The following is a 144,179-nucleotide window of genomic DNA, read 5'->3' as shown; positions in this document are numbered from 1 at the left end:
GACTGGAGGGTCGTGGGTTCAATCCCAGATGGGGGACACTGCTGCTGTACCCTTGAGCAAGGTACTTTACCTAGATTGCTCCAGTAAAAACCCAACTGTATAAATGGGTAATTGTATGTAAAAATAATGTGATATCTTGTAACAATTGTAAGTCGCCCTGGATAAGGGCATCTGCTAAGAAATAAGTAATAATAAATAATTTCAGACATGAAATCTCAGCACTGCATGAAGAGGTCACTCAGACAGTTTTATGTTCTGTGATGCCTGCAGCAGTACTGTAGTTCTCTATGTGAATATTTGTTAACATTGAATTTTATACAACAAATTCTGCAGGTGTTTAGAACAGCTACAAACTGTCACGACCAAAACCACACAGTTTAACACCATGCTTCACAAACCAAGCTTACTATAATTTATTTTTAAACATGCTTTTGCTGTTCTTCTTTTGTATGTAAATAAACACACCACATTGGGGCCAATAGTGAATAAACTTTAAGTTTGTTATTGAAAATGTAATAATCTGGATATTTGGAGATACTGTACACCAGGGTGCAGAATAGTTGCACACAATGTGCAATGAAGGATTTGGTTTGGACTCGAAGATTTTCTTGTCTTTGGAGCCTATAGGAACATTCTCGTCAGCATCAGCTGCCCCCCACCCCACTCCATCTTTAAAACTTACCATGCAGCGTTATGCTGAAATGTACATTTGTTATTAACAAAGCTGTTGCCTGCAATTTACTGTTTACCATGTCTTTTGATTTAACCCATATATACTTTGTATTTGTAGGTGGTACATTTCAAATTGTAATAACCAAATTGGCAAGTTGTTTATTAGAAGGTAGGAGCTGGCCTCTGAGTGTACACCACACTGTATAAATCCACTGTTCTTGTATATCGTTGCTCTATAGAAAAACAAGAATGCTTCCTTAGTGTTACCTTGCTCTATTCTGCCATGGAAAAGTAGGGGTGTATTTAAATAAATATGATAACATAAAGCACCCAGACTTTTGCTTCTTGGTACAACTGGAGTGTTGTTTTTCTCCATAGCCAGAGATATGATTTCTTTTTTTTTCAAGTGATATAATGGTGTTTTTTTTGTTTGTAATGCTTGCTGTATACTTACATACATCACATGAACTACATAGCAGCATAGAGAGTTGTAAGAATATCTCTGTTTTAACTGTTCTTTTTTTTTTGGATACATTTTATTTGGGATTACTGCAAAAAATAAATGAGACAATAATTGGGCATTTCAAATTGGGGAGAAAATAATAAAAACTAATTGGCAACGACTAAATTATTAAAAAAATAAAAAAATAAAAAAAATAAAACAATAAAAATAAATGAGACGGATGAGCATTTGAGGTCATTTAGCTATTATCCACGGATATTTTGTTAATTGGTCTTTCTTTTTAACTGGAGGTGTATTGCAACCATTGTTTTGCTATGTTCAATTGTATTGTTTTGCATTTAGCCTACAGTTATATTACTTGGAGGAATGAAGCTATTTTGTTTATGGTGTCACCATGGCTGCTCATCACTTTGACTCTCAACTAATATAGCTACCATATTGCGGTCATGTGCATCATTTATTTGTATTTTTTAGTTTTATTTCTGGATGATTGGCTCAATATTCATTATTCTATGATTAAAACGATGGCAGTAATTTTATAATGCTGCCACCAACACACTGTCAAAGCCTCATATATTAGATAAGAGTTACATTTGCATCTTATATGTTAAATGTGTGACCATGACATCTGGCCCATTAAGGCTGCCATTTATCTCTGTTAATAGATTTGTGTAAAACAGAAGTGAAACATGATTATCATGCTGAAAAACAGGTTTCTACATTATCAGAGACTAAGACAAATAGAATGTGTTTAGTTTATGGGAGTGATTGTACTACATAATTTTCACATTTTAACATTTTTAGTTGATAATGTCCCTGAAGCAACCAGACATTGGGATGTGAATGTATAAGGGAAAGTATTTGATCTTATTGTTTTCAAAAACTGTAAGCTTATATATATATATATATATATATATATATATATATATATATATATATATATATATATATATATATATATATGTGGTGGATAAACATTATGTACATTGTAGATTTTAAGTATCACTCAACAAAAAAAGTATATGTTGTTTTTTTTTACTTTTTTTTGTTCACAAAAATCAATAATTTAAAATATATCAGCAATAAGATGTGTATCACCAGTAATGATGTTGAAGCTGGGATCCTGGGATCCTTCAAGAAGCTGCTTGATGAGATTCTGGGATCAATAAGCTACTAACAACCAAATGAGCAATATGGGCTGAATGGCCTCCTCTCGTTTGTAAACTTTCTTATGTTCTTATGTTTTTATGTATGTTCTGCATATGAAATGGGGAGGTGGGACTGGTCTTCTCCTCTCTCCCTCCTTACTCTTTTCTGTCCCTTCCGACCTCTCCTCACTCTCTGTTAATACCTTTGAATTTCATGCAGTCCAACTAACCTCTCCCCGTCAACTCCTACGAATTGTACTGTACCGTCCCCCTGGCCCTCTCGCTCACTTTCTCGATGAACTCGACTATCTACTCTCACCCCTCCCCGCTCTGTCTACCCCAGCTGTCCTGTTAGGTGACTTCAATATCCATCTCTCCAACCCCAGCCACTCTGCCGGATTCCTCCCTCTCCTTCACTCTTTTGACTTCTGTCTCTCTCCATCCCCTCCTACCCACAAAGCTGGCCGTCAACTGGACCTCACCTTCTCCAGGGCCTGCTGCCCCTCCACCCTCTCTGTCACCCCCCTGGACCTCTTGTATCACTATTTCATCTCCTTTTCTCTGTCTCTCCCCTCTCCCTGCTCATCCTACCCCCACTGTCACATCTCGTCGTAACCTCCTCTCTCTCTCCCCCTCTGTCCTTGTCTCCACTGTTCTCTCTAACCTCCCTCCAATCGACTCCTTCTCACAACTCTCTGCAGACTCTGCTACCTCCACCCTCTTCTCCTCCCTCACCTCCTCCCTCGACTCCCTCTGTCCCCTCCCCTCCCCAACCCTGGCTCTCCTCTGCGCTCCGCTCAGCAAGAATCACACTGAGATCTGCTGAAAAGAAATGGAAGAGAACCAAACTCCCTGCTGCCTTAGACCTTTACCGCACTCTCCTCTCCTCCTTCTCCTCTGCTAAATGTACTTATTTCCAATCTGTAATCCAAGCCTCCACTAACAACCCACGTAAACTATTCTCTACCTTCTCCTCCCTCCTACACCCTCCCCCCTCCTCCTCCCTCCTCTGATGACTTTGTCTCCTTCTTCTCTTCTAAAATATCAGATATCCGCAAACTCTTTAACACCTCTCCCTCCCCCGCACACCCTCCTGCTCCAACTCCTACACCCACTGCATCCCCTACTAACTCACCCTCCTTCCCCACCTTCTCGCCCCTTGCAGACTCTGACCTCTCCATCTTGCTCCAAGGTCACAAACCCACCACGTGTGCCCTGGACCCCCTCCCCACTCACCTCTTTCAAGCTGCTGCTCCTGCTCTACTTCCCTTCATCTCCTCCTTTCTCAACACCTCTCTCCTTTCTCGTCTCTTTCCCTCTGCCTTCAAAAAAGCCTCTATCACCCCACTCCTCAAAAAACCTACCCTCGACCCCACCTCCCTCCAGAGCTACTGTCTTGTCTCCCTCCTACCCTTCCTCTCCAAAACCCTCGAGCGGGCTGTACACCGCCAGCTCTCTGCTTTCCTGTCCAACCACTCTCTGCTCGACCTTCTCCAATCTGGCTTCCGCGCTGCTCACTCCACTGAAACCGCCCTCCTGTCTGTCACCAACTCACTAAACTCTGCCCGAGCTGCCTCTCTCTCTTCTGTCCTAATTCTCCTCAACCTCTCTATTCTACTATCCCCTCTCGCTGACCTGGGAATCTCTGGCACTGCTCTGGCCTGGTTCTCCTACTACCTCTCCAACCGCACTTACCAGGTGACCTGGCGTGGAGCAACCTCCACACCTCGCCCTCTCTCAACAGGAGTCCCCCAAGGGTCAGTCTTGGGTCCTCTCCTGTTCTCTCTCTACACCCGCTCCCTGGGCCCCCTCATCGCATCCTATGGTTTCTCATACCATTTCTACGATGATGATGCTCAGATTTTCCTCTACTTCCCCACCTCTGACTCCACCATCCCCTCCCGTATCTCTACCTGTCTGTCTGCTATTTCCTCCTGGATGCACTCGCATCACCTCAAACTCAACCTCTCTAAATCTGACCTCCTTTTCTTTCCCTCCTCCTCCCCCTCCTCTGATCTCTCTATCTCTGTTCCTCTGGAATCTACCACACTCTCTCCTTCTTCCTCCGCTAAGAGTCACCCTGGATCCCTGCCTCTCTTATTCCCAGCATATCTCCACTCTGGCACGCACTTGCCGATTCTTCCTGAGCAACATCCGAAGAATCCGACCCTTCCTCTCCAACTACACCACCCAGCTCCTGGTCCAGGCCTTGGTACTCTCCCGCCTAGACTACTGCAACTCCCTCCTGGCTGGCCTCCCTGCGTCCGCCACCCGTCCGCTCCAGCTCATCCAGAACTCCGCTGCTCGCCTGGTGTTCTCTCTGCCTCTCTTCTCCCATGCAACTCCACTACTCCACTGGCTCCCGATCACCGCTCGCATCCAGTTCAAGACTCTTTTACTAGCCTACAGATGCCTTGACCAGACTGCACCCAGCTACCTCCAGACCCTCATCTCTCCCTACACCCCCACTCGACCTCTCCGCTCCGCCTGCACTAGAAGACTGGCTGTACCTCCTCTACGCTCCCCTGCCTCTAGAGCCCGCTCCTTCTCCACCCTCGCCCCACAGTGGTGGAATGACCTTCCTACAGATGTCAGGACTGCCCAGTCCCTGACCACATTCCGGCGCTTCCTTAAGACTCACCTCTTCAGAAAGCACCTGTAGAACTCCTCTGTTTTTCCCCTGGGACACATATCACCCTTCCTTAAATGCGCTTTACTTGCTCTTATCTGCCCCCTATTTTACTGCATTTAATCCTGTACTTCAGAGTACTATAATCTGCCAAGTGTTTAATCTGTAGTATTTTGTATTTAATTATATCCTGATGTAACTATCACTGACACTGTTATCTGCTGTATTATTGAATTGTATTTTGTCACACTTGTACTTACTTGACCCAAAGTCATTGTATTCATCATTGTATTTATCTTGCTCTTAATTATATTATTACGTGCACTGTGATTCTTGAAATGTATTTGTTTACGACTGTAAGTCACCCTGGATAAGGGAGTCTGCTAAGAAATAAATAATAATAATAATAGTAATAATTTTGAAAGAAGATGTAAGCAGTGTTTTACCAAGACCTCTAATGATAGCGTAATGGGGTGTACTTGATTTGTTGTTGTCACACAGTTGTTGTTTTTTTTGTTTTTTTTAACACTACAGTTGGTGCTAATTTAAGTAATTTAGTGCTGAAACTCATTGGTTAGTGCTGACTGATTATAGGTTTAGGATGTGTCAGGGGAGTGTGTTCTGCCTGCATTGTGTTCCATAGAATGTACTGTAAACCAGATAAATAGGCATAAATGATATTAGAGGAAACTGAATCAGATGTGACCAATGGTGAATATCTTATTCTCTGCTCATGCAACTGTTTTTAGGTCCTGTAGCAAGCTAGCAGAAATGTTATGTCAACCTTCAACCTGATTACTTTAACTGAGATGTAGCATTAATAATAATAATAATAATAATAATAATAATAATAATAATAATAATAATAATAATAGCATGTACATTGCAAATGTGTATATGAATGAGAGTTTTACTGTGTAGGCTATTTGCAGATGCAAAGAATATTTCTACATAATTTGCTTTCATTAGTCATCGGATCATATTAGACTGAGCACTTTGAAATAGAACTTCTATTTACATGTGATGACACAATATAAGATCTTTAGCAATTGTCTTTAGAATTTCAGGAAATACGCTATTTTTGTTGGTACAGTATTTTCTGTTGATATGGTAATTCCTGGCTGCATAAATATACAATGTATTTTTATTAAATTTGGATATTGGGCTTGACTTGTTCATAAACATGCATATAAAGGGGAAGTCCCATTTGTATCACATTGTACATCAAATGTGTTTTTTTTTCCTTGTGGTATATTAGTAGTATTTCATGTATTTACAGCAGGTATGTTTTATCTGAAAACACCAAGTTATCAAAAGTGCCCAGCCATTTAAAGTTGCCCCAATTCAACTCAAGATTGCCCCAGTTGTTTTTTTAGCTTGTGTTTTTGATACAACTTAGAAGAAACAATTGGAGCAACCTTGGCCCCCATCGGTTTTACAGTTGTGCCTATTTGCTTTCTGCTGGGCATGGTTGCCACAATTGTTTCTTGAAACTTGGCTTGTGTTTTTGATATATCTACTTTAAATGGCTGGGCACTTTTGATAACTTGACATTTTTTCACATTTTTAATGTGTTTTTGTTTCAGATAGCACACACACACATTACAGGAATAGCAAAATTGTTCAACCTATATTGAGACAATGTATTGCCGTTTGGATAGGGTAAATGTAAATAGTAGCCTAGTCTGTTGGAAGGGTTAAGATGTGAATGTGTGTAGCTTAGCGGTTACGTAGTTGGAGTGAAAGTATGACTAGTTAGGGCTCAAACCCTGCCATATATATATATATATATACTGATGCACAATGAAAACGCAACAGTCTAAGTTTTACATCTATAGCTCATTGGGCACATAATAATGTTATTTGCATTTTAAATAGTGAGCAGATAGGTTTGTTGATTGTTTGAGTAGTATTGTTCCTTGGGATAGCAAAATACTGAGCTCAAGTCATGTGATTTCATAAAAATGCCTGGTGCTCAGTGTTTGTTATATTTGAGCTGTATAAATAGCCATTCGAAAAGATTTTAATTAACGCAAGAACAGTGAAAGATACGACCACGCCCCGCTTGAGTAATCGCCTGGTTGCTATGGGCATGATTGACAGCGGCCTGTCTGTGAGAGAAGTTGCCTGGAGAATGAGCTTCAACAATCAGCAGACCAGTCCAGAGAAACCAGAATACCGGCTCTGTGAGGGACAGGTCACATCCTGGAAGTCAGAGGGTCACCACACCAGCCCAGGACCGTTATGCTGACTGTTGCGTTGTTCAAGCTAACCGGTGGGGTAACCACAACCAGCCAACCTTCGCCAGCTGGTTGTAGCTGCACAGGAAGAGTGGCGGAACATCCCACAGCAGTCTTTCCAGAGGGTCTATGTGTCAACGCTGCCAGGATTGTGTTAATGCTCAGGGAAGTCATAACCGATACTACATTTGTAATATTTTCATTTTGACAGTGTGTCACGTTTTATACTGAAAACTTCTGATTCTTTGATCTGTATTTTTGTTCACATTTTCTGTGATTTTGTTTGATATCTGTTTAAAAATATTTGATCAAATCCATTAGACCTGAGTGTTGTGTTTCTTTTGTGCATCAGTATATATATAGTAACACAGTGTCTATTTGTTGTTCTGAAATCTAAATAGTGCTTGGAGGCCGCAGTTGATCTTCCAAAAAAAACCGTGTGCTTTATTATTTACAGTAAAAAAAAAAAAAAAAAAAAAACCACCCCGACGGGTATCAAAAGAAAAACCTAACTCCACTCGGAGTCCTAACTAATCACAGTTTTCCCTGACTGCGGTTGGAATAGCTAAGCCGTTTATCCAACAAAACAAATCATAGATACTGGTTGCAGTTTCCAAGTGACAAATGTTGTTCCGACTTACACAGGTTTTCTGCTGGCTTGTATTCCTACAGGGTTACTTTTCCAAACAAAATAATTCTCCTTTTCCACAATTAACTGTTCTCCTTTCACCCAGTTGACACACAGGTCTCCAAACCATCTCCTACTCGCCAACAACGAGCACCAACAAAGAACCCCTTTAATGTGTTCCTTGATTACCAGATTGGAGATTAACTTCAGCTGCTCCTACAATGAGCTAATTAAGAGTTTTCTGTGAACATTGCCCTCTTCATTCTTAAACTGACATACGTGTTTTGTAACACATTTCCACTCAACTTATTACAAAAAATATATATATATATATATATATATATATATATATATATATATATATATATATATATATATATATATATATATATTGTAATAGGGTGTGTGGAATTGTGTTGGAAAATAGATATATCAGCTTGAGAATGAAGAGGGCACTGTTCCCAGAAAGCTCCTTATCTTAAAACTTTTTAAAGAAAAGGGTTATGTGCAGAATGTCCACTAGGGGATCAGGAGTCAGTTCTCTCTCATGCTTAACTAGCTGATTAGTAGGAGCAGCTGAAGTCAAGCTGTCTCCAATTAAGCTAAATCAGGCAGAGATATAAGCTGTCTCTTTGTCAGTGCTCGGTGATCGCGAGTGAGAGAGTGTGGAAGACTAAAGGCAAGATTTTACATGGTCTGTGAAAAGGAGTATAATCCCTTACTACAGAAATTAACCCTGTGTTTAGTTACGGTTTGGTAACTGTTTTTTTGTTTGTTGGACAAGCGACTTATCCGTTCCAACCGTAGTTTAGGAAAGCCTGTGTTTAGTTAGTGCTCTGTGGAGAGCTAGGCCTTTTCTTTTGTGCCCTGTGAGGTGCTGTGTTTTTTTTGTGTTTTCTTGTTTATTTCAAACCTGTAAGTAATAAACTGCCAGTCCTGCTTTGAAGACCACTTTCAGCCTCCAAGCGCTTTTATTCTGATTCCAGCTTACCCTTCTAGCCACTGGGTTACAATATATATATTATAGTAGAAAATATAGGTGCCGGCAATACAGAGATGTTTCAGTCCATTTAATCAGACACAAGGTGCTTCGTCCCAGGAAACGTTAAATAGGAAACACTTCTTAGATGTTGCCACCACCAAAGAGAAAAGACAGCAACTCCCGCTAAATAAAAGTCTACATCCCAAAAGTGTGTCAATTATTCATACTTTATTCATTAAAACAAGGTCAAAACTGGTACGCTGATGTGTTTCAAACTTTTTATCTTCATCAGAGCGTATTGAAAGCAGGACTCATTAGATCTGTTAAATGCAGCCGGTACTCATTGTCATTTAAAAACATTATCCGATTACTAGAAATAGTAATCTAGCAATCAATGCATTCAATTCACATTCCAGATACTTAACAATCTCCTATATATTGTACCAGCATAATATCTGGTCTGCAGCAAGAAGAAATGGGGACGGCACAGGATGCAGTTTAAAGCATTGAAAAATTTTATTTTTATTGAAGCGTTGGAACAGCAAGCAAATGGACGCTCTCTTATTAAATGGTTTAGTTTAGCTAGACAGCTCAAGGACGCACCACTAAATGTAAACCACAACACGACCCCAAGGTCCACGCAGGCAGCTCCTAAATAGTGATCCCCTCGAACCCTATTGGCTCACACACACAGGGGTACATTTACATACACACGGTCCAATCGCTCAGACCCTCGGTCTCCTGCAAACAGCTGGTTGGCGGAACCGAGCACAAATCACAGTGCAGCCAACACAGATTCCATCTACATGCAGCTGCACTGTGCATGTGACACCCCAGGCAGTTAGATACAAAACGTGCTTCTACTCACAGCAATACATTAACACTAACACTCCCGCTCTGGGCTCTCTCTGGTAGCGCAGGACAGTCTCTTCCGGGCAGCAGAACTCTTTCGCTGTCGTCGCCGTGCAGTGTCTCATTGGCGGTGGCGTGGCGTGCTCTCAATGGCAGTGTGGAGCACTTTCTCTTGGGCGGCGCGGGACAATCTCTCAGACGGCAGTTGTGGAGCGGAGCTCTCTAGCAGCATCTGCAGCGCGGGGTTCTCTTTCTCAGGCGGTAGCACTGGGTACTCTGGCGATGCTGGGCTCTTTCTCTGGGGCTCTGGCGCTGGCAGCATAGAACGCTCCCTCCTTGGCGGCACGGGGTATTCTCCCTCCGGCGGCAATACAATATATATGCATGTTAAGGTTATGTGTGCAAAAGTATATATGTTCAATGAAAGTGTCATTCATATCAACTACATTTTTTTCACATTAAAAACGTGTTTGTTACACATAAACACTTTTTTTTAAGTTTGCAATATCTAACCCAAGACATGTTTCTAATTCAGTTTGCAATGCAGACGCCGTAACTTTCACACCAGTTTGTACTTCCATTTCACATGTGCAAGTAGTATAGCAGTAAAGTTACAGTTTTTATATCAAGTAACGAGATGAACATGATTTTGTAAATAATTCTGTATTATCCCGATTGTATTGAATGTTTTCATCTAATTTTGCAAACTATCATAATAAACTTGATCTATTCATTTAGTATATTGTAACGTGATCATGTTTAGGAAGTAGTACTCAGACCAAACCCGGACATATTTCTCAGTCAGCCTTGGTCTATCAAAACTGCAGATAACACTATGTAACACAATTTTTGTTCCGGGTAGTAAGTGTTATTTCCTAATTGCTTATGCCTCAAAAGTATAGAAAATGGCTATTATTCCCCACAAACTTTGCTTTTGTGACCAGGACAGTGATATTTTGAAATTTACCTTTTTCCAATGAGAAAACGGGCGAATTTGTGTCTTTTCGTTCACATAAAGTCAGAAAAAAACAACATATGAATCTAAATTAACATGTGTTTATACTAAAGTAATACAAAAATGACTACAAAAGATTTAGAAGTGAGTAGTCTTTCGAGATTTACGATTATACTGTAAATCACTTTCACGAATCAGCCCCCAAATGTAGTCTCCCATCATGTTCTCGTTATACTGTCCTTGGTAGCGGCGTTCAAAGTCCAGTATATCCTGGTGGAAGCGCTCGCCTTGCTCCTCCGAGTACGCTCCCATGCTCTCCTTGAATTTATCAAGTTGAGCATCAAGGATATGGACTTTGAGGGACATCCTACAGCCCATTGTGCTGTAGTTCTTCACCAGAGTCTCAACCAGCTCCACATAGTTTTCGGCCTTGTGATTGCCCAGGAAGCACCGAACCACTGCGACAAAGCTGTTCCAAGCCACTTTCTCCTTACTAGTGAGCTTCTTGGGGAATTCATTGCACTCCAGGATCTTCTTTATCTGTGGTCCGACGAAGACACCGGCTTTGACCTTTGCCTGAGACAGCTTAGGGAAGAAGTCTTGAAGGTACTTGAAGGCTGCCGACTCCTTATCTAGAGATCAGCACCTTCCGGGGGTCCACCAGTAGCTCCCACTTGACGTTGTTCCTCCCCACAGAGAACTCGGTCCGCTGTGGCCAGTCCCACCTGTGGTAGTGCGCCTTGGTGTCCCTGCTGTCCCAAAGGCAAAGATAGCAGGGAGACCCATCAAGAATGCCACCATTTTTAAGTCTCCTATGACCTCCCAGCCGTACTCATCATGCTTCAAGGCGTCCAGCAAGGTCTTGATGCTGTTGTAATCCTCTTTGAGGTGCACCGAGTGAGCCAGGGAAAGAGACGGGTACTTGTTACCATTATGGAGCAGCACGGCTTTGAGGCTCCTGGATGAGCTGTCAATGAAGAGGCGCCACTCATTCTGGTTACAGGCGATTCCGATTGCCTCGAACAGACTGGTCACATTGTGCCAGAAGCAGAGCCCATCTTGACGGATGAAGAAGCTGGAAAAAGGTTGGTGACGCTTCCTCTGATCTGCGACTTGCACACTTTCATCCAGGATATACTGGACTTTGAACGCCGCTACCAAGGACAGTATAACGAGAACATGATGGGAGACTACATTTGGGGGCTGATTCGTGAAAGTGATTTACAGTATAATCGTAAATCTCGAAAAACTACTCACTTCTAAATCTTTTGTAGTCATTTTTGTATTACTTTAGTATATATACATGTTAATTTGGATTCATATGCTGTTTTTTTCTGACTTTATGTGAACGAAAAGACACAAATTCACCCGTTTTCTCAGTGATTTTTTTCAAAATATCACTGTCCTGGTCACAAAAGCAAAGTCTGTGGGGAATAATAGCCATTTTCTATACTTTTGAGGCATAAGCAATTAGGAAATAACACTTACTACCCAGGAACCAAAAAAAAAAAAAAAAAAAATTGTTACACGGTGACAGTTTAGCACAATTGAGCAAGTTGGTGATTCCCAGTCCTTACATAAAATATGCCTTTACCATTAACAGAATGCATTAGGCTACATTCATTATTAATATGAAATCACATGTATAGCATATTTAATACAGCACAGTAATTGCAAATAGCATCCATCTATGCACGTACCTTTTTACACAGCATAGTCCTTTTAGTACAGTCTACTTAGCTTAACCGTTTAGCTTTCACTCGCTGAAGATGATTTTATGGGAAATATACAGATTCTAGTTACTGAAGCTTCGTAGAACAAAGTTTTGTTTTATTTTATTTTTGATCCTCGTACAAAGTTATGATACTCTTATACCAAATATGTCATATACATTGTTTTAATTGTGAGTCTATTTAATGAAATGTGTTAAACGTTTGTATATGCACAACATAGAAATACTGTATATAATTCATATTAGAACTGTATTTTGTAACAAACTATTGAAAATGTATTTTTTCTTAATAACATGTACCGGTAAGTACGTTTTCTTAAAAGGCTGCTGGGGTCACGTGACTGCAAATTGGACTGTTTTCATCACGTGGATATGTTCGTTGTCTTCAGCATTATTCAAATGCTGGGGACAAAGTAGAATGTACAGATCAGTACTAAACAGTATATTTTTCTAAATAAGATAGTGGAAATCGTTTAAGCAACTAATGTATGTCAAATAAAATATTATAGGAAGGTTGGTGATTGTTATGCGTTTCATTTAAAAACCAGACATCACGGTGTCCGGGCCTGTTAATTCCTGCCACACGGACACAGATGCCAATTCCCGGACTGTCCGGTCAAACCCGGACAGGTGGCAACCCTAACAACACACATTCTCCCCATTCACTGACCCGTCCCGTGACAAGTCTTGCAACAAAGAAATTGTCCGGGTCGTTACAATATATATTTTTTAAATTTGAAATTAAAATATATATAAAAGCATGATGACCTTTATGTACAAACATCTTCACTAATATACAATTGAACAACAACTGTTGAATATTTATTTTTGTTTCATACAGTAGTAAATGTCATTGTTTATATTATCGTGAAAAATAAATAAATATCAAGATAAATAAATAAATACATGAATGTATGTATCTATTTGTGTTTTACTTTTACCAGATATATAGGCTAGCCTTCAGCATAGCTAATTCTCAGAAATTATGTTCCTTTTTTGTCCAGCGGGGACCACAAATAGCGTTACTCTCATCGAGAGAAGAAACCGTACTTCCTTGTGCCAATAGGGACCACAATGAGCTGGAAACCAACCATTTTCAGAACTCACTCTCAAAATATCAGAATGAGGATGATGAAGATGAATGATGAATGACTCACTGGAAACCAAAGATTTTCAGAACTCACTCTCAAAATGTCAGAATGAGGATGATGAAGATGAATGATGAATGACTCACTGGAAACCAAAGATTTTCAGAACTCACTCTCAAAATGTCAGAATGAGGATGATGAAGATGAATGATGGCTCGAAAAATCTCAAAAATATCAGTCTGGAGAATTCTCAGCTGGCTGACTTCATCTTTAAAAATACTGATTGTCTCAATTAATGGTGTAGCACTGAAAGTTAGCACAACACACTTGCAAACGGAAGGTTGTAGATTCATATACCAGCCCTTTTTTATTTATATAAAGAAAGTTGTTTTTTTTGCAGGCAAATATTCAATTTTAAAACAGAAATAAATCATTCAATGATAAATAGACGTCGCAATTCGTGCGTTCCCTTGTATATTTCCATGTTGACAAAACAAGTTAATTGCCATTAAAATCGGGTGTCCTGTAACATACATATACGTGGATAAAAGTGCCTGGGGTCTGGAAAAATCTGCATCTACGTCTGTAGAAAAAAGAGATGGACATTTTTACCTTCCTTTGGCGACTCATTTCTCTTACTGTATGACAGGTATTTACAGTATGTATGACAGGTATTTACAGTATGACAGGTATGACAGTAAGAGTGTTGGGAACTACAAATTAAATGTGGAATGGTGTTTTTGGCTGATTTACTTTTGCCGCGCCAGTACGCTGCAAACACGTAAACTATCCGTGCTGGAGAGTCACTGGCAGTTCTCACGCTTCGCTGTACCTTGGCGCGAGGAACTACAGTTCCTCTCGATTTTGATCACTGGCAGTCCTCGCGCTTTGCTGTAACTTGGCGCGAGGAATAATGAGTTTTTATGATCTGCAATACATTCGCCCGATGTTACAGCTATCATTGTGTTATTATATACTGTTATTTTAACGGCTTTAGAGTTGCTACGGCGTCAGTGAATTGAAGAAGAAAAAAAAAACGTACCTTTTGTTCATTTCACTGTGGAAATCTGGACAGTGGGAGAAACTGAAGCTCTGACAGAAATGTGGTCAGACCCCAAAATCCAAGCAGAACTGGACAAAACACAACAACAGTAAAATATATTCAGTCTTTTCTTAAATAACTTTGTTTAATGCCAACAGTAGGAGAACCATGCAGAATTGCGTAAACTGCATTATTCTCCTACTGTAGGCATTCAATACATGCATTAATTCAATTAGTGAAGTGCTCCCCCAGTGCTTTCTTCCACAGCAATATGTAAGAATCTAAAACATGCTACATTAAAAACCGGAGCAATATATCAATAGCTGCCATCTTACAATATGCCGTGCAGGATATTGTAAACATCCGATTCACACACCATATAAACGAACCGAGTTCACTTGAAAACTGCAATGTGAACACAAACAGACTCTAAAAAAATAAAAAAAAACAAATGGAAAAGGACCAAAAAAACTAACTTTAGTTTGTATCCAAACAAACTCGGTCCCTTTACTCGCAGATAAGTGTGAACAGCAAACACATTGATACATTGTTTCAAACTAAACTAACCAGACTGAGTGCGTTTGAAACGGACCAAGTGTGAAGACTGTTCCATATGTCTACTAAGATTATTTTTGTGTTTGTTTGTTTGTTTGTTTCATTGGTTTTTCAGACAACAGCAATTAATCCAGCTCCGACATCTGTTGAGCCGACACAAGTGATGAATCACTTTGCTTACGATTGTAAATCGCCCTGGATAAGGGCGTCTGCTAAGAAATAAATAAATAATAATAATAATCAAACTGCAGAAGGAGCTCCACTGATGTCTGAGCTTCTCAGTGATGTGCCATTCACTTTGGCTCCCCATGTTCTTGCAATACAGACAAGTTTTACTGATATTCCCGATGCACTAGTTTCTGGGGACATAAATGATAATTTAGCTAGTTTTCGATATGATTTTTGTTTGGAAAACTCTGTTCTTTGTGATTCCTAAAATCATACACATGTACAGAATATTCTTTCTTCTATTTGACACATCTTTTCTCATCAGTAAAATATCAAACCATGCTGTATATTTCTTCAAAGAAAGTGGTTTAATAAAATATACGGTAACGTGTTGGGATTACAGAAAAGAGCTTTCAGCAGTGATGTTTGCATTCTATTTTGTATAGCTGTCAGAGGTTGTAATTGCCAGCTGATTCATAGTCTGGCGAAATTCACATTATGGTTTTGCTGTCAGCTGTTGTCAAAATTAAATATAGTTTAGCTTCCTGTAATATTTCACACACATTATTCTAGAATCTATGATGCTGTTTATAAGTACAGTGGTATCCTATCTTGATGGTGTTTTCAAGCAGAGGTGAAATATCCCCTTCAATATTATCATCACTATATAAAAATATGCTGAAAAGAGATCTGCAGGGTATCTACATATGCTATTGTTTAGATCATTAAAATAGACCACATAATGTCTTCTATATTGGGGAGAGATCTGAATGTTTATATCTTATCAAGTCTATCCATTCCTTGTCTGCCTTGCTTAAACTCACCATAACAATGATATAGGTGCCTTGTTATTCTCATAAAAAAAAAATAATAATCTCACCATGCTTTTCTGCCAGATTTAAATATATTGCCTCACTGCTGCAACTCGCTTACCAATCTGGGCAACTAAGAATCACCTGGAATGCAAAGACCAATAAAGCCAACCCGTGGAAATGTTCTACGAGATAAACCTTGTGGCCTAACAGTGTAGTGCCTTGTTTTGGTTGCAAAATAAATCTAATATTATTTAAGGCAATAGATGGAAACAGGTATTTTTCAGTGCATTGTGTTTCAAGACAACATAGGAATTTGTACTGAAGCTCACCATACACATACACTTTGCATATGTCATTGTATTGCCTATTAAAATATTTCTAATTTCTGTTTTAGTTGAACTTTTTTTGTTACTCCTAGTTGAACAGCATTTTCACATTGCTTTTACATAACAGAATAGAAGTGAATGAGTTAAATTACTTTATTTGCTGTATACTGTAAGTTAAATAGAGACTAATGCATGGGGGGAGTGTGTGATATGAGGGTGGGGTGTTACATAAACCCAGAGGGAGAAGCCTGAGGGGTTTATCCAAGCATCCCACCCTGAGGGTGGGCATTACATTCTCATTTATTACCCCATGCAGTATTTTTTATAATCTGTGGTGAGCATTTTTTTATTTTCCCGGCTGAGAAGCGAGCGAGAGAAGACAGCCTCATTGTGAGGTAAGGTTGGAATTAATTTCAGTTTGACAGCTCGCTCTGTTGCTGGTGTTAATGAGCGCATGTTTACCCATTGAAAAAGATTTCTCACCAGCTATTATAAGGTAGATGACAAAGAAACCAAATACATTTAACATATTTTGTACAGTATGTGCTGCACATACATTTTTACAATAACTAGATTACATTAAAGTAATGATAAAAGAATCCTGTTTTTTGGTACACAGTACATCATTATTACTACTTGATTTACTGCTTGCAGTTTCTTCACAATTGACCATTGAGATGCCAGGAACCAACAAGGTAGGCCTACAAGAAGTTTGATAACATGTGAACGCGAGCTGTGCAGCTTGCTATGCGTATTCTTTTCTTTTTTTTCAGCAGTTATTTTGATTCATTTTCCAATTTTTCTCCCAATTTTGAAATATCCAATTATTATTCAACCTGGCTTACCGCTGCAACCCCCAAACTGACTCGGGAGAGATGAACATGAGTGCTTGCGTCCTCAGAAACGAGTGCCGTCAGCCGTCCGCTTTTTTTTTGCTCTGCAAGCACGCCGTGCAGCCATATCCAAAACTTTACAGCACTGGAGAAGCACACAGTTCTGAATTGCATACAGGCTGGCCTGCAGGTGCCCTGCCAGCCACAGAGGTGGCTGGTGTGCGGTGAGTCAAGGACTCCAGCCGACCTACCGCCTGGGCAACGCTTGGCCAATTGCTTGGCCACGGTCAGCAGTGGATTCGAACTGGCAAATCTCCAAGCTATAGGGCGCATCCTGCATTCCAGGTGGAGTGCCTTTACTGGATGCGCCACTTGGGAGCTCACTAAGCCAATTCTTTAAATTTAAATATCATAATTAATATTTTTTAATGCATAAAGCACCCAGTACGCAGCTTATCTGAAGTGCTGGATGGCACTGTTCATTGCAATTGAAAGTAGTTTTCCATAATTAAAATATGCCCTTGAGATGTTGTAGGTGTTCGGCTACCTGAGTAGAACACACAACATATAGCCCACTGACCCTTCTGAAACAGGCTGAATGCTCATTAGAAACCAATTATACTTACCAACGGCAACATGTTATCACATACTGTAACACCCACCAGGGTGTAGTGAATAGAGGATGACGCATGCCAGAATATCTGGTATGTTATGTGTGAAGAGCAATCGCATCATTGTATTTTTATGCTGTATAGAAAGTGTACCATAATATCACAAATAAGTATGGTAAAGCTCAGTAAATTCATAGTGTAGGAACTATACAGAATATGCTGACTGCAAAAAAATAAAAGTGAATCATGCAGGTCATAACAACACAACGCAGCAAAAAACTGTATGAACTGACTACATTTTTACACCACACCAATTACAGTTGTTTTTTTACAATTGCTTTGACACATTTTTCAAAAACACAGTTCCAAAGTGCAAAACTCCTAACACAAAAAGCCAAACAGAGTTGTAAAATTCTGACCTTAAGACACATTTTATCATGTTTACGTACAAAATGCAAAACTCTTAATCACCTACTCAAGTCTTTAAGTACTATTGTCTTTCCTAACAACCTATTTCAAATGCTAATTGATAATTTGGCAAAATACTTAATTATTTGAGCATCTGACAACAATTACTGCTCATTGTTGCAAATGACCTCATCCATGTAAAAATGCAAGGAAGCTTAATTGATAATCATTACATCACTACATAAAAACTGAGGAAACAGCAGCAGTTTGTGACAAAATGGAGCAATTGGATGAAGTTTGTGGACGTGGACGTGGTCGTGGTCAACAACAACGTGTGGTAGTCTCAAATGAAATTAGAGCAACAGTGATTGACCATGTCATAAACAGAGGTCTGGCAATGCAAGAAGCTGGTCGTGTTGTCCAAATTTGAAGGGGTCTACTGTCGGTTCAATTATCGGAATATTTCGGACTGAGAATCGGTAAGTGTACAATATTGGAATTGCATGTACAGTATTACAGAAACAATGTTTACATTACTGCAGTGTTGGATTGAAATTGCTGTATTTCAGAACTGAAAGGGAAGACGCTAGTGGTGGACGTGGCCATATTCTTACTGCAGAGCATGAGATGGCCATAGTGGACATGGTGCAGGCAAAAAACGACATTCACCTAAAGGACATCCAGCAAAACAACATTGCAGATGTTGAAATGTTTGAAGGGGTTGATGCCATAAGTACAACCACTATTGGACGCATATTGAAAAGGCACCAAATAACTAGGAAACAGATTTATTTGGTGCCTTTTTAAAGAAATGAGGAGAGAGTGAAAGCATTGCAACGTGAATACATTCAGGTAAGTGTATAGTAATGTTGCTAGTACTACAGTGATGATATGAACAGTGAGATGCTTTGTGGCTGAGAATTGTGTGTCTTTGTGCATATTCTTTTGATATGTGGCCTATGTTCTACAGTACAGTAGGAGGGCTGTCAGCATTGTTCTGTGAATTGTGAAATGACAGTAAATCACATGAATCAATCTTGTTTTTCAGAGAGGGATGGAGTTGGATGCGGTAGTCAACCACCATGAGTTCTTCTATGTTGACGAAGCGGGCTTCAATCTGGCCAAACGTTGCGCCGTGGTCGGAACGTTATTGGCCAGCGTGCCACAGTCTATGCACCGGGGCAGCAGGGCGGGAATATAACAATGTGTGCAGTCATATCACAAAATGGAGTTGTGGCACAAAATCCTGTGCTAGGGCCATACAATTTGCCCATCTGCTGAATTTTTTGGATGTTCTGCATAATCGCCTTCCAAAGGAGTTACATTTGTTGTAGTCTGGGACAATGTCAATTTCCATCATGCATTAGTAGTACGAGCGTGGTTTGCAGCGCATCCAGACTTCAGCATGATGCTCCTGCCACCATATTCCCCATTTCTCAACCCTATAGAGGAATTTTTTTCAGCCTGGAGGTAGAAGGTGTATGAATGCTGCCCTTACGAGGAGCCACCCTCGTCCAGGCCATGGATGAGGCATGTGGTGACATCACAGCGCAGCAGTGCTGGGGTGGGTAAGGCACTCCAAGAGATATTATCCACAGTGCCTGGCTGATGAGGACAAAGGATGTGATGTGAATGAAAATCCGAGGCCTCATGCTGAAGAGAGGGTAGATAACAGATTAAATGGTGTGGAATATCATACCAAATGCATATTGTATCTTATTTTGTATATTTACAATACTGTAAGTTATCATTTTGTTCACTGTGATTTAGATCACCTTTTTTATTTGATTTAAAGAAAAGATGCATGTTTTATGTTCGTTTATATTGGTATTATTTTGTGTTCAATAATATTATTTGTTAAGGATTATTTTATGTTATTATGCTCAAATGATTAAAATTAAATTTTTGAACTATTTGATGTTTTGGTGCTATGAATTGCTTTTGCATTATGTATTTATCGTATTTCACTCAAAGACTTTCATTTTGCACTGTTTACAGGATTTTGATACTGAAGTGAGTAGTTTAGGGTTTTGTGTTAAGAGTTTTGCACTTTGAAACTGTGTTTCGAAAAATGTGTCAAAGCAATTGTAAAAAAGGCAAAATAAATATTTTTTTGGTATCGTTAAATACAGTGTAAATATAATAATAGCTTGGATGCAGGAAATTACAAGAACATAATTCCATCTGGGCTTTCTGTGACACTAAACAGCACAAGATTTTCATTATTATTAATTAGTCTTTTAGCAAACACTTTTATCCAAAGGAATTACAGAGACCAGGGGGTGAACTATGGAGCAACAACTATTGCTGTAGAGTCACTTACAATAGGACATCGGTTTTACATGTCATGCGAAGGACAGAGCACAAGGAGGTTAAGTGACTTGCTCAGGGTCACACACAACTGAGCTGGGATTTGAACCAGGAATGTCCTGGTATCAAGCCCTTTTCTTTAACCACTGGACCGCCAGTGTTTTTTGTTATAAACTTATTTTATTAATTAGTACATTTTCCAAACTAATACAAAGAGACCACCTCAAATGTAACATTTGAAATCACCCTTATCATTTAAAGACACAATCATGTTCAGTTTTAAACTTAAATATAATAATAATAATAATAATTATTATTATTTTCAGACAATATGTAAATCCTCCAAAGGGAACACAACATTCCTCCCCCTAATTTCCTGCCATATGTTATTTTACTCTGTGACAAACAGCATGTTTACATGCAAAACATTCGGAATACTGCTGTATTCCAAAAAAATGTCTGTATAATCTGTTTACATGCAAGTGGAATGTAATATTACACTATTATTCCACATTTACATGCAGACAGCAATATCCAGAATACAGTAATATATACATTTGGCATGATTACAAGTTTTTATGAAGCAAGATTAAATTAAGTAATTAGATGTATGTATTAATTATAAACACTACATAGACAATCATAGCGGGTTGCCACTGTTCCTACATCATAAAGTTTTAAACTTCATGTCTAGGTATGTATTTATCTACTTCCAATACAAATGCTGTGTGCCCCCTATGTAGAGGTCGTTTCACACATGCACCTTGATAGAGACAGGCAGGTATTTGGAATATGCTGTTTACATGAACTAATATTCCAAGAAATAGCTTCCACACTGTTTACCTTATTCTGACAATGCTCTTTACATGACTGTAACCCTAAGTTTGAATATTGAGTATTCAGAATAGTAGTTGAATATTAGCCTGCATGTTAAAGTACTGAGTGTGTAGTCAGGCTGTGAGTAGAGTAAAGTATACATTTACATTCATTGCAATTTTGACTTTGTGATGTCAGAACTAATGTATACTAGGATTCATTTTTTTGGATGGGCCTTGCTGCAATTTAGTTACGACAATGTAATTTGGTTATTTTTGGGACTTTAGTCAAACACCAGAACTTGAAGTTATGAATATATGATCACACTGTTAAATGAGTGATCACTGATATCTGTGTTAACCAATAGGTATGTCTTGTTTTGTCTTGTTTTGTATGGCTTGTATTGCAGGAGAATGACATCATAGCAATTGAGATTACAAAGTAGGTCCACCGTGCTAAGCTGGTAGGAACCACCTGAGTATGATGGATCTAACCATTTCTGTTATACAATCTGTACAGGGCAGCAGTGTGGAGTAGTGGTTAGGGCTCTGGACTCTTGACCGGAGGGTCGTGGGTTCAATCCCAGGTGGGGGACTGCTGCTGCTGCTGCTGTGCCCTTGAGCAAGGTACTTTACCTAGATTGCTCCAGTAAAAACCCAACTGTATAAATGGGTAATTGTATGTAAAAATAATGTGATATCTTGTAACAATTGTAAGTTGCCCAGGATAAGGGTGTCTGCTAAGAAATAAATAATAATACAGTGGCTTTAAAAAGTATTTGGAGAATTATATATATATTTTTATATTTTTTGCTTTGCAAATTAATTATAAAATATAAAATAATTTCCAGACCTTTTTATTAGGTTGTGATCTGAAGAACAAACCCTTTTGGAAGAAGTAAAAGAAAAAATAAGCTGTCCAAATTCTACATATTTTTCAGACACTCTCAGAAGTAGTTTGGTACAAATCACTAAAGAATACGTATAATATTATCCTTTTTTAGACATAAAACCATTAAACATAAAACATTTTTTATGTCTATTTACTATCAAGTATTTCACAAATATTGTGTAACTACTGTAGAAATAAAGTAGTTGTCAAACAACACCAAGGTATAGAGATGGTCCATTGAACTATACTGTAGTTGTAATACGGTTAGAGTTTTTTTTAAAGATAAAACTCTCCACTTCAACCTGCTACGGGTATACTGTATTTGAGTATTATTGTCGTTACGTGGTTATTTCTAAACACTCGCATACAGTAGAAAGTTACCAATCAGGATGTCTTCCACCAATCAACATTCTCTATGAGGAGCATAACGTTTTCTTGCGCGAATGCACAGTGCTTGCAAAGTGGAATGTCAGATTCTTTCAATAACCAATAGAGTGCTAAAACCATGTGCTAATCCCAGTTTTGAGAAACCTCAATGAATGTATTGGTTAAAAACAACGTCAGTATTATGTTAAAGACCTATAGCAGAAAGCACTGTATTTCACAACCACCAACCAGACGAGTACAGTCAATAATTGTGACCCACCCCTGTGTGTCAGCGACTGGTTCTGTCGTTGCAGCTGTCATTTGGAGTAAAGACAAGGAAGGTAACAGTGTTTTGTAGGACTGTGTAGCAGGGGCGTGGGTAATTGCACTCCCGTTCAACTTCAGGTTATTATTATAATTTTTTTTTCAATATTTGATGTTCATGGAATTTCTGAAGGGATATTTATATAAAAATCAAAAAGTATATTGGACATAGTAAAGTGATCAAAACATGTAAAAAAAAAAAGCTGGCTCTTTTACTGTTAATTTATAACTAGCTACTAATACACCTATAACCCAAAATAAGTTAAATGCTAATTGCAAACCATTATTTGACTTTTACTGATCGTGAGACGGATATTTCGTTTTCATTTGGACTGAAGTGCAGTGTACTGTAACGATCATGTCCGCATCAACTTCAAACACATCTCACCACCAGCAGCAAAGAATGAGACGCAGCAATGCAGGTTCTCCCACCTCAACCAGCAACAGCAACAGCAACAGCAACAACGGCATCAGCAGCAGCACCAACAGCAGCAACCGTCTGCTGCAGCCCATCCGCGCCACTGTGCCCTACCAGCTTCGTGGCAACCAACAGAGCCCTACCCGTTCTCCTTCTTCCTTTTCAGTGGGGAGTAACACAGGACTGACATCCTCCCGGTGCTCTAGCCCGCCCAGTCCGACACAGCTGATTACGAACCCGGGCGGCAGCAGCTCTGTGGAAGGAAGACGGATTGGGAGGCAGAGACGATCTCCAGACAGCAGGAGCTCACCTGAGCGAATGAGTCCGAACTTGCCTGTATACAGAGGTAAAGTTGGGATACGAAATTATAATACAATGTGTGTGTGTGTTTAATGCGAATGATACTTTGCACAGAACAGGCTACTTTGGGGTGAATCACCTAGAGTTACTAATGTACTACGACTACTAATAATAATACATATTCATGTTCAGCTGGTGTTTCTCATTTGGCTTTACTAGTACACTACCACTGCAGTTGTTTTCAATACCACTGTGCGTGTAGCACGCCAGCACAGCTTCCAATCACTGTAGTTTGCTCTAGTATTAGTTCTAATATGAAGTAAAGCAGTTGTACTGCTGTTTACAGGTTGCAGTCCCAGTAGCACTACAACATAATAAGAAAGGTAGGAGATGTTTAGTTCTGGCCTAGTTGTAATCAAATTGTAGCGTTAGGCACTAGTCTCAAAATCAAATACTTTCATGCAAATGCTGAAAGCGGTTTAATAGACATACTGTAAGCTAACAAGGTGCACTCATTATATTAAAAGTCGTCAATGTACCAGTAGTTTATTTGAAGATAAGGCCAACAAAGCTGTGTTGCGATTGCTGAGCGTCAAGTTACAGTTATGGAGGAAACACAAAATAATATTGCTGGTCCACACTTCAGGTTGTGTTTAAGAATCTTGTTATGTTTATGTTTTTTTTTTTAACACACAATAATTTCTGTTTGAAGGAAATCAGTTCCGATTGAAAAAGATAAGCCTAGAAGAATGCCAACCAGGGGAAATGTATTCAAACAGGAAATCATGTAAAATAGTTATATGCACCAGAAGTTACAATATATAAAAACAAATATGGCAATAAAATGATACCTTATTTTACTGAAATAACAGTTGAAACTTACATTGCATTATGTTAATCAAAAACAAAACAAAAACGTCTAATAAAAACAGTAAGGTCTAGCTTGAGGTATGCATGTATTAGCCTAATCATATTAGTAATGCTTGTAGGAATTGTAGATAATCAGTTCAGCTAGCTTCCTAGCTGCTTCCTTTAATCTAACCCACTTTGAGATAAGGAGTGCTTTTGGCAAATTAAGCAGGTCTTTGTACTGTCGATTTCAGTGGAAATGCTGTTAATGGAGTTTATAGAGAGCATTTGTATCAAAGTTCACCCTCCTCTAATTAAAATAAATTCACCAATAACAAGCTTATTATAGTTTGTCTTATCCATTTTCCTAAGAAGCTTCTCTGTTATGCATACATGCAGTCTCAAAGTATCCAAGCTTCGGTTGGCATACTTTACTGTATATTTGCACTTTCTAAAGAAGGAAGCTAATATCCCAGTCGTTACTGTACTTTCCTGAAAATGATTTTATCATCATGCTAATTCGGTTAGGTTGATGGACTGGCTGTAACTTGAACACAGTTGTCCCTTGATAAAATGACAAATTGTTATATTGAACCTGTGCTTCTCTGCTTGAATACTTCTTTCCTACTGTAGTAATAGTTCTAATAAACTCTCATCAACAGTGTTTACACAGCGTGTATTGCTTTGCATGATTTATTTTATTGTAGTGATGTCTCTTACTGTAGCTTTCTGTGCTAAATGTACTGAAGTACTCTTGGATTACAGCTGCAGTAAGAGACATCACTATACAAAAGCAAAGCATTGACTGAACTCCATAGGTACACACCATCTAAACAGTTAGTGTGCACAGTGTAGTATGGTTTGTGAAATAGCTCCATATCGTGTAGATACTGTACAGTACTGATTACTGATATGGTGAGTCATCCTAGTACAGTATGATTCACTGGAGGTTTGTTTTGATATTACACCATGGGCACAATATAACAAGAAATAATACAAAATACCTCTTATTATCATTAAATGGTTCCCTTTTTGTTGTGCTTAACTTCTTTTGGTTCTTCACACTATAGATTTTGAAAATTGTATTTGCTGCTTACTTGTACCTGAGTTACTGCAGATTTATTTTTTTTTTTTATTTAAACCCACAAGTCACTTTCTGTACCATGGCTCATGTGGTCTGGTTGTAGCTGCAGTAGGTCTTTAGAGTAAATAGACAAGTATCCTCTCAGCCTATTCTTGGTTCATCATCATTTCACACAAGGGGTTGGCAAATCTCTCTGGAAACATAACAAAGCCCCTTGATTCCTTTGGTATTTGTATTTAACTTGACACAATTTTGTAATTGCGTTGGTATTTGAAAAAGTATAGGAAACAATGCTGGCCACCCGAAAAATGTCTCTATTTCCTTGTCAGTTTGGATAGCTACGGCAATGTACATGCAGTTCACAAATCAGTATCTTACCTACTCCAGTGCTTAGCCTGCCTGTACACTAGAACTAGAAGTTGAAGTTACCTGCTTAGAAATACAATGTATGTGTTGTTTTGCAGTGTGCATTGTGCAGTTTTATACATGAATTCAGGATGGGCAAGTATCGTTAGATTCTCTTGCCAACAGTTTTACCTGCTGAAGATGGTCACGACCCAGCAATGCTTGAGTGGATTTAGAACTGGAAATAATGTGGGCTATGGACCAGGAACCCCAGTGTTTAAAACATTTACTCAGAATAAACATTACTGCATGGTACTCATCAGGGAAATACTATATTGGTGAACTTGTACAGTAGCTCTCTGACTTTGTAATTAAGCATTAGTAATTTTCATATAGGCTATCCCGTGTCAGGTTTCAGACTTTTTACAATATGATCCTCTGCTGTTATGACATTACTGCGTAAGCTCGCATTTCAAAATTGATTAAAATAAATCAGGCTATATAAATATTTATGTGATAAGTACAGGGAGTATCAAGTGTACAAGGGGAGAACAGTCTTACTTGTGGATAAAAGACCAATCTGTGTTTTTGTTTAGTATGACAATATGACTGCAAATCTTCAAGCAGCTGTCATTCTGCTTACTGTGTACATCACAACTACAATAGCATTTAAAATCTAGTTTGTAGAGTTCATCTTTGCATTTCTTGTTGAAAAAAACCTGTAAATAACTCAGTGACAAGCTGCCAAACAAAGTGATGATTTATGTCACATCCTGGTCGAGTCACACATTTGCAGAAAATACCACCAGCTTGAAAGACTGAAAAACACAGTGTTTGTTCAGCTGACATGCTTAATTTTGTAACGTTTTCAGTGCCTTTATATGGTCACTCCTAATGTGTTAATTCTGAGAGGGCTTGCCATATTCCTTATCAGGTTTTATCAATAATGTAATGTTACTTAATGTTCAATTTGCGTGGCAGTTGAAAAATTGAAAACATTGAGGACTTTTCACTTGATTGTATTGTGAGACTACAAAACACTCGCCTATATGTACACTGGAATGAAAAAAAAATGTTTCTCAGTTTATCATGTAACATCTGTGAGGGTAACACAACGACAAGTTAAATTAGTGCAATAATCCACCATTTGCATTGCCAATTGCACGAGAAACTGGATTATTTGATTATTATTATTATTATGTATTATTCTACTTTAAAAAGATGTAATTCAGGTTCTATATTGATAAAGTTCTGTGTTTTGCTTGATGCTATGTATATTTGCAACTAAGACCCCGAGGGAAGTCTTTCATTTCCTATTTTTATTTTTCATGCATTTATTTATTAGGCTACTACATGACTTTGGCAGGAATCCCTTACCAATTTGTCTGGGGGCTAAAAAAAAATAAAGGAATATGAGGGTTATGTCACTAGATTTTAATTGCTTATAAATTGAAGAAGAAGACGTTGCCTTAAAATATGAAACTGCAACTTTTATTAGTCCGTTTATTATTATTAATCCTACTTACATTTGGTGTTAATTCTATTTAAAACAGACTCGCTTTGTGCAACACTGCAAACACTTATGTAAAGGAAAGAGAAATAATACTTTTAAATACTGTAACAACGTTACAATTAGTAATAACCCTGAATGGAACCAATGGAACCCCCACTTTTCGAATCAATAAAAAAATAATAAATCTTGTAATAATTGTAATACTTGTAATAATTGATTGACTGTATAGAACTAGTGAGGATAATTTTTTTTAGCCTGCCTCTCTCTTTAGTGTTTTTTTGTGTTACTCTAAAATGCAAATAATATTTGTTCGGTCGTACTGCAGTTGTAATATATATTTGAAGTATGAGAAAAGGTAACGGCAAAACAAAATCAAAAAGGTAATTATTTGTGTATTTCGACGCTGACTAACAAAGTAGGGAAACAATCATTCCTTTCAAAACTGAATGAATAAACAAATAATAAACACACACTAAAACAAACAAGATAATGGTGTCTTGATAAATGCCACTAGATTTGAAATGGACTTTTTCAAAGAATACTAAAGATTTTATTTCACAATTCACGTCAGAAGTGAACAAATTGCAGCTGTTATAACACAAACAGCCCTCTGCGTCTTCAGCACAACACGTACCTGGGAAATGCAATTTCCTTACTGAAATTCTCATAATGACTCACTCAATTTCTCGGTCGGCAGAGCGGTGACTTTAATGATATTTTTAGCGGCTACCCATGAGTGGATTTGCCACGAGTGGGCTTACTGGCCACGCTGACCTTGAGTGGGTGAAAATCAGTTTGTATTTTCCACAGTAGCATATACTATATGTTTATATATATTTGCAGAAGTATTCACCCCCTACCAATAATGTCACATTTTGTTGAATTACAAATAATGTATGCACAGTTTTCCAAACAAACTTTTTTTATTCAAAGCTGTAGTGGTTAAACTGAACACTATAATATGAGGAGGAGGTGCTGGCAAAACTTGCAAAGAAAATGTACAAAATGAAATTTACTGGTTGCATAAGTTTTCAGCCCCTTAAGTCAGTACTTGGTAGAAGCACCTTTTGCAGCAATTACTGCTATGAGTCTTTTTGGATAGGACTTTACTAGCTTTGCACAGTATGATGGTGACATTTTTGCCCATTCTTCATGGGAAAATTGCTCCAGTTCTGATAAGTTTGTTGGGGATCGTCGATGGACTGCAGTCTTCAAGTCTCGCCATAAATTTTCGATTGGATTCAAGTCAGGACTTTGACTGGGCCACTCAAGAACATTAATTCTCTTCTTGTTCAACCACTGTAGTATGGCTCTGGCTTTGTGCTTCAGGTCATTGTCCTGCAGAGACTTGGCTGACTCACAGGTTTTCCTCAAGGATTCGCCTGTACTTTGCACCATCCATTCTCCCCTCTATCCTGACAAGCTCCCAGTTACTGCTGAAGAGAAGCATCCCCATAACATGATGCTGCTGCCACCACCATGCTTAACAGTTGGGATGGTGCTGACTGGGTGATGTGCAGTGTTGGGCTTGCGCCAGATGTAACGCTTGGAATTTAGACCAAAAAGTTCAATTTTTGTCTTGTCTGACCACAAAACCGTTTTCCACATGTCTGCAGTACCATGTACATGCTTTATCACAAACTCCATAGTGCTTTAAGATGAGGCTTTTTGAGTAATGGCTTCTTTCTTGCCACCCATCTATACAGGCCAGCTTTGTATAGGGACCGACTTATAGGAGGTAGGAGGCTGTGTGGTCCAGTGGTTAAAGAAAAGGGCTTGTAACCAGAAGGTCCCCGGTTCAAATCCCACCTCAGCCACTGACTCATTGTGTGACCCTGAGCAAGTCACTTAACCTCCTTGTGCTCCGTCTTTCGGGTGAGACGTAATTGTAAGTGACTCTGCAGCTGATGCATAGTTCACACACCCTAGTCTCTGTAAGTCACCTTGGATAAAGGCGTCTGCTAAATAAACAAATAATAATAATTGTTGATGTGTGAACATTGACTCCCATCTCAGACACAGAACTTTGCAGATCTCTCAAGGTCATTGTTGGCGTCAGAGTGACATCCCGAACCAGTTTCCTGCTTGCCCGGCTGCTCAGTTTGGGAGGGCGACCTGATCTGGGTAGTGTCTGGGTGGTATGATGCATCTTCCACTTCTTAATGATGGACTTCACGGTGCTGAGAGGGATAATCAGTGCCTTTGAAATTTTCTTGTACCCTTCTCCTGCTCTGTGCCCCTCTCCCACTTTATCCCTGACTTGTTTCGAAAGCTCCTTGGTCTTCGTGGTTGCTTTGTTGGATCACTATGTGAGTTGCAGCTTGAAAGTCTTTATGTACCTGAGGAAAATTATCTACAAGTTAAACCACTTTGAGTACACACAGGCTGAAACCATTTCACTAATTTTGTGACCTTTCAAACATATCATTTGCACCTGAGGTGCCAACAAAATGTGAAAACTTTGCAGTATCACATTATTACCAGTACAATATATATATATATATATATATATATATATATATATATATATGTGTGTAAATCAATATAGCCTGTACAAATAGCGTTTATTTTTCACAGGCCCCGGTATATTGTACTGTATCACTAAATAAATTGATGTATTGTAATACTGTACTTTTCTTTATTCTTAATTTTATGTGTGTTTTGGGTTTAATAAGGTCTGTCCTGTTCATACGTCTTCCCTTCCTTTACAGGCTGGTTAATCCTGCCGTGATCCCTATGCTATGCACACACACAGTACAGTCCTCTTTTCCACTCAGGGATTTACAATGTATTGTATGAACCAAAGGTCATGTGTATCCTGCATTTGAGTACTGTGCTTAGACGTGCATTATAACACACAATAAATATTACGTTTGCTGATAATGATTGGCAAAGTGTAACAAGTCAGGTCGTCCGCGTTGCTGCACAGTAATATATTCAATTCACACTGTCACTTATTGATGTTTTTATATTCCAATACTGTGGATGGCCTCTTTTGTTGTGATTTTTTGACCACTGTACAGTAGCTGTCTTCTTTGACATGTTTTTGCTTTGCCCCTATGCTCAGTGGTCAAACTCAAAAGTTGAAATCATTATATAATAAATGTATTAATTTACAGGGCCATCCACCTCGGTATTTATTCATTTAATAATCTGTTTATTCACTCATTAATTCATTCACTCATTCATTCTACGGGCCAGGCGTGTTCTCCTTTCTGCAGTTCTGACAGGGTTTCTTGATGCGAAATTAAAGTACATCACACAGGTGCAACACGGTCAACTGTACACCATAGGAGAGAGTGAGTGAAGACAGCTTGAATCCCATTTGCGATTTTATGCCACATACAATCTGATTTATTTTGTGATTTCCAATAGTGTATTTTAAATTGTAAATATATGCCTCCAAAACACAAAAGTGGAGTACAAAAGTGTAAATTGAAGGGGGCCCACAAAAAACCTGCACCTGGGCCCATTTTTCTGTTCCTCCACCACTGCCTATGCTTCTACTTTTGTACAATGCAGTAGGTGTACAGGGTAGTATTTTTACATGGCACCTGCTGTGTAAGATTTATACGGCACCTGCAGTGTAGGATTTTGAAGTCTTCAGTCAAGCAAAACATCAGTTGTGCTGATGGTTTATTTGCATTTTAAACAATTCACTGCTTACAAAAGGTTCCTCCTAGCAATCTGCAAGTGAATGAAGCAGCCTGCTGTAGATAAATGGATTTGTTTAACTGAGAGGTGTGCAGATGGATTAGGAATACACTTGAAGCCGAGATTGCACAGATTTAAAGTCTGAACATGTTTCTCAAGAAAGCACTTTCTTTTTCTTTACAGTCTGTAATCCTTTGCAGGAGAATTACGGTACACAATTTATATATTTATATATGGATTTATATCATTTACATATGGATGTACTGTACAAGTAGATCATGGTGATCTAGGGCTACTTTTTCATAATTCACTACACAATACAGTTGAGCATTTACAGCTGAGATGGGGGGTATTAGGGTTAGAGTATACAGTATTGCATTTGAAAGACACCAAGAAACAAGGGAACATATTCTAAAAAACTGGATCATCTGACATGCTTTACAACATGAAACTGTAGCAAAACAATGTGTTTATGTTTGGCACACAATAATTGTACTGACAAAATATACAGAAGTTCCTGCACAATGGAGATCCTTACTTCACCACTGTGAGAAGTACACCCTCAGTTCTGTAGCACATCTGTACAGTAGTTATTTGTAGTGAATGGAACAGAACTTTCATATGGGCTCACTTGTTATCTTACTTACAAACCTACAGTTGGATATAGACCTATATTTGAGTGTGTTTGGAGTCTGGTATGACTGGCACATACTGATGCCAGCACATGCTTTTTTGTAATTTGACAGTTTCCTAGTATAATCAAAACATAAATAAACATCTAGATGTGCAGTATTTGGCAACGTGTTTTTGTGCTGTGTGAGTGAATACTCAATAAAGTGTCTGCTCTTGGCGTCTGCGCTTGTTGACATAGACCAATTCTTTCCATCTGTGATGATTCAGGCACATTTGAAAAAGATACTGGTAATGTACTTCCACCGAATGCTATTTTTTTACATAACACCCACAATCCGTTTAACATTTGGTATTTGCTTCATGATTGTTGTTTTTGATTAACTTTTGTTTGTTCTGCATTAAGTGCCATAGACAGTACATTATGCAAAGCTAGTTCTGCATATTATTCAGTAAATGCCAAGCTACAGGGCCTACCCCTCCTCTAGTTACATCTTGTCTAATAATAAGAATGATAATTAACTAGTTCATTTTACTGTTTCTATAAAGTTAAAAGTGAATGATTGAGTTTATTAGAACATTGCACTAAGAAGAACAAAGCTAGCCAACACTAGTCGACTCAAGCCTTTCTTGGTTGAGGTGGATATGTTTTCTCATTTTTGTACTTTGTGCATATAAAGATGTAGAGCTGGCTGTTTGTCTTTTCAAAATTGAGAGGAAAATACCTAAGCCTCAGGAATATTAGTTTACATGAGCATTGGCCCGATGGTTTATTGTCGTTTTTGATAAATGCTCGAGTCTAGACTAAACCAACACTTTCCAGTCTCAAGCAGTGTTCCAGGTGTTCCAAGCCTGTTACATTTGAATGCATTTACTGGATGCAAGAAAAGGCTATAAACAGGTACGTGGAGTGCATGAGCTTGTAAAATAGATCAGTAAATGGTTTTCTTCCATTTATGTGAAACAGGAATTCCTGCTTGCCGTTGTAGAACTAATCTTTCCCCAGAGATACAAGCAACAGAGGCTTCAGTGGACACGAGTACACAGTGGCTGGACTCAGTGATAATGGCAATCTGTGTTTCTTTCGTTATAAAAGTCTGGTGCAGTGGCTGGTTATGTGTTTACTGCCAAATGGGAGAGTATCTTGCTAGTCACTGTGCTTTACAGGACAATCAATAGAATAGAGAGAGAGTGGGGGTGGCGTTAACAAACATGGCTAGGGACACTAGTTTCAAACGGGTATCATCACTGTCTAAATGGATTTCTATCTCCTCCAGAAGTCATTCCAGCAGTAAAATAATCTCAGTTTGCCGTCATGATGATTCCCATCTAGAAATGATGACACTTTATTGAAACTTTTCAGATCTCATTGAGGACAACCTGTTACCTTTTAGCCATGTGCTTGACCCATTCAATTCATTTATCCTTTTTCTTCCTTCCTTTCAAGTCAAACATCTCTTGCTCTTTTTTAAGTCTTAACAGCAGGTCAAGTAGTTTGAATATAAAGGGAAGTTTCCCTCAGCAATAAAAACTGTTGAGCAATAAAAACTGTTGATTTGTATTGGGTAAGAACAAAACTGGGCCATATAAGTGCAAAAAGAAATAATCTTACAGGTAAAAAAAAATCATTATAGTATTAAAGACTATTATAGGATATTTGGACCAATCAGTGCCAGTTTCGCATTCTGCATGACAAAACACATCACAAAGAAACCCCATTGATGACATCAGTCATACAATATTGAGTTTCTCTCAAGCTTGTTGCATATAAACTTCTACTTATTCCCTGATACACAGACATGTGCTGTCTTATAATGGGAACCAGATATATGGAATAGTACAACATTAGCTGCTAATTACCATAAGCTTAAAAAAAATGCATATTAGAAATTGGCCTGATGCATTTTACAAAAAACTGATCCTGAGAAGAGACAAAGTGTCTGTTCTGTGGTGGCTGGATATGCAAAGCTTCTATAACTGTCTCGTACTGTAGCTCTTCTCGTGTTGAGACAAATGGCATAGGCTTTTACCTCAAGACCTTAATTTAAAAGCTTAACTCTACTGTATAGGGTTGTAAGGAGATTTTGGATCCTACGAATACCTGTTCTGGTATAGTTTTGTTAAAGCTTATGTCACCTGGGTTTTAAATTAGATTTAAATTAGCCATGCTGACAGCCCATTTAGATTCTCATGATGTTAACCGTGAAAGTCCCCAAAATACTGTTTACATGAGCAGAGAACAGTTGAACAGGCGTTTGGGCTATTGCAAGGGAGGGGGTGGATACTACTGAAGCATACTGAAGTGAACCACGAGCTTGTTCCCCAAATTATTACAGCCCGCTGTATCCTGCACAATCTGTGCCAGGACTGTAAGGAGGTGCTCAGGCAAGCACAGGAACAGCTACCTCAGCCTCCAGCAAGAATTTTAAAACAGCGACATGAAGAGGGTCCTGCTATTAGAGATGCACGGCTATCTTTATTTTTGTAACCTGACCATGTACTTTTATTTTGTATCACATTTTTGTTTCATTAGCTTATTTTGTATCTGTTTAATACCAAATATAGCATCCTCCTTTGCACTGTACTTGTATGACTGCTTCTGCTTAATAAAGAATTGGAATATTGAGTAGTATTGTTGATTCCCAAGGAATAAGTCACGAAAATTCCACACCACATTTTATTTTGAGAGTGGGTTAAACAGTGTTCGTGTTGTGCATTGTATCAAGCTGCCTCTTCATAACCTCTTCCCTTATGGATATTAACACCTGAGCCTCTTCATCGCTCCAACGGACGTAAGTGGAGGATGGACACAGGTTTTGCACAGACATGAGTAACTAGGAGAAATTGCATTGGAGTATAGTTATACACATTTAAACATAGTACTTAGTACAATAAAGACATTTTGACAGTTGTTTGGAAAGCTATTTGCAAGTGTATTCTGAAGAACTGTACAGTAGCTGTAACCACCTGATTTCACAATGCAGTTTATCAAACATTTTTAGTAATAGTTTTAAACAGAAACTTGGTAAATACAATCTGTATGATACTTTACAAACACACTTAGATCCATGTATGATTAGCATTATGCAAAGTTCTAGGGGAAAGAAAAAAGTGGGGTTATCTGCAGCATCAATCTGATAAAGGAAATGCTGCAAACAAAACATTTCCCTGCTGCCATCTTTGGACCCTGGTAACGTACGTATTCCCATGTGACTTTTATAGCAGCTTTAGGAAAGGACCTGAACAAGCTAATTAACATTTTCATGAGAAACTCGTGTTTACATGTGTAAGTGGGTGTTGATTTCACAAGCATTTCCTGAAATCCCACAAGAAATTGAGACTTTCATGGTAAAATACTGAGACCGTTTTTTGGGACATTTTCACGAGCTTTCCCTGCCAAATTTCAAGCGCATTGTCCATTCACGTGAAACAAACCAACATGTAAACTGGCCTAATGTTATCCATTAACATGTAAAATCCATGTGCAGTTAAAAGACATGCATATTTTCATTTTCACAGTTGAGAGATCCAAGTCCCAGCAAATAAGAACCTCGAACACCATCAGACGGACCTCTTCCCTGGACACAATCACAGGACCTTACCTCACTGGACAGTGGCCTCGTGACCCTCAAGTGCACTACCCTTCATGCATGAAAGATAAAGCGACTCAGGTAAAACCAATACCCCCCTATCTTATCACTCTGGTGTAATCAGTCTTGAACATCATGTTTCATGGCTCTGGTCACTGAACACATCAAAACTGTTAACTGTTCAATTACTATCAGCTTAGTAAACTGTAGTACAGTCACGGTCAGAAAATAGTAAGATGCATAATAGAGTCAGTTACTGTTTATTATTTCTTAAGTTACTGTTGAATGTACTGTAAATGTGAGGTGCAGGCATAGACAGGTAACAAACAATATGTTATGCAAATATATCTTTATAAAGTGGCAGTGCAGGCTAAAACATTAAAAAATGAATAATTTTTCTTTTATCAGGCAGTTATCATGGTTTAGACAGGTGCTTAAAAACCTGAAGATTCTGGAACAGTAGTTTGTGTTTTATAGGTCACAGTATTGTTATTGTAACATTTGAAAAGCATTTTCGAGTTGTACTGTTTGAAGTAGAATATATTTTTGTATGTGGGTTTGTTAGATTGTGGTTTATATAATTCATAACTTTAATCATATGTATATGTTACGGTAAAAGTTTGAATCTGGTAACTCTGAAGTTTGTGGTAAGTAATGTGGTAAATGCCCAGAATTAAGAAATATATGTTTTTTCAGACATTTCCCAGTTAATCTTACCAAGCATATTGGTAAAGGCACTTGGTTATTCTTGAGATTTAATGGTAAATGTCCAAAATAAAGTGTTTATCATGTTTATATCAGACATTTACTGCTTTACTTGGTAAATGTTGACTGAGATTTGCCAAACGTTTACTGTAACACATACAATGATTGTCTTTGGTCATGATAACTGTCAACTATGGTTTTTAAAAAGGATGGTTATTGTCCAATGATAAGTCAAGGAAGTGACCGTACTTAAAAATTCTTGCTTATGAACCCTCGCTTGTATTACCTCAGACAGTTCTGTAAGCTATAAAAAAAAATCTCTGAAGAAATACATAACAGAGATCAAGAAGCTGAAATAACCCCTTTGTTTTCAAAAGCTTAGGGCTGTGTGCTTTGTATGAGGATCTACATTACAGTAAATAGGAAAATGGTTAAAAATTAATTAAAGCCAATGAAGTTTTGTTATAGAAAAACCTCTGGCTGCTGTCACCATTTTGTGTGAATAGGTGAGACTATTTAATTCTAACACTGCAAGCCTTATTCTACGCTGAAAGGACTCTCAGAGTTTGATCAGTAGTAAAGAAGGAAGTTAAACATGTCTGCCTAGTGGATGGTTACATGCAGTGAAGTAAAGAAACCTTTAGAACTGTTGTTATCTATTCACTCACAGGCTTCTGCGTTTCATTACAAGGGCCAGCTGTGTGGTACAGGGATTGTGTTTCTATGTGTGTATTACATTATCAGGGATAAGGTAGGGAAGTGTATTTATAGAACTCAAGTTAGTGCAAACATTTCAATTTGTTACTATGGCAACATTCAAAGGGCCCAGACCATTTAAAATGTGTTTTCAAAAATAATAAAGATTATTAGCATGTGCCCTACTCTGGTCTTAATTTAGATTTTCCAAAAATACAGAAGTATCAAATTCTCAAGTTTGTTTGTTTTGCTTTACAATGTGTTAACTAAGTATGCATGTCTGATTCTTGACCCTTTTTTAAAATTCCTAACTGGCAGAATTAATGTTTGCAAGTACTTCTCTAATTGAGGTCAAACTTATCAATACGCTCTTCAGTGTGGTTTTGCAGAGATACTTTTAAAATGAAGGAGACAGAGAAAGAAAATTATTATTTAAAATGTTTGTATTGTAAATTATATTTAAAAGTTGCTGACAGATTGTGTGCTACAGTAGTACAGTAACATAAAAAAGAAGTCTCACCTTTTTCTCATGCTATTTTGTAGTACCTTTCGGGTAATTTGTGTTTACATGTACTTTTGTTTTAGGCAGAGAAATTCTCCTTTCAAATGCAAATAACCTAACTAATATTACAATACGGGAGGGTATATTTTAATGTTTCTGTCTGTGTTCCAGTTTGGCCTTGCACTACGGATATCTTGCAGCTTTCTTAAACTGGGTTTCCACTAAGTTTTTAGGTTGTGTTGAAGAAACATGAGTGCAGTCTGCCTCATTTGGACACCAAAAAAGTGTACCGGTAATCAAAAAAAGTGAGGGAAACAAAGCAAAATCCCAGACACAGCATTACACAAAAACAAATACAAAATAAAATACATAAGAAAGCGCAATGTACTATCCTTGTAGTATTTGCGAAACATTTTTTTTTGACTGCATATATATTTATTATACACCTAGTATACACGTACATATATAATATACAGTATGCAAGTTTTCCTACAGAACTGTAGCTTCAGCAGTTCTGAACCTTATGGTAGCCTATGAATGGAGCTAAAATATCAATTTTATAAATACTGGTAAAAATGCAACAGGCTACCTTACTCACACTCATTTCCCACTACATAATAATAATAATAATAATAATAATAATAATAATAATAATAATAAATACCTGAATCTGAATTCCGCAGGGACAGTGCAAGACTCTCACCAGTAGAATGGGGTTACATGTTTTTTTTTTTCGTTGTTATTTGAGATCCAGTATACCGGTAGTCCATACGAGTTCAACACATTTCTCAGTAGATGCTAATCCACCCAGGACTTTCTAAAACTTTGTTATGCAAGCATTGCAGATGTTAAGCCCCGTATTTGTCTTTTTGAACAAATCTGTGGAACCAACAGTTTATTTTTTCTTTTTCATGTTTTCTAAGACAAATCTTGCTCAATGAGTTAGATTTAAGAGATTTGACTTCAACTCTAGGTGGTTGCTCAAGCCTGGTGCAGTCGGTAGCCTGCAGCAATAATACAGGAGACCACTGGCTCTAATTCCCAGCTGTGCTAATTTAATACATTTTGGGGTAGAAGCCTTACTTTTTTGTCCTTGGTAGGTGCCCATGATAGATGCTGCTTAAGGCTAGTATACAATACACCGCATCTTATTGCTAAGAAACAGAAAAGTATAGACTTAAAGCTTTAGGAGGCTATTTCAAACAATGTCCATGGACACCATATTAAAAGCAGTTGTATTCTCTTATTTCCATCAACCCAAAGACACGTTGCTATGTTGGTGACAGCAGCCAGAGGTTGAAGCATTGACGAGACAGACCCAGCAATACAGTGAGCAAATCAAAGTGGTGGATATTTGAACCACTGTGTTTGAATCAAACCATGCGGTTGTAATGGATGTAATGTAATCCATGTGCAGAGGCTAACAAATTAGAAACAGCAGGTGGTATCTGAGCTCAAGTAACTAAGATCTGCAAGTCCTTTTGGTGCTTCAAGATCAAATATAATTTGTCATTAAAAGGTGAGAATTTACTAGTGGGGCACAAAACACAAACATTTAAGGTTAGTATTGTAGATTTAGCAGGATGCCTTATTTCAAGATCTCTGACTCATTAGTTAACCTACATTACACCCTGCAGTGTTTACAATAAGCTTTGGTGTGTCCTGTGTTGTCTGTAATCTGCTGGGAAACAAACCTAGACCCTATTCACACTTGTAATTTAAGGCGGCCCAGGGCCGCCTTTTCTCATATGTGAACGCTCCAAAAAAGAAAAGGCCGCCCAGGCCCGGCCTAGATTTAGGGCCGGCCTAGATTTAGGCCACCAGTTCGATGTGGCCGGGGCCTGCAATTGCAGCACCAGGACCGGCCTTTACATATATATCAACGCAAAGCAGACTTAGGGACGCCTTTTCATATCACATGATCAATTTGGTTACGTAGCTCATTAGACACTCCCATACTAAATAAAAAGGTGAATGCTCTGCTAGCCAAGATGGCAGTGGAGCAATATTGAATAGTAATTATTTCCACATCATACAACTTTAATTATAAAAATATTACATTCAAAATAAATCTAGTGGGTTAGCGTTCAGGTTGTTTCTTTGACATAATAAATGAGCTGCAGTGCATTCATAATTAAGCTGAATTTGTCACAATTACCTTTTCTTCCTGTTATTTAGTAACTAAGCGATACATTTAAAAACTGCAGGATTGTGGATCTCAATAATGATGAATAATGCTGGCGACTTGGCATATTCAGCCACCATTGTTTATTTTTCATGCAGTGATATACATAGGTACAGAAGTGTGTGTCTTTACAGTAAAATGCAGATCTTTTCTTTTAGCTGCTTGTTTTTGCACACACATAAATTACTGTTCTCATCCACAAATATTAAGATCAGTGCACCATAACATTAACTCAAAATAGTCAATAATATACAGTCAACCTCGGTTAAGCCATTTAGTCTTGACTTATCCAAGGTGTCGAGTTAACCACGGCTGCACATGAGCCATGGCATTAACATGTATATAAGTAACATAACTCACAGATCTACAGTATTACAGTATTTACAAGTTTATTTTTAGTTAACTGTCCTTATGAAAACGGTTGAAAGAACTGCAGCGAATGAATCAGTTAGTCAGTATACAGTACTGTACAAACTCGGTACAACTCATATAGTGCGATTGAAATAAGAATATGTATTTTCTTCTAAACATGCATAAAACATGTGTGTAATAATAATGTTAATCTAATTTTGTTTAGTGACTAAATATGAATGTCATTCTGTATTTGACTAAATGTTAGAGCAAATACTATTTAGCTAACTAAACAATACACAAAAGAATGTAATTCTGCCTCAGGTTTATTGTTGATATTATGTGCAACATCACAATCCAACCACGTGCAGAGAGTTTCAACACGATGAGTAGACCTGTTGGAAAAAGAGAGCCCGACTTTCAAGAAATACTCAGTTATTTATCAAACGGGAAATACCCAGACACACTTAAAGGGAACAGTGGCATTTGTTCTAATATTAATTAAACATATACTTTTTTTTTTCATAAAAAAAAGTTTTATTAAACAAGGTAACATATTGAAAACATGTTTTATAGCGAAAATATTTGTAATCCCTTGAGAATGAGTGTTGTTTTTGGAGCAAAATAACTTAAACCAGTATGCTTGAAAGAAGGTCCTCCGTTAAGCCATAGATTCCAATTTACTGTATTCGTGTGTGTGTGTGTGTGTGTGCGTGGGTGCGTGTTTTTAGATATTGTACTGTGTTTTTTTATTTCAACTCTTCGTATTTTGATATACAGTACGTTTGTACAGTTACAGTTTCTATTAGTAAATTGTTATGTTGGTTAATTCAGTTAGCTTTAGCTGAAAAACTTTTGGGAAAACACAAATGTAATGACATAACTGTAAAAATGTATGTAAATGCTTTGAACTTAATGTAATAATGTGTTTTTAGCGTTAGAAGTAGTGTTATGAACGTGACCTGAGAGTTTTGAAAGTGACTAGTAGAGTGTTTTGAACGTACTACACCTGTAGCTCTTCCATTCTGAGTGCAGGCTATCGTTCCATAAAAAAAAAGCAATTTGCCACACTTTAGGCTTGCTTTTCAGTCACATATGTGAACGCACATAGGCGCCTTAAACCGAAAATGTGAACGGGGTTGCAGACCTAAATATGCGACCCTGAGGCGGCCCTGGGCCAGCCCTGTAGTGTGAATGGGGTCCTAGAACTCAGGAGTGTTGGCCAGGAGAAGGAGTATTTGCCTTACGAGTGTCATAGTGTATCCAGATCATGATCCCTCCTGCAACACTGTTGGTTACTCTGACTGACTCTGAATGATTATTATGGGAATGAAAACAAGCAGCATTGTTGCTGGAGGGAGCATGATGTGGATACACCATGACAGTCGTAAGTTAAATAATTTTTCTTCTGGTAAACTCTTGAGTGAAAGTTGAGAAATGCTCCTTTGTTTATTCCCCAGTTGATTTATGACCCTTGGTGTGTGAATAAAAATATCAAACAAATCGCAAACCCCATACAGTAGGGGCACTCAAATGTAACGGACTATCAGCTGTTCATCTAAACTAATGTCCTTCACACAGTCACAGCTAGCAAGCCTTAATGGTACTGGCAAATGTTCAAATTAAGCATTCAATAAAGCCCTTTTCTTTTAATGTACCTTAATGCTGTATGCAAGTATGTATTTATGTTAAGCCTTGTAACTTTTGGATTCTGAAAGAGTGTTTAAATGACTGTGAATCTGTCAAAATAATTGTATAGCAATTTTAAATAAAATAGAATGAAACTTTTAAAACATTTTCATGACACGTAAAAAAAAAAAGTGTACTCTAATTGGTTCACAAGCTACAGCAAAATGTTATTACACTAGACCTCATTGTACATTCTCACTGTAGATCTGCTGAGCAGTTTAGAATTAATTTTGGACGTTGTTGCTGGATTGCTAAAAAATGTCCATAATAAATTACAGCAATAAGAGGATAATCTTATTTTTTTAAAGTAAGCCTTTATATTGTATAGAATAAAAAATAAGACAGTAAATCTGTTCCAATATGAATTACTATAACACATACTTTTTTAGTCCAGTGGTTAAAGAAAAGGGCTTTATACCAGGAAGTTCCCAGTTCAAATCCTGGCTCAGCAACTGACTCACTGTGTGTGACCCTGAGCAAGGCACTTAACCTGCTCGTGCTCTGTCCTTCGGATGAGACGTAAAACCGAAATCCTATTGTAGACTCTGCAGCAGCAATTGTTGATGCATAGTTCACCCCTAGTCTCTGTAAGTCGCTTTGGATAGAAGCGTCTGCTTAATGATTAATTAATAATAATAATAATAATAATAATTTTTCAAAGATACCAATTAACAGTATTTCAGTGCTGCACAGATTGAAAACATGTGAGTCATAGGAAAAGCACTGATTGGTAACTAAGGAGTCCTGTTGCTCCTGGTTTTTACATGCACTCCCAGAAGTCTCTGGTTTTGGCTGTCCTTCTAACTAACCTAGCGCTGCTTTTCCAGTGACTGCTGTGCTTCAATCTATCAGAGTTCCTTCTTGTGACTTCTTCAAGTGGAATGCAGAGACACAGTGCTAGTGAAACATTGAAATATCTGGTAGTACTCCTCGAAAAAAAAAATACAACAAAGAAATCAAATGCACGTTTACCAAAACACATTTGTCTTTTCACAGAGGAAATTATAAATCTTATGATCACCTTAACCGGTTCCTAGTAGAGAAGTCACTATCCTACACAAGCCAACTTCACTTTACAATCTTGTAACTCACTTGAAACCACAACATAAATTTCAATCAGCCTAACTGATTCAGACAAAAATATAACCTGCAAACACATTTAAAAAAATGTCCTCATTCACACAAATATTTGTTTGGTGTATGTTAGCATCCTTTGCACAGGTCTTTACTTGGCTCTGGACACTGTCATTATCCAGCAGTAATAAGTACAAGGTAAGATTTACTGCAATTATTTTGTTATTTCTATGTGCTATGTACTGAAACTCTACTTGCCCTGTATCGCAAACCAATGCTGACAGCCTGCTGTGACATCAACATAAGGGTTAGTCCTGTCAGGGTGGTATTGTTTCTCAGGATCCTAGTTACAGAATGTTTAGTTTGCTTGGTAACCGTGTCAGCTATCTGTGCTTGAAACACTTTTTCAGTTGTGTCTATAACAAGTCAGACACTGTGGAGTGTGTTGTAATTAGTACAAGTCAGAGTGGTTTGGGTTGAAGTAAATTGATCTGGGTAAAGCTGTCTGACCAAAGACATTGGTATGCACTGTTGATTTTCAGAAAAAAAAACAAAAACACACACATTTTACTGTATTATTGATTGCTGTAATAACATGTCTATATACGGTGCAGTGTATTTTGCTAAATATGGTATGGTTTTTGCTCTTATTGTATTACTTGTATTGTAACACTTGAAATGTATTTGCTTACGATTGTAAGTCGCCCTGGATAAGGGCGTCTGCTAAGAAATAAATAATAATAATAATAATAATAATAATAATAATAATAATAATAAATATCGTCACAATTCTGTGCTAAGGTTCTTAACAATCACTATAACAATATTAGTGTACACAGAGATTACTAGTTAATGATTGCAAATGCTATTCTCCTACTGTATTTGTACTAAAGTATTAGTATGCCCAGGCAAGCCCAGCAATATACGTTTCTAGAGGGCACGGTGAACATTCAACTATAATACAGTATAATAATTATAGTAATAAGGGATGGTTCACGCCAGATGGTTTTTTCTGTCTGTGTTCCTTAATTGATGAACAGCCTATATATCTTTGTTTGAAATTTGTTACCATAAAATTGCAAAATATTAAATATTCAAATACAGCCATTTGTTAAAGAATGAACAAAATAAACATGTTTGAAGAGTTTGAAAACCGAGCATACAGGAAACACTGAGATAACAGACTTAGATAGCACATCTGCGCTCAGTATGACAAAAAGAATACTCCAAATAGTTTTGGTATACCACTGTATTTTGTAAATTTATTCAACGCCATAATAACCTAAATGAAATATTTGCTGAAGTAGATTATTTTAATATACCTCTATTTCAGTTTGTGATTGTAGTGTGGTTCAAGCACTGCCTTGACTTTATAATAAATCTTCATTTAAAAACTCTCTGGAGTTTCATTGTGTGGACCACAAGAACCATACATGGAGTATGCTGTGTTTTAGCAGGTGTGAAACATTGCTTTTGTTCACAAGAACCAAGGTTTCTTGTTTCTCTTCTTGCAATTCTGCAACAACCTTTTCTCTTTAGATACAGGTCAAGTTACCTTTACGTGCATTATGTGTGGTGGGTGCCTTCTGATGAGGTTAAACCACATAGCTGAGCAAACTATGTACTGATCTGCAGTATTGGTTGATGAGTTACTTTTACATATTGGCTGTTTTTTTATATTCAAATATTCTTTCATTTTGAATTAGCTTGAAAAAACAAAAGTAGTGTAATCCGTTCCATATTGCAGTAAAATAATCTCTAAAATATGGAGTGAAAAAAAAGAAATAAACTGGGAGAGAAAGGAGAGAAACACTCTCCTGTACAGTAGAATGTGTGTTTCTTTTTTCCAGATGTCATTTATACATTGCTTTTTATTAATCTTATTATTATTTTTTTTTGATACAGTCATTTCAAAATGTTGTTACATGAACGAGTGCAAACATGGTCGTTTTTGCCACAAATGCATTTCATGTACAGTAGTGTTTGTTTTAATATTTGAGCATTTGTCCCTGCACTACAATTGCATACAGTAGCACACAGTGGCGACACGTGGCGGGGGGGGGGGGGGGGCACGCCTGGTCACGTGCCCCCCCAGATTTCTGCCAGGCAATTGCTTATTATTTGTTTATTTATTATTATTATTTATTTCTTAGCAGACGCCCTTATCCAGGGCGACTTACAATCGTAAGCAAATACATTTCAAGTGTTACAATACAAGTAATACAATAAGAGCAAGAAATACAATAACTTTTGTTCAAGTGTGACAAACCACAATTCAATAATACAGCAGATAATAGTGATAGTTACACCAGGATATGATTAAATACAAAATACTACAGGTTAAACACTTGGCAGATTACAGTATTCTGAAGTACAGGATTAAATGCAGTAAAATAGGGGGCAGATAAGAGCAAAATAAAGCACATTTAAATGAAGGGTGATAGTGTCCCAGGATACAAACAGAGGAGTTCTACAGGTGCTGTTTGAAGAAGTGAGTCTTAAGGAGGCGCCGGAATGTGGTCAGGGACTGGGCAGTCCTGACATGAGGTAGGAAGGTCATTCCACCACTGCGGAGCAAGGGTGGAGAAGGAGCGGGTTCTGGAGGCAGGGGAGCGTAGCTTAGCCACTGCGTTACAGGAAAAAAGTGCTGAAAATATATATATTTTTTGGTGGCCTCAATAAGCTTCAATCAGTACCGCTTTCAATTAGTACACACATGCACAGCCACTCACAACTGACCAATGACATGCTTGGTGTCTGCCAAAGCGCGCGTTTCAAATTTCTGTTTGTGATTGGGCTATTTACTGTCATTCATGAGAGGTTCAACCTTGAACTCTTCTGATTGGACAATGCACACAGCTTTTACATTTTACAGTCCAAACGGACGCGCAACATGACGTAATTCTGAGTGAGAGACGTGAAGTATGGCCTGACAGCGGTAGGGGAAAGGAAAAAAAAAAATCAGAAATTAGCTATTTGTTTTGGTCGTCCTAGTTTGTCTGAACGGCAGAAAACTGTTGATGAACCGTCTGAAGAAAACAAGCTAGCAGCTACCACCGGCAGTCCTGCGCCAGTCAAACGGTAATTAAATTAGTCAGGATTTGTGAGATTAAATAAAACGGTTGCTTTGCTTGGAACACAAAATGTTAGTTAACAAAAATGAACAACCATAAGTACAAATTATATCTAGTTATTTTTATTTATTATCATAATGTGAAATTGAAATCTGATGCGTATGTTAAAAGATCAAGTCCTTTGCTTTGTATTTCCTTTTTTGTTTTTAATCGGAAGTGTGCTTAACTGTATCTTTTTTTTTAAACTATTTTGCACAACAGAGTATTTGGTTATTGGATCTTCTGTTAAAAAAAAAAAAAAAAGATTGTTCTTTATTTTTCAAAAATAAACGTCAATGCACGAATAAGAAATCAGTTTGCCAATTGCACCACAAGGTTTATTATTTAAAATAAAAATATATCTTTTTATGTTTTTCGTAAGTGGGGTAGAGAATATGTAAGTGCGCAGTTTATTTCAAACCTTAATAAGGTTTGAAATATTTCAAACCAAAGGGTGTCTAAGACCCTTCACCGTTATATTTGTTCTTGTGTGAGACTCAGTTTTTCAGTCAGCGAAAATATGTGCTAAAAATGGAGTGAATTTGATTTAGCTCTGTTAAAATGGTAAAAAGACAGCTACGTTTGGAGTTTTTCTACAACAAAAAAGCTAAACCACCAACGACAGAGACATCAACAGAAACCGAACCTCACTCTTCTGTAGTTCAGAATGTTATTAACAGCACGAGAGTGTGACGATACTTCCATTTCAGACGCTCAGGTTAGTGCAGGTGCAGCTGTCGATAAAAGAGACCCTTGCCTGTAAAGTGTTGTTTGCAGCTCTCTTGATTTTGACAATCTAGCGTAGAACTGTTTGTGATGAAAGATCTGGAATATCAGAAAGCTAGCTTAATGTTTACATAAAAATGGTTAAAATCAGCCATCGGGTTTGAGCACGGTTTCGCTTTGTTATTTTTTTTTTGGGGGGGTGGGGGGTGGGGGGGCTGTGCCCCACCAGTTTTTCAAGCCTCGAGTCGCCACTGGTAGCACATCAGGGTCTACATCACTTTTAGATCTTAGAGTGTAAAAGCTAAAGCTGCCAGTGGCAATTCGTCCAGTTTCCAACCGTCTGTTTATGTTTGCACTTTATGAAACCTTCTGTGCAGGATCATTGAACTTGCTGATACCCTCTGCTAGTCTAGGGCTTAGCAACAGGAGTACAGTGCAACGATTTTGTGAGCCTGTCAAAGTGCTGAATACAAATATTTCCATCAGAATACACAATTCATATTTTTCGTTTCTTAGTTGACTTGTAATATGTACTAATTGGCAAACTGTGAGGGAAGTCTTATCACCCAACTACAGTATATCTTCTTAGTTGTAAGGAAAACACTAAGCTACTCAACAAATAACCAAACAATGAGCTGCTGTTGACCTATTTCACCACTGTATCACTCCTTTCTCTACCGATTATTTAAAACATGACTAACTATAACAGCCTATTGTGAAATAACTATAACAGCCTATTGTGAAAAGAATGTCACGGTGCGAATTGAAAACCACAAACAAATGGGTGTGCGATGTCGTGAGCGATGTCACTGAGAAAATGTTGCGTCACTAAAATAGAACCTGTTTTTTTTTATCACGCAACTGGAATGAAACTGACCAATCAGAAGCAAGATTAACACCCTTGACACATGTCAAACACACGCCTCAAAACACATCAAGCCTCAAAACACGACGAAAAGTTAATTTATGAGGTGCAGCAGTATCCATTATTATATGATTGCAAATTGAACGACTACAAAGACATCCAAAACAAAGACAATGTCTGGGTGGCTTGCAGGAGTTGCATTTAGCATCACCGAGACATTTTCTTTCCGATTATGCAAGTTGCATACAAATAGGTTTATTAATAAGCAAAAATAAACTGGACCATACATGCAGTCTACATATCCAGCATTTAAATGAAAAATGTGCAGTTTTGCTGGCTTTTAAAAATGACACAAAAAAGGTCCTGCATTCACACAACTTGAACATGTGACCTCATTTTAAGGTATGACTTTTTATGGTTTGTTTGTTTGTTTTTATGATAAATAATGTTTTGTTCACTAAATTGCATTAACAACAACAACAACAATGTTATAATAATAATAATAATAATAATAATAATAATAATAATAATAATAATAATAATAATAATAATAATAATAATAATGTTGCACTTTGAAATTCCCATCCCTAGACAGCACCCAGCCAATCAATGCTGAGTAGGTTGGGAATCTGCTATCGAATCAGGGCCAGTCAACAGTCCCTTTAAGAGACAGAATGCGCTTGCGTCACCGCAAGGCTCTGTTTTGAATGTTGAAGTGGCGATCATGTCGAGCGGCAGTAGCACAGAGCAAGAACAACCAGCGCAAGTCAGAACAGCAAGTGGCAGGTCACTCGCCGAGAGAATACATAAACCACACTTCATGACACAGGAGATTGCTATGTTAATATCTGTTAACATTCATTTGTCCACTACTTCTGGTCCTGGCTATTCGCTGTGACCTACATTATTGCTTTATGTGTGTTTCCCACTTTATTATTTTATTTTTTTGGTTCTGTCATAATGTGTGGTTCATGTATTCTCTCCCAATGGCCTGTCCTTGTTTGTGCTGACTAGGTCCACACGCTGTTGTACCATACTTTTTGTTTCAATAAACCAATTTAGCCTAACTATGTTGTTTCTTTTGTAATGCATTAATGAAAATAATATTATATACCTGATATACCCTTCCTCTCAATGGATGACATTATAGTAATAGCAAGCATATCATCCATTATTATATACGGTTGTTGTTCATATCATAAAACAAAAGTCTTTGAAAATCCTACAAGACACATTGAAATCAGTGCGAGGGATACAAGGTACATTATATCATGGCATTGACATTACTACATGTAAAGTGTAAAGTACTTACTACTGAGTAAAATAGTCACGTATTACACCCTCCCTGACCTGTCTACCAGTAGCAGCAGCTGATACATTTTCTAGCAGGACATGAAGTACCGCATTGTGTTGCCTCTGAGCTTGTAATGTATCCTGTGGAGTGTCATATAACAACCATTACGTATAGTAATATTGTGCAATACACAAACTGCAACAAACATATCACACACCTCCAGAGGACAGTACGGTAGTGTTCCACCTGAGCGATCAACACATCTGAAATGCATTTTCAGTATTCCAAATGTGCGCTCAGTGACACGGATGGCGCTGTTATACCTGTGTTCAGCAGGGATAATGGGACGTGAAATCGGTGTCATGAGCCACCGTTTAAGTGGGTATCCATTGTCAGCCGTTCAGACTGTCATCCTGCCCAAACGGGATGACAAACAAGCTGTCAGCTGTGAGTTTGCAAGGATGAACATGAAACATGATGTTGTTCTGCCTCACCTACGTCTTTCATTCATGAGCGCTCTGTAGTACTCCATTGTATACTCCATTGTATCTGCAAAAGAGGAGATTTTTTTAATTCATATATTTGTTTATTATTAATTTACAAATAATATTGTATGTGTTTCTTACTTTTTTCTTTTCTTTTACTTTTCTTTCTTTGATTTCCTCTTTCTGTGTCAGTCCAAACACACGCAGTTGCTACTTAGGACTACTTTGCTTTTTATAGTGTGTTCAATTGTTAAAATCCCTGATTGCGACATTAAATAAACCTGGTTTCAGCAGGTCTTAACGCAGTGCTCAATTGTCTATTTGGGACCCCATTGGACCCCCAGAATCGTTTAGGCGAATATGTTAATGATACCACGCCCCGAATTTTATGCCGACCTGTGGCGATGGGGCAGGTGCTCTATAATGGTGCAAGACATGTCTTCAAAATACCATTTCAGCGCAGTAGGGTTTTTTTTGCATCTTCGCTCCATTTATGCGCTGCAGAATCGGGCGCCGTTTGCGCTTGCACTCGGATTTGTGCTGTGATCAAAATACGGCCATAAGAGTACAGCTGTAATAAGCAATACTTGGAGTTGTTCAAATATAAAAATAGCTTCTGCCTGTTTTTTTTTCCTACGTGTTCTCTATAAGCTGACAAACTCCGGATGTACAGGTGTTTTAGTTTGTTGCATCACAGATACTAAATCACTGCCAACTATTACTGCTCCTTTGACATTCTTTCAGTTTTGTAACTGCTGAACCCCAGATTTTTAAAAGACTTGTATGTAACCTGTCAAGTTTCTGTATTTATTTATTTATTTATTTATTTATTTTTTTTTTACTGTTTTTCTGCCAAAATGCATGCAATATTTACAGTAGGCTCCATCAAATTCTGTAAGGATAGCATATGTATTTCTATTTCTTGTCATCTAACGTCTTTCCCCATGATGGCTTACTGTAACACTGCTGCAGCAGGGTGACCCTGGTTTCATACCCTATGGCTTTTTTTTTGGGGGGGGGGGGGGCAACATTGGAACATAAAAACATAGGAAAGTTTACAAATGAGAGGAGGCCATTCAGCCCATCTTGCTCGTTTGGTTGTTAGTAGCTTATTGATCACAGAATCTCCTCAAGCAGCTTCTGGGCAGTTGGTTCGAGACTCCCACAGTTCTCTGTGTAAAAAAGTGCCTCCTATTTTCTGTTCTGAATGCCCCTTTATCAGGTCGACAAAGTCCCTTGGTTCAACATTGTCAATACCTTTTAGAATTTTGAATGGTTGAATCAGATCGCTGCATAGTCTTCTTTGTTCAAGACTGAATAGATTCAATTCTTTAATTCTGGTCACTCTTCTTTGCACTCTTTCTAGAGCAGCAATATCCTTTTTGTCGCAAAGTGACCAGAACTTACTAATGCATTGTAAAGTTTTCACATTACTTCCCTTGATTTAAATTCAACACTTTTCACTATATATCTGAGCATTTTGTTGGCTTTTTTATAGCTTCCCCACATTGCCTGGATGAAGACATTTCTTAGTCAACATAAACATCTAGATCTCTTTTCACAGATTCCTTCTTCAATTTCAGTGTCTCCCATATGGTATTTATAATGCACATTTGTATTGCCTGCAAGCAGTACCTTTTCTCTATTAAATATCATTTGCCATGTGTCGGCCCAGTTCTGAATGCTGTCTAGATCATTTTGAATGACCTTTGCTGCTGCATCAGTGTTTGCCACTCCTCCTATTTTTGTGTCGTCTGCAAATTTAACAAGTTTGCTTACTGTACCAGGATCTAAGTCGTTAATGTAGATTAGGAAGACCAAATACTGATCCTTGTGGTACTCCACTGGTTACCTCACTTCATTTTGAGGTTTCTCCTCTAATCAGTACTTTCTGTTTTCTACATGTTAACCACTCCCTAATCCATGTGCATGAATTTCCTTGGATCCGTACTGCGTTCAGTTTGAGAATTCATCTTTTATGCACTACTCTCACTGAAAAATAAATACACAAATGAATTTATATAAAAACACATTGCCATGAGATTTACAGTCTGTATTTTATTTTAAAATAATAATACAATATTGTACAGAATCTTGTATATAAGCATTTAATTTCTATCATTATAAACATATTTGTCAATCTTCATGTTTTAATAGTTTCACATATCCATGGATTGTGCATGTATTAAATAACTAATTATTATTATTATTATTATTATTAGTTTACTTAGCAGACGCCTTTATCCAAGGCGACTTACAGAGACTAGGGTGTGTGAACTATGCATCAGCTGCAGAGTCACTTACAATTACGTCTCACCCGAAAGACGGAGCACAAGGAGGTTAAGTGACTTGCTCAGGGTCACACAATGAGTCAGTGGCTGAGGTGGGATTTGAACCGGGGACCTCCTGGTTACAAGCCCTTTTCTTTAACCACTGGACCACACAGCCTCCTTCACTTAATATCACTTCTGTTCAAATCTAGTACAAAAAAGTTTTTTAATATAGCATTTAAATCTAATAAATATGTAAATTTGGTAAATGGCAAACTAGGTTAGCAACACTAAAATCTATAGAAAATCTATACACCTGACCACAAAGTAAACTCAGAAATAATTTTATAAATTACACAACATGATTTCTTCTATTCCGCTAATACCTTAGCGACTATGGTGGGGTTTTTTTTGTAACTTTACTAGATTGCTGCATTTAAATATCAGGTTCATGTATTAAGAAAGCAGTATTTGCTAATTTACAAAAATCGTAAATAATACCTTAAGTTTAATAGAGTAGTCTGTGTCTTAGCAGCCATTTCTGGGTTTCTTTGTAATCAATAAGATGCTTTTTCCACAGCTAGCCAATCAGAAATGAAAGGGGTGGCATGTAAACACTTTTTAAAATGTTTATGTGTAGGTGCTAGACTTCCACAATTCAGTTTTCAGAAACTTGCGTGGCTCTTTAAAAATATACCTGGAGTGTTTTTCTAGCAGCAGAACGACCACAGGAAAAATCAGCCCATGCAGCTACTCTTGTTTGTGAACAGTGGCTTTCTCTTGCACAAGCAAAATATTAGGGCCGATTTTCAATTACTTTTAATCCAAAATTACTTATTTTTATATAGGCACATGAAAGAATGTATCTGTACTTAAAGGGACATTTAATATTTAATATCTTCCAGTTTAATATCACGTTACTATAAGTACATTCACCTTTGTTATCATTTACCAGGTTTTTCATGCTTCTAAAAAGACTCAGCTTATGAAGTGAGTTTGTTTTTACAAATGACCATTGTGGGTGTGAAACGGGAAATCCCTAAACAAATTCACAATTTATGGGGGGAGAGAAATGACAGCTGCAAACAGAGTGTTAATTTTTCAAAGCACCACAATGAAATTGGCTCCATTGTTTTTGTAATTTTGTGCAACGCTTCTAAGTACACACACAAAGCATGTTAAGCTACTGTACTACTGTGGCAAAGTGGTTTGCAGTGCGCAGGTGTAGAGATGATGCAGTGCTCAGGACAATGACTAACAACAAAGTACTGGTGAAATAGTGGTTTATTTATAATCCAAAGTCTGATGACAACAGTAAAGAAATGGAGGGCTGGCAATACACAACAATGTATATTGCACAGTTGAATAAACACAGGGTTAAGTCCTGAAATAATAAACACAATTTTAAACACACACACAAAACACAGACACGGTCACAAGTCCAAAGTGAGTGCTGTAGTGCTTGTGGTGAAATACAATTTACTTGTGCACAGTGGTGAAAGTGTTGTCTGGTTTTGTGCTGGCCTGTAGTGACAGCTCCGGATTGTGTTAGCCGTCTAATAAATAACAAACAGTACAATTAGCCCTTTGCAGTCCATTTATTAAGTGCGTGTCAGTTTCAGACGCGCTGTTTAAAAGTAATTTATTTCCAGTCAAACGGGTTTAAAAGGCCCTGCATATCAACAAAGCACTCGCTAGGCATCTCCAGCCCCGCCCCACACTTTTGTTCGCTATAGCTTTCACATATGCTAAGAAATAAATAATAATAATAATAATAATAATGATAGTCGTACATATCGATCAGTCATCTCCTGATCACTCATTTTATCACCAAACGCCTCAATAATGCGATCCAATACATTATTTTATTACTATAACATCTCAAAAAAGCTCTGCAAATGTCCGTGATATTCTTTGAGCGCTGATGCAGCAACAGCCAGCTTGTTTCCTTATGGCCGCCGTTATCTGATGCCAGGGGCAAGTATGACTATTCATGACATACGCCTTTTTTTTTTTTTTCGGCTTGTCTCGGTTCCTGTCGCTCCCACTCGGCCATTGAATGGTTTTCTCGGCTTTTTCCAGAGAAAAAACGACTAGAAACCCGTTTTTTGCGTCTTTTTGATGATGTCGGACAGGGTCCGACATTGGACCGGATAGGAATAATTGCAATGTCGGACCAGGTCTGACATAGGACCGCAAAGGGTTAGACAGTACAAACAAACAAAACACTCACAGTTATTTTACACTCGTCCTTCAGCGGTTCTCTTAACCATAAACAAAGGAACAGATCACTAGGCCACGTCTCCTTCTTGTACCTTCAGTCACGCCCCCTTGGTTAGCGAGTGCAGCCGTTTCTCCTCCAATCCGTGGTTGCCACATCACTTTCCCTCTGGGATGATGACTTAATGTACCGCAGCTGTGCCCCCTTTCTAGATGGCCGACTTCCACCTAACCCTGGGAATTAATTGTCAGGCCATCCAGTCCAGGGCCTTTATACAGCACCCTCACAGGTTGGGAGAGAGATTTATCACCAAGAGTCATGCTATCTCTGTCACAGCTACATACACAATTGGCGCTGCATCAGTGCAACACTTTTGTAAGTGCCGGTCGCATTGGTAAGCACGTTACCTATTGCATAAACCACTAACATCCTGCTTCACAAGGTCATGGTGTGTCTGCTCTGTTCTTTTCATAATACTTTTCTCGCTGAGGGTTTCCATTTATTCACATTTTTATTGTTTGAAAAGCTGCTTTCATAAAACTATTCAAATGCAAAATGTTGACTTAAGGAGGAGCAGTAGTGCCAGGTTCAAGGGCTTTTCTGTACAATTGCATGTGCTGCAGATTTTGACAGTATCATCAATCACTCTATGCATGGATTACAGTTCTGAAAATGTTATCGGCCTCTTGTAATTTAGCTAAACAGGGCTTGGTAGCTCCTTGCAGCATGATTGTCAGGATAACAGTGATGATGTTACATAAAGCTGCATCTACCTGTTACAGGTCAGTTTCTGTAACACTAGCAGGACGTCAGATCTGATTAATTCTGTCGAAGGAACAACTTGTTTGAATTTTGTTTACAGGTGACCTTATTTGGCTGCAGTACAGGAACAATGAGATTGGTACATTGTTTCTTGCTGTTACAGTATGCAGTAGAAGCAGTATTTTTTAATGTTCCGTCATAGAAATAGACAAACTTTCACCTTCATCTCATACTCTGTCTTCTAAAATCACACACTGTAACATTATCTTGTTCGATGTATATTTGTTGTTGGAGTTCATTTATCTGGAAAAGCTTACCCTGAAATATTATCCACATCATTGAGAGAGCTTCCTTAAGGTTTATACAACCGTTATTTTGAGCAGGATGAAAAGTTCAGACCATTTTACAGGAGTGGCACCGACATGTATTGAATTCACTGAATAGATATCTGCTTACTGAGATTACAAACAGCCAGCTCTGATCATTTGGAAATAATAGCCCAGGGTGGATGCTGCATGTAAGTTTGTGTGGACTAGAATGACATTTGCCACAAGCAGGCACTGCTTTTAGTGGATCTTTTCACAGTTTGCAGCTGTCAAGCCATTTATCTCTGTGAAAAAAAAAAATGAATATTTTATGATGTTGAACAAAGCCAATCCAATTCCTGCTTAAGGGTGTGCCTTCAATAGCTGTGGTTTATATGCAATTAGTTCTGGCGTGAAATAACCCACTGGTGAGGTAGCCTGCTTGCGTTTCAGTGTATCACATTTTCTGCTTGGGTTGAACATTTTAGGCAGCAGTTCCCCTGGATTTATTTCACAGGATCTGATGAGACAGGGTGATTGGAAACCGTTGTGTGATTGTATAGCTTTGTTTTCATATTGGAGTTCTCATATTACTGGAACACCAAAACTTGGTTCAAAGGAAAGTGCAAAATACAGTAGACAGTCACAATCAAATATGTAGTAAAGCAATAGAAGCAGCAGATAGCGGTGTACATGTGTAAGATGTTAACTTTTACAAATACAAGGCTGATTCCAGTGCTGCTGTACTACAGTAGATGTTTATTTTCTTTTCTCTTTTTTAAATGTTTATAAAGACAGGGTTTTTTTTTTTTTTTCGACAGCAGGACAGGAAAATGCTGTGTTAATACAAATATAGACTGTATAGTATGTTCTAATCCCTCCTACTTGTTGTTCTCAACCCTTTTGTTGTGCTTGGTCAATTAAACAATGTTGACTTTAACAGCAATACATTAAGTAGGGCTACTGATTTTCCATTCTGTGGAATAGCAAATTCCTTTTTTCAAAAATGACCAATTCTGTGTTCCCCCACTTTTTATCAGTTTGTTTATCAACATGGCATTTGAGCATAAATATAATGTTGATAGTTAAAATAAGTAAATTAATAAATATTACCATAAATCTTTTTTTTTAATGATTTTCAATCAAACTCTTGTTGCTGTAATAGTATGTAAAGCACCTGAAAACACTTCAAACATGTCATAATGTTTATAGACATCACTTGGCTCACTGGTGTCAATAAAATTTGCAGAAAAACTTAATTATATTACAACAGTTCAGAAAACAAATGTCCACACTGGTGTGAGAGAATCATATTTACAGTCTTCCATTAACACTGTAGTTCAGTCTACAAATGAAGGTGTTTTGAAAAGACCTATTTATCTTATTGCTGGCATTACAGTAACAATAAAATTATTAAACAGTTTAGTAACAGTCCAGCAATGTCACGTGAGAGTAATCCTATTTATAGTACTCCACAAATTAAGTTTAGCGTTTTACTGGCAGTACAATAACCAGGATAAAATATTAAACACTTTGATAAAAAAAAAAAGTTCGTTGACTGACTTGTTGCTCTACACAGGTTAACTGCTGTGTATCATCCAATTTGTAATTTAAATAGCGCCCCTTTTAATGTAAACACATAATGAATCCTCACAATTGTGTCTTTGCTAATTCTGCCTTGGTATTTTTCAAAATGTAACAATAGGTGTGTCTCCTGACGGATTGTCTTTATGAAACAAACGGTGTGTAGTGTACTGACTACATCCTTTACACAGAAAAGCTGTCAGTTTCTTTTAAGGAATGTATAGCTACAAAAAAAAAGCTTTAAACTTGTTTCTTTATCACCCGTTAATATAATTTAGTTAAGAAACGGTCATGGTTTAACATTGCTAATTATAGCTTTATTAAATGCAGGTAGAGTGGAAAGAAATAAACAGAACAATAATTAAATACGCAATGAATTTAGCTTACTTACGTGGGAAGGCCCCGCTGTGGCAGAGCGAGAGCTCTGCCTGTAAATATTGTGCTGTTTGTGTGTGTTTTGGTGGTGGTTGGCAGTGATGGGGTTAATTCCTGTCCCTGCCAAAAACATGGGAGAATGTGGCTGCTCCTCATTGAATAATGATAATTGGGAGCAGCCATATCCTATAAAAGGAGAGCTCAAGGGTCCATTAGGAGAGATTACCAGGGAGCTGGAACCAGAGAGGAAAGGTACAGTGTTTGTGAGCCACTTCTAAACAAAACATGTTGGGATTTTTTCGGACAGTTTAGCTGTCTGGTATAGCTTAGACCTGCAACAGTTTAGTTAGCATTCCTGGAAGGAGTTAGGTTTTTGGTTTTGTTTATTTTTGTTTTGGAGTTTAAAACAAGCATACAGGCCTGCCCTGTTGAAAACGTGCTTGTGTGGAGTACTGTTCCTTTTACACAAAAGACCAGTGGCAAGCTCACCCTGGGTTTGTCACACCCACCTTGAGGTTTGAGTGCAGTACTTTAGGTTTAAGTTTTTCAGCATAGAAGAATGCAGTGCTTTGCAATGTTGCAGTCTTTTTTTTGCTTTCTTGTTCTCTACCTGTTTGACTAGCAATATGATCTTCATGGTATTGACTTGTACATGAGCAATCAAATGGCAGCAACATTTGCAGAATAGTATCTTACCACCCTCATGGATTTAGCAAGAAATGTTTAAGCTCTGTCTTTTACTGAAACACTGAATTTTCTTTGTTGGTACAGCCGCCATGTTGAGTTACAGCAGACTCGCATGAGTAAAGGCACATGACACATGATGAATTAATTCAACTGGGCTGGGTGTAGTGCAAAAAAACCACAGAACTGGAGTTGTGAGGTGAAAAAGACAACACTGCAAAATTCAGTTCTCAAAATGCCTAATTCCGTTCCGTATGCCTAATTCTGCAATTGCGGAAAATCAGTACCCCTAATTAAGTGTTCTCAAATTCCAACATCTTCAGTACAATAGGGTGGTTCTGTGAATGCATTTGAAAAACAAACACTAATTTATTTTGCATAACAGGAAAGTGGTACTGTGTCTGGGAGTGTCCTGCGTAATCTCTTGAAGCATGTCATCTTGGGTGCAAGAAAGGCTGAGTTTTTTGTTGAGCCTATACTGTAACTACTGTCTTATCGTGGGGTAGAGGTGTGTGGTTGACCAGAGCTGCAATGATCTGTGACATTACCAGTTAGACAGAGGTGGTATTTCAGTCTGACAGGAGCTGAGTGATAAATGGCTGTGTTAAGTGACAAACTGTTTTTGGAGAATTCAAACATCAGAAAGTTGACTACAGTACTATACGTCATCTCAGCATGCTTTTCTTTCTACAGGCAGCTGATTCGTCACGTGGGATGAAATCGTGGTAAACTACTGTATGCAACACATTTTATCTGTCTATTAGCCCCAATCATTTGCAAACTTACCGTACAATATACGGTCCACCCAATATATGTGTTTCTACAATGTTCTACACATCCTTGAATTGATTTAAAATAAATAAATAAATAAAAGTTTGCTTATTTTGGCTCTGATACATGCTTGGCAAATTCAGCACATTAAATCCATCAGTTATGCACTGTTCCATCCACCCCATGCCTTCTAAAAGCCATGGTCTAGCATTGCTCGGCTGTCTCAGCTCTGACACGTCAGTCTAGTTCAGGGGCAAACAAATGGAATCTGTGGTTCTTTTGTATTTATTTCTTTAGTCAATGTGTGAGGTATATAGTTTATGTAACAAGTAAGTCTTAACCCTTTAGGGTCCGATCCATTTTCACCTGTTTTTTACTTTTAGATTTGTGCATATAACTCTTTAACTATAAAGGTCATACAGGAAATGAATGTGCACACACTGGGCTTTCATAAAACTGTACTGACACTGTACAATGAAACTTCAAGATGTAGGGAACATGGCGAAAAAAAAAATTGGATAATAAATAAGGGAATTATGGCCATATATACAAAAGGAACCAAAAAAAAAACCTTGATTCATTGAAAATGTGCAAAAGAAACAAAAACCCATTCAAATTATTCGTCCCAGGCACCCTGATCATGTGGCACAAGATGGGGCTGTTCACTTTGGCTTGAATGGCCAGCAAGGTGGCGACCAGGGCAACATAACCCTAAACAGCTCTGGTTTCGTGCATCTGATCCACAAACACAAAAAAATATATATATTTATCGGAAAATAGGTCCTTGTGCCTTCGATGTCACCATTTCTCTTATTTCGTAAAGATTTTGTGTGAAAAGGTTTGTTTACTACACTGAGGTAGGTCTGTCTTCAGCGCAGCAGCCACATTCCAAAACACTCGCATTCAAGGCGATCTCCTAATATGGTCGTCTACTGGAAATACACAAGCAGAACCTAGCTTTAAAGCTCAGAATCTCCTCTTTCCCGTAATATATGGCAAGCAGGGCTGCTTCTTAGGGATGGGAATTTTAAACGTTATAAACTCTAAAGAATTGGTTAAACGTTTAATAATATGTGTATAACCGGTCACGTGACAAATGTCACCAAACGCATATTTCTTTATGCATTAATTTTAGTAATTTATTATCAGTAGTCCGTCGCGTATGAGACTGCTCTAGTGTCACAGTAAGGGCGGATATTATAAAAAGGAAGGGGTTTGGCAATTGCCTCTAAGTACCTTTTCTAATTGGTGCAATTAGAAAAGCTAAAAAAAAAAAATTTCGGCTTGTCTCGGCTCCTGTCGCTCCCACTCGGCCACTGAATGGTTTTCTCGGCTTCTTCCGTAGAAAAAACGACTAAAAACCATTTTTTGCGTTTTTTTGATGATGTCGGACAGGGTCCGACATTGGACTTGATAGGAATAATTGCAATGTCAGACCAGGTCCGACATAGGACCGCAAAGGGTTAAGCAACTCCAGCCCTAAAACCTAACCCTAACCCTAAACGTAACCCTTAAGAATCATCTGATGCCCTGAAGACAGTTTCTGGTGGGTATTCCTCTGTGCTGCCCGATGGGATATTTAACATTGGGTGGACCCTAATGACATACATTTTTATTCAATGACCACTTTACTATTCGTTTGTAACACTGACACCAAAAAGCCAGTGCTTTTTATATTTAGCATAGCACTTATAATTATAAAAATGACTGTTTGGGTGTTAATGTATTTACAGGTAGTACGCTGTGGTCTATTGCATAGAAGTGTGTCTTTTATGTACTCTGCACCTCTTAACAGGGAGAATCCAGAGGTTAGGCAGGTATGCACGCTGCAGTGATCTTGATTTGTACTGTATAAAGCAAGCAAGTAGCTGAAGCTGCTTCTCAACAAAATCAGTCTATACTGTACTTTTAACAGTAGGAAAATAGTAAAAGAAAAACAGCTGAGTTTAATAATGTAAATAGATGTGCATTGAGCCACTGCTGTCGTCTAGACAACCAATTAGCTTTCAATGCATTTATAATAGTCATAGTTTTGAGAGTACAGTGCCACTATGGAAACTCAATTCCACTTAAAATGTAACAATATATGTAATTGTTCAGCATTATCTTCAAGTGGATTGACTATCTAGACTGATGTACCGTAGTAGCATCATTATCTATAAGTGAATACAATGGATCTTAAAACTTATTTCAGTACTCAAACCCAACTGGGTATAGTTTCACACGTTACACACCATTAGCCCACGAGTATCAAGACCAATGTTATTCCACCTTGCCTTACACAAAGAACTCTTTATTCAATGTTTTGTATTTAAAGATCATGACAGCAGCCATGACATAAAGGACGAAGATCACTGTTTGTGTTTTTTACGGACTTGCTTAAAATTCTGAAATATACTTTAAGTAAAAATAATGGTTTTTTTGTGTGTGTATATAACGTACCAAACATTTAAAAACATTTATCTTAATAAAGATACACTTGAACAAATGCTACAGTGCCTATTGTTACCAAGTATTGGCGACGGACCCTAATCACTTCATCAAAATGTAATAAAAAAAACTGTGCATTAAAATGTAATTTAACGAGTTAAAGAGAAAGCGAAAAATCTTGCTTGTACTACAATAAAGAAAGTGCTGTACACTCCAGCATGGTGTGGAAACTAGAAAGTTATATCATATGGGTATTTCTGGCAGCACCTATGGAATTATAAGCAATGTTTTTTTTTTTTTTTTTGCCAACAGTTTAACATAAATGCTGAAATCCCCTATTCAGGCAGTGTGAAGGGGCTTGCATGGATTTCAAAGGCTTGCTTGATACACAACACTCCACCAGCAAACGTGCCAAGACTTTAAAGAAAATCTCTACTACTGTACATTACTGTGTGTTTAGGAATTTACACTACTTCATGTTACAGTAAGTCATTCTAAAAATAAATGTACTTGATACATTTATGAAATATAATTATTAGAATTGAACATGTATGCATCAAGAGGTTATCATGAACAACTGGCAATGGATTTAACCGGTGCATCCCAAACATACAGTAAAAAACAATTACATTTAAAACTTTTCAACAAATATATCAGCATTGTCTACTCTCTATTAGTCCTTATGTTTTTCTCTTTCGCGATAACTGCATTCTTTTCACATACTGTGCAACCTTGCAGTACTGAATGCATTAATCATTCTGGGCCTGGAATGAAATTTGGGAGCACTCAGCCATCCTCAGCTTGAAGTTGAATGATAAAGCCAGCCATCTTAATGGACCACTTAGGAAGTTTATCAGACACCACTGAAACCCATACAAAACAGCCTATTCTTAAAAACGTCTAAAGGTGAAGTAACCCAATACTGTATTTATCACCAAATGGTTTGTTTTAGATCAAACCCCAAATTTATAAATATCTGTCTTTTACTGCAGATTAAATATGGAACAGTCTTCAACATGATAAGAAGTGGAAGATCAACTTTATTTTATTCTTTGTTTTCTGCTTCTTCCAAGTGTATCTTGACTGCAAAATGGATTGCTTCTGTGAAACACAAAATGTCCCCACAAAAAAGATACTCTAGCTAACAAAAACCTACAATGTCAGAAACATCTCCTCTCAATCTCAATCTTCAAAATAGGTTAAGCTTTTTCTTGGATTAAAAAAAAAGTGCAGTCTTTTGATACCTCTCTTTTTTTCACCCTATAGGATGTTTTTTTTTTGTTTGTTTTGTGAATTACAGTTGTAGTCATAAATTATAACAATGGGTGTCAATGCAATGATCCCAGAAATATGTGAGTGTGTGTCAGTCTGTAGCATTTATACAATACACTCTTGACAATTTAGAAAAAAAGTTGAAGCCTCTAAATATCATGTAATCTCTTTTATTTCATCATCACTGCACACATCCTCCGCACCGGTGCTGGTGCACTAAAACCAGTTAAGTGAAACTGAAAGGCTAGTTTTGGTTTATTAAAACACTCCTTTAGCTTCAAAAACTGCCTTCCATCAGTAATGTGGTGTTAGAATGCGATGAGCCCATTTCCAGTCTCACTGATTCACATCCTGCTCATGAAAAGACATTATACTGGTGTACTACAATGTCAGTGAAGAGATAAACTAGTGTACACATTGAGGAACTTTAAACATTGGTTCAAGTAAGCACAAGAATGAGTACTGAGAGAAGAAAAGCATGTACAATGAGCAGCCACCCCACACCCCATATACTGTACAGTAACGTGAATAAAATGAATTCATGGAGTCTGTATATAACAAGGCTACTGAAAATGGAGCCGTTGGAAGTCTTTTATTACAGGTGACTGGAAAAGGGTTTAGTGGGCAAATGTTATCAGCACAGTAATATGAAACACAATCATGCCTTGCTGTATGACCAGTGTTTACTTAGTAGTTGAACCCAGATACAGTATATAGTATTGTTAAAATACAGTACCTTGTCTTCCCACTTTTGGTACAGTATTGGAGTCTGACCCATTACTCCTTAAAGTATTAAATATTTTTTTCTAAAAGCCAGCCATAGTTTTATCTCTCTTGTTAATGGCAAGTATCCAGGACCTGTACACCATGTACTGTACACAGCATTTGCGATATGAATTATTTAGTTTCATTTGATTCTTCAGTAGCTCTGCAATGTTTTTGGTTAATTACGGATTACCACCATTTCAGTGGGTATGTCTGACACATTTTTAATGTAAAAAATATACAGTTTCAATCACAGTATGCCTCTCCTGTACAGGAGGACAAATCATTTGAATAAGTTCCAGTGAAGAGCTATTCGTTTTTATTTTCAGCAGTAATGCAAGATCCAGGCTCCAGGGTACTCTTTCAGTAATAGGCTATTTGGTTACACAGTGAGGTGTAAACTGTTTTTATCTCCTCAAGGCAATAATACAGCTTACATTTGTATATGTGTTACTGTACATCTGACACTATTATTCTGGGTGCACAGAACTGTAACAATTTATGTTTTAAAAGACTGAATTTGTGTTAAAGCATATCCTGTTTTACTTGTACAACATGATCCTGTGCCACGGTTAGCACAAAGTTTGTGAATTCACTTTATTTTAGGACTAGTGGCACTGTGCTGTACAGAAATCCAATTTAAAAAATAATGTTCTGGCATATACACTACAGTAAATGCCCATAATGTAGAGGTGAAATCAATCTGTATTGTAGCTTTAAATAGTACCTTGATGTGTTATTGTGATGTGTGATGTGAATAAAACTGCCATTTACCATTCAGAGCATTCTGTACCCTATGAGGGGAGTGTATATGAATCACTGGTGTTTCCGTGAGCCCTGCCACTGCAAAATGTAAACCTATCTCTGGGACTTGTTTTACAAGCATTTAACAACATATTAATTTATACTCTTGGGGAATTAATTGGGTGTCCCTACCTGTCAGGCTTTCTAATGGTACCAGTCTGTCCAAAAGGGCTAGTTGGGTTACCTGCAAAGTGTTGTATGTTATTGTTGTACATATAAAGTTTTGTTGATTAGATTTTGGGGTAGATCAAATAAAAATGGCTATTATTTATATAACATCCTTCACATTTATTGCTACAAAAAGGGGAAATGAGTCCTTTTAAAATGAAATAAGGGATTCAGTGTGACACACATCAATTGCCTATCGTTTGATAACCATTCATGATTTTTTTTTTAAGAAGACCCTTTTTTTAAACAAATCTTGTTCTTTTCACTGCTGTTTTAACTACACATTAGAAAACGATTGAGTGCGAACAGCCAATCAGCTTCCAGATCTAGCAGGCTTCTATTTTGCATAGATGCCCGCTGGAACGTTGAAGTGCTTAATTAAATTTTAAATCAATCCACGCATAAATACAGGCTTAACATTCTAATCTACAACTAATCTGATAACATAAAGAGCTACCTAAACATACTTTCTGATGCTGGTCTAGAGACAAGCGAAATCATGTCTGTGACAGGACACCGTAATGAAGGCACAATTCACAGCTACTGGACAGCAAATCAACAGGAAATACACAATTGGTCCACAATTCTGTCATCAGCTGGATCCAAACAACACCCTGCCTCAAAACCAGCCAGTCAAACTGCCAACCCTGCGTCAGTTCTTTCCATACCAGCCAATCCACTCCCTGCCAGCTTTAATGTCGCTCTGCTTCCAACAAGTTTTGAATCCGACTCAATACTACACAGACTATTCAACAGTTGTACATGTCCTGATAAATTATAATAAGAAAGAGTAAGACCCCAATAAATAAATATATTAACCAAATAATAATAATTTTAATAATAACGTTTTCTCTACGTGTATGTCGTTTTTCTATTCTAATTATGTTAGGGACTATATTCCTCAACGGAAGGTTACCCGGCGAAATATCAGAAGTTCAAGGTAAATATAGGTTTTAAAGTTTTTTTAAAATAGAAAATAAAGAAATAAATAGTTTTCTAATAGCGATAGAGCCCTCTCGATGTGGGCTCTACCGTGTGGTAGATGACCTTGACGCAGACATCTACCACACAGTAGAGTCGGGCTCTATCGCTTAAGTATTGAACCACAGTTTGACGAGCTCAGGGTCTTTTATAATGTCAAGCTGACTTTTGAGAAGTAACTTTTCTGTGGTGAAAGGTTTCATTGCATTTTATACAATGTTTTTAATATGCTTTCCTAGTGCTGGTTTCTTTCTTAGTGAATGTACTTTGTTGTGGGGGTGCTTTGTTTTTGTTCACAATACCACTCATTACTTCAGTAGTTTAACTCTATTCCTACACTTCTCATTTCTGGTGTACAGGTATAACAATTTATAACATTAAGATCAAAGTGTGTCAGTGTCAAAAGCTTTTTAACGTGAAATTTGCTGCCATTACAGATGGTGGTTAAGATCTGCAGGCCACATAGATATTACGCTTTTTTCAGATCTTATAGAGAGCAAATATTTATTGTACTCATGCCTAAGAACGCACCTAGAAGTGCACAGATCTTGGCCTTGCTTATTGCAAGCGTACTGTGCAGTACTGTACATTAACTGTTAAGCATATTTAAGAAGGTGAACTTACTTGGAAGTTTTAAAGCAGACAGTTCAGTGTATAAACTACTGGTCTCTTTGTTTGGGAAAGTTTTAATGGTGGTGTTTTTTTAAACCTCTCAGAGAATAAAAAATTCCCAGAAAACACAGCATCTGCCATATATAGATATTGTGAGCAGAGGCTAGCTGTGGACTCCTAATGACCTACAGCAGCTGACACAGTTCAGTAGATTAGTACAGTAACTGTAGGTGTGTTTTAAAAACCTTCAGGGTTTTGAACTGTGGTTAAGGTCCGTAACTTGTTCACAATGTGTTCATAAGCTTATTCAAAGCCTCCTGGCTTTGTTAGAGAAGAGAGCAGCACAGTGCCTTTGTTATTGTGATGAGATGCTGAAATAAAGTTGCTGAAAGTCTGCACCCACTTTAAAAGACAACATTGTAAAGACAACATTCAGAGGCTGTGTACTAGAACAGAGAAGTTCTTTCATCAAGCAAAAAAAACAAGTTAAATTACATAAATGAAGAGTGTATTTCATTATTTTCCAGCAGATTGATTTGCAACAGTGATTAAACATAGTTTTACCAGAGATTAGGGATCTCATATTGACCAATCAGGTTAAAGGAAATCTCCAGTACATTTTCAAATTACACTTGTTTCTATCTGTAATTGCTTTACAGTGTGTTTGGTACAGGTAGCACTAAATCCCTGAACCTCTGTTGTAGCCTATTATTTAGGCTACATTTTAGATACTAGTTGCTACTTGCTAGAAGACTGCTGTAGAACATGTTTGGTAAAATATGGTTATCATTTTTAAAACAATTTATTCAGCAGACTGTCATGTGGTCATTAAAATACAATGAATAAATAACAGCGTCCTTCAGTTAAGTAGTCTAGACTAAAAGTCTAAAAACACATACATTTCAATTAATACTCCAAAAACATCAGCATGACGTGTAACGGAAGCTGGGAAATTAGGTTGTCCTGACAACGTTCTGGATATTAGTGGCTGCTGACATCATTTGTTCTCAAACGGCTATGTTCCAGTAAAATTCTGTAGGTGAGCTGACCAATGTTTGTTTGTTTTTTCAGACCCCAAATTGCTGGACGGAAGAGGCAGCAGAGAAGAGAAGCACACATCAGCGTTCTGCCTCTTGGGGCAGTGCTGATCAGCTAAAAGAGGTAGGGGGGTTATGATACAAAATGGTGTAGCAAAGGATGTGGTAAATACAGACATGTGCTGGCATGTATACTGTAGTACAACACCATGTACTCCTGTAACAACACGATCATTCTCCAACCCTGGTCCTGGACAGCCCCAATCCTGCAGGTTTTATAGGTGTCTTTACATCATCAATGGCTGAAGATCTGGAACACATGTTAATCTTGACTAATGAAGCCAATAATTGATTCAATTAAGTAGCTGACAGCTCAGCTGAAACGAAAACCAGAAGACCCTGTAGCTCTCCAGGACCAGGGTTGGAAACCCCTGCTATAGACAGTCAATTATCTCCTCTAACACTTAAACTCCCGTGGTGAGCAGTAGAAAGCTATGATATTATACTGTAGTGGAGGACACCTTTTCCTAGTGGCTGAAAATGAAACTGAATTCTCATGTTTCACATTTATAAGACACATATTAATATATATACTGCTGTGCAAAAGTCTTAGACATGTTGCATTTTTCTACTCTGATGCATTATGAGCATCAACAATTTACTCAAAGCCTCCACTAGTGTTTTCTACTATTATAACAACCTTGACTTGCATGAAGAAGGAAAACCATTGAGTGAAATTGGAAGACTGGAAGACCCAAAAAGCTGTCCAACAAGGATTATTATTATTATTTGTTTATTTAGCAGACGCCTTTATCCAAGGCGACTTACAGAGACTAGGGTGTGTGAACTATGCATCAGCTGCAGAGTAACTTACAACTACATCTCACCCGAAAGACGGAGCACAAGGAGGTTACGTGACTTGCTCAGGGTCACACAATGGAATTAAGGATAATATCCTTAAGGAATAGAAAGAAGACATTAAAACAAAAAATGTGAATATCAGTAGTTGTTTACAAATGAAATTTGGGTGGAAATAAGGCAAACCTGATGCAGTATTTTCTTGACGCGCATGTATAATTCTTTAATTATATTAAATAATTAAATATATTAAAATGACTGATGTACAGAATATATAATCATTTCTTGTGTTCTCGTCTTGTGTTCTTAAGATAAATGTTAAAATGTAAGTGCAGACAGAGAGTCCTCTCCGTATAGCTCCACAATCTGAAACACCCAATAACATGTTAAATCATTTTATTACAAAGTTTCATCACAGTTGGATGTGTGATTTTCCAGATAGATGTACTCATGTAAAGTGTGACATATTATGTAGATATACAGACTTGCAGTCTTACTGTACTCTATGACTGCTTCCACTATATCCCAGCTACCAGGGATTTACATACATGTAACTGTCACATACTTTAAAAAATGTGCTATATAGGTCTTACATATACAAAAAAAAAAACATTTATAACACCATGTAAGTCCAATTTTGTGCTACAGAGCTACATAGTGAAAAACACAGACCATAATGGGCACCTTGTTGTTGTTCATTAAAAAAAATAAGAAAAAAGGCACAAAAACATGAGGTTGACAAGAGACAATCAGCACACACTGGAGATATTATAATTCCTTACCAAGAACTGATTGTATCCGTCAAATAAGACACAACATACTAATTAGTCTTTGCACCTTGATTCTTGAAAGCAAACTTAAAAGTAAAGTGCCAAAGACATATTTAATTTAAAGGGTTATTATCCTGTTTCAGGACAGCATTCATGGATAACTGCAGATGATATTGTAGTATATTGTACACCCAGTGACCCAGTATACATACTGCAACTCTGCGTATCCATTTCCAAGTAGTCTCAGCTGACCCTGGAATACACTTTAATCTGTCACACCAGACGAGTAGCTGTTAGAGGCCCCTTCCGGCCTACATGCAGCAGAAGCACAGAGAGGAATTACCGCTAGAAGTGAATTATCCATGAGAACAACTTTTTAATTGGTGTCATAATATGTGGTGTTCTCATTTCTGCATTTAACAATTAAATATGTGTCCCATTCGACCACATTACACTGCGATATCTTTGATTTCCTGTATGCATTTTGAATTCTTTGTGTACCCATGTTTCTTTCACTATCAGACCAGGACGTGTCTGCAAAGAGAAACTCTTGCTTATCGGCCGTTCTCATTTTTTCACCTCAGATATTCCATCCATAGAGAGTAGCATGATTAGGGCTGAGAGCAGAAACTGGATGATTTGTCTGTACTTTCCTTCCGAGTTGGAACAGAAGTCAAATGAGTACATTGTTCATGTACTGTAGCTAGGAATAGAGCCCAAGGACATACATTTGTAAAGTCCAATGCAATCCTTTTTCATTAATATCTGTAATTTTGGAAAGTAGTGTTAACACAGAATCAGACACAACTGTCTTGGTACTTTTCTCTCTCTCATACTATTATTTATGATGATGTTTTTTCGATCCAGCCAAAGACTTTTTTTTTGCTTCATTTGACATTGTCAGTATTGCTGCCTTAGAAAAAACCTTCTTGCCCAAGTAACATTTGCAGACAGGAACAGTTAATCACTACTTTAATGCCACACAAGTGAAACTGGCTTACATTTTCCTTTTACAGTACTTCCATTTTCCATTATCCAAACTCAGAATGACACAATACAGTAGTCCCTTGCTGAACCGGATATGTCAGGAGACAGACAGTTTGTCAGAAATAACGAGGTGTCCTGTTTAGAAAAAAAATTGCACACACATATATTCAATTTATTTTAAATGTATAAATAATTGTGCTGAATTAACATTGTGTTCACTGTACACTTTACATTATGTAGAAATATAAATCTGTACAGTAGGCATATACAGTATACAGTACAGTAGTAAAATCAAATTAATACATTGTGCACTTTCTTTTTACTTCAGCCTATAGGCTACCAGTAACACAACATGATGCTGCATTGTACACATTACTGTACAATTTGAAAATAATACAAGGATTATTTTAAATTGAAACAAAATGACTTTAGCGCATTTTCTTTTTTTTTACAGTTAACACAAAATGGATCATGGTGCCGCATTGACCTGTTATGATACTATACAGTACCTATTTTGCACACACTTTACACCAATACATATTTTTTACATTTACTTAGAAAAGCCTACAGTACCTGCTACTTTTGTTCTCAGTTGGTATGAGTTAGTAATTCAGTATTTCAGTTATTAGTCCACATCTTGTGTTTCGAGCCACTGAAAGCTTCTCACCCTTTTCCAACGATCTATCGCTGTTAGTTTAAACTCTGTAGAGTATGAGTTTATATAGTTTTATTCTAATCATGTTCTTAATTTTAGCGGTTTAGTAGGCTACTTGTATCTGTTCATCCATTTATTTTTGTCCTGTCTTTGGTGTCAGTGTAACAGCTATTTTGTTTCAGTGTCTCTTTGAATGTTGCATTTCACAGTGACCTAGCATCACACTTAACTGGATATTATTAGAGGACTGTGGCAAAGTGGTGAGTGAATACAGGTGCGTGCAGTGTAGAGTGGTTACAAAACAGACAGACAATGATTTCCAGGTGCAAGGGTGTTTATTGATTTATTTAACAATGTCCAGAGCTTTATGGCAAACACCTGTAAATAATAATGATGGAGTGATACAGCGGCGTGTATCACTCAGTAATTGTAATCCCCAGGTTTGACCCGTAACCAGAAAGTCCAGTTCTATTACACCCACACGAAACACACAACACAAACAAAGTTAACAGTGAGTGATATTAGTGCTCTTGGTGCAAAGACAGTTCTCTGTGAACAAAGGGAAAATGTTGGTGTCCGGGTTTGATGCTGGCTGATTAGCGACAGCTCCGGATCGTGTTAATAGCAGTCTAAAAATAACAAACAAACAGTTTTTACTTAGACAAACTAAACACAACACTCATGTTTTGGCAGCACAGGATTCTCCTTCTAGGTTTGATCTAACCATTTACAAAGGAACAGATCACTTACACTACGACCCCTGTTTATACCCTCGCTCATGACCCCTAGGTTAACGAGCGCATCCGCTCTTCCAATCCTCGTATGCCACGCTGTTTCCCGTCCGAGTCATTGAGTTTGGGTACCGTAGCTCTGCCCCCTTCCTAAGTGACCGACTTCCACCTACCCAAAGGAATAAATTGTTATGCCATTTAGTTAAGGGTACTCTGTTCCTTTTATACAATGCCCTCGCAGGTCGAGAGGGAGATCTAACACCAAGAATCATTCGATTTCTGTCACAGGGACATATGTTGTGTCCACGATAGGATTACACGATAGGATTTCGTCCATAGCCGCCTATTTAATGGTAGTTGCTATTCATAAGAGATAATTCAGATGCGTTGTTAAGCCCCAACAATTTTCATCTATGAAGGCACGTTTTTAACGAATTGAGAGAAAGGTTAACGATTACTTCATTAGCAAAACGTTTTCATCGGTTCTGAGCGTCAACCTGCTATTCATAAGAGTAACGACAGCAAAATGCTGTTGATAACTAGGAGTTATTGAACACTTTCTACAGTCAAGTCTAAACTAACGACAGCCTCGGCAGACTTTTTTAAAGACGTATTTTATTATTACACTGGCTCTGTTATACAGTTTGGCATACCCGTGATTAACACTACCTATTTTAAAAAAAAAAATAATAATCTGTAGCTTTATATGAAGGAACATGTTTAATATAAATATATACTCACACAGGAACGTATGCTCTGGCATAATCATTTTGAAACAGTGCTGTGAAGTGGAGAGCATGTGAGAGACTGAGAATAGACAGTTATTTTATTATTATTATTATTTCTTTGCCTTTCAGGCTGACAGCGGTCCTGTTCTTTTTATTTCTTTTACCTGTGTTCACAATAAACAGTTTGGCTGAATACTGCCTGTGTTAACCTGTTTATTTTCATGGAGCGTTACAATATATAGTATACCAGTGCTGCTGATGCAGTCGGTGTAAAATTTGGGCTTGCTTGGTATTGCCAAAAACACTGATTGAGCCGCAGTGTGAGGCTCGATCAATGTTCGAAAGGGAGACTTTTTTTTTTTTTTGCGCACCACAAAACGATCCATTTAGTGTACAGTGTGCAATACGGCATGAAACTTTCACTGATTCATAAACATAAACTCACCCCTGATTGACTCTCTGCTTTAAGCAGGGTTTATTAATAATAATAATAATAATAATAATAGTAATTGAGAATCTGTAAGATTAACATTTAAAGTTTGCAAAATGATGATGATGACTATTACTAGAATTACAGTATTATTCAAACATCCTCCTACAGTGCTTTTTGTTTATGTATTTATTTTTTTTGGTCCTGCAGTTAAGAATGGAAATCTTATGTGTGTGTATGGAAATGTGTTTACCAGCGTTGCCAAACAAAACGAAAATACAAGAAGACTTTTTTTCTAAATTATGACATGTCCTGAATTTTTGGCAGACGTGATAGGGGTAACGGAATCAGGTTTTGCAAACTGCCTGTGACTGGCAGCTGCAGACTCGGGCTTCGGTAATAGGCTACTGTTGGTGGATTCTGTTTTTGTTTTTGCAACAGCTGCCGACGGCAACCAGGGAACATTAATAAAAATGATGATGTCATCATAAAGAGGCAAATTTTCATTATTGAACGACTGTATACCCATTCATAAAGTGCTTTGCGACAGTCGCCTGTATTCTCAGATCATTTTATGAATAGCAATATGGACGACTTTCATTAGTTTTAAACAAAATTTATTTTTTTACAGCAGTCGGCAAGTACTTTAATGAATAGGGCCCTTTGTGTAAAGAAGTGTCTTCTTCCTTCTGCACTTAATTTCCGTGTCTGCTGGTCCAGCTCAACTGGGTTTTCCTTATAAAAGTTTACCACTAATTTTGCACAGTATTTTTGCATTTTCCCTTGCTTTTCCCATGGTTATACTGTGCAATTACCATGGTTTGCCATGTTTTTTATTTTTTTAATACACTTTACCAAACATTGCTTACCTACAGTTTAGTGTGCTTTCACTATACAATTCGCTATGCTTTTACTATGAGACACTTTTATAAGGGCAGCCTTAGCCAGAACAGAAATTGCATGAACTGTTCCATTTCAACAACTGCCACAATTTTATGAAATGTGTATGTTTATTCATTAGGTTTATATACTGGTACACATTCTTATTAGCTTTGCTTGACTATTATTTTTTATATGTTAATAATTATTAGCAATGTTCCAAACAAACTGGAAGCTTTAGATATTTTAAACTGATGATGTTTACAGTATACGTGAATATAGTTTGGGCCACCATGGTTTTAAATGCTGCAGAACTGTAGTAGGTCCTGTGCCTAATGCATAAACACAAATGTTTTCTGTATATCTTTCTGATAGGGAAAAGATGAGGCTTGGATTTTTGTTTCACTTTAGAAATTTAGATTCCAAAATTTCCTACAAAAAATAATAACAGAAAGCAAACCAACCTCTTTTAGTTGTACCTCCACTTTATCTCTCTTTATGGAGTTTGTAGTAGTTTTTGAAAACCAGCTGCCACTGTTGAAAAGAACAAATGCTTTTGATTCGCAAAACAAAAGTGTACATGCTGCAGAAGGTTGTACAAAACATTTGAAATGCCTGCCACTACACTGAATGGGGCTTAGAGCAACACTATACAACATGTAGGACGATTCAACACGACCAGGCTGCAAGGTGTTTGGATAGTTTTAGAGATACGTGACCATTCTCAATGCAGCCCCTCCTTTCTGGAAGTTAGGGGTAGAAATCTGAGACATGAATCTTCATTTTCGAGACTTTTGTTTGTGAAACATCAATAATTTGTAATGTCTTGGATACAAGAGCACTGACCAACTATTGCTAATACAGCGTTAGTAACTGCATTCAGGGATTTCATTCCCAGAACACTATAATTATTCATGTGAAGCGCAGCCCATTTGAACACAAGCGTGGGGTACATATTGCAGTTATTTTTTCAATTATGTGTCCAACCCCTGTGCATTAAAAATGCTGCTAATAAAGTATGTTTGTTAGTGTATTCTAGTAGACTGTGATTTTAGCAGAAAGATACCATGGTTATGCTACGCTGGACCAAGTCAAAACTGTGGATAATAAACTGTCTGTATTGCAGGTGCCCATTGGAAGTACTATTATTAACCATTGGTAATTTCAAACACAGGTGACACCCTTTTGTTGTAAATCAGAAAAGTATGGTAGTGACCATGAGTTAAGGTTTTAACTAGGGGTCTACTTAAATCACGGTAAATTTACGTATTTTTCACGGGTATGTTGCGGAATAAAATTAGGATTTCGCGGACCTGTTTAAACATTAAATAAACCTAAGTAGACAGTATTTCAGAACACTATGAAGCCTAAAAATAGTGGACTTGCTTCCTTAGTAAAACAGAGTGCTGTCATTTGTTAATAAAGGCAAGCATGCAGCATCCCCCAGCAGTTGACTTGCCCATACATTGAGACTGCCCGTCTGCATCCACTGAATTGGTTGGAAGTTAAGACAAAGCTTTGCCAAGTTATACAGATGTGGAAATCGATTAGAAACAGCCCAAAAACTCGGTTACACAAGGGCATCTGGCATACTTTAATAAAGGCAATGTATGCAGTACGTTCGTTGTCATGTTATTTGTCCCATCCAATAATTTATTTTATTAGTACAGTCAAAACAAAGAAAACGTGGCTATTCAGGTCTAAAATTCCAACTGTAAGCAGCAGGTTGAAGCGAGGGGGCTGTGTTGGATCATTTTAGTACGGATTTAACTTGCAGACAGGAATACTTTTTGCTCTGCGCTGACTTTCCAGTTTGTTTTCTTAAAGCTGTTTATTTTACATTCTGTTCAGCAGCCTCTGTGGTAGCCTTTTGTTTAATGTGTGATTCTGAAGCTAAATAGTGATTGATCGTATTTTCTCCAAAGACGCATTAAGATATGGAAAACAATTACCTCAGTCTGCATGTACAGTTTCTTTGGGAAATATCCTGAAACGATCATCAGCCGAAATATACTTTGCTTTTTTTGTCGTCCATTTCTACTATTTTACCTCCAATGCTGAAAACTAGATTTTAGCAACCTAAATAAAAAAACTTTGTCATTTGAATAGTAAACAAGAACGTTAACCACTTTGGATAATTTCTTTTGTAAATGTTACTTGTGGATGTTTTTTGTTTGTTGTTTTTTGCTTAAGTGCAATGCACACGGGACGGCGAATGAATCAAAATGGGCTATCTACAGAAGGAAGATACGTAGTTTGCGTCGCATGCGTTGTGCAGTAGTTCATTTAAAAGAGTTTTTTTTTTCTTCTGCTCTCCGTAATTGTTTGTATGCATTGGCCCCTAGAGGTGAATTTCGCGGTGACCCCTCAATTTTATGATTTCCGCGAAATCGCGATTTAGGTAGGTCCCTAGTTATAACTAGGCTTGCTACTATTCGATTTTTTTTTTTGCCAAATCGACGATTAATATCCATGGTTAACAACATTCTAATTGAAATAACGTTTGGTCACAGCGAAGCTATACCTTGTATAGATATAGATCCTACACAAATTAAAAAAAGAAATGTCTCAAACCGTAGAAAACGCAGCATATAAAGTCTATTACACAGACTTTTATAGTATACATACAAGTAAAAACAGTATGCACAGAACACAACATTAGATAGTTGAACAGAACTAACTTGCACTTATTCCGAGCTCCGCCCCTCTCCTTAAGCACAGCTGGACTCACTGGAGGCAAGGCAGGACGTATATACCTATAATAGCAAACGCTTACCTACACCTTAACCCGCTAATTTCAAAGTAGGCGCTTTGAATGACAGTAAGTCAATGACAAAAGGTATGCATTGACTTACCAAGCACAGTGTACAGAGCCACTGCACCACAGTCTCAGAAACATTTTTAATGTGCACTCAGAGGGAATGATTGCTGTTCTTAGAAAACTCAACTTTAACAATGTAATAATCTTTGTGTAAAGACTATGCATAGACTAATAGGAAGACTAAAAGCTTTTATTTCATAGCAACACCCCCATAACGCTGTAATGTATTTTGTTAATAATTATTTTTGTTTGGCTTCACAACATTAGTGTAATTAAGTTGGCTCAAGAGATAAGCATGTTTAAGATTAAAACTGTTTTTTTTTTAATGTTTTTTGGAGAGCTCAGTTGTTTAACTAGGTTATGTGAACTACAGCACATTCATCATTCATGATATTAACTGCTGAGTGAAAGTATAAAGGCTTGCGTTTGCCGTGCAGGGATACAAACACAGCAGGCCTGGGCTCGCCTTTCCAGATAATGGATATACATTAAAGGCAAGTTCAGGAATTTAGAAAGACCCAGAGATGCACCACTATCATGGAGCATTACATGACTGATAAGTAATGCAGGACTAATAAGACGTTGCCTTTATAGTACCCAGTACTGTAGTACAGAAAGCCTTTGTGTAACCTAACAGAGGACAATGAGAATGTGTGAGACAGGAGTTCAGAACTGTAGCATTTGGAAGTTTAATGAGATTTTAAACATTAATTAGATAGCTACAATACATTCATATTTTGGGTGCATTTCCTCTAATTTATAACATTATATTAACACAAAGACAGGCAAACAAGCAATGTATTGAAAATTTGCAAGTAGGAACGGTAATCCCCATTTTTATGGCACACAGATAACACTGCCGTACATTTTACTTTTACTGATTGTTGCATACTGTAACAAGACTTGGGGCCAAACATGAAGTCAGGATTTGCCCTGAATAACTGGTTTTAATGAAAATGCAAAGCATGTCATATTAGAGATGGACATTCCTGGTTTTTTATACTAGGTATTTTTTGCTTTACCAATGCAACTTACTTGTTTTGTACCATAGTATCATTTTACTTTGCTTTACACCATTTTGCTCTGTTTTTACCGTGGTATACTGCAGTAAAGTTTTATAAGGGATGTATATAGTAACTGGTTTAATTTATGTCAGGACATTTCATTTATGTACAGTATTGCCTTATAGTTAATTCATGGGAGGCTGTGTGGTCTGGTGGTTAAAGAAAAGGGCTTGTAACCAGGAGGTCCCCTGTTCAAATCCCGACTCACCAACTGACTCACTGTGTGACCTTGAGCAAGTCACTTAACATCCTTGTGCTCTGTCTTTCATGTGAGACGTTATTGTAAGTGACTCTGCAGCTGATGCATAGTTCACACACCCTAGTCTCTGTAAGTCGCCTTGGGTAAAGGCATCTGCTAAATTCATTGGAACAAATAATGCACGGAACACTGCCATGCTTTGGTACTGGTACAATACAGCATTGGATTATCTATCTATTTTCTATCTAGAAGTGGAAAGAAACTGCCAGAAGGTTCATCACGTATGAGTACAGTAGTAGTCCTTGAATTAGAATCACAAAGGAGACAAAAAGAGCAATAACTTTCAAGAAAACCCCTCGTCACAAGGTCAGAAAGGCGAGGGGCTTAAAAAAATGAACACTAAATTTCTAAATGAAAATATTTTCCTGCCGGAAAAAATATATATAAAATACAAAACACATGCCATACACTGAGTGCAAACAAACAGGCCTAAATATCCATCCCTGCTCGGATTTCAGTGTTTGCTTTAAATTTATTGCAGGGATTAAAACTGGAGCTGTTGCAACCTTCCCTTGGTGATTCATGATGCCAAGACACTGCCAAATAAGGGTCATGGATACTGTAGCTGTGCTGTCCATCTGCAGATTTTTATTTTTTGGCTTCATTAGAATCCTTCATTGAATTAAGTAATTTCATATTTTGCCTATACTGAAAAGTCATACAAAGCAATTTATTGTCACAGATTGGAGACAGTTACTAAGCTGTACAATATAAATACATTTTCTGGGTGTATAACTGTCTGCAGTTATGTATTGTATTCTATTGGGATAAGGATTTTTTTTTCACTAGCAGGATAATAATCAGTGATCTGAAGGATTGGTTTTGGTGTATTTTACTGTATACTGGTAGTTATGTAGGATTAATTTAGGGATGTGCAAAAAATAAGAATGTTGTGGCTGGAATTTACCTTTAACATTTGTATTTATTTTATTTTTACCTTTATTTGTCATGTGGTTTTATTGTGTCACATGATGGCCAAAGGCTGTAATTGTGTAGTTGTAACTTTGTTTGCCCATCCTTAACAATAAGTATCTTGTAATTGACATTCCTCTTTTTTTTTTATCTGTCTCACTCAGTCTTCCACTCTGGTCTATTTCCAGCAGATTGCAAAACTAAGACAGCAGCTCCAGCGCAGCAAGCACAGCAGTCGGCACAGCAAAGAGAAGGAACGTCATTCTCCTCTCCATGGAAACCACACCACAGTCACCCAGACTCAGGTGGGTGAAGAGAGATCCTCTGGAATCCTTAGGGTCCTACAGTATGTACAGATATAAGGCTGCTATAGGCAGATTCACTGTGTGCCATTAGCACCCTCCTGTGGGGTAGCTTGTATAAATGTGCCAATCCACCACTGTCATATTGGGATCATATTACTTTCTGGATGATCAAGACCTAATGCTTTAGGATATCGGGCACTATTCACAAAACTGTTTTTGATAGTTGAGAGACTGATTTTTTTTTTTTTTTTTTTTGTTTAGGCCTGTTGCATTTAATTAAATCAAGATTGCAGATTTTTTTTCCACCATTTTTGTTTTAATCTAGGTCAATGTTTGAATGCTCTTCAAAAACAACGCCTTAAATATTCCTTAAAACAGTATTTAACAGTATTGTGAATATGGTCCACTGACTTCATACTCGACACATAGCTGTGTTCTGTCAATATCTCTAAGTTTGTTTGTGGGGGTTGTGCAAGAAAAAAACTCTTGTTTTATAAAGCTGCCACTGCCACAGTATCTAGGCATTCTGTCAAAAAACATTTGAGATAGTAACTTTATATTTGTAATACTATATAAACCCTCCATGCTAAATGTGTTTCTGCTCTAAGGAGGGAATCACACAAATTTAATGGGAATCACATGAATAACAATAAACACATCTCTTATGTCTTTGAATGTGCGATCGACTGTCTGCCTACATGCTTTTTCTACCAAAGAAAGAATATCCTGTTCAGATACAGTACATGTTTATAATTCTCAAACACCACTCCTTAGCAGAGCCTGGGCATGAACCATAACAGATTGTTGTCCAGCCATGGTGCTACTGTTTCCTTATGGCCCAGCCAGGATTATTTGATTAGGGTATGTATCACATCTCTGTTCTAGGCAGTTCCTGTTCACAGTCCTGTGGCTGCTTTGAAGATGTTCCAAGTCGGGGATTCTCAACCTGTTTTTAATCATACCCCACCTTTGCAATTAGTTGAAATGCTGTGTTTACATTGAAGACACATATGTGAAATATTTTAACAGTGTTCTACCGAGGAATGTCCAGTAACCAATTAATTATTTTAGGGTTTTGAAATAAATCCAGGCCACAAATTCACCCTAATTGCAATTTGGCTGTGACAGAAAATAGTTAAAATGGTTACGATTTCTCAAAGCTGACAGAACCATTATTCAATGTGTCATCTATAGGATAGCACTTCCACTGTGCTGTGGACTTGGTGGGGTAAAAGTGTGCTACCAACACCTGCAGTGTCTGCTTTTCATTGGTCATCTCCCATACAACCACTGTAAAAAAATAAATAAATAAATAAATCTGCTTAGCTTTTGATATCTGAAGAGAACAGAATCATGAAAGTTATTTCTGATTTGTCTGTGCCACTGACCTTAGCCTGAAAAGATAAATACAAAAAACTTGACATGGTAATGCTATGGTGTTACTGGATATGCAAGGTTCAGCTGAAGCACAAACATACAGTAGCACACTTTTAGCTTTAGTAAATAATATAATATTATATATTTTTTCTGCCCCTAACAGAAACGTCTGGTTAATCATGTCCAACATTTTAATAATGTGATTTCACACTTAAATCTCATGATATTTACTGAACATTGGCTTATCTTCCCCAAAATGGTACAGTAGTGAAATTACTGTGTGGTTTGTGGTGGCCAGTCTTATGATTATGTCAGAGCAGCCATGTTTACAGGGATAATATTATTATTATTATTATTATTATTATTTATTTCTTAGCAGACGCCCTTATCCAGGGCGACTTACAATCGTAAGCAAATACATTTCAAGCATTATTTGATTCTCCATAGGCAAATTAAGGACTATTCAGACTTATTAGGACTTGGACAGTGATTCTGGGTGGTAGGCTTTAGTACCAGCTAGTGTAACCAAAAGATGGTGTTCACTATGATAAGAGAGCTTGTCTATATTTTTACATGACTTTGTTGGAGGAAGCTGGTTATTTTGTGTCATCTTTGCATTGCATGATCCCTGCCTGCCAGAATTGGACATCATCCTCCTCCTCACATATGTAACTGAGATGAATTTACCAGTGAGCAGGAGGATGATGGGAAATGTAGTTCTGAGAGGTCCAATGCGGGTACATGGGAAGCCATCTTGAGGCAGGGAATGCAATTTAAAAGTTTAAAAAAGTGGTCAAAATGTAAAAAAAAAAAAAGAAAAATTAAAACAATACACACACCTTACATAAACAGTTGTAGCAACACATGGGAACATGTAACACAATAAAATAAAAAGGTCCTTATGTACCCTTTAATGGCCACTGCATCACTGTACAACCAATGAATACTTAGATAATACATTTTGTTATCTAGGTATGTCTACTAGTAAACGTGTCTATGCACTATACTTCATTTGAAAAAAAGAAGATAAAGTTGTTGGCTTAGCTGTTTGCTTGCATTTCGTAAAGGTCAGCTGCAGGCCACTGCCTTCTTGTTTGAAGACTTCCTGTCACTCAGACATACTCCTGTTACTACAGTAGCAGCAGCAGCTAAAGGTTCGTAATGCCACCGAGCTCCCCTGTACAGTAGCTCAGCAGGTGGTGGGGGGGGTGGTTTGTTTCCAAAATGACATTGCTGTTTTACAACCATAACCCAGCATACACCATTGTTGTAAAAGGTTAGCTAGCATTGTAAAGAAGGCTTTGAATATAATTTATTTGTTACTGTCTCAAAAATAAATGCTCATCATTTACAATCTTGGCCGTGTATTTGGTTTAAAAAGTTTCCATTCATTGGTCATTTTAAAACAAAGTCTTTTCCCTTTGTGAATGTTTTTTTTTGTTTGTTTTTCTCTGGCACCAATAACCTCGATTATATCACAATAACGTGTCTTTCTTAAATATGTTTAGTCTGCCATATCTTGCAGACTTTTATCAGACAGGTTGATTTTATCATCACTTTGGTAATTAACTGGAAGCTGAGTCATTTGCATAGTATTATTAAAGTCACACAAGATCATAGCTGTACAAAGAGATGCTTTAATGACTACTGTAACATTTTCACCTTACAGTAAGCCTTAATCATTGTATTTATGTTTCCTCAGTTTAGCATTCCATGTACCTTTTAAAGTGAAGCAAACGTGTGTACAGAAGTGTACTGTTTGATGTCAGTTGAGCAGATGGCTTGCATGTGACAAAGATAGTCCTCCTTTGCTGGTTGTACTGAAAGAGGAGATTACTGTGTGCAGTTGTTTTTTTCTTCATGTCTGTTAATTCATGATATAACTGGGTGGGTGGCTTTCTTCTACATCTGTCATTATTTTACTGTATGTTTATTTGGAAATAAGTTTTTACATATTTTAATTGGGGCTTGTGTGCACTGTATTATGTTTCTTGTTTTATATTCACAATCCTTACCTTATACTAAACAGACAATTTAAACATGGATTCAGATTTTGCTATTACCTTTTAAAGAAATTAAACAGACATATTTGATAGTGCCTTCTTCATTGTATTGCCTTATAAATCTTGACTGAATGAATTAACAAGAAGACCAGGGTTTTCCCCAGGAATTTTGTACAGCTGGGTGGCAGAGCATTATAGCCAGGAGCACTTTTAACGCAAAAAATAAAACTGCCTTACCTTAAATATGTAATAAGACAAAGAATTATAATAATAATAATGAATAATAATCCACCCAAACTCATACCCAGGCTATATTGCTTTCCCACATAACATCATACCCCCTGTCACAATGTTTCTTTTTTTTTTTACGCACTGACCCCTCTTGCGGTTCTTCCAGTTCTCTTTCTTTGACTATAATATAACTCTTTTTCATTTTCTACATTTTCTTATTCATCATCCAATTCGGTTTGGTAATTTCCACATTAATCGTCACTATTTTTGCTTAGAAAATAATCTGTTATTGTTTATTTTAATGTTTCAGCCTCTAGAAGTGCTTAAAACGGAAAAACCCACCCCTTCAACTCTGTGATTGGTTAAATGTAGTGTCAAGACGCAACACAGCTGTCATGTGGTTCCAAGATAATTTTTTTTTTCACCCAGCGCGTGCAAGTGATCTAGTCTGCTAGAAGCACAATCAATCCTTGTCGTTAAAGGCACAGTATCATCTGCAAGACGGGCGGGTCGGGGTTGTTCAGCTGGGCAGCGACAGTCACTTAGCCAGACAGCCTGAAAAGGCCTGGGGAAAACCCTGAAGACACATGCATTGATGAATGATCTAGTCAAGCTTCTATGTTAGGTTCATGAATGCTTGTGGTAACATGCTTAGACCAGCCCTCCACCATGGCAATTCCTAAAAAGGTAGCAGAGAAGTCGGTGAGTGAACAGGCTAATTGTCCAGCAGTTCACCAGCACACATGTAACCAATCATTTTAGATCTGAAAATAAAGCCATTTTATGTGTGGTCTTGTGGGATCACTAAAATCTGCTGATGTTGAGGGTAAAAGATGGTGAATTTCAAATCACTTGTGTCCATCTTGTGGACCTCTTTAACACACCTATGCTCCATTTGTTCTGGTAGCACGCTGCCAGACCTAAAGTAGGTGTTCCTGGACATATTATTATTATTATTATTATTATTATTATTATTATTATTAATATTATTATTATTATTATTATTATTTGTTTATTTAGCAGACGCCTTTATCCAAGGCGACTTACAGAGACTAGGGTGTGTGAACTATGCATTAGCTGCAGTCACTTACAATTACGTCTCACCCGAAAGACGGAGCACAAGGAGGTTAAGTGACTTGCTCAGGGTCACACAATGAGTCAGTGGCTGAGGTGAGATTTGAACCGGGGACCTCCTGGTTACAAGCCCTTTTCTTTAACCACTGGACCACAGAGCCTCCTTTATTGCATCACCCTAGGCAGATTCACTTCCGCTACTTCTTGGACTGATCCAAAGCAGTGATCCATCTGGTAGTTGCAATATTTTGATGACTCATATTGTTCAGTGTTTGTTATAGTGTCAAAGTGTAGTTTGATAGTATGTTGCCTGTTAAGTTAATAAGACATTTATTTTTTTATGATTTTATTTCCATAGGCATCTGTGTCAAGATCAGTCCCAATGCCATTATCAAACATTCCAGTGCCAAAGTCCACCATTTCCCGTGTACCAAGCAGCATGGAGGGAATAAATCATGAATTGGAGAAAGTGTTTATTAAAGATAATGAAGAGAAGGAAGAATTGAAGGTATGTTGTCTATATGCATCTCCTTTGTTAAAATGCTCTGTTTTATTGTTCAGTTGATAAAAATACAGTTGGTTCGGTTTTCAGGATCATTTCCGAGTGTCTTTTTTTCACGTCATATATATATATAATATATATATATATATATATAATATAATATTATATTGCAGCAGTGGCTGGTTAACATATTGGATTCACACTGAGGAGGTTATGTTCAAGGACACATAATGGTGCTTATCATTGAGTAAGAGCTTTTTAATGTAATTTTACACAGTCTTCCTATTTTCAAAAGAGAGAAGGTTGTAAGGTTACGTTATGGCAAAAGAAAAACAAAACCAACCTGTTATTTCTCAATATTGCCCCTAGCTTTATTTGATTAAAAGTAAACTCAGAAGTTTAGGTAATCTTGTGTAGAGTTGTTGCTGACTCCCTGGGACGGCGTGTGTTATAGACTGAATTGGCCAGGAGCACGCTCACTTTTTCCTATGGGGGGGTGGGAGGAAACGACCTCCTAAAAAGTAATATTACTTTTCTATGTTTTGAAAATAGATACGTAACTTGGTAATGGATTCTTTTGCGTATGTTAAGTCCTGCCAACACAAAGAAAATGACCATTTTTGAAAATAACGCAGTAAGGGGTAGATGTACTAAAGTGTCGCGTGTATCGTAATCATTGCAAACCACATGCAAACCAGTCGGAAATGTACTAAACAAACGCAAAACTGTTGCATAATTTTAACGAATGCTTTGCAGCCGCAGTTCTTATTTGCACTTTAGTGTACAATGCAGCAGCATGATTTATTTTGTGTTACTAGTAGGCTAAAGTACAAAAAAAGTGGGCTAGGTATGCATTGGATTTTACTACTGTACTGTATACTGTATAGGCCTACTGTACAGATTTATATTTTTATATAATGTAATGTGTAGCCTACCCAAAACACATTAGTGTTATTTCAGCGCAATGATTTATATTTAAAATACATTGAGAACTGTAAATGTACACTACCGGTCAAAAGTTTTAGAACACCCCCATTTTTCCAAAGCAACCTACAAGTGCAACACATTTGTGGGAACTTCTGCAACAGTGTTGGGAAGAACTTTCCGAACAATATTTGATTTCCATTGTAGAAAGAATGCCACGAGTGTGTTCGGCTGTTATATCTGCAAAAGGTGGCTACTTTGAGTCAAAAATGTAGATTAAATTTTGTTAAACAAAACGATTCTGTGATTTCTTTATCTCCAATTGTTTATTTGTTCTATGCTTTAATTTCAAGTACATGGAGACATTAAACTGCGTAAATTTCAATAAAAACTGGAAAAATGGAGGTGTTCTAAAACTTTTGACCGGTAGTGTATGTGTGTGCAATCTTATTCTATTGTTTTTAAACCCGACACCTCCTTATGTCGGACAGACATGTCCGGTTTAGCGAGGGGCTGCTGTATGATTATGAAAAGCTTTTTGGGGGTGAAGGTTGGGGCCCCACTATAGAATCTGATGGGATTAAACTGCCTTTCATTTTTTATATATATAACAGTATTAAAATAGGTCAAATGAAGATGGAACAGAATGCATTGTACAGGTGACGTTTACATTTAACAAAAACAATGTTATTTTGATTCTTGCATCCTTGCATGTATAGACGTTTTCCTTCGGGCACCCTCTGCTGCAGCAAACCACAAATCAACTGACGCTATTTTATTTGAAAAAATGTCACACAACTCTCGCTAGAGATCTCACTAAGATGACAAATTTTTTCTTTGTACATATGACAAAATGTGCACTTTGCGAATTGTTGTAACGAAAATGCAAATTGCTGTATTTTTGCGACTGGCCCATCTTAGTACATCTACCCCTAAGTCTACTAAGACAATGATTACTATAGTAAATCTGAGCGTGTTCAAATCCATGGCCATGAGAACAAAAAAAAAGATCTAAGAGACCGCAGTTCATTTTTATTTATTTTCTTCCTTTCCAGATGCTTGTTTTTTTTTCACTTTGACTAAAACAAAATTATTCATACTACGTAACAACCACCAACCATGTGTTTGTGACAGCAGTTTGCACTTTTGTTAGGGATTGTACATTTTCAGTTTTACAGGATATGTTGTGGTGCTCAAATTCTTTCCATTTTAAATCTTAAAGCATTAAGCTGCTAATCTTGTAAAATCAGCAAAAAGGCACGACACTAGAGATGCCTGCAGGTCATTGTGTGGTAAGGCATGAGAACCAGATGCCTTAAAGTAGGTACTGTATTTTTTTTAAAAATTGTGACGTTGACATCTGTCATTGTCTGGAATATCAATATCACCTATCATGTGCTGTCAATGGAAATTGAACAGCCTCAATGAACTCATTGCAAAGGTTGCTCTTAAACCTGACAGTGTGATGAACAGCATAATAAAGGGCAGCAAATGGCTTTTTCTTAGGCCGACACTTCAGTCATTTTCAAATTATTCAGACTTCATACTCATCAAATGAGGAAATTGGTTTTGTGCCATTATTATTCACTGCAAATCTGTTATTTGCTTTTTGAAAACTTAACAGCTGCATCTGGATTTTCCAAATAACCCAACACGACCTCCCATTTCCCACATGTACAGCACGACATACTATATTTATTTATCTACGTATTTCATGATTTATTTTAATGACAAACAGAATGTATACAACTAAAAGCAAATTTGACAAAACAGGATTAATGTGTGGTATGTGTGTGTGTGCTTGTTTTGAAGGCTTTAGACTTTCAGTTTGAGCTCGTGAAAAGGAAGCTGTTGAGGATATGAATGCATTTTGATATTTCAAAGATTGCATAAATAAACATAAGAAGAGTACCCCATTTCTCCTACCTTGTGGTTTTACACTGCACAGGCACAATGGCCATCTTGCCAGTTTCCTTTTTTGAATAAAATCACCTTAAATTTATGGCCAGCCACCTGGGGATAATCATATACATCTGACATCTGCATTGCATGTTTACCTTGTGTAGAGTAAGTGGAGGAGATTTAAGATCACTTAATTTGCTTACCCACACCATAGCTAATCTGATAAACCATCTTAACTATATTTAAGCCTGTTGTACACTAGGTAGAGATGTATGTAATGTTACTTCTTTGGGGTATGATATATTTAACTCACCTGAAGCCGCCAATAAGAATCATCCTTGCTTTAACATTTATCTTACTAATGTGACTTCAGAACCATGATTGGGTTATCGTCTTTATAGATTGGCTACTTTCATCATATTCCCACACTGAATGAATTTGGGGCAGTGAGCAAACCATATTAACCAGAACTTTCTGATATGGTGATTTATTTTTGTTCTGTTTTCAGTCCCTGGAGGTCCCTGATGGCCGGCGAGCTCCGTTCCCTCCTCACTACCGTAGCAGCAGCACCCGCAGCATCGACACACAGACGCCCTCCGTCCCGGAGAGGAGCAGCAGCTGCAGCAGCCATTCACCAGGCATATCCCCCTTCTGCCCTCCTGGATCTCAGGATGGAAGCCCCTGCTCGGCAGAGGACCTTCTGCATGACAGGGATAAAGGTGAGAAGGAGTCATGTACACTGCAGTGTGGAGGCCATCCTACTGAGCCACCTGCTAGGGTATCTGCTATGCAAGCCTAAATATCACAGTGCTGGGTTTTTCACATTTCAATACTCTTTCAATATTTAAACAAATAATCTTTCATTTTGAATTAGTTTGGAAAACAAAAAGTATAATTCCTACCATATTACCATATAATTCATACCAATATTTTATTAGTGCTGGGACGAACACAGGATTTTTATGTTTGGATGTTTAAATATTCGTTTGTTTTGAAACAGTAATAAAAGCCATTATATTGCTCAGAACGCAGGCAAAGACAGCAGGGGCAGGGGGGCGTGGCCCCTGTGTGTGCCTTTATTTTACAGCAAGACGTTACAATAAGTAACATGTTAAAGTAGAAAAATATCATAGGAGTAAAGAATACGTTGTGTAGGCCTTACTTTACCCCTGTGAATTAACTACGAAACAAAGCATGCCAAATAGCAGTTCAAGTTAAACGTTGTTTTGTTTATTCCCGAAATAAATAGTAAATAAAGTACTATAAATCACCACATTTTATTTTATTTATTTATTTTTTTTTTTTTCATTCCTTGCCATTGCCTTTTCTTCACAGTAAACAGTGGCCATAGACATGTTTATTGTGCCGTTTTGTAGCTGAACAAGGAAACAAAAAATGAAATTTAACTTTAAACACTTCACTTAAAACAAACGTGGAAATGGCGTTGTACAGTGAAGGGGAAAAAACTCACCGTTTTGGTTCTTATTTATTACATTCCACATAACAAAGTCGCAACAAAAAATATATAATATATGCAATCTATATAAAAATCAGTACACAACATTTACAGCAAGTTTGGCACTGTTTAAGTGAGGCATTTCAGAATGACGTCCTTGCCTTTTTTCTGTCCCATAAGATTCTGGCACGCTCTAAAGCAGCGCAATGGTTTTTGAAGCAGATGGCATTTCCATAGAGATCGCTATGCGTGCACACGCATAATCTGGTTTGGTTACTTTTTGCTGTCTAAAACTTTTAAAAAGAGGCTCAAGAGCTCCTGTGTCGATCCGGTTTTTAAAAAAATGTTTTTTTAAAATATATTAATCTCACATATCACACAGAGCTCTTTTTCATTTGCCATGTTTGAAACTGTCACGCAACTTCTGGTAATTTCTAGCGAATATGAACAAATAATATTCAGATTTGTATCCCAGCACTAAATATTATTGCAATGAACCAGTACCCCATTGAAATGCCTATGAAATAGAGGACAGGAACACTTTCAGTACAGTCAAATGTGCTTATTTCAGTCATCATTTATGCATTGATTTTCTTTGCATGACATCTTTGATATATTAATTTATAGATGATGTCGTTTTGCCACTGAATACATTTCAAGCTGTGTTTGTTTGAATATTCCAATGTTTGCCCAAGCACTAAAATATCAAGACTTTCATCTGAGGGAGGCTGAATCTCATAAACAAGGGTCATCTGACTTAAATATCTTTCTCTTGTTAACTGCATGAGAAGTTGGAGATTACCTGTATTGTAGTCCAGCATAAATGGATTTTCAGTTATTTTGCATGTTTTGTAACTAGATCACTGAAATATAGGTTGGAGCTACAGATGACATCATAGTTAAAATGTTTAAATCAATCAAACAGTTCAGGAAGATGTTGGAGGAGATGTATCAGTACCAGGTAATTTAATCACAACACTTTTTGTGGACTTAAATGGAGGCAATTGAATTCAGGACCTTCTACACTCTGGTGATTGAATTGGAGGGTATTCAGAATAGTAATGGTTTGAAGTAATCCATGTGATGTGAATTGCTGATTCGTTCAGACAGATCCCGTACCAAACTACAGCGCAGAGGTTTGGCTAATACAGATTTGATATTATACATTAGTACCCCCTGCAAAAAACCTATCACTGCTAGTCAAAAAGAGAAAGGAGTAAATATGTTTACAGATCATTGTGCTGAACTCCTCGCTGGGTCCAGTAATGGGGCTTCAATAGGATTTCTTCTCACTTGTAACAAAGTTCTGTTTCCTCTCTAAGCAGTTGTCTGTTCTCACTTGTTTTCTGGTTGTCAGCCGATTCCTTAATGTACACCTTCTTGCTTTCACGTGTGAATAAAAGTGTGCAAATTATAATCAGCATTCATATCAGATCGTGACCTCCAGACAGTCCAGTAGGGGCTTGTTTCAGGTGAGAAAAGGTCAATGGCTGTTCTTCACATGCAATAAGAGATACATTATCTTGAAGAAACAGCAAAAGGAAATTCAACTAGACCTACTGTGTGTATGTGTGTGTATATATATATATATATATATATATATATATATAAATTATGAAAAAAACTGTATATAAATATACAGTGGTACTGTATATATATATATCAATTATGAAAAAAACCTAGTTTCCAGCAAGTGTACTCAAACTTTTGACTGGTACTGTATGTTTCTTTAGATTTAATTACCAGGGATTTATCGAGAGGCAGACATTTGTTACTTTTTCATGCTTATCCTGGCTGCTGTACAGATTATGGAGTCACTGTCTTCGGCTCTGTAATCAAATCCACAACACTGCTGGCAATAACCTTTTAAAGCGCTCACTTAGTGTAATCACGGGGATTATTCTCCATTTTCACTTGCTGTTTAAACAAAGAGAGGAACAGTCTGCTCTTCCAATATATGCCATGACCATGTCACTGATTGCCCTGTTTAATCCCTAACACATGGGCCTCAGCAATTCCAGCAGGATAATGCACTTTTTGTTTATCAACTGTTATTGGGCTTATACTCCATGAGCTCTTAGGGCTTTAAGAGAAACTTTTATTCTCTATCGTTATTTGAGAAAGCCCATCGCATTCAGTACGTTTGAGTGCCTTGCATGAATGATTTACCAGTAGATTTTCAAATGCGAACTGGACGAGGTAGGTGCTGGAAATTGAGGCTCAGGATGTCTGGGAGGCCTGTTGTTTCACACTACTTAATGAAAATAGTTTCATATTTTGTAATCTTGTATTTGATGAAGCCACAACACTTCCAGTTCTAGATATAAAAATATAAAAATCTAGATCTCCAAGACATGATGGTCCACAGAAATAGGAGTAATAATATTAGTTAATTTCCGCAAAAAATAAATCAAGCTTGTCTCGTTACCTTTTCCCTGTTCTTTTTTCAAAGCCAGAGTACACTTCAGTTCAGTTGTAACCGCTAATGTGAACTGTTCTTTATTGTATTTGCAGTCAGCACGACACACTGGCAAACCGGAAACACTGGCAAACCGGAAACACTGGCAACTGCTTTTTCCCTTGAACACATGCGTGCATGCGCACAATCAGGATTTATTAGCTTGAGTACAGATCTTAAAGGCATAACAGAGATCCCGACATGTTGATTTATTTGAGGATGCAACATCGACAATGGATAATTGCAAAGAATATGACATGGTTTATTTAAATTTCCAGAAAGCTTTTGACAAAGTCCCACTTAAAAGATGAATTCTCAAACTGAACGCAGTAGGGATTCAATGAAATGCATGCATATGTATTAGGGAGTGGTAAACATGTAGAAAACAGAAAGTACTGATTAGAGGAGAAACCTCAAAATGGAGCAAGGTAACCAGTGGAGTACCACAGGGATCAGTATTTGGTCCTCTGCTATTCCTAATCTACATTAATGATTTAGATTCTGGTATAGTAAGCAAACTTGTTAAATTTGCAGACGACACAAAAATAGGAGTGGCAAACACTGGTGCAGCAGCAAAGCTAATTCAAAATGATCTAGACAGCATTCAGAACTGGGCAGACACATGGCAAATTACATTTAATACAGAAAAGTGTAAGATACTGCACGCAGGCAATAAAAATGTGCATTATAAATACCATATGGGAGATACTGAAATTGAAGAAGGAATCTATGAAAAAAAACAAGGAGTGTTTATGTTGACTCAGAAATGACTTCATCTAGACAATGTGGGGAAGCTATAAAAAAGGCCAACAAGATGCTCGGATATATTGTGAGAAGTGTTGAATTTAAATCAAGGGAAGTAATGTTAAAACTTTACAATGCATTAGTAAGATCTCACCTAGAATGTTGTGTTCAGTTCTGGTCACCTCATTACAAAAAGGATTTTGCTGCTCTAGAAAGAGTGCAAAGAAGAGCAACCAGAATTATCCCGGGTTTAAAAGGCATGCCGTATGCAGACGGGCTAAAATAATTGAATCTGTTCAGTCTTGAAAAAAGACGACTACGCGGCGATCTGATTCAAACATTCAAAATCCTAAAAGTTATAGACAATGTCGACCCAGGGGACTTTTTTTACCTGAAAAAAGAAACAAGGACCAGGGGTCACAAATGGAGATTAGATAAAGGGGCATTCAGAAAAGAACATAGGAGGCACTTTTTTTACACAGAGAATTGTGAGGGTCTGGAACCAACTCCCCAGTAATATTGTTGAAGCTGACACTCTGGGATCCTTCAAGAAGCTGCTTGATGAGATTCTGGGATCAATAAGCTACTAACAACCAAACAAGCAAGATGGGCTGAATGGCCTCCTCTCGTTCGTAAACTTTCTTGTGTTCTTATGTTCTTATTTGGTACCATTTCCATTTTTGGGTCTCCTATCTTTCTGTTTTGAATTCTCTGTTCTATTCATGTTTAATTATCTATTTTGCATTTTATTATTTATTTTAAACTGGTTTGTTTTTACTGTTTTAGATTTATTTTGATTATATTTTTTAATTATGCCAAAGTATTCAGATTTTCTTCTGGTTTCATTGTCTTTAAATACAATAACTGAGAAAAAATATTTTTTAATTGTTGTATAAAAGATTAATTGGATCATTGATCAGAAGCAAAGATATTAAAAAAATAAAATTAATGTACACAAAAAGTTTAAATGATTAAAAAACATTTATTTCAGGGCTTTTCGGGCAAAAGAGTAGAATGTTTATTCCAAGAGGCGCCAAAGTTTTGAAGATAAACTCACGTTCTCTTTGCTTCCGAGTATAATTTGTACTAAAACACTGACTGATTCCACAGATGGTGGTGTCTTCAGCAGTGTGATTATTGCTGTTGAAATGTCGGGCTACTGGAAATGTCAAGGTATTGATTCGAATGCTTTGTAAATGTTCCACAAAACGATCTGCTAAACGTCTTTTAGTTTCCCCAATTTGCATTTTGTGCAAATGATGCAGTGCACTACTCCTTCAGAAGTACATGTAAAGGGCTGGTGGATGTGGAGTGATGATTCTGATCTCAGTTTGGGAGTTAATATATTTGCATGTCGTACATGGTGGTCTGTTGCATGGGACTGTGCCTTTTAAAGGTTCTGCAGAGGAGTGAATTTCACTGTGGACCACGTATTCTTTTAGATTCTTGTCTCTTCTATAGGACATTAGTGGAGGATTTGTAGGTGCTGTAGATAGGTCTTGCTGTAGAATTTTTCAATTTCTTTGCACACTTTTATGTTTCCTTTTTTTTTTTTTTGAACCGCTGAAGAGGGCTTTTGCCCGAAACGTCCTGAAAACAAAATATTTTTTAATCTTTTAAACCTTTTGTGTACATTTTTTAAAAACCTTTTCTTTCATATGCCTTCAATTTTGTACACTGCAGTTTTATTTATTTATTTTTTTAATATATTGTAGCGTTTTCAGGTAGCGCCCTTATGGAATCAGACGGATGCAGTGATTGTAGAAAATGGGGAATACAGCCCGTATTTATTTAGAATAGAAGGACAGAGGGGGGAAAGAGCACAGGGTAGGCAGACAGATGGGGGGGGGGGGGAATCGAGACACACACACACGGAATTGCAGCCGCAGCTACTTGGGGCTCGTCTCTCGGACTCCCGTCCGGCCTTCCTTCTTCCTTACTTAGTCACTCCCTTAGCCCAAAGTAGCCACCCGTCTTCTCCCTCTCTTCCTCACTTCCCTCAGAAATGTCCCAAGGGGGAGAATCGCACCACGGTGGACATGGGCCTGTGTCACGGCCGGTAGCAGTAATCGTAAATGCTGGGTGGTTCTCTCTCTGTGTCACTTTAATGCTACTCGTCGGTTTGCCTGTCGACTCCTTCTCCCCGTCGCATCACTCCTGCAGCTCTTCTATATTGGCCCGCCCCCTCTTGCTTCTCAAGATCCAGTTGGATGAGACCTGGTAGCCTTTGCCCTCCGCCCAATCAGCACTCTCACTATCTGTCCATCACAGAGGTCCACTGAGAATCTTAAAGGGGCCCGCCACCCCTCGAGATTGTTACTATATATATATATATATATATATATATATATATATATATATATATATATATATATATATACAGTGCCTTGCATAGGTATTCACCCCCCTTGGACTTTTCCCCATTTTGTAGTGTTACAACCTGGAATTAAAATGGATTTAATTAGGATTTTTTTGTCACTGATCTACACAAAATAGTCCATAATGTCGATGTGGGGAAAAAAATCTACATATTTTTCAAAATGATTTACAAATAAAAAACTGAAAAGTCTTGATTGCATAAGTATTCACCCCCTTTGCTATGACACCCCTAAATAAGCTATGGTGCAACCAACTGCCTTCAGAAGTCACATAATTAGTTGAATAGAATCCACCTGTGTGCAATTAAAGTGTCAGATGATCTCAGATTAAATACACCTGTTTCTGGAAGGCCCCAGAGTTTGCTAGAGAGCATATCTAAACAAACAGCATCATGAAGACCAAGGAGCTATCAAAACAAGTCCAGGATAAAGTTCTGGAGAAGCACCAATCAGGGTTGGGTTATAAAAAAATATCCCAAACTTTGAACATCCCCTGGAGCACCGTTAAATCCATTATTAAAAAATGGAAAGAATATGGCACAACCGCGATTCTGCCTAGAGAAGGCTGTCCACCAAAACTCAGTGACCATGTAAGGAGGGCATTAGTCAGAGAAGCAACCAAAAGGCCAATGGTAACTCTGAAGGAGCTGGAGAGATCCACAGCTGAGATGGGAGAAACTGTCCATGGGACAACTATAACCCGGACGCTCCACAAAGCTGGGCTTTATGGAAGAGTGGCGAGAAGAAAGCCATTGCTGAAAAAAACCCATATCAAATCCTGTTTGGATTTTGCCAAAAGGCATGTGGGAGACACAGCAAACTGTGGAAAAAGGTTCTCTGGTCTGATGAGACCAAGACTTTTTGGCCTTAGCGCAAAACGCTATGTGTGGCGCAAAGCCAACACTGCTCATCACCCTGAGAACACCATCCCCACGGTGAAGCATGGTGGTGGCAGCATCATGTTATGGGGATGCTTTTCATCGGCAGGGACTGGGAAACTAGTCAGGATTGAGGGCAAGATGGATGGAGCCAAATACAGGGAAATTCTAGATGAAAACCTGTTTCAGTCTGCAAGAGACCTAGGACTGGGGCGGAGGTTCACCTTCCAGCAGGACAATGACCCTAAACACACAGCCAAAGCTACACTGGAGTGGTTTAAAAACAAGAGCCTGAATGTCTTAGAATGGCCCAATCAACGCCCAGACCTCAATCCGATTGAGAATCTGTGGCAAGACTTGGTGCTGATGTGCAAAGCTGGTAGAGACTTAACCAAAAAGAAGGTGCTTCTACCAAGTATTGACTCAGGGGTGTGAATACTTATGCAACCAACAATGTCTTTTTTTTTGTTTAATTAACTTTTGTGTCACAATAAAAAATATTTTGCACCTTCAAAGTGTTAAGTATGTTGTGTAAATCAAATGGTAAAAATCCCAATTAAATCCATTCTAATTCCAGGTTGTAACACTACAAAATGTGGAAAAGTCCAAGGGGGGTAAATACTTATGCAAGGCACTGTATGTGTGTGTATATATATATATATATGTTATGATACGATAACCATTTTAGCGGTCTTTTATCCGTAATCAGTAAAATAACAGTAAAGGAAGAGAGAAAACGTGGTGAAACAAAAGGTCCTCCCTAGATGACAGAATTAAAGTTATTAAACTTGTAAAGACAGTAAGTGCCAGAAAAACTGCTAAAAAAAATTGGAAATAGAAAGACGCAGTTACAGCATTTTGAAACGGAAAGGGCTTGAAGTTTTAGGTTTTTATTTTTGTTCACGAGACCATGGTTGGAGCCGATTCAATATCTAAATTAAACTGTTAATTGCTAAACAAAGGCGCTTCTTTTTACCTTGATGTCCTGATTGACTTGCTGATTCTGTTTCACCTTCTTCATTATTCGAACACAAGAGCAAGCGATGACATTAATCACTTCCCCCAGATGCTACTTTAACTTGCATTTCGTTCTCGCACTTGACTGGGAACTAGGTGCTTCCAATGTGTCCTTTTCGTGTTGTGTTGTTCTTTCCCACTAACATAACAGAATGTTGTCATAATTAGGATGTGGTGGTGTGATGGGGTGCTAGCTCGCCCCTATAAATTTGTGTTTTGTTATTGTTGTTATTTTTACTGTTTTTATTATGTTTTTGTGATTCTTGGTTTGTTTTGGATTGGCAGGGAGGGGGTTAAATTCCTCCCTGTAAAGTGCATGTGAGAATGTGGCTGGAGCCTTAAGTGTTTAATTGTTAATTATTAGTTAATTGGGCTCCAGCCACAGACTATAAAAGACAGCTGAAACCCTTTGTTAGGGAGAAGAGTTTTGGGGTGAGTTTGTTTTTTGGTGTGCTGTGCTGTTTAGTTTTTGAGAAAGAAACTGTAGTGAAGGCGAATGCCCAGCCTATATTTCTGTATTTTGTTTAAACCTTTTGTTTGGGCCCTTGTGCCTATTTATTTGATTATTTTTGTTTAATAAAGATCATTATTTTGCCCCTTCCACTGTCTCTGAGCCTCAAACCTCTGTCATCCTGCCACAGGTGGCTTAAGACTTAAAGGCAAACCGTTAAAATGAAAATAAACACCAAAACATTCAAGACATACTTATAAGAGTAAGAAAACAATGTGTGCGGTAATCGAAAAATATCTTATGCTTATGCTGGCGTTGGTTTCAGGATGCAATTAATCAACATGTACCTTAAAGGCAGACACAGGCATTGAAATTTGCAAAGGATTTTAAACATTGTGTGTGACCTGAGACAGGCAAACATTCATTACGTTCATAAAATAATTTATTTTGTAAATGCATTATCTAAATGAATGTTATTAAATTACATACTTCCTTTTGTTCATATTACATCTTCTGGCTTTTACAGTGTATGTAAGACATACATAATTACAGGAAAGCATGTCGGAGACAAATAGAAAATTCCTAAGTTATGGGCCCTCTTTTAAGAGTCCACCTGTGTTAAGAGGCCACTATTAGACTGTCCCTTGAGTGGTCTCTTAATACAGGGTTTACTGTATATATAAACAAACAAAAACTAAAAAGTAATATTAAAGGTGCACAAAGTACAACATAAATACAAAAGTATTCAGGACGTTCCTTCATCAGCTAACATGCCAAAGTCCAGTGAATTGTTTATTTTTAAGAATTAATTTCAAATAAAGCCAAGTGGGGCTTCATGGTAGAATGTTCATTACAAAAGGTTCTGCAGTGCCAAGTTTGAAAATCAGCTTATTCTGCTTTCTTGTTGTTTTTTTCCATAACATTTATAAATTCCACAGACAGTGACATCATCAATAGAATGTCCATCAGTATTAAAATGTATAGCTACAGGTGACAAGGTAGATTTGCAAAAAATGCAACTTGCTATATATTGGAGAGACTAAAAGACATTTAGCAGATCGCTTTGTAGAACACCTCAGAAGCATTAAGATCCAATCCACCTTGTCACCTGTAGCTATACATTTTAATACTGATGGACATTCTATTGATTTATATCACTGCCTGTGGAATTTACAAATGAAAGAACACACGCTACCGTGAAGCCCCACTTGGCTTTATTTTAAATTAATTCTTTAAAACAAACTCATTAGACACAGTGGTTGTTATTAATCTGCACAGAGCATAGGTTTAGATCACCAGGCTTTGTGCATTCTACAGAAGTGATCCCACATTGACAGCATCAAAGCTGATCACTGCCTTTCTGTGAAGAGAATTGTTACGGTCTTTATTAGCAAACATTTAAGAAGGTTGATTAAAAGAGCAAAATATCAAAGCTGCAACAGGTTCACAAAAAGCCATTGGATCAGTACTAGTGAAAGTAATCAGCACAGATGCTGCCTGCTCTGCAGATTTAAATATGGATGTCTCTATCAAGCAAGAACCGTGACCGGAGAGGAGTCTAGTAATTCTCAAAACCACAATTCCTTACCAGTATTTTTAAATACGCTGTCTGCTTGCTAACAACAAAATACATCATTTATTGTGTCACTACAGTCTTGAAGGTTTGTCTTCGGTAATCTATTTGGTTTTTAGAAACTACATGTGACTTCTCCCCCAGATGTAAGGTAAATGTCATAATGTAATGTTTGGCAGTACTCCCTTATTTGTTAGAGTAGTTATTTATTAAAACATGATTTTTTACAAACATGTCCAGTATACATGTGCATATACTTTTCTGGGTAACACTTTAGTTTAGGGATCCTTTATAAGTGGTTAGAAACAATAGCAAAAACAAAACAATGGCAAAAGTGTATAATAACTGTATTGCAAAAACAAAGCAACCCCATACAATTGGTAAAACAGACAGACAGACACACAGGCATAGAAAGACAAACAGACCTGAAAAGACATACTTACTATATACGTTATACGCGATTATTAACAATAGTGCAAAAAACAATGACAAAAATGTATAATAATACTTGTATTATTTCTAATCACATTCTATAATTGTTAATAGCATAATTAATAACATGTTTATAATCACTTATATCGATTCCCTAAACTAAAGTGTTACCCTTTTTTGTATTTATTTTTTTTCCCCATCATGAGCCAGCTGAAGTTAGTGGACGCAATTCAATTTCAGCACAATTTAATAAATATTTAAATGATTAAAACATTCAATAAATAACTCATGAGGTAAATGTGGAATCTAGTCCATTGTTTCATGCTGTGGGAGGAAGGTACATTAGACAGAACCAGCTGCATTTGATTTAATGGACTTGCATCCTAGCAGAGAGCTGTGAAGTAATATAAGGGTATCCTAGAATAGATAGGAGCAGGTACTCGTATGCACAGCCGGGTGTAAACATTTTAGAAATGGAGACAATTTGAGAGCCAATGAATAAATACTTTTAAAATGTAAATATATTTTGGTATACTACATTTATGAATACAAAATAAGCCTTGCAGTATCACTCAGTCATATACTGTAATATAACTCTTAAGTTAAACCTTAAATGACAAGCATTCAGAAATATTACACAATGCTGTAACTGCTGTAGAGGGAGTTTTGTTTCAAGATATCCTAAAAAAGGGAAGATGTTATAAAAAATGATTTAAAAGAAACAACAACTGTGCTATGAAAAAATGATACAAAAAGGTCTAAGTCAAACAATGCACAATAGGGGCTGACATACCCCCCATTTTTTTATGTAACAGGCACTACTACTACTAATGATGTACTTGACTTGGTCATTTTAATCCCCTTACTTTCCAGACCCTGGGTACTCACCTACAACAGGACCTGGCCATGCTTCAGTAATAGCCTTGGATTAAAACATACAGTATATGCCTTTTTCTTTTATGTGTTTTTTACTTATTACTTATCCTACAATAACATGTTCTGTATGTTTCTCTGTTGTGTTTCTGCATAGATTAATTACCATGATTTATTCCATAGAAAAGATTTTCGTGGTAGAAGCAGTATAAAAGTAGACTTAAAAAAAAAACAGTATCCCTGAAGCTGAACTTTGATCCTGTGTTTTATGTTGCTGTTAATCCCAACTGTCCCACATCTCACTCGCCAATTTAGAAAATGTGGTGCAAATTCTGGCAATGTGGTAAATCGGTGCAAGGCAAAACGCGTTATGATAATTATTTCTAATATTTATCAACTATGTAATTTATGGTGAACACCTATGTGGCTTTTCTGCAGCTGCCAATTTGCTTTCAAACTGCTTCTAACTGCTCTTCACTTTTAACCCTTTGCAGTCCATTTATTAAGTGCGTGTCAGGCACGTCAGTTCTAATTAATTTTCACACGCGCAGTTAATTTTAGGCGTGCTGTTTAAAATGTATTTTTTTCTACAGTCAAACAGGTTTAAATGGCCCTGCATATCAACAAAGCACTCACTAGGCATCTCCAGCCCCGCCCCACCCTTTCGTTCGCTATAGCTTTCACCTATGTAAGAAATAAATAATAATAAAAATAATAGTCGTACATACCGATCAATCATCTCCGGATCACTCGTTTTATCACCAAACTCCTCAATAATGCGATCCAAGTCATTATTTTATTACTATAACATCTGAAAAAAGCTCTGCAAATGTCCATGATAGTCTCTGTGCGCTGGCGCACTCAGCCAGCTTGTTTACTATGACCGCCCCGTTATCTGATACCAGGGCCATGTATGACTATTCATGAGATACGCCTTTTTTTTTTTCGACTTGTCTCGGCTCCTGTCGCTCCCACTTAGCAATTGAATGGTTTTCTCTGCTTTTTCCGGAGAAAAAACGACTAGAAACCCATTTTTTGCGTTGCTATAATGATGTCGGACCCAGTCCGACAAAGGACCTGAGAGGAATAATTGCAATGTCGGACCCAGTCCGACAATGGACCGCAAAGGGTTAAACAATGCACTTCTCACACGATGTCTGCAACAAATCGCTTACACGCTGTAGTCTGTGAAGGTGTAACATCCAATTATAAGGAGTGTCTTGTCCTCGTTTATGAAGGTTGGCCGTGCATGAGGGAATCTAGTCAGGAAATAATCCGTACGGATCTTCACCATGAGGTTAAACCCACCACTTGTTCTCCGAGTCTGTTTTGTCTCAGACTGGGCTAATATTGTGTGTTTTTTGTTGTAGTTCATACATTGATTTGGCTGATGTGTTTTATAAATTCAACCCTTACTGGTTTTTCCATGGTAAGGATGGTAAGACATTGCAAAGCACATAGGTCTCTGTTTTCCCTGAGAATAAACAAAAGTGGGTACTGAATGGATTACTCCCAATTTAACCCATTTCAAGAACTAAAGGGACCAAGTAGTCCTAGAAGGTGATCGACTCCAAATTAGAAGGGCTGACTTAATGATCAGCTGGTCTTCCTATCAAGCTGATTAGATGGAGGGAGATTACTCTACAATAATGTCAGAACGTCATTTGAAATTGGAATGTAATTCAGATAAGGCAGTTGATGGTCGTAAGACTGTCCTGTACCACAAAGTCATTGATAAATCCCTCCTTTTACATTTTCAGACAGTGGAAGTAGTTCACCTTTGCCTAAGTTTGCCTCCTCTCCCAAACCCAACAACAGTTACATGTTCAAACGAGAGCCCCCAGAGGGATGTGAGAGAGTCAAGGTCTTTGAGGAAATTTCGTAAGTAATACTTTTTATGTTGGCTGATTTCTGCAAACAGTAGACAGTACTCCTTTTTTGTTGAGAAAGACATAGCAATTCTAAGAAATATATCCCATCTGATAAAATGTTCACAAAAACTGGTGATACTCAATATACAGTTAGGCTGTTTTTAACTAGAACCGTTAGTCATAATAAAGAAATACATGCATACATTTCAGTAAGTTAGTTTTGCAGTGTGTGTGTCTACTGGTGTAGCTGTGCTGGACCTACGGTTTATATATTTATAGATATCCATTGGTAAATCCTATCTTTTGCTATGAATGTGATTTGCTATTGGGAAAATGTGATCTTGGAGTACTCAGTGTGATCTGTAATCACTACTTACAACTTGGAAAATCAAATCTGTACTTCCAGAAATGTTCACTCGACTCCAGTTTTCAAATACCATTTGAAAGAAATCATCTCACCAAGAATAATGGTTACCAAGAGTTACAATATATGCTTACGTATGTAAACACTAACATAATACAGCTGTTTCTCAAATAATGTTGTAATTGGAGATTGGCCTGAAGTGTCTTAAGTATTGTCTTTATCAGATAACAAGACAAGGAGGTACAATCACATATATAGTGGTGGAATCTGTGATGGGTTTGGTTTGGCATTTACATTTTCCAATGGCATATACTCCAGGTCATTTAGCGTGTCATTTCTATTGTGTTCATTGTCTCCTTTGCTTCTAACCCTGCAACTGTCTAACAACTATCTGACCAGTTTCTCTATGCTGTAGGTATAAATGTATAAGACACGCTACTGTAGTTAATTATCACATTGCTTAGACTACTCCAGCAAGTGACCAACGTGATACAAAATGACCACAAAAAAAAGAAACGTAAAAGATATTTACACAAATTCCAATTAAATTTAAACAAAAACCACAGCAAGAAACTAAGAACCTACAGCACAATCTGATGTACAGCTTGCAATTGTCATGAACCCTTTGTGAATCACACTCCTGATGGGTAGTTTGAGTATAATTAAATTATAATCTAATTCTAGGGTCACAAATTTAGCTTTTTGGCATGTGAATCTCATTAGTTTAAATAGTTTTTCTTTTTTCAAATAGCAGAAATATTAAACCCATAGCATTCTGTTGGCTGTTGTTATGTGTCCCCTCCATTTCTATAATTCAGTTGTCTTGGAAATATTCTCGTCTTATTATGAGCCATTAAATCAACCATTTAAACAAGTACATTTTTAATTGGTTAGGGAAACAAAATTTGAAACGTATCCATTAAATGGCTGTTAATTTTTTTAAATTTTTTTTATTTTTTATTATTTCATAGGTCTCGTCAATCAAGCTCAGTCCCTCTGTTTTCTTGTCCTGACAAAAACAAGGTGAATTTCATCCCGAGCGGCTCTGCTTTCTGTCCTGTGAAACTATCTGGATCCCTCATCCTGTCATCTTCTGACCTGATGCTCATGAACTCTCCTGGCCCGGTTCCTGTTCTAAATGTTGGTCAAAGCACAACTGCAAGCAGCCCTGTCACTGCTGAACAGCTCTCCTCTCAGGTCTCAGTTGACACCAGCACAGCAGACTCTGCTGAGGCCTCAGCACAGCTGCCATGCCAGGAGGCACCACCAGAGGAGCTCTCCTCGCCTCAGAACTAGGTGGTCATTTAGTCTGTAGCAGAGCAGGCCTCTGCCTAGTGAATGGGCCTAATCTTGCTGTATTAAACATCTGCATGGAGTAGCAACAATGTCCAGAACAAAAAAATGTGTAGTGTTCTAAAAAGTATTTCTTTAAACACTGTTCTTGGCAGGGATAGAACTAATCTCTTTTTAAGTAACTCTGTAAGAAAGCTTTTAGTGGGGTACTATTCATTTCATAGTTTGTTTAATCATAGTAGTATTGTGTCCTGTGTTCTGTTCAATATCTACAGTATAAATAAGCTATATATCAATACATTAAAAACAAACAAACAAAAAAAACAACAAAAAAACTGTCTAAACTGAAACTGTGTATTGCTGTGTCATGTATGTTATGGAGAATGCTGTATTTTTTCAGGATTATGTTTACAGTCAATCCAGGTTATGTTTCTAAACTTCTTTAATATATACAATGCAAAGAAATTAATAATAATTAATGGCCACAACAGTTGCACAGTGCCCATATATTGGCCTAGCTTCAGGTACTTCTATCGAAGTTTAAACTCAGGTAATTTGGAATGTATCCACGTATACTGAATTTGTGGAAGTTAACAATAAGCATCACTCTCTTGCCTTTCCTTTTTTGTAATCTTTCCACATTACATTCCATGTTCTTGGAAAAAGTGCATTCTGCTCCGGGGAAGGCTTCCTGGACATAACCAGCAGAAATGTGATGTATGACATCACACTTACTTGTGATTTAAACAAAACAAAAAAATCTAAAAATTTTCAAAAGATTCAGGTGTTTCTCATTCAATGACTGTTAAGCTCTTGAAAATAAAAGTGTTCATTACTAGGCTGAACATGATAAACATTCCATGATAAACAAACAGCCCAAGTACACATAACAAAGGAACATATCAGGTTACAGTATATGACCTGTCCTGTTTGTCAGGCTAATTAGCCTATTATGTGAAGTGCTGCTTTTCTTTCACCTGATTTCAGATTTAGTTTCTCACTTTGACCTCTAAATTCATATCAGCATGTTTGAAATGTGTACAATTGAGTCAGTCCATAGAGAATTAGAGAATGTGTGTGTATATATATATATATATATATATATATATATATATATATGGTGGCCTTGTACCATAGTACATGCTATTTCTAATTTACACTAAACGAGACAGCACCAAAACAGTCCAGAAAAAGGTTATGACACGTTTAAAGCAGTATGTTAAGATGGGTTAGATGCTTTATTTGTTACCATGTCATGCATAACAGAAGTTTTGCTTTTTTTCTTTGCATTTCTTGAAATGTTTAAAAGCTATTGTTCTGAAGACACTCAGCAGGTTTTTAAAACCTGTTCTTGTAATAAAAAACATGAATGAAATTACATCACACATATTTTAAAAGCTCACAAATACTATTATGACCCTGGAGTTAAAAACACATCAAATATAAATCTCTTAAGCTATGATTATGTGTGCAATAAAAGCAATGTAGGTCGAAATTGGAAAGATTCAATGTTACTCTAAACTTTCAATGTTACTCTAAATGCTACCATTACTATCACATTTACAGAACAGCAGAGGAATTAAATTTGAATTGTATATATCATTGTTGCAAACCTGCTCATATCTTTCTAAAATTATTAACCAAACTCAAAAAGAAAAAAAGGCTAATAGTTTGTCCCGTATAAGAGGGAACTAAAACATTCCATGTGTCTCCCATGTCCAGAAGTAGATTTGTTTGTTGAGATTGGTAAAAGCTTGTTTGAAGTCTGTATATAGATTCACTGTAATATCAAGCCACTGTGCTAAACGGTATTTATGAGTTGCCACACAATGTTGCTTTAAAGAATTGCAGTGTGTGGCTTTTGTTTTGTATTTTTCAAGATATAGCTCTTGTGTCTTATTTAAATAAAGTTATTAGCAGAACCAAAACAATACATATTGTGAATGGAAGTTTGTCTTGAAAAGACTGAGATTCTGATAGCTGAATGCCATTAGCTCCGATTGTTTTTAGTTCTCTTGGGTTCAGGCATGCTAGTGTTCCACCTACTGCACACTCCTGGATTTCATTGTTGCTAACCTTCTCTGTACTACTTACATATGGTTATTGTATTATTCAATGGAGATGTTAGGTTTTGTTTTAAAAAAAAACAATGCAGTTTACATAATATGTACATTGGATTAGAAGAGATGAGAGCCTGGAGAGACCTGTTAATAGCACGCCTGATGCCTTTAAGAAAACTACTACAGGTAATGTTTGAATAAATTATTTGTCTCCTAGTGTTATTACCAAGGAAAAAAGTATTAGTTGTATGACTCAATCCCATTTTTTAAATTTATTTTTTAATAAAGACACAAGTATATTTAATTTATATAATATGTTAGAGTACAGTTTTACATCCCTTAATAATTACATTACAAATTAAATGGTCTAGACCAGTGGTTCCTAACCCTGGTCCTGGAGGACCGCCTACCCTGCTGGTTTTTGTTCCAACCGAGCTTGCAATTACTTAATTGAACTAATAATTTGCCTAATCAGAGCCTTTTCATTATTTTAAACAGTTGGGGTTCCAAGTTAAGCATAAAACTGTATAAGGAACTTGAATTCTCCAACTTTTTATAAGTTTTTAAAAAGTCCAATTTAAACAAATTATTACTTAAATTAAGGGTTCAATTAAGTAATTACGAGCTCGTTGAAACAAAAACCAGCAGGGTAGATGGTCCTCCAGGACCAGGGTTGGGAAGCACTGGTCTAGGCATTAACATGACATACTTTTGCCTTTCAGTTTGGCTGCATCAACAGAACTTTACAAAACTAGTGGTTAAACATGCTGTTGTAAAGATACAGTACATGAATCAGCGAGAACAGAATTCAATCAAGACCAAGGTTGTGTATATTTGATCACTATGACCAACCTTAACATCCATAAATACAGTATGTCTAGAAACCTTTGGGTAATGTTCACAAATTGTATTCTGGGTTAAACAAGTATGATAAAATCAGAGAATGCATACTATAATGAATACTAAGAATCTATAATTATTATGGGTAATGATTATGGACAATACTAGGGTGTACTAAAACCATGTCTCTACCTTCCTTTTAAGGAAGTAAAAAAGGTACAGTACAGGTTTGTGTTTGAATTTTCAGGCACAGGGGAACTATACCAGCAGTTTCAGGATCTACTAAATTATTGGCACATTATTATAAAGATGTTATCTGTGTTCCTGCTTTGAAGCTTGTAAAATCACAAGGTTTAAAATTAGGTTATTATTGAGTATAAAAGTGTTAATACAAACTTATTTATGACAAATGCCTTACAGTCTGTATTTTTATGATTGTATCCTTAAATTAAAAAATACAAATCTTTGATTAGAGGTAGGCAACATGTCAGTGTATGTAATGTATATACTTGAACTGCATTGCAGAGATCAGTATACCTCTTTGAAAATGCAACTATTTTAAGATTTATTTGAAAGTGGATTGTTAATTACAAATGAGTTATGAATAGTTTACATTTTCAGTATTTAATTATATTAAAATCATACATAGATTTCTTTAGTAGCACTGTTCATTCTCTTTTTAAAATGATTTTCTGCTGAAATAAAACTTTAGTTTTTTGTTTACTAAAAACTAGAAAACTTAAAAACGTACTAATAATATTGATGGCACGTTTGTTTAATGGCAAGTGATGTAATTGGTAACATACCAAAAACTGTTGGAAAGGCAAAAAAAGTAAATGCATTTCTTATTTGGCAATGTATATTCGAAAATCATTTGTCATCTTTTGCAGTAATATTTACAATTAATTTAAAATATTGTAGTAAAGGCTATTTCTGTTTACAAACAGTTTGACAATATTACACCCAATAATTTTAATGGCATGGCATACAATTTAGAATTTTAGTATAGTGTACTTATGTGTTGATTGTAACTATTCATCTGCATTATAAATTGCAGAACGGAAACCACATCACACTCATGCATTGAGCAGCTCATGCTCTTTGTCAGTTTTTCCAACAGCGTCGGGGTTCGATAATGGATCCAAGTCAGCAAATAAGTTGAACCAAGCAGACAGGTCTTTAGCTGGTTTTGGTGTTTCTATAAATAAAAAAGGGGAAAAGAATGAGCTTTTCCAATCAACTTTTAATAAACAGAATCTGCCAGTAATACACTGCAATTAACAATTTAAAGGGTTTTGTGGATATACTGTATTGTGTCTCACATGTTTGCCTTCAGACATCAAGTCAGACTTCCAAACCTTTTGCTTTAGTAAATTCTCATCAGTGAAATAATGCATGTCATAAAGTAGCACTATATTTTTTATTTATTCAATTAATCTTAGTTTCCTGTAGATTTGACATAGTTCATCAGTGCTGAGTAAGAAATAAGTTATAATATAATAATAAGAAATACACATTTATGTAGTAAAAAAATTAAGTTCTGTACATTTGGACTAGTGTAAATGGGACCTCATTACAGGTTGTGGATATTGTTTTGAAGAGTAAGGGAACAGAAATGTACAATATATAAATAATATGATCAATAGCTACACTTTGAATGTATGTTTCCAATAAATGTAATTAATTAATTCATTTATATTTATATATATATAAAATAGTACTACTAGCAATATTTAAAACACATGTCTGTCTGTGTCAACTATCCCTTTGTAAAATGTGGAAATGTAAACTATACAGGAGAATAAACGTGAGTAACAGTTTGCCGCTGGTAGAATTTTAGAACCATCACCAATATAAACAAACATGCTGCGGTGTTGGTTTTATCTGTCACACTGATTTTGAAATGACTGCACAGCTAAGCAACTGCGAAACTATTTCCACCTTGTGTCATGACATACTAAAATGCATCTTGAGGAAGCCATAAAATCATCATCATCAAATCAGCTCAAGGATATTTCATGCAGAAAACAGTTGGGATTCATACCTTTCACCGAGGTCCTGGTAATCATATTCTGATTAGACCCATCTGATTGCTCTTCTGACAGGGGCGCCGCTGGCTGTGTGCTGCTTACTGCCCAGTCTGGAACGAGAAATGCAATGGTGTCCAATCAAATACAAGCCTACTTCCTGTGTTACACTTCAGTATGAAATGATACACATTACAATATTAAATAAATATACCAATGTACTTTTGTTTTCAGCATAAGGAGACTATTTATTCATCTTTAAGCTTGAGTATTTGCAATTTATCTTTCTGCAGGCACATTTACACCAATCAGTATTCCATTACAAAAGTCTCCGATAGACTGAACTTTACTCATAAAACAGTATTTCATACTAAGATCTTGAAGCATACCGTCTCCATCATACATTAACCTAAAAACTCACAAGCCACATTGAATCTGAGATCAATGTCAAGGTTACCAAAACATTTAGCCTGCCATGTGGTAAGCCTTGAAATCAATTCCTCAAATGTTCTTTGCTATAAAAGGGCTACAAGGGTTATTTATTTTTTTATTTATTTCTGGTGTCAGATTTATTAACACAGAAAAAGAATCACCAATTTTTAAAAAAATGCTATTAAACTCTGGTAAAAGCAATCATCAATTGCTGATACATTGCACACACATTCCTATGAAGGAGACACTTAGTGTGACCAAAACAGTTCATAGTCTGTGTTGACCGCACTACCACTTACCAGCAAATGAAGACTGAAAATTATTCATGTTTTGGTCAAGCAGCTGAGAAGGAAGGAAGCCTGAAGAAGAAGGGTCATCTTGGAGTGTCTCTCCTGCTGCTGACGTGTTGGCACTGCTTAGTGAGATATCTTCTCCAAATACCGCCTGCCACTGCTTGCTGAAATCTTCGTCCTCTAGGGGCGAGGTGTTGAGAATCTCATTCATAAAAGCCATTTCATCCTTGTCACCACCATCATGCTCTTGGGAGGAGGAGTCGATGAGCAGGTCTTGTGGGGCTGAAATAAAATGGCAAATAGCAATGTCCCGCCTTCCTGACTTGCATCTATCATTGATTCGTTCTCAATACTTTAAACACGCCCCAAGTACTGAATGACAGCACATTCCTACATTTCTATTGGAGACTCCGCCTGCGAGATTTTAAACGAAATTACAATCAGGATGGAGGCTTGTTAGCGGGATTTCAAGCTGTATTACAGTTAAAATACAGAGGATTTAAAACAGAATTGTGGCGAAATGTACAAGAATGCCTACACACAAAAACCCCAGAAGAATGTGCCTGTGACCATAAGGATTTCGTTGTGGAAGACAGCAGTGGAATGAAGGTACAACTTAAGTGTGCAAGTACTGTCGAGTTACTACTATACATATATTGACAGAAAAAAAAAAAAAAACACGCATTTTGGAAAGTAACCGAAAGCACTAATTTCATACAGTATATCAAAAACGAAAGCCCTGAAAAAAAAACAATTTACATAAAACTCAAAAACACCTAAAAATAAGCACCGAAAAATGCAATTAATAAAACCTGAAAAACAGAAGCCCTAATTATATAAAGGCATGTAAAATACATACCTGTATTTGCCTGGCCACTTAAATCCACATCTTCAAAACCAGATAGAATATCTTTCCCATGTGTCTTTAGGGCTGCAGATTAAGATATAGAAAGGAGACATACTTTAGCACTATTCATCGACAGAAATAAATGCCACCCTGTAACAGGGGCAGCATCCTGTCACTGGCTTCTCAGGCCCATGTGTGTGTTTCTGCAGGAGAGAGTCAAGATGCTACACCTGGGACATGCTGCTTCTTGTGTTTGTTTGCGATTTACTGGCTGTGGGTGTCTAACCAGCAGGTCAGTGTGTCCTGGCAGAGCATCTCTCTAGAAAACAGAGAGTGTTCCTCCAGCTCTCAGAGAATGGCCTTCGAAAAGTCAAGTATGCATGGTTAAGTGAGCAAGGGAAGAAGAAAACAAAAAAGAGTTGGGATAGTTTTGGCCGGGGGTCTCCTCTGGCTCGCGGAGAACCTTCCTCGAGGCCGGGCCTCTAAGACTGGGAGTGAGTTTCACTTTCCCCCAGAGGAAGACCGTTCCAGAGGTGGTCAAGCATAGTAGAGGAGGAAGGGAGGATGGAGGAAACGAAAAAGCAAGACCGAGAATAAGGGTGTGAACTAGGTTTATATAAAAAGATTGAGATAGCTTGTCGGGGTAGAACAGGGTGGAGGAGCCCTAGCTCCTGCCCACTGAACCACACATCAACGTGGAACGAAACCCTATTCTCTTTTCTGTTGTATTACTTTCAGAAGCATCTTTTAAAATACATGTAGAAATTTCTAAATTACCAATTAAACTGGCCCTTGCAGGTCAAAGGCCATCCCTGCAGTTGTCTGCTTGAGCTGACCAGGCAGAGGGCCAGAAGGGTCTGCGGTGAGGAGAAACAGACCCTCACGACTTTGCCTCCCTAACCCAGAGGAGTACCACAGCCACTGCAACACTTCCTGTGGAATCCCCAGCAAATATCAGCACATTTGCACAGCCATATTTGCTTTTCTTATTGCAGAAACGAAAAAGTAACTGGCACAACTTTGCAAACTCCTAAGGTGCATGTAGCAAAGTAAGTATAGTTTAGGTAAGAAGCCCAGCAACACTTAGGAAAAAACTTTATTAGTTTAACGGATGTGTTTTGGCCAGCGCCTTCGTCAGGGTAGTTAAAACTTGCATTTACATACACAAATATGAAATCACATCAGAAAATAAATAACATATAACATGAAGCGTGTTTTACCTGGACTGATAGGCTCATTGTGGTTACCATCATCTAATGAAATCAGTCTAAAATAGAAAAACAATGTGGATTTAAACAGAAGGATTTAAAATGCATTTGATGTTAAGTAGTGGTGTGGCTAGCCTTGAGTCAAATAATTCTCAATAATAGGCTCTAGATATTTGATTTACAGATTCACTGTACAGATAGTGGGTTTTTTTCAAAAGCACTGATCCACTTTCACTATGAAAACTGTGACATATTTATATGCTTTGTAAAATATATAATGCACAGCGTTGAATTATTATACATTTCAAAATAATCCTTTATGGCACCAAAGTCAGTCTCCCTCCTCCTTAAATCCCCACATTGTACAAATTTAAAAAATAAAGACAGTAAAGAAAAAGGGGAAAGGAGGGTGGGGTATAGGTGTGTGGAGTTAATCATTCTACGAAGCAGCAATATTGCAGGTAATCTTCGTCTTCTTACCTTGTAGAATGAACTCCACACACAAAATGAACCATCCCGAAGGATTAAGACAAGAGGGTGCTAGGTTAGCTATTAATAGAGAAAGTCAAAAGATGAACACAGTGAGCAAAAGTAGGCTGAGAGCAACATTAAAGTTATAATGCTCAATAAATGTCTTGAAGGAGGCCCCGGTAGCAGTGTTGCAGATGTACTGTATTGGGCAGATTTTAGTTTTGCCCATGCAGTAGCCATTCCACCTAATAAGTGGGCTTTTATGGATCCTGGAGGTGGTTTCTTTTCGAGGCTGGAACACAGCTCGATGCAGGATGTGATCCAATATTAAATTGTCTGTCAGGAGACAGATTTGCCCCAGGTTTAAGGGCCTTCTTGCTGAGGTCACTGCCACTAGAAATGCTGAATTTCTCTTCATATGAAGTCATGGGTTCGAACAGTCCCACGAGTTTAAGTACCAGGCTAAGGCTCCACTGAGGGATGATGTGTTTTGTTGGAGATCTTAAGTAGTTAATTGGGGTACTTTGCTGATGGCCTAATTTGTTAAATAACCACTGTACCACATATGTGGGGAGCCATCTCTCTGTCGAATAGGTCTGTAGGCTGCCTGGATTATGCTGCCCAGTGTGCTGCACCAGTTCCAGATCTTTATGGATAGGAGGCAAAACTCCCAAGATTTTGAGCCTCCCTGGTGATATATTTTATGCTGTGGTGTTGTCGTTGAGAACTAGTACTTCCCTTTGTTTAAAGACTGGGCGAAGTGTTACTGTGCCAGGAAGTTCGAAGCTTCAGATGCTCTGTGAAGGTGTTTTACCTTGTTTTGAAAAAACTTGATGCAGAGGAAATCTGCAATGGAGGAGTTCCAAGAAGAAAAGGAGACACCTCTGTGTGTCGTGTAGTTTTCCATCCCTTACCAAGGAGACTGATGCTGCCAATGTGGCCCCAAAACTGCTAAAATAATTGTGCTGTTGCCTGGCTCCAATCTTAAAGTGAACCGCCAGCTGACGGACTGTGGCCACCCTCTCCTTGAGAGTGTATAGAACTGAGCCCCAGGAAGACTAGAGACTGCTGGGGAGATGGATGATTTTCCCCTAGACCAATGGGCTCAGGTCAAAGTTCGGCCATACATTGGCGAACACAGTGGGGTTGTAGAAATCCCAAAAGGAAGCACCTTGAACTGGTAGTGAAGATACCTGATGGAGAAACAGAGGTATTTCCCAAAGTGCTTGAGTATGGGGAGATCATAGTAGGCATGATTGTGGCGAGGGATACCATCCTGAATTTTACAAAAAGAATGTACAGTAATCCATCGCGTATCCGCCCATCACATATCCGCTCTAACCGTTTATCTGCCACGATCAACCTCTTCAGCAACATTAGTTTATTATTGAACAGAGAAGATTAGTTCAGATTATTATTATTATTATTATTATTATTATTATTATTACTATTATTATTATTATTATTATTAGCATATATCTGGGGCAACTTACAATTAATCTGCTGGTGGTGGAGCGGGTGGAGCGGAGGGAGCGAGAGGGGGTGTAGGAAGAAATGATAGTCTGGAGATAGGAGGGCGTAGAAAGGCCAAGACAGCAATAGGCGAGTTTTGAATTGGATGCAACCAGCAATAGGGAGCCAGTGCAGAGAGTGGAGCAGTGGTGTAGCATGGGAGAAACGAGGAAGGGAAAAGGCAAGACGAGCAGCAGAGTTTTGGATGAGCTGGAGCAGACGGATAGCAGCGACAGGGAGGCCAGCCAGGAGGGAGTTGCAGTAGTCAAGGCGGGACAGTACCAGGGCCTGAACTAGGTGCTGTGTGAAGTAGTCGGTGAGGAAGGGGCGAATTCTGCGTATGTTGCTGAGGAAGAATTGAGAGCGTCCCAGAGTGGAGATGTGCTGAAAGTAGGAGAGGGAGGGGTTGAAGGTAACACCGAGGTTCTTGGTGGATGAGGAGGGAGAGAGGGTTGTGGATTCAAGAAGGATAGAGATAGAAAGATCGGCAGTGGGGGAGGAAGAGGGTGTAAGAAAAGGAGGTCTGATTTGGAGAGGTTGAGTTTGAGATGATGTGAGTGCATCCAGGTGGAGATGGCCGATAGACGGGGGGAAACGTCAGGGTCAGAGTGGGGAAAGGAGAGGAAGATCTGGGCATCATCAGCATAGAGATGATACGAGAAGCCATGGGAGGAGATGAGGGGACCCAGGGATCGGGTGTAGAGACAAAACAGGAGGGGTCCCAGGACTGAGCCTTGGGGGACACCTGTTGAAAAAGAGAAAGAGGCAGAGGGTGAACCACACCAGGACACACGGTACGTGCAATCAGCAAAGTAGGAGGAGAACCAGGCAAGAGCAGTGGCAGAGAGTCCAGGTCAGCGAGCGAGGACAGAAGAATAGGGTGGTCGACCGTGTCAAAGGCTGCTGAGAGGTCAAGGAGAATTAGGACAGAAGAGAGGGAAGCAGCACGGGCAGAGTAGAGCGTTTGTGCCAGACAGAAGCGCTGTTATTGTAGATCCTACCAAAGTTTTTGTACACTGTGCTGTATGTGCTCCGTGTGCTGCCATTACTGGTAGTGTCACGTGAGCTGTTCAGTGTGTTGATATGTAAATAAATCCTGTTCGTCTGCAGGGCGTATCAACTTCAACGCACTCATACGGCAGACAGCTATTCTGTCACATTAATACCCTGTATCTTTCTAAAAAAGGGATTTAGGGGTGCTCCCTAATAAAAGCTGAATCTCAAAACAATAATTGTGTGAATATAGTAATTGTTACAGCTGTGTATAATTATATTTAAAACAGGATTCATTCATCAGACTTTTTACATATCTGCCCTTACTCTGGTCCCACTGCAGTCGGATATGCAACGGATTACTGTACTTGTTCAGACACACGAAGTCCATGTAAAAATGAGGGAACCTGTTCTATGGTATGGGAATGGAGCATGGATTTGATCTCTTCTGGTAGGATGCAGATTAAGCCTATTGCTGGTGGTTGTGTCCGGAACATTAGTGTGTAGCCGTTCTGTATGAGCCCAGGACCAAAGGAGCTAAGGTTATATTCTGCCAGCTTGCCAGTAATTGACACCCTGCCCCTACTGGCAGAGGTGAGGGGGATGAAGAGATGCGTTGGTGGTAGGAAATGTCAGGAGAAGCAGAGGCTTTCTACTTCCTATTATGGCTACAGGAAGATCTATATGGCCTGGATCCTTGGGCATGCTGAAAATGGACCTGCCTTCCAAAAGGTGATTACATCGGCTAAGCCTGAAAAGACACCTGTCTGCTGTGAAAACCCCTACTGGGGTTCGCACCTCCCAGCTGCCGAACAGAATTGATAACCTGTCCCGTCTCCTTCATACGGGACAAGGAATCCTTAAGACCAGTCCCCTTGCGTCCGTGTGTCTGAAATATCTACAGACATTATTATTATTATTATTATTATTATTATTATTATTTATTTCTTAGCAGACGCCTTATCCAGGGCGACTTACAATTGTTACAAGATATCACATTATTTTTACATACAATTACCCATTTATGCAGTTGGGTTTTTACTGGAGCAATCTAGGTAAAGTACCTTGCTCAAGGCTACAGCAGCAGTGTCCCCCACCTGGGATTGAACCCACAACCCTCCGGTCAAGAGTCCAGAGCCCTAACCACTACTCCACACTGCTGCATTAAACTCAGATACCTTATAAGATGGTGAAAGTGGGGAACCACACAATGTACAAACAGAGGGCATGAGAAAGACAGACACATTCAAAAAGGGACAATCTTTTATATCACTTTTTTTTTTACGAACACTAACAAACAAAAGAATAATGCAAAAAAAAAAGACAGACACATTCAAAAAGGGACAATCTTTTATATCACTTTTTTTTTACGAACACTAACAAACAAAAGAATAATGCAAAAAAAAAAAGAATATACTATACTGAATTCTTACCCAAGCGAACGCAGGAAACATTTGTACAACGATACTGAATGACGTGGGATTTTATGGAGGAGGTACACTCACTTTGGCACCAAAACGGATTACATCGCAATAATCTCTGGGTAAGAGATTGGTTTGTTTCTCTACCCAAGCAACATGGAGACCGGGAATTCACTTTGTGTATGGGGTTCATCATACGAGGTACAAAGTCTTATTTACATCCCTGCACTCTGCTGTAATGGAAAAAGCTGTTAACACTGAGCAATGAAACCTTGCAGGTGAAGAACCCAAAAGAAAGACATGCTTGTCACTGATGCCTATTTGCAATTACTGTTAAATAGGTATACTATTTGTCTTGAGGAGGGGTCCTATTGTAAATTAACATTGAAAATAAAGTTTTCACTGGGAAACAAGACTGTTGACATCCTTCAATTTGATTACATATGTTGTTTTTGGCATTACCCAGATAGGAGCAGTGCATTTGACTGGTAGACTTATTTCATAAACATATTCAACACATAGTTGGCATGCATATTAATAAATAACAGATTTACCAAAAAAAAAAAAAAAAAGAAAAAAAAACTCTTTGATTGACTTACTGATTATCCATGTCGGGTGTGTTCTTGGAGGTATTTTCCTTAATTTTCTTTTTACCTTTTTTCTTTTCCCCTTGATCAAGAAGTTTATTCATCGGATCTTGCAAGCTCTAAAAGCAAAACAAATAAACAAACAAACAAACCAAAAAACAGTAATTTCCATGGAAGGTATAAGTTGAGGCATTAAAAATGAGTGAAAGAGGAGCAATAATTATTTAATGTAATCTTCATTCTTTCCAGAGTATTACGAGTCAGACAGAGGTGATCAAAGTGTTTTATTTTAGTTAACTATATGCAGGACACCTTAAAGCGAGACCATTTGCATTCAGTGCTATTTACATATCAGTTGAGAATGATCACATCCTAATCATTACACATATTTCACAAAACAAAGAAAATATGATGCAGTTGTACAATAATAACAATCTTCAGTTTATGCCGAGAATGAAATTGCAAAAATACATTACAATAAAAGTATATATACAAATCAACACCACACTTTGGAAAGTCTTGCAACAAAATTAAAAACAGAAACCCACAAAGACAGGAAACTGACTATTTATAGAACGGCACTGCTGAGTTCCTCCTCATGGCTCTTGATGGTATACATTTAAAACCATTGTTATTTTCAACCTTGCATTTCTAAACGAGTACTTCAGTGACACACAGCCATCACCATGACTGAAAATATTAAAGTTAGAGTTGTAGGTATCATGAAGAAAAATAGATCACCAGATCTACTGTACATCCACAATGGCAAACCATACAGTTCAGTAACCAGATTCGGATACAACAAACTGCTAAACAAGTCAGGTTTTTACCATGTTTCATCACAGTTGCACAAGTGGTTCTCAGAATATATACAGTACATCCATAACTTCAAAACACTCATTCAACAGTCTAATGTAAAAATATAAGGTGCTAAATCAAGCAGACAAATGTTACGACTAGTACTTTCTTCAGTGTGCTGACCTTGTTAGAAAAGTGCTACATACAATACCTAAAGACTGAAAGGGTGAGTGGTGGCTGAAACAATCTGCCAATATCCTTTTGCTTGGTTTGCTTTGCATAAGGTTTTTTTTTTTTTTTTTAGCCACCACTCTTCCACCAGTCTTTGTCAACACAGCACTATCCCTACATAGCTTTCACTCACTGTCACAGTACTTTTTTTTTTAGGCCATTTGCCAACTGTCTGTTTGAGAGCCTTCAATTTATCACAAGAATTACTATCCTAAAATCAGTCCTAAAATGTCTGCTGTTGTACATAGCAGACATTGCTTCATGTTCTCTTGCTAACAGAAATGTAATGGTCTGTCTAACTGTTTAGCCTTTTCTTCTTTTACTGCCACCATCGCTATTTGAATTTACTTTCATTTTCAAAAATTATTTATATACCGCAAATTAGAAAAAGTCATAATACTGAATTTCATAGGTGTTCCCAACTTTTGCACACTACATATAAAATGAGAGCAAAACACGTACTCATGTCCTGTGGTGGTTGTTCTGATAGGATACACCTTTAACCCACTAACTGTAAATGTTTTTGTAATTAAGACAATGGTGTACAAACAAACAACATCGAAACAGTAAAACAAAACAGTTTACATATACAAAAAAGAATACTACTACTACGACTACTACTACTAATAATAATAATAATAATAACAACAATAATGCCATCGAGTGAAAAGCACGGATTACACAGAAAATGTCTCTTCTAATTACAAAATATTTCCACCATAAAAAATGCATTAAATTCCTGAGCACACCCTTTGCATACAAGCCATTCCCTAGGTACTGAATAGGAAAGATTCTATTTATACAACAGGACACCCATTAATGGGGAAACTTCCCTGGAAGGTCAGAAAGTTTTAGCACATCTTTATCTAACAGTAACAGTGTCACTTCAGTAGCAGCAATGGACTACATTTATTGTTACACAAAATCAAAGGGGCTGAGGGCGTAGGGGGCATACAGTAGAAACTTGGAGACACAGAGAGCTTGTATTCTTGCATATGTTTGGTTTCTCAGGGACATGAGTGCCTATGCTCATCTCTTCCTACATAAGCTTTATGCTCTATACCAAAGGTGGACCTGCAGGTACTTTAGTAGTGACCGATCACCCACCCCACTCCCCTCTTTGGAATATCAAGTGAGTGATTGTTTATACATCATATTACAGTGTAAATAAAATATTTCCACTGTAGTAGATTCTATTTCTTACTTAAACAACCACACAGGAATGCCCGGTCCCTTCACCCAGTTTTTCACTGTTTTCATAAAGCCAGTAAGGAAAAGTTTTGCTGGCACCGCTTTTTTCACAACACATCACATAATTAAATGTTCCCTTCAAATATGAAATGAAACGAAACTTGTCAAATCTTTCTCGGGGATTACAGCGTGGGTGTTAAGAAACTGTCACTAATATTCAGAATCAAATAATTGGTTACACATGAAAAAAACTATACAGATATTAAGTGATTTTGACCAATTAAGAAAACACAGATTGTTAACTCTATTTTATAATCCAGCTGGCTACATACTGTAGAGCACATGTGTGTTTTAGAGTAACTTATTATACAGGGATATTTTTCAGTGTAAATCCCAGTTTCTGTGAATGGATGGCTCATCAAATTGAATACAAAAACAGCTATTTCACAATTTGATTTTTTGTAACTTATACAACACTTGACAAATGAAAAGAATTTCTAGAGCCAAGCTACCAAAATATCAATTAGAATTAGCCATGTGGTTAACTTTAATTTCTAACAATACGTTTAACAGCTTGAGTGTTTTACTCGCCACCTACTTTGCATCGAAATGAATCGCAAGCTGTAATCTGAAACAGTTACTTTGGAAAGTCTTAGCTGATCAAGTTATATGAAATGGAGAATGCATGAAGACCATTAAAAAAAACTGTACATGCAGTTCATTACTAGAATTGCAGACAACCTTCTCATGGGAAATGTGTTGCTATAAATGTTTCAGTTTTTTTTTTTTTTTTTTAATTAGAGAATCATTCATTTGTATCATGATGTTCTAACCCTTTCAAGCATGCTATAAAACACCTGATGATTCACGAAGCATGCTGTGCTAATATTAACATGGTTTACATCAAACTAAAATAGAAATACGTCCATTAATGTTTCATATGAAGTGGACAAAAACCCAGAAGGGAGTGTTTGTGAAGAAAAACAATACATCCCCAGGGGCATAATGCAAGAGGAATGACAGCTGTGATTGAACAGTTTGTAAACATGAGGTACATTTGTTTTTAATACATTTGAATTTGAATAAATATCTTGGTATTTCTGGTAGGGAACTACGATCTTCCAGGCTATCAGAGCAGAGCACATAATGTTGGGGGTGTTGCCAGTTAGGCTTTGAAAAGCAAGACTGTTAGGCCAAGATTTTGCAACATTACACAGCTTTAAAAAAATAAATAAAAAAATAGTTTCTGGACTCAAATGAGTAGGGTGTTAAAGTGTAAAATATAATATGAAGTATGGCGAGAGGTTAAACTAGTGGCCACAAAACTGGACAATATCAATATTCTAAGTAGACAGAGGGATTCATAGAATATGGCAGTGTACCAAGGTGAAAACACTATCTCAAAACCTGTGGTCTGTATCACTGACATGACCAGAAGATACAACACTCGTGCTAGATATAGGCTGACAACTGTGGTTCGGAAAAGGATTATATGCTTCAATCATGGGAGACATCTAGCATTACAGCTATGGTTAATTAAGGAAAATGAGGTAATTATATAGGATGATGCAAAACATTCTGCCATAGCTGCAGTTTGTTCTTGTCTTTTGTATAAACTGAAAATTGTTTGCCACAGTACTGTTGCATTATTTTAAAAAAGTAAAGACATTTATATACATTCTAAATCAATCGATGCAAATTAAGTTTGCATCGATTGATTTAAAATGTATATAAATGAGTTAATCTATTCTGCACGAGTTACCATAAATGAAATGTAGTAAAAGTGAAGCACTGCCACAATCGTCAATATGCCTCAATGTGTTTTATATCCCTGCATAATTAAGAAAGCAGATTTCCCCAGCATGGGAGTTCTGCATTGCAAATAATGAATACTGTCAGCTTCCTCATGTGGGGTGAAGCAGCAGTTTAATAGATGCATCTCATGCCTGTACTGCCAAATGTGGGCATAATAAATGCCTGTGAGGTAAAGGCAAGTGGTCCATTCGAGTTTTATGAAACAGCATGTTGTAGTTTTCTGGCTCTTGTGCAGGGCAAGTCTAATCCCCTTTTGATTTATTTTGTTTTAGAATCCTTGGGTCAGTTTTGTCAAGGTCGTTGTGCTAAAGCACAATTCGCTACATTTTTTGGAAAGAAAAACATCAAAAGATATAATAAAGGGATCAGACATTTATATAAAATATATACACTGTAAAAAGTGTACCAAGCATTAAGAGAATAAGGCAAAGTGCACTGGGTATTTAGAAACTTAAAAATAAAAGTTATGGTTAGGGGTGTGCAAATACTTGGATTTTCCAAGTAGTTCTCTTTGTTGGGTATTAATTAAATGGAATAAAACTTGTTAATTACTTAATACAAAACGAAGCGATGCCTCATTTGCACTTGTTTACACAACAGAGTACCAACCAAGAACCCCACAGTGATTTAACATAGAACCCGTCGCAATCAAACTAGCTAAAACTCATTTGTATTTTATAAGCGACTATTTGTCTTTCCTTTCTTTTATCTTTTTGAGAAACTTTGCTCATATCCTTAAAAATGGTTAATCACGGCAGTAAATTGTGGGATTGTAGTCTTGGGCAAGATTTTAACACATATGCACAACTCTTCGTGCAGGTCTAAGGAAAGGTCACATGTATGTGACAAATCAGCTGCATTTGCTAGTTTTGAAATATATTTTCATTGTCAGTCTACAGCCTTGGTACGACAGTAAAAATGTCAAAAAGTCACAACCCCCAACATGCCATTAGATTTTGCCTGAGGAGTTTCCCCAACATTAAAAATATTAGGCTGCCAATTAAAATGGTTTATGATATATTGTTCGGCTTATATTTATGACCCTTTACTCCCTAAAAAAGTCTTTTTTATGCAAACCTGTTAGTAAGGACAGTAAACGTTTTACCTTTATCATTGTAAATTCATATGGTTGATAGCCCTTGAAACTTTCATGGATGGCTGCCATTGTGTGAGAAGTTTTTTCCCAGAAGTGGAGAAGTGTGGTCTATAAACAAAAAACAAAGTAAAAAATTAAAGATACTTCTAATAACAGTCAGATTATTTTCATGGTTATCTTGAGACAGAAGATGATAGGACAAGAGAAACAACAATAGTTGTCCCGATATAAGCATTCATTTTTTTCTTACGTACAGTACCTGATAGGTTGTCAGCACATGGGACAGAAGATTACATCGACTTGCTCCAAGGAGATCCACTTTTTGGCACACATCATTCTTCAGTTTGTCAAAACTTGTTTTAGAATGACGAACCTGAGACTGAACCTTAAATAAAATGAGAAAAACATTAATAAGTAGAAAAACAAGTAATAAGTAGAGTAGAAAAACATTAATAAAAGTCAACAGGCTAAATTACAATTATTGTTGTCATAAGAAAAGTTGGCTATTCACTTTTTATTTTTACGTACAAAACTTGAGTCCGTCTTGAAAGGTGTAAAGGCACCTGGATTACACATGCAATGATTATACTGCTATTTGTTATTATTTCTGCTGAAGGTTATACCACATGATAATTAAAATCAAAGTGGGCTAGCTTTATCAAGACCTCAATGGCGTAGCTTACACGCAAAAATAAAAATAAGTCTCACCTTTTTGTCACACTATTTTGGTAGTAACTTGTGGGTAATTTGGGTTTACATGTAGTTTTCTTTTAGGGATTGAATTAATGTTAAAATATTGGAGGGTATATTTAAATGTTTGTGTGTGGTGCGTCACATGCTCACAACAATGGAGATAGAATTTGGAGTTTCTAAACTGCATGGAAACCACAGCGTTGATAACTCAGTGTGAAACGCTAAGAGCTTATACCTTTCAATGAACATATACTGCACAGCTAAGAAGAGTTCATACACTTTAATGAGCATATACTGCACAGCTATGAGCTCATGCCCTTCAATGAACATATACTGCAAGTCTAAGAGCTTATACCCCTCAATGAAGATATACTGCACGGCTATGAGCTCCTACCCTTCAATGAACATATACTGCACAGCTATGAGCTTCTGAGAGCAGACACAGCTGAATCAGTGCCAGACAGGACTGGATTCAGAAGCAGGTTAAGATGTCAATGCATCACTAAAGAGCAGCACAGTACTGCAACCCCAAACCCATTTTATACTCTTATAAGCTAAAGAGGCTGTGGAACTCATCAATTACTATGCTTTTGTCCTTAGGGATGCCAGCAAGAAATACTGCCGAATGCAACATTTTCAAACATACATCACTATAATCTTTCATTTGCTGCAGAGCTGTTCTTTCAGTGAAGCCAAACTTCTAGCTCATGAGATTAACAAACAGGCTATTAGAAACTCCTGGCATTTCAAAAAAACTTTCCTGAAACTCGGTTCACCTGCAGAGCCATAAAATTGCAGAGGAAATAATAAAAGGCTCCCGTTGAAGTCTGAAGGTTGCTGCTTTACCAAACCAATTAGTTGAAGATACACTTCTGTAAGGAAGGAGGTAAGCTTGATTCACCCCTCCACTTACTAAACCAGGCTTGTCACTCCTCTGGGTTGAATGGCCCTTCTCTATACCTCTGTGGAAAGTGCATATTCATGGTGGAGTTTTCCTGCCACCAAATTAGTTCACACTTTTGGTTTTGAGAAAACTGTCTTTTAAATAACGAACACCAGAGGCTGCATTTACTAAATTACATTCCACATCACCCCTGAAGTACATAGAGGATATTTTTGAAAAACCATGACTTACGGCCTGAAGGCTCGCCTATCACAAATGTTGTCATCTATTGCTTTTTAAAGACAATACGGAGCAGGCAGTACGGTGCGTGTCCCTTCCAAAAGGGAAGTGCATTCTTCCCCCCCAGTGTTTGTAAAGTCTTTTTGAAATTCCTCTATTAAAATATCCTCATACAAGTAAAAATTTTGAGCAAAATACTCTTTTAAAAATATGTAATATTTATTATCAGCATTTTGTAAACAGTGATGGTTTAAATGATATGTAGTATGCTTAACAATAGAATGTGGTGCAGTATGTCACAATGTAAAAAAAAAAAGACTGTTCACTAAATAACTCATGGAAATGTTGCCACGAGTGGTATAAACAGCATAGCAATATGCTGTATCTGTCATGACGACTACATTGTGGCGATACCAAATGCTCTGCTTTATTGATGGTACTGTTACTTTTTAATTACAGCCAAAGATGCTGCTGCCATCTGCTGGACATTTCTGGTACAGTTATTTATTGAACGCCCATTGGACTTCGGTGTTTGCTGGACAAAACATTTTAAAATCATTTTTTAATGCAGTATTTTGGAGATGTTCTCACTTCTCTCCACGTCAGTCATCAGATTTCTTATACACACACATTCATGAGGACAGCCATAAACAGTTCATCAATCCTCAGTACTCCATGAAGGTTCATGGTGTATCCTTTATTTATGTTATGATAGATAGATTTATTTCTGCAAATATTTCCTTTCTTAATTCATTAGGCCACCACCTTGCAGATATTTCAGATATTTGAATGGTACAAGGGGTTACTAAATAGGACAATTGAGAAAATCAGCTCTCTCATATATACACTGAGTGTACAAAACATTAGGAACACCTGCTCTTTCCATGAAATAGACTGACAAGGTAAATCCAGGTGAAAGCTATGATCCCTTATTGATGTAACCTGTTAAATCCACTTCAATCAGTGTAGATGAAGAGGAGACAGGTTAAAGAAGGATTTTTAAGCCTGGACACAATTGAGACATGGATTGTGTATGTGTGGTATTCAGAGGGTAAACAGGCAAGACAAAAGATTTAAGTGCCATTGAACGGGGTATGGAAGTAGGTGCCAGGCATGCCGGTTTGAGTGTATCAAGAACTGCAACGCTGCTGGGTTTTTCACGCTCAACAGTTTCCTGTGTGTATCAAGGATGGTCCACCACCCAAAGGACATCCAGGCCAGTGGTCGAAAACGGCTCATTGATGAAAGAGGCCAAAGGAGGCTGACACGAATTGTGCAGAGCAACAGACGGGCTACAGTTAGTCAACTGACAGTCCAGTACAACATTGGTGCCGAAAGACCCATAAAAGAATGCACAACTCGTCATACCTTGACACGAATTGGGTATGGCAGCCGACGACCTAACAGAGTTCCACTTCTTTCAGCAAAACACAAGAAACTGCGGTTGCAGTGGGCTAAGGAACTAAAACACTGGACACTGGAGGACTGGAAAAACATTGCCTGGTCTGATGAATCCTGGGTCCTGCTGTTTCACGCTGATTGGAGGACTAGGGTATGGAGAAAACCACATTACAATCATCCATCACGCCGCGTGTCAACATTGCAGGCTGGTGGTGGTGGTGGTGTGATGGTGTGGGGTGTGTTTTCATGGCACACATTGGGCCCCTTGATAAAAGTGGAGCAACGTTTGAATGCCACAGGATATCTGAACATCATTGCCAATCAGGTGCATCCCTTCATGGCAGCAGTGTATCCAACTACTAATGGATTTTTTCAGCAGGATAATGCCCCCTGCCACAGGGCTAGGATTGTCCAGGAATGGTTCCACGAACATGACAGTGAATTCAGCTTACTGCAGTGGCCTGCCCAGTCACCAGATCTCAATCCAATTGAGCATCTGTGGGATGAGATGGAACGAGCTATTCGGAGTAGAGATCCACTACCAGCCAACTTGACACAACTGTGGGAAGCATTGGAGTCAACATGGGCCAGCATCCCTGTGGAACGCTTTCGACACCTTGTAGAGTCCATGCCCTGACAAATTGAAGCTGTTCTGAGGGTAAAAGGGGGTGCAACTCAATATTAGGAAGATGTTCCTAATGTTTTGTATATATATATGGATGAACTGGACAGGAGGGCTGTAATGGAATATTATTGACCCGAGGGAAGACTATTGTTACCGACACGGGCCTATAATGCCTGAAACCGCAGGCTCAGGTTATTGCACACTGGAGGTAACAATAGTCTTCCCTCAGGGCATTTAATTTTCCACTATGGCGGAGTATCCATTACATATTTAATATATTACAATGATAAAGGTAAAACAATTATTTATTTCTGCGTTTTTTTTTTTTTTTGCAAAACGAAAATGAAATTAAGAGCTAGTTGAGGCACCTTTAGCAATAATAACGGTTTAAATCAAGTTTTGTAGCGGAGGGGTTCAGATGATTGACCAATATCTTTTCTATGCTAGGAATCCATTTTCCATGTATTGGAACTGCATTTCCTATGCCATTAGAGGAAAAACAGCCCCACAGAAGGATATTATCACCTTGTGACAGGCAGGCTCGCAGTGGTGAGGTGTGATGACGTCACGGACCAGGAAGTAACTGAAACCAAAACAGTGGATGGGCGGGTGAAGCTGAATGCAACTGCATTCAGCGTAATTTATTAAATCAAATAAACAAAACAAAAGATTTAAACAATCAACAAACACAAAACAAAAAGGCACAAGGGCCAAACGAATAAACAAGTGCTGTTTAGCAGTCGTTCTAACTGTCGTTATTTCTGCTCGCTCGCTCTCTCCGCTCCCCGTACTCTCCTCTGTACACTCCACTTGCAGCACGGACAGCTGCCGGTTCTTATACTCTGGCCGAGGGGTTAACTAGCTGTTAATTATCTTATTACCCCTCGGCCACAGTCTGCACATGTTTGGTAAGGATGCATGACTGTCAGCTAGTTAAATAATCAGTAGCTGATCAGCCATGCATCCTCACGAGGTTTTTAAATATAAATAATAAAAGACGCGGCGCTTTTACCCACGCCGCAAACAAAAATACAAATAATAATACATAGGGGCGGGACACTCCGCCACACACCTCCACACTTGACAGTAGGTATGGTGTTTTTTTCTTTGTACGCCTCACCAGACTTTCTCCAGCGTGACCAAATAGCTCGATTTTTGTTTCATCACTCCACAAAACATAAGACCAAAAGAACATAAAAAAAAGGTTACAAATGAGAGGAGGCCATTCGGCCCATCTTGCTCATTTGGTTGTTAGTAGCTTATTGATCCCAGAATCTCATTAAGCAGCTTCTTGAAGGATCCCAGGGTGTCAGCTTCAACAGCATTACTGGGGAGTTGGTTTCAGACCCACAATTCAACCTTTGACCACAACTCACATCCATCATTCAAATGCGATTTTGTAAACTTTAAGTGACTGTCCTTGTGATGTTTTCCTAAGAATGTCCTTGTAACGTTTTTCCTTGGCCTGCGACCATTGAGACCTGCACCATGCAATACTTGACCTATGGTTGAAATGGAAACTCCAGTCCCACTTGCAGCCAATTCACTTTGAATATCTTTGTCAGTCAATCTCGGATTGTTATTAACCTTCCTCACAATTCTTCTACTTGTTCTTGGTGAAAGAATCTTCTTTCTTCCAGACCGAGGGAGCGTTGTGACAGTACCTTGAGTCTTGTACTTCTTGATAACAGAAACAACAGTTGAAATTGGCATACTCAAAATGCTTGGAAATCTTCTTGTATCCTTCTCCAGCTTTATGACAACAAATAATTTTCTGGTTAAGGTTTTCAGATAGCTCTTTACTTTTTCCCATATTGACTTATTGGTAATGACAGCAACCATCCCATGCCTAACCCTTTTATAATCCCTAAGAATGTTCACCAACGATCCAGCATTTTCTAGACTTTTCTAGAATTAGGTTCTGCATTATCATATTGAAATTTCTAGCACCTGTAGACAATACTATCATAGCATCAAAGGCTATGAATAGTTTTGAATTAGCATTTTTGAAGTTTTACAAAAAAATTGCTGAAATAAATAATTGTAAATCTATTTCTTGTAACTTTTTTTCCTCATCCACAAAAGCAAAACTTTGCTGCAAAGATTTTTCCTAAAATTCTTTGTTTTCGAGAAATTACTAAAAATGATAACTTTCTTTTGGGGTATGTAAACTTTTGACTACGTGTGTGTGTGTGTGTGTATTTGTTTTTTTATTGTTTTACATGCAAGTTTTACTGAATTCTATAAAATAATTGGAAATAAACAGAAAACTACTATCTGGTGGTAAATTGGCATAGGGGAGAGTTGACATGTTACCTCAGCATACTGTAGAGAAAGTACCTTAAAAATAGTGCTCCAAGATGTTTCAATGCCAACGGCAAGAGATTTTATTAAAAAATATGCATAACAAAAAGGGACACTTACTGTGAAGGCATATTGAGGGTTAAATGTGGCAGCTACCACAGCCACAAGACCAGTTCTAAAACACTGTAAACCAACACGGCCCTGTCTGTACATGTACTGAACTTGATTCTACATTTGTTCCACAGTGTTGAAAACCTTGTTTGACAATGCCAAGCCCCAGTTTCCAATGTGCATTTTGAAAACATCTTCATGAATATGAATGCATGTTAAAGGTTCCTGATGATTCAAACTGCATAATCAACGAAAGGCGTGATGTCTGTAGAACAAGGGGCATCTTCTGTTTGTAAAATGTCAAATCGAACAGAAGAAATTCCATGATTCCAAGTCAGGGTGCTAAACATTACTGAAGAATAAACCAGAATTTTCCCTGTTGTTGGTATGAAACTGGGGTTTAAAAAATCAATTTTTACAGCCCCTTCACATCTGGATGAACAATTAGTAAGCCATGTTTTCAAGGCAGGCATTTTGAATCACTTATTTTAAATTCCACTTGGGGCAATCTCGAGTCCGGTTCTAAATTAGATTGCATCAGGTAGTGCGGTTTGTCAGAAGTGTGGACACTAATACCAAACTACATTTTTTGTGTATCCTCCAATATCCCAAAATGCTTTCTGATATGTTTTGGCGCATGTACATTACAAATAAGAGTACTCAGAACAGGCGCCTGAAGGAGTTGAGAATGACTTTCAATACTAATGTACCCTATACAATTTCTGAGGCTTGTTGTAAAATGGTGGATCATGGAGCGACGTGATCAGATGACAAAATCAAGGTACATTGATATCTGGAGCGATGAAATCAGTCAAGGAGAAAGGAGTAAAAAACAAAAACAAATCACACACATTATGATAAAATGTACCTTGTGTTTAAGAAACAAAGCTGTAACATTCATGCTAAGAAGTGCTATGTCTTCCATCGGCACGGGCTCCATATTTGCATGGTTGTAAATATAAAATACAGTGTATGGTGGGATAATGTCATATTAAGTCTCACAGTCAATTGCACTGCTAGGAACTATAACCGGACTATTTTAATAGTGTTTCTACGCATTAAGCCCGACTAAACATGAAACGGTACTTTAGTGTGGACGCTTTGAGCTGGATTAATTAAAACGTTTTTGAGTACAGTTCTCAAGGATTGATTACGTAGTGAAGACAGGGCCTTAGAAGGTAAAGCAACTTACTTATCACTATTAAATACACGCCCTACAACTTTACGACAATATTCTTCTTTAAAAAGACATACCATGATCATGCAAAGCATGTGCTTTTGCTACCTTTTTCTGATTGTGCGTATAAATGACAGTGCGTCACAAAAGCAGCTCACTGCCTAAAAAGGAAATCTGTGTTCTGACAAAAAAGTGATGATTGCATTAGGGAATCATACAGAACAGACGAAAATAGACGCTGAAAGCAACCAATGAATCAACACCATCTAAATTGACATACAATGCTGTCATTCAAATGCAGTGTAATAATGTTAATCTTTTGAACAGTTTGCTCCCTCCAATGGTAACAACCAATTACAGCAGCATTCAAGATTTATTGTGTAAATATAATGCATTAGCATGTACAATCTTCTCCAATATTGTAATGCAATGAACATTTACAAACCTGTGCAAAGTAAAAGAACGACAGAACACACACACACACACACACCAGTTAATACACACCTTCCTGAACTTTTCCATTTGCTTGAAGGTATCAGGATCAAGTTCCTGGGAAACATCCTTCATCCACAGCAGTGCCCCACGGTACTCTGTTCTAGACTGCTCCATTCGGTTCACTGTCAGCAAGGTGTCAGAGACAGCCCTGTACCTAAATGTCTCCACTTCGTGATAAAGGCGACATAAAGGGCTACGGAGAGCAAGTCTTCAAAAGGAGGAAAAGAAAAAAAAAACACGTTATACGTTAAACATTTTCTAGCAACTTGCACACAAGAAGTACATACTAACAAATGTATTTAGTACTGCATGACATTTATATCTAAAGACATATAGAAAGGTTCCTGGTTAAGCTGTACAGTATGCAAATTAAATATTCCAATTCATTTTATAAATTATAAATTAGTGCTCAGGTTTTTGGGCACTTTACAGAAATAAACATTGAGTTATACCAAACACATACAATTGAAAGGAGTTCTGTCAAAATACACAAAAGGTTGAGGAAAGACATATCAGTCTTGATGTCATTTTTTTAATGCATATCAATGAAAGCACTGATAATATAAATCAAATGCAATACCTTTGCTGAGAGGAAAAACAGAGAGCCTTTCCAGTGGCCTGCATCATTTTTCCAGCTCGAGTTTTATCTTGCGAGCCCTGCGATCTGAGAAACCTTCCCAATTCATTTTCTTCCTGAGATAAAACTAATAGAAATGGGACTTACTTCTGTGCAAGCCAAGTTTATTTCATATAGATGAATTAATCATATATAAAGCATTTGAAATGTGAGATTACACAAAATTACTTGGAGTGGTATTACGCAAATAAGCAAGACCTTGCATTCTAGTTATATACAAACTGTGGAGATTTTCTGCCCTGCTAGAGATTTTATCACATTCTTTATCAGAAATTATTGAAAGTATCGGAATCTGAGGATGTAAGGGGATGTGTCCATCTGTATTATAGATCCTTTTGGAAATTCCAAAGCATGTTACAGTACTAAAACTTTAAAATCCTTACAGCAAATTCTTATCTGGTATTGTTCAATGACCTTCAATAGCTCCATGCATGTTCTTTGGACAGAATGGAACACCTAAAATTTAAAACAAAAGCAAATAGTTAACAAATCCAAGGCATAATGTAAAGTAAGGGAACTTGATAATATGTGAAAAAAAAACAAAAAAACATCAACTTTAAAACCGCTGGGCCCAATTCTGATTACAGGGCAAGGCACTAACACCAAAGCAAAGGTTGTTAGGGCCTGATTACGTAGCGCTAGGCGGACACATACAGGCACAATCACACTTTGCCCTTTGAAGTGATTTTGGTACCATGTTTTGCCTCAAATTTCTCTGCCTGCATCACCGCCAGGTGTTGGTCAGAAATGTGTGGAGTGGCCCCATTATTCTTTATCTTCCAAGTACATATTCTTATTAATAAAGGTAACCGTTTTTGCTATAGGCTACTGTTCCACATTCCTAATACTGTAGTTCAGTACTGTATTTACAGGGCAGCAGTGTGGAGTAGTGGTTAGGGCTCTGGACTCTTGACCGGAGGGTTGTGGGTTCAATCCCCAGTGGGGGACACTGCTGTTGTACCCCTGAGCAAGGTACTTTACCTAGATTGCTCCAGTAAAAACCCAACTGTATAAATGGGTAATTGTATGTAAAAATAATGTGATATCTGTATAATGTGAAATAATGTATAATGTGATATCTTGTAACAATTGTAAGTCACCCTGGATAAGGGCGTCTGCTAATAAATAAATAATAATAATTTACTATATACTCCTGCCAAATGTCTGTATATTTTTCAAATAAAAACTTGCCTGCAGGAAAGACATGGGTCAAAACATTTTAGTTTTAAAATTTGCCTCCCAGACTTATTTACACTTTCATCTTTAGGAATCAACAGTTTTGCTATGCTTTTAAAAAACTAACTAGCTTTTGTAATGTCAAGTGAAATAAACACGTCTTTGTGATAACTTAAATTCCAAGACACCATTCAGAACAACAACAAGTTGACTATGAATGTATTGTTGCCGTGATTCAAGAAGCACAAAAATAAAGACACGATTAGCAAAGGACTTGAATAAAGCACACCTCTAGCTTTGCATCTAGGTCTGCATCGGATGCAACAACATATTCATCTTCTTTCTTCCCAGTCACTTTAATCAGCGTCTGCTTGGTTTTCCAGTATTTCTGCTGAAATTTGTTCACGACAGATCTATCTTGGCTTAAGACATATCGGTCATACTGTTCCTGAGAGTATCCACTGAAACAAATAAAAGGAAATGTTACAACCACAGTACCACCTACAAAAATACTATGTAACATTCATGAAAACAATACAATACCAAATAGTAAAACTAGTAGCAGTATTGTGAACCAGTAGGAGTAATGTGAACCAGTAGCAGTAATGTGTTGCGATTATGGCACAGCAGCATGGCGATTGCGTGAAAATGATCTTCCAAGCCACGATAGATACAGCACATTTTCATTACCTTTGTTTACAAATGTAAAAATAAAAAAGAACTCACTATCGTCTATCCATGTTTCCTGTAATGTCCTTAGAACCTGGAATAAAAACAACATTACTTCATTTTTATAAATAAGTGTACCACATACAGTTCACCATTTTATAATATTAGGATAAAAAAAAAGTAAAATAAAATCTTACTATGTACATTCTAGATAGGTAGACAGATATAAATATTGCTTGGACTAGCAGAAAGAATGGCAATGTTTGCATAAGGAGGAAATGTGTGTACCTGCTGTTGAAAGTAGAGACTGTGACCACACAGTAACTTTAGCAAGGGCTGTTCTCTGATAACATTGTGGAGAAAAAGAAGAAAAGATAGAAAAATATCAGAAACCAAGTATTTACATGGTAGTGTAGAACTGGACAGGGCAGCTTTAACATGCACACGTCACAGGTTTGGGGAACACGTGTCACAAAAGGGTAGCCAACGCTGTTCAAAAGCTGTAGGAAGAACTATCTTTGCAGGGTGTATTGTAGAGCCATCCCATGCCATATGCCCACACAATCAATTTTAGTCTGTACTACAGTCCCTTGTACAGCTAAACACCGGAAAACGTTTTTCTGCAATATCACCTTCATCACTGGGGTTAAGACTTACAAGTTTCTTCTGTCACGCAGGTATACATGATGTACAACATTCGTATCATAGCATACAGAAGACAATGTGTTTCTACATTGTAATCATGATGATCTTTGGTCTGTGTTTGGACTACTTAAACGTTTTAGTCTTTTTTTCGTCAGACCTCTTGCCAATTTGAAGAATCTGCAACTCCATTATATATATATATATATATATATATATATATACACACACACACACACACACACACACACACACACACACACACACACACACACCTGCAAAGTAGAGTCGTCCGTTCACTTGTTTCCGTATGGTGACACGCCAGAATCAACATAACCTGTTTTTCTTGCATGTGCACCAAAAAGAAAAGGAATAGGCTCCCTGCATCAGCCTAAATAATTAATACAGCAGCTGGGCGTTTGAGATTAGCAAAAAAAAAAAAAAAAAAACATACGCATTATCTCTGTGAAACATCAATAAGAAACCTACCCAATGAAGATTATATCCTTTGGGTGTCCCACAAACTTGCCTCCGCCATCGTTACATTAAAACATTCAGGTATTTCAGCGTCTCAGCCCATGCATCAGCTCTGCATGACTCAGTGCTGACGTCAACAATGAACATACAGAACCACGTAGCGCACAGTGGGCGCTGCTCCCCCGACACCAGAGGGAGGGACTTGGTGCACCTGTTAAACAAATATCGTGCTATTGGGAGTTGACAATGGAGATGCTTATTTAAAATATATGCGGTATGCACTGCACTGCAGTATGTTTACTTTTGTCACTGCACCGTGTTGTTTTTCTTTCTACACAGCTGAAAATAAGCTTTTATCAGTGACGACCTGAAAGAAACCTTTTGTGACCCCCCCCCCCCCAACTTTTTTTTTTCATTTTTGTACGATGCAGTTATATAGTACCTCCTTTGAAACCGATATACAGAATATCTATATATATTGTAGCGTTTTCGGGGTTCAAATGATGGAGACTGAGGCAGGCATAGTTTGTAAAAGCAAATTATATTTTCTTAGTTTTTGTTTACTGTTTTCTTAAGTTCCAGCACCATCTAGAGCAGTGCATTTGATTGCCAGCAAAACAAACAGAAACTTGATCTGAAGTGTCAAATCACTAAATTGAGCTGGCTTTTACCTCTATAAAGACTGGCTGATCTATTATTATTAGTAGTCGTAGTTGTCGTAGTAGTTTATTTGGCAGATGCCTTTATCCAAGGCGAACTACAATTGTTACTGGGCAATACTGTAAAAGATTACAATGCAAAAGCAATATTTAAAGTCTTGGAGAGGGTAGTAGGGAACCAGCTTAACTCATTTCTTGCCGTACATAATGTTTATGAGAAATTTCAGTCAGGTTTTCGCCCAGGTCATAGTAATGAAACTGCCCTGTGCTGCTATCTTCAGATATGGGTCTTCCCTCAGTTCTTATTCTTTTAGAATTAACTGCAGCGTTCGACACCATTGATCATTCAATTCTGATTGAATGTCTTGAGAACCTCATAGGACTGTCTGGAAGTGTCCTGTCTTGGTTTAAATCCTTTTTCTCAAATAGGCCACAATATGTTAAAATTAGGGACGACTCCTCTCTTCTATCTGAAGTCACATGTGGTGTCCCGCAGGGCTCCGTTCTTGGACCAGTTTTGTTTTCTTTATATATGCTACCCTTGAGCAATATTGTTCGCAGGCATGTTGTAAACTTTCACTTCTATGCCAATGACACTCAACTATACCTATCTCTGAAACCTCGCTGACATTAAGCTATGGATGTCAGAACACTTCCTATTGTTAAACTCAGATAAAACAGAGGTAATTAAGTAAGACCAACCCATCTTCCCTTTTGCACTGAAGACTGAAATGAGAAGCTTGGGTGTACTTTTTGACCCAGTTCTTTCTTTCGAACCTCATATTAGGAGAGTACCTAAAGTGTCTTTATTTCATCTTAGAAATATTTCCAAAATAAGACGTTCTCTTTCACTACAATACGCAGAGACACTGATGCATGCCTTTGTAACATCTAGAATTGATTATTGTAATTGTCTATTCTACAGCATTCCAAGTCATGTTTTATCCCGTATGCAACATGTACAACATGCTGCTGCCAGGATTTTAAATAAAACAAGAAAGTATGACCATATTACACCAGTATCGGCAGCCCTACACTGGCTTCCAGTTCGGTTTCGGGCTGATTTTAAGCTTCTGCTCATAACCTACAAAGCTTTACATGATCTGGCTCCCTCTTACTTGAATGATCTTCTAATTCCATATGTTCCTAGGCAGCCTGTCCGATCCCAGGATGCCTGCCTGCTCACTATTCCCAACATTTTAAAAACTAGTATTGGTGGCTGAGCTTTCAGTTACAGGGCCCCTAAATTATGGAACGATTTGCCCATTTCTGTAAGAGAAGCACCAGCTTTTAAAATAAGGATGAAGACACATTTTTCTAATCTATCTTTTTATCTTAGAATGATTGTTTTCTTTTATCGTCTATGGTTTTATTGTTTTGCTGATCTTGTTTTTATTTACTTATGTTTTAGCTATTTATTTATGCATTTACTCTCCTGCTTATGTATTTTCATTTACTGTGATTATTATATTTCCTGCTTGCATTCTCTGTTTTAGCTATGTAAAGTGCTTTGAGGCATTGCTTTTGCGAAAGGCGTTATATTAAATAAAGGTTGATTGATTGATTGATTGATTGATTGATATTTAAATCCAATACAGTTTACAGTAAGTGCAAATACTACTAGAATACAATATGAGGTAAGAAGTAAGTTAGGATTAAAACCATTTGTATCTACAATGACATAATAGTAGTACAATAGTGCAAGGATAGTGCATCAGCTGAGGATCCAGTAACGTGGTACTGAGGTCAAGCAAGCCCAGTGCATAGTTGGAGGGTACAGGAAGAGATCTACAAGTGCAGTCTAAACAGGCGAGTCTTGAGGAGTGAGAGACGGAGCAGTCCTTAAGTTCTCTGGTAGCTGATTCCACCACAGAGGGGCTAGAGATCTAGCCTATTTTATATATGGCTATCGTAGACAACTAGAACTGAAGAGCAGCTCCTGCTCACAGGTGGAAGCCCTTTTGTATTGAGATTTTTTTCCAATTACTAACAGTTTTAGAGGGGCCAAAAATGTGTACACCGAAGAGTAATTTCTAAAATTTGTTGTTGAAAAATGACATTTTTGCTAGAATAATTAAACAATGCAATGGCAAATATATGTAAGTATGCAAGAAATATGTAACTGTGCCTGTTTCAGAAATTCTAAGCCTCACAAACAAAATGTATTAAAACAATGTAAACTAACCAGTGTCTGAGGCAGATAAGTAAGTGATCCTGCTTCAAGTAATTTTAAATGAACTACATTAAGTAACATTAAGGTGGTGTTTCAATTAGGTGAGGTAGTTAGTACCAGGTGAGTGTGGTTAAATTGAATAGAGGTTGATTTGCTATTTGATTGGTTTCCACACAGCTTTTTTCCACCTAGTTTGTTACATTAGTCAGGTAGGCTATTTGTGCTCCAGCACGAAGCTGCAGCAAACCGAAGAGCCTCACAACAAAAGAGCCGGGAGTCTAGCTGTGGGAGTCTAGCTGTGGGAGTCCAGCACGGGGAGGCCTGCGCTGAGACGCTGTTGGAAAAGATCCAAACCTAGCAGCGCTCTGGAAGATGCCTGTCCTGCTATGACTGTCTCTCACATCCCTGTTCTGTCCTCTCACTCTCGTCCTCTGCCCTCTCTCCGCCGCTGCTCCTCCACCCCTCTAACCTCATCCCTCTGCCTCTCCCCCCCTCTCACTCTCTCCCCCCTCGCACTCTCTCTGGTGCACTCTAGAACTGTCACTCTTCTGCTAACAAAGCTGATTTCATCTCTGCCTTTGCCTCCCACCTCTCTCTCGATTTCCTTGCTCTCACTGAAACCTGGCTGTCCCCTGATAACACTTAACTCCTGCCGCCCTGTTCTCTCTTTACGTCCTGTCCCATACCCCACGTCTCACTGGACGGGGAGGTGGGACTGGTCTTCTCCTCTCTCCCTCCTTACTCTTTTCTGTCCCCTCCGACCTTTCCTCACTCTGTGTTAACACCTTTGAATTTCATGCCGTCCAACTAACCTCTCCCTGTCAACTCCTGCTAATTGTATTATACCATCCACCTGGACCTCTCGCTCACTTTTTCGATGAACTCGACTATCTACTCTCCTCCCTCCCCTCTCTGTCTACCCCAACTGTCCTGTTAGGTGATTTCAACATCCATCTCCAACCCCAGCCACTCTGCTGGATTCCTCCCTCTCCTTCACTTCTTTGACTTCTGTCTCTCTCCATCCCCCCCTACCCACAAAGCTGGCCATAAACTGGACCTCACCTTTTCCAGGGCCTGCTGCCACTCCACCCTCTCTGTCACCCCCTGGACCTCTCTGATCACTATTTCATCTCTTTTTCTCTGTCTCTCCCCTCTCTCCCTGCTCCTCCTACCCCCACTGTCACCTCTCACCGTAACCTCCGCTCTCTCTCCCCCTCTGTCCTTGCCTCCACCGCTCTCTCTCACCTCCCTCCTATCGACTCCTTCTCCCAACTCTCTGTAGACTCCCTCTGTCCCCTCACCTCCCGACCTGCTCGCCCCTCCCCTCCCCAACCCTGGCTCTCCTCTGTGCTCCTCTCAGCTAGAACCACACTGCGATCTGCTGAAAAGAAATGGAAGAGAACCAAACTCCCTGCTGCCCTAGACCTCTACCGCTCTCTCCTCTCCTCCTTCTCCTCTACTCTCTCCTCTGCTAAATGTTCTTATTTCCAATCTATAATCCAAGCCTCCACTAACAACCCACGTATACTATTCTCTACCTTCTCCTCCCTCCTAAACCCTCCCCCACTCCTCTATCTCCTCTGATGACTTTGCCTCTTTCTTCTCTTCTAAAATCTCAGATATCTGCAAACTCTTTAGCACCTCTCCCTCCTCCCACCCCTTCCCGCTCCAACCCCTACACCCACTGCATCCCCTACTAACTCACCCTCCTTCTCCACCTTCTCTCCCCTCTCAGACACTGACCTCTTCTCCCTGCTCCAGAGTCACAAACCCACCACGTGTGCCCTGGACCCTCTCCCCACTCACCTCTTTCAAGCTGCTGCTCCTGCTCTACTTCCCTTCATCTCCTCCCTTCTCAACACCTCTCTCCTTTCTGGTCTCTTTCCCTCTGCCTTCAAACTAGCCTCTATCACTCCCCTCCTCAAAAAACCTACCCTCGACCCCACCTCCCTCCAGAGCTACCGTCCTGTCTCCCTCCTACCCTTCCTCTCCAAAACCCTCGAGCGGGCTGTACACCAACAGCTCTCTGCTTTCCTGTCCAACCACTCTCTGCTCGACCCTCTCCAATCTGGCTTCCGCTCTGCTCACTCCACTGAAACCACCCTCCTGTCTGTCACTAACTCACTAAACTCTGCCCTAGCTGCCTCTCTCTCCTCTGTCCTAATTCTCCTCGACCTCTCTGCTGCCTTTGACACTGTCGATCACTCTATTCTACTATCTTCTCTCGCTGACCTGGGAATCTCTGGCACTGCTCTGGCCTGGTTCTCCTACTACCTCTCCAACCGCACTTACCAGGTGACCTGGCGTGGAGCAACCTCCACACCTCGCCCTCTCTCAACAGGAGTCCCCCAAGGGTCAGTCTTGGGTCCTCTCCTGTTCTCTCTCTACACCCGCTCCCTGGGTGCCCTCATCGCATCCTATGGTTTCTCATACCATTTCTATGCTGATGATGCTCATATTTTCCTCTCCTTCCCCACCTCTGACTCCACCATCCGCTCCCGTATCTCTACCTGTCTGTCTGCTATCTCCTCCTGGATGCACTCGCATCACCTCAAACTCAACCTCTCTAAATCTGTCCTCCTTTTCTTTCCCTCCTCCTCCTCTCCCTCCTCTGATCTCTCTATCTCCATTCCTCTGGAATCTACCACACTCTCTCCCTCCTTCTCAGCTAAGAACCTCGGAGTCACCCTGGACCCCTGCCTCTCTTATTCCCAGCACTTCTCCACTCTGGCACGCACTTGTCGATTCTTCCTGAGCAACATACGAAAAATCCGACCCTTCCTCACCAACTACGCCACCCAGCTCCTGGTCCAGGCCCTGGTACTCTCCCGCCTAGACTACTGCAACTCCCTCCTGGCTGGCCTCCCTGCGTCCGCTACCCGTCCGCTCCAGCTCACCCAGAACTCCGCTGCTCGCCTGGTGTTCTCTCTGCCTCGCTTCTCCCACGCAACTCCACTGCTCCGCTCACTCCACTGGCTCCCGATCACCACTCGCATCCAGTTCAAGACTCTTGTACTCGCCTACAGATGCCTTGACCAGACTGCACACAGCTACCTCCAGACCCTCATCTCTCCCTACACCCCCACTCGACCTCTCCGCTCCTCCTGCAGTAGAAGACTGGCTGTACCTCCTCTACGCTCCCCTGCCTCCAGAGCCCGCTCCTTCTCCACCCTTGCCCCTCAGTGGTGGAACGACCTACCCAAGGATATCAGGACTGCCGAGTCCCTGACCACCTTCCGGTGCCTCCTCAAGACTCACCTCTTCAGACAGCACCTGTAGAACTCCTCTTTTCCCTCTGGACACTTTATCCCTCTGGACACTCTTCCTTAATGCGCTTTACTTGCACTTATCTGCTCCCTATTTTACTGCATTTAATCCTGTACTTCAGAGTACTGTAATCTGTCACAAGTGTTATTTAATCTGTAGTATTTTGTATTTAATAATATCCTGATGAAACCATCACTGACACTGTTATCTGCTCCGTTATTGAATTGTATTTTGTCATATACTTGTACTTGCTAGAACCGCAGTCGTATTTTATCTTGCTCTTAATTGTATTTATACTTGTACTGTGATTCTTGAAATGTATTTTTGTTTACAACTGTAAATCGCCCTGGATAAGGACGTCTGCTAAGAAATAAATAAATAAATAAATAATAATAATAATAATAATAATAATAATAGAAACCACAGTTGAAAATGCTAGAGAACACACAATAGGATATTAGGCAGGTAAGAAATCAAATATTATGAACATGTAAATGAAAAAGTATCCCTTTAAATACTAGTACCAGTAAAACAAGAGTATATTGAGAAATCAAGTAGAAAGGTTAAAACGATATAAAGTGAACTTGTCTGCTACAAACTGCTTTTGAATATACATCACACTTCAGTGAAAAGGAACTCATCAGCTCAGTATATATCAGGGTCTCCTGTACAATGTCAGCAACAGGCCTTTGTATTATTCATAGATAAAACCTGCTCGGTAGTCACAATCTAGCAAAACAAAGGATTGCATATCTTTATCAGCAGTTCTTTTCAAACCTGAAAGCCACAAACAACTGTATTTGTATACCGTATTTGTTTTAGCAATAAAGGCAACATCATCTGGGGAGCCAAGGATCGCCTGCAGGCACGATCTGCAATGCACTGGGAAAATGTGATTGGTTGTAAAGTTAAACTGTACCTGCTAGCAGTGCGAGTATGTTTTAATGTTATGAAGTATATGAAGTAAACTGTTATATCTGGTGTTTATACTTACATTGTAATGTTATGTTTAATTGTTCTATACGTATGCATATTGTTAAAATCTAACAAGAGATGTTGGTTTTTTAAGAAATTGAAGTAAGGCACAGGGTAAGAGGAGTTCGTACAAGACTGGCCCCTATGGTGTAGAAATGTTTATGTATGTGAAGAACTGTAGTATTGATTGTATTGAGGTGTGCTTTTAAAGCACGTTCTCAATCTGCAGGAGCTATTTTCTGGAAATCCTTTCTTGAACACTTGACACTTTTTATTTGGGGATTTGTAACTTTATTAGGTGCTTTCCTCATTCTTAAAAATGCTTTACAGTGCCCCACTGTGTCAGTAGAGGTTCATGCGGAACCTTGGACCAGTACACTACTGAAAACATACAGATATACAGCACTTGGAGGGTGTGTTTAGTAAATACAGGTGTTAATATAAATATACAGTATTCAAGATACTATGCTTAGAGTTCTTAGATGTTCTTATCATTTCTATTGAAAATGAAACCATCACTCAGTGACAAAATGTATTATTATTTATTATTTTTTAGCAGACAAAATACTCATGATGCTGATCTGCAGGCTATAATGGAGCCAACACAAATACTTACGGCATGACGATCCTGTGAAACAAATTGAATGCACAGCAAATTGTGTATACAACAGGTAACTTTTAAACACCATATTATCTTATAAACATATCAAATTAAATTGGTGTCATTTGGAGATTGTATTACATTGAGATAGAAAATTGATTCATATATATGTTAGGACAGGTTATTTTATTAATGTTATTATTTGTTAGAATGCAATAAAAATGTGCATTAGAAATATCATATGGGAGATACTGAAATTGAAGAATGGAACTATGAAAAAGGGTATTGCTGCTCTAGAAAGGGTGCAAAGAAGAGCAACCAGAATTATCCCGGGTTTAAAAGGCATGCCGTATGCAGACAGGCTAAAAGAACTGAATCTATTCAGTCTTGAACAAAGAAGACTACATGGCGATCTGATTCAAACATTCAAAATCCTAAAAGGTATAGACAATGTCGACCCAGGGGACTTTTTTGACCTGAAAAAAGAAACAAGGACCAGGGGTCACAAATGGAGATTAGATAAAGGGGCATTCAGAACAGAAAATAGGAGGCACTTTTTTACACAGAGAATTGTGAGGGTCTGGAACCAACTCCCCAGTAATGTTGTTGAAGCTGACACCCTGGGATCCTTCAAGAAGCTGCTTGATGAGATTCTGGGATCAATAAGCTACTAACAACTAAACGAGCAACATGGGCTGAATGGCCTCCTCTCGTTTGTAAACTTTCTTATGTTCTACTTATGTTCTTATGTTCTTATGTTCTTAAATAATAATACAGGCTGCTATGAGTCTTGCCATGGATAAGTGAGATGTGACAGAATTTCCTTTTTACAAAATATTACAAATATGGGTGTGATGAGATATGGGGTACATTTTGTTAAAATTATTATCTGTAACACAAAACACTAAAAACTTATTGAAGGGGGTGGTGGTGTTGATAATTTAGCACCAGTAGGCTCTCGGGTGCTAAACTTTCAAAACAGTTTAGCACCAATTTTCTAAATGATTTGCACCTCTGATGCTGTTGCTGCACCTCATCATGTCGACACCTCACATGTATGAGTCCTATGAAAATGCTACAGTACATGCTGGCTGGAAAGTGTTGACGCCTGGGGGTAGCGGGCCGGCATTCCTCTCTCTAGACCGGCCCACTCATTTGGGTCAGGGCCTTTGCAGGGGCTCAATAATTGGGAGCACCTTGCTTGTAGGTGCCCTGGTTGGTTTCAATGCCAGCGCAACCTGCGGTCGGTGTAGGTGGCAGCCGGCCGTGCCTGGTATCGCTGGACAGGAATAGGGGCCGCTCCCAGGTTGGTGTTCACTGATGCGACTTGGTCTCGGTGGCCGGCGTGAGTGGTCTACAAGATCTGCTCCAGCCGGTGGCCCTCGGTGTTGGCCTCTTTAAGTGATCTTGGCTCCCTGCAGTCACGGCAGGAAGGCGGCCAGTTGGTGTACGCTCGTTCGCACAGGGCTTTCATTGCCCAGTGCCCGCAGAGACTCCCCGGGTTTCCTGCTTCTCTCTGGGTCGACTGCCCCGCATGATAGGGGGCCAGCCCATACTGCTATTCCCGAACATCAGCCACTGCGCCTGGCCTGCCACCTTTGTTGACATCCCTCGGGTCGGTCTCGCTAGCAACGCGAGTCCACGGCTCCACTAACACATCCCTCCTCATCGCACCCTCACTATCTAGGCATTCTTCACCTTTCCCAGCTTCTCTTACTGCCGCGGCCCGTCTTACCCCGTCCCCGACTCTTCTCCCCGGCCTCCCATCCATTCCTCCCATGGCCAATTGAAAGTCGGCTTCCTTTATTGCCAGAGTGGTCATAATAACAGCTAGTTCTGATCCGGCTTCCACTCACTGTGCTCGAATGGCTTCCTTTACCTCCCTCTGTTGTGCTCTGTTGAGGTCTGACACGACTCTCCTCTGGTATCTCCCTCTTCATCGACTCCAGCCAGGCCAGCTCGCGTTTCACCCTGAACCTCCTCCTGGCAGACCCACCGAGAGGGCGGGGAGGACGGGGAAATTTCCCTGGGGCCCAACATCTCGAAGGGGGCCCAACACCCCGAAGGGGGGCCCTGATGTGCTTCTGTTGTATAATGATTGTGTATCCAGGCGCTGTCAAACACTTCCTTTCACACAGTGATTTGAAGTTTAGCATTTCATATTTTACTACACCAAAAAGCTGATTGCATAGCAATTTTATGTATTTTGTAAAGACTTTTAAAACTTTAAAAGAACCCTAAAGTTGCACAACATATACCAGAGTATGAATTATTCTATTATTAAGATCTATAATTTGCTCAAATTAACGTGTTGCAGCAGTTTGTTAGAAAAATTGTATCGTATAAAATAAATAAAGTACTTTCTTCAGCTGGTGGTAAACACAATTAGAGAATGATCCGTTATATTGCTTAAAATACTGGCTATTAGTTAAGAGCAGAGATGAGTGGTTTATTTTTGGCATGGGATAAATAAAATAGTCTATAGCAACACCATTAAAATGTAGTTTATGCTAAAAACGTATGTTAGTTGATGTTAAGTAAGCTTCCAATTAATGACTATTACATGTGGAGTTTGGGGGGTGCGGGAGCGGCAGTCAATCCTTCCCCGGGGCCCATGACGGCTCTCGGCGGCCCTGCCTCCTGGCGGTCCCTTCTATTCCTCCGCTCCTCGGTGCGGTTGTATCTCTGTCCGATTCCATGAGGCCAGTTCTGACAACAGTGTAGCATTTTCTCAGGTTGGGATCCTGATGAAATCAGACTGGGACAAGATCGCTTGGAAAAGGGAGTAACAGCCTGTATTTATTTAGAATAATGGGGATAGGAAAGAATATGGGTAATAAGGGGCTTTCTCTCTGTGTATCTTGTCGATTCGGCTATCGTCTCCATCTTCCCAGAGCCTGGCAGCCCTTATATGCAGTCCTGCCCCCATCTTCCTTCTGAGAATCTGGTTGGCAGAAGCCTCACAATAGATTCCGCCTCCCGTCCAATTAGGGCTTCCGCCACCTGTCCATCACGAACTCCCGAGATCGTTACAGTATTGTATTGTAGTGGAGTGTAGTATATTGTAGTGTAGTGTAGGGTAGTGTTAGGAAAGATCTAAAATTATTTTTCAGGAGAAAATATTTTTTTTCACACACACAAAAAAAGAATGGGCCTCACGAAAAAAGAATTTAAAATATTAAAAATGGTATAATATTTTTTTAAAAGACACCTCCATGCTTGACAGTAGGTATGGTGTTCTTTCCTTTCTACGCCTCACAAGACTTTTTTCCAAACGTAGCGACGATCAGCGTGACCAAATAACTCGATTTTTGTTTCATCACTCCACAAAACCTTTGACCAGGACTCATATGCATCATTTAATTGCTGTTTTGCAAACCTTGTCCTTGTGATGTTTTCCTAAGAGTGGCTTTTTCCTTGGCCTGTGACCATTGAGACCTTCACCATACTATATTATTATTATTATTATTATTATTATTATTATTATTATTATTATTATTTATTTCTTAGCATTTCAACTTACGGTTGAAATGGAAACTCCAGTCCCACTTGCAGCCAATTCACTTTGAATATCTTTGGCAGCCAATCTCAGATTGTTATTAACCTTCCTCACAATTCTTCTGCTTGTTCTTGGTGAAAGAACCTTCTTTCTTCCAGACTAAGGGAGCGTTGTGACAGTACCACGAGTCTTCTTGGTACTGTACTTCTTGATAATATAAACAATAGTTGAAATTGGGATACTCAAATGCTTGGAAATCTCCTTGTATCCTTCTCCAACTTTATGACAATAAATAATTTTCTGCCTAAGGTCTTTAGCTCTTTACTTTTTTCCATATTGACTTATTGGTAATGACAGCAATCATCCTATGCCTAACCCTTTTATACTCTCTAAGAATATTCACCTACAATCCAGCATTTTCTAGACTTTTCTATAATTAGGTTTTGCATTATCATATTGAAATTTCTAGCACCTTGTAGACAATACTATCATAGCATCAAAGGGTATGAACACTTTTGAATTGGCATTTTTGGAGTTTTGCAAAAAAAAATTGTTGAAATAAATAATTGTAGATATCTATTTCTTGTAACTTTCTTTCCCTCATCCACTGTGTTGATATGTAAATAAATCCTGTTCTCCTGCGGGGTGTATCAACTTCAACCTCCGTCTCGCTCTCCTGCCTGTCACTCAGCATTAAATGCACACAACCACTTGCCAGACGGCTACTCTGTCACAAACATTAATACCCTGTATCTTTCTAAACAAGGGATTTAGGGGGAGCTCCCTAATAAAAACTGAATCTCAAAACAATAATTGTGTGAATATAGTAATTGTTACAGCTGTGTATAATGGTATTTAAAATAGGATTCATTCATCCGACTTTTTACATATCCACACTTTACTCAGGTTCTTCACAGTAAAATACTGTACTGTAATGTCATTTTACATTACACGTAACACCGTACGGCAGTTAAACTAGGCACCCTCGCGAGACGATCGCTTCTCAAGTATACTGTAGTAAAATAGGATTCTGCAGACTTGAGTAAACATAATCGCAATCATATAACAAGCTGCTTACCCACGAGTACCTGTTTTGATGTATTGTCCTCAGTGATTGAGCATCATTGACACCTGTATACTGTATTTAAACTGCTGATGGCACTCTTTTGCTAATTGTAATGTGACAGAGTGGCCGAGGGCAGTGTAAATTATCAGTCTTGATTTACAGTTTTAAATCGGTGTTGGTTTGATTTTTCTTACACTGCAGTGGCGAAACAACCGCTAACAAAACAAACAAAATAAACTTAGCTCTCAGCTGGAGTATTAACTAAACAGTACTTCATGTGGAACAAACACTAGATCTCTTACTCGAGTTTTGGTTCCTTTTTGTTACTTCTGTTTCCTTACTCCTCTATCATCCCGTCACAAAGCTATCGGCTAAGCCATTTCTATCGAGGTGTCATTAACTTTAACAAGCAGTTAACCAATTCATTATTATCAATAATTCGTTAAGAAAAAGCAGCTGTGGATTTTCGTGGGCGTCCATACGTGCGGGAAATCGTGACATCTAGTGGTCAACCCATTACACTGCAGCCAGGGAACAAGCTCTTATTAACACACACACACACGTATATATTGTCCTAACTGAAATGTAATTACAACATGACTACATGCTACATTCTATTGCTGCAGGGTACTATATTATGAAATGCTGTGCTTTTCTTTTTTATTTCCCAAGGGTCAAGTGACACCCCACTGGAAGTTTTTAGATTCTGTGGTTATGTCATTTGATAGTTATTATAAATTGTCATAACTGTCTTAACAGCTTTGCTGAATGTGTGCAGTTGTTTGCTCTCTGTGTATAATCTGTAAACGGGTACATAGAAATCATGCATTGCATGCCCTCATTTGCATATGCATTTGTCATATTTATTGCTGCTTCTCATCCAAGACATCTAATGCATAAGATAAAATGAAATATGGACCCAAGATGGGGGTCATGTAACAGCATCCTGTAGGCTAAATACTTTGTAATCACAATGCAATCACATGTACCAGCATGGACCTACAGAACTACATTTCCCATCATCCTCCTGCTCACTGGTAAATCCATCTCAGTTACATATGTGAGCAGGAGGATGATGGGAAATGTAGTTCTGAGAGGTCCATGCGGGTACATGTGAAGCCATCTTGAGGCATGGAATGCAATTTAAAAGTTTAAAAAAGTGGTCAAAATGTAAAAAAAAAAAAGAAAAATTAAAACAATACACACACCTTATGTAAACAGTTGTAGCAACACATGGCAGCATGTAACACAATAAAATCAAAAGGTCATTATGTACCCTTTAAAGTTACAATGCTATTTCAAAAGCACTTTTACTTTTAGGCCTAGATCCAAACTAAGTAAAAATAAGATAATTGGCTTCCTCACGCCATAGGAAGTGCGTGGCCAAACTATATATTTTTTTGCAAGGCAGTAAGTTGGAAAGC

The 144,179-nt window shown here is 38.1% G+C and overlaps 3 protein-coding genes across 14 annotated transcripts; 2 read left to right on the top strand and 1 right to left on the bottom strand.

Annotated features, from left to right (window-relative positions):
• Positions 1-15,230: 15,230 nt before the first annotated feature.
• LOC131733450 (UBAP1-MVB12-associated (UMA)-domain containing protein 1-like) lies at positions 15,231-15,422 on the top strand (the record flags this gene model as incomplete). Its single annotated transcript, XM_059021183.1, has 1 exon — positions 15,231-15,422. A coding segment is annotated over one exon (192 nt), but the record flags the coding sequence as incomplete, so codon positions are not given.
• A 7,433-nt stretch (positions 15,423-22,855) lies between these two features.
• Positions 22,856-103,094, top strand: LOC117400288 (glucocorticoid-induced transcript 1 protein-like). Of its 6 annotated transcripts, none has more exons than XM_034000018.3 (9): positions 22,856-23,618; positions 35,167-35,318; positions 64,223-64,273; positions 65,998-66,087; positions 77,249-77,362; positions 82,406-82,555; positions 85,884-86,094; positions 99,396-99,516; positions 100,842-103,094. In XM_034000018.3, exons 1-9 carry the CDS (start codon positions 23,213-23,215, stop codon positions 101,164-101,166), a joined length of 1,620 nt encoding a protein of 539 aa, XP_033855909.1. In that variant the 5' UTR covers positions 22,856-23,212; the 3' UTR covers positions 101,167-103,094. The 6 variants fall into 6 exon arrangements, with proteins under 6 accessions (XP_033855909.1, XP_033855908.1, XP_033855907.1 ...); XM_034000017.3 differs by having other exon boundaries at positions 77,246-77,362; XM_034000016.3 differs by having other exon boundaries at positions 77,222-77,362.
• Positions 103,095-103,438: 344 nt separating this feature from the next.
• Positions 103,439-143,080, bottom strand: LOC117400289 (islet cell autoantigen 1-like). Of its 7 annotated transcripts, none has more exons than XM_059022000.1 (15): positions 143,058-143,080; positions 129,685-129,739; positions 129,454-129,490; positions 129,017-129,188; positions 127,935-128,007; positions 127,495-127,618; positions 126,924-127,122; positions 119,245-119,370; positions 118,995-119,093; positions 113,867-113,973; positions 108,883-108,929; positions 107,675-107,746; positions 106,822-107,097; positions 106,108-106,203; positions 103,439-105,261 (listed from the first exon to the last, which is right to left on the bottom strand). In XM_059022000.1, exons 3-15 carry the CDS (start codon positions 129,465-129,467, stop codon positions 105,140-105,142), a joined length of 1,527 nt encoding a protein of 508 aa, XP_058877983.1. In that variant the 5' UTR covers positions 129,468-129,490; positions 129,685-129,739; positions 143,058-143,080; the 3' UTR covers positions 103,439-105,139. The 7 variants fall into 7 exon arrangements, with proteins under 7 accessions (XP_058877983.1, XP_058877984.1, XP_058877982.1 ...); XM_059022001.1 differs by lacking the exon at positions 143,058-143,080 and adding an exon at positions 142,768-142,814; XM_059021999.1 differs by lacking the exon at positions 143,058-143,080 and adding an exon at positions 130,528-130,735 and having other exon boundaries at positions 129,685-129,748.
• Positions 143,081-144,179: the final 1,099 nt, after the last annotated feature.

This window comes from Acipenser ruthenus, chromosome 4 (genome assembly GCF_902713425.1).
Source record: "Acipenser ruthenus chromosome 4, fAciRut3.2 maternal haplotype, whole genome shotgun sequence".
Lineage (NCBI taxonomy): Eukaryota > Metazoa > Chordata > Actinopteri > Acipenseriformes > Acipenseridae > Acipenser > Acipenser ruthenus.
Note: the sequence above shows the minus strand (reverse complement) of the source record. Positions and strands in the feature narration are given on the sequence as shown.

Bases quoted from the DNA above. Each gene is read 5' to 3' on its own strand.
- LOC117400288 (XM_034000016.3), top strand. From the start codon at position 23,213: ATGTCCGCATCAACTTCAAACACATCTCACCACCAGCAGCAAAGAATG. The intron at 77,363-82,405 runs GTGGGTGAAGAG...TTATTTCCATAG, and splicing joins CCACAGTCACCCAGACTCAG to GCATCTGTGTCAAGATCAGT. The intron at 82,556-85,883 runs GTATGTTGTCTA...TTCTGTTTTCAG, and splicing joins AAGAGAAGGAAGAATTGAAG to TCCCTGGAGGTCCCTGATGG.
- LOC117400289 (XM_059022000.1), bottom strand. The intron at 127,123-127,494 runs GTATTGCATTTG...CTCCTTTTGAAG, and splicing joins TGTTTTTCCTCTCAGCAAAG to ACTTGCTCTCCGTAGCCCTT. The intron at 106,204-106,821 runs GTAAGTGGTAGT...TTCTCGTTCCAG, and splicing joins TTTTCAGTCTTCATTTGCTG to ACTGGGCAGTAAGCAGCACA.